The 144,179-nt window shown below is 43.5% G+C and overlaps 3 protein-coding genes across 5 annotated transcripts in view; all 3 read left to right on the top strand.

Annotated features, from left to right (window-relative positions):
* Nucleotides 1–39,921: 39,921 nt before the first annotated feature.
* On the top strand, nucleotides 39,922–104,333 carry dph6 (diphthamine biosynthesis 6). Its single transcript, XM_061082759.1, has 15 exons — nucleotides 39,922–40,015; nucleotides 40,268–40,359; nucleotides 41,450–41,634; nucleotides 56,443–56,516; nucleotides 57,677–57,795; nucleotides 65,046–65,107; nucleotides 65,825–65,919; nucleotides 66,050–66,143; nucleotides 68,453–68,603; nucleotides 69,363–69,488; nucleotides 72,126–72,255; nucleotides 72,392–72,566; nucleotides 89,965–90,213; nucleotides 96,549–96,933; nucleotides 102,894–104,333. Exons 1-15 carry the CDS (start codon nucleotides 39,993–39,995, stop codon nucleotides 103,010–103,012), a joined length of 2,079 nt encoding a protein of 692 aa, XP_060938742.1. The 5' UTR covers nucleotides 39,922–39,992; the 3' UTR covers nucleotides 103,013–104,333.
* Nucleotides 104,334–107,034: 2,701 nt separating this feature from the next.
* LOC133015487 (zinc finger protein 770-like) lies at nucleotides 107,035–111,004 on the top strand. The gene is made up of 2 exons (XM_061082704.1): nucleotides 107,035–107,129; nucleotides 107,445–111,004. The coding sequence occupies exon 2, from the start codon at nucleotides 107,481–107,483 to the stop codon at nucleotides 110,688–110,690; it is 3,210 nt and encodes a 1,069-aa protein (XP_060938687.1). The 5' UTR covers nucleotides 107,035–107,129; nucleotides 107,445–107,480; the 3' UTR covers nucleotides 110,691–111,004.
* Nucleotides 111,005–114,379: 3,375 nt separating this feature from the next.
* The window catches only part of aqr (aquarius intron-binding spliceosomal factor), a 45,491-nt gene continuing 15,691 nt past the window's right edge, over nucleotides 114,380–144,179 (top strand). For all 3 annotated transcript variants that reach the window (XM_061082703.1, XM_061082702.1, XM_061082701.1), the window contains exons 1-31: nucleotides 114,380–114,463; nucleotides 114,883–114,975; nucleotides 115,664–115,720; nucleotides 115,907–115,947; nucleotides 116,052–116,087; nucleotides 116,205–116,325; nucleotides 116,446–116,586; nucleotides 117,308–117,376; nucleotides 117,543–117,643; nucleotides 117,746–117,822; nucleotides 118,804–118,868; nucleotides 121,098–121,214; nucleotides 121,333–121,446; nucleotides 121,640–121,743; nucleotides 124,531–124,633; nucleotides 126,617–126,737; nucleotides 127,190–127,331; nucleotides 127,929–128,107; nucleotides 128,991–129,158; nucleotides 130,821–130,990; nucleotides 132,100–132,341; nucleotides 132,474–132,623; nucleotides 133,069–133,138; nucleotides 134,409–134,519; nucleotides 135,127–135,236; nucleotides 138,070–138,205; nucleotides 140,021–140,230; nucleotides 142,275–142,412; nucleotides 142,519–142,590; nucleotides 143,471–143,658; nucleotides 143,790–143,961. In XM_061082703.1, coding sequence (XP_060938686.1) covers nucleotides 114,901–114,975; nucleotides 115,664–115,720; nucleotides 115,907–115,947; nucleotides 116,052–116,087; nucleotides 116,205–116,325; nucleotides 116,446–116,586; nucleotides 117,308–117,376; nucleotides 117,543–117,643; nucleotides 117,746–117,822; nucleotides 118,804–118,868; nucleotides 121,098–121,214; nucleotides 121,333–121,446; nucleotides 121,640–121,743; nucleotides 124,531–124,633; nucleotides 126,617–126,737; nucleotides 127,190–127,331; nucleotides 127,929–128,107; nucleotides 128,991–129,158; nucleotides 130,821–130,990; nucleotides 132,100–132,341; nucleotides 132,474–132,623; nucleotides 133,069–133,138; nucleotides 134,409–134,519; nucleotides 135,127–135,236; nucleotides 138,070–138,205; nucleotides 140,021–140,230; nucleotides 142,275–142,412; nucleotides 142,519–142,590; nucleotides 143,471–143,658; nucleotides 143,790–143,961 — 3,600 coding nt within the window. In that variant the 5' untranslated portion in view covers nucleotides 114,380–114,463; nucleotides 114,883–114,900. The remainder of the gene's footprint in view (nucleotides 114,464–114,882; nucleotides 114,976–115,663; nucleotides 115,721–115,906; nucleotides 115,948–116,051; nucleotides 116,088–116,204; nucleotides 116,326–116,445; nucleotides 116,587–117,307; nucleotides 117,377–117,542; nucleotides 117,644–117,745; nucleotides 117,823–118,803; nucleotides 118,869–121,097; nucleotides 121,215–121,332; nucleotides 121,447–121,639; nucleotides 121,744–124,530; nucleotides 124,634–126,616; nucleotides 126,738–127,189; nucleotides 127,332–127,928; nucleotides 128,108–128,990; nucleotides 129,159–130,820; nucleotides 130,991–132,099; nucleotides 132,342–132,473; nucleotides 132,624–133,068; nucleotides 133,139–134,408; nucleotides 134,520–135,126; nucleotides 135,237–138,069; nucleotides 138,206–140,020; nucleotides 140,231–142,274; nucleotides 142,413–142,518; nucleotides 142,591–143,470; nucleotides 143,659–143,789; nucleotides 143,962–144,179) is intronic.

Genomic DNA, 144,179 nt, shown 5'->3' with positions numbered 1-144,179 from the left:
ACATATCTCACTTAGCGGAAATGGCTTTAATGCAGTCGGCCTGTATTACACTCCTGATCACTGAGACGCTGAGAGGCTGAATGGGCGGGGGGGCGGGAGGGGGGGAGATGTTCAAACAAAATTCAAAGAGGGTTGAAGTCAGGTGTATCTCAGATGTAAATGACCTAGTTTTAAATCCAAACTCCGGAGCCGACTCCTCGCCCACTGCAGCCGGCTCGAACCTGTGTAACACATCTGGAATCTGGAGTTGGAATTAAAGTTGGAAATCTGTGAACATTAATTTTGAGTGACTGGTGGAAGTCACGCAACAGAATCTCAGAAAAAAACAAGGAAATGCAAATGAAAGTCTGATTGAGAAATAGCATCTGGCAAATGACATAATATCGACTGCGTTGTTTAATTTATCTCCCGTGGAAATCACTTCCCACGCCGACAGAACTGCATCGCCTACACATTCCTGCAGCATATAAATGAAATGATTATTTTTACTTTTCGGGGTGGGACGGGATACCATGAATTTCCACTTTATGGACTTTGATTTCTGGTATGCAAAACATCTGCGACGTAACTGCACAATCTAAATCCAATTGGCTATTTATTTACATATTCCCAACAGAAGTATTCGCTTTGTGGTTCGGGGGAAATTCAGCGTGACTTTTCCTTTTTCCCAGGTCTCGACGGTTCAAAACTAAAGTTCGCCTGGAGTTTTTTTTTTCCTTTTTTTTCCCGCATGGCTTTTAGAGGGTTTGTCTAAACAAAGTTTGGGGTTTGTAAATAGCAAAGGTTATCTGGCCATCGAGGCCTCCAGATGGCGGCTGAGCCAGACCACCTGCTATGGAAATGCTTTTTGCTGGGAGGACTGGGTGGAAATATTCAGTCTCTGCGTTTCTCTCTCCCACACACACACACACACACACACACACACACACATCTTTCTGGTTAACACGGTCGGAGCGACGATGAGAAGAAGCCCCCTGCTCGTCAGCCTCCCGCCTTTTAAAAGTATTTTCCCCTCTGCCTCCTCCTCTCTTCCCCCCGTGTTGACCCCCCCATCACTCTCCCCAGACTTTGCCCTCGGAACAGAACAGCTGGACTGAGGCCGGCGCTCCTGCAGGTCCAGACCGATCATGTACGAGGATGACACGTCTTTTTGAAGCCGCCCGGGCTAAAGGGAGACAAGGCGGTTTCTGCAGAGAAAACATAAAGGTGTTTTAATATGATGGTCGCCGGTGGCACAAGTAGACAAGTGGAGGAGGGCAAGGGGGGGGGGGGAAATTGCTTACAATACAAAACCCTTTGAATGACAGCCTGGAGACGGAAAGCATGAAACACAAACCTTGCTTCGAGAGGGTGAACGCCGAGGAATGGATTTTTACACTTTCTCCGTTGGCTTCAAGGTCCAAGTGAATATATCTTTTCGGTTTAGTTCCTTTTATCTTGTGTTTTTAACACTTTGTAAACTTCTCCGTATGAACATCTTCTGCAATCAGGTAGAAGCTCATCTTTGTTTCTAATAACACGCTCCCACAGACGCCTCTTCCCTGTTGTTTTAGGGAGAAAACTCTGATACCATATCATCCAACTGTCTGTTTTGACACTTCTGACTTTGATCGATTGAGGTTCAGCGTAGTGGTTGAACACACGCCCCCTCCCCCCCCCCCCGCCCCACAGCCCATTGAGAAGTCATGAAAAAAGCACCACTGTACATCAAAACAACACCAACACGCTCCCCCCCGCCACATCATCCGACATGACACATGCCAGACAACGCTGACCACAACAATGGCTCCACGCCTTTGATGCTAAAATGCCGGAGTGTTTATTTACATCGGGCAACCTCCTCTCCCGTCCGTCACTTGGGCGATCGAGGGCTTTGAAGCCATCGGGGGAGCAGCCGTGATGCAGCATCCGGACCCCGGCCGCTCCCGCCAAGGAGGGCGGCCATATTGGCAGCACTTGTTGGAGACACATGGGGCGGAATCAGACCCAGACAGTGTTTGCGGAGGATGAGCACGCAGCTGCTCTGTGGTTGTTTTGTTGTGATTGGTCCGACGCTCGGTGTGGTGCCGGGATGTGTTTCGGATCAGAACCATGTATCAGCTGTCATAAAGATGGGAATTTCCTCACAAGCTTGTCAACTGTAATAATGATAATCGTCAGTGTCTCGAAAAACACGGGAAGTATGGAACAAGGAATGCTGCGTGCCGCCATTTTCTCATGATCAAAAGGGCACAAGAGAATCAGAATCAGAAAGGATTTATTGCCAAGTAGGTTTACACCTACCTGGAATTTTCTTTGGCAAAAAGGTGCATACATTTAACATAAAGCATAAAAACACAATAAGTACTTCACATAAGAAAGAAATAACTGTATATAAAACAAATATATTGACAAGACATAAAAAGTTAAATAAATGTAAAACAGATATATACAAGATATAAAAGTTAAAGAAAAAGTAAAATGCAAAGCAGGAGAGAAATGGGGATGTGCAATATGCAACATACTGTTATGTTATGTGTGTTAATGTAACACAGAATTGAGACGTGGGTGCGGGATAAGAGTCCAAGTCAGGTGGGGGTCACGGAGCACAATTACACTCACATCGACACACACACAGACTTTTTGCATCACACCAGCGCAAACCTACACCCTCCAACCCCCCGCTTTAAGCCACACTGTTAATTAAAGCTGAAAGGTTACAAAAGGTGGGAGCCAATAACAAGGCTCCGTATTACATTTAAGTTGCTTCTTCTCCTTACACCCTCTCAATAATTCAGACATGAGAGTGTCTACAAGGAAGCGCGGCTCCTCTTCCTCCCAGGAAGCATCAGACCAGGATCATCTGTCCGCCCGGACTCAGTGTAAGTAAGAAAGTGTGGGCAACAATACATACCAGGCCAACCCCAGCCTCATAAATAAATATGGTGATTGTTAATGGGGTTTAAAATTACTCCTCCTCTGCTCCCCAGTCGACTACTAGTGTGACCACCGTGGCATCCGAGCGCGTGGAGGCAACATGTCCCTCCAGATAGAATGTCTGGCACCATTGATACCGCAGAAGGGCCACAATGCCTCCACTTCCACTTTGTCCTTGCCGTCTTGTCTTATCTCGAGACACATCGTCTTCCTCACCCTGGGTGGATGTTTTCTTTTTTCCCCTCCTCCACGCCTTTTCTCTAGTTTCAAGGTGGCTGCGTAACACCAATGGAAATGCAAATAGAGGGTTTTTTATTTGTTTACTTCCAGTGTTTGCTTGAGTCCAGAGCTGCTTTTCATTCTTCTCTTCTCCTGAGAGTTTACTGATTCCTATCTGTGTTTGAGTGTCATTACACCTGCGGCCACCAAGGCTATCGTTCTTCAGGTGTATTTTGTTTATCTTCCTGCTGAATTGATTTCCCTCTGTTGAAGCTCATGCATTCAGCAGGACTGATATATCCCTACTTGACTCGTGTAAGGAAATACTGCTCAGGAATGTAAAGACACAGAATTATGCTGTATTGGTGACTCTGTGCTTTTAAAAAAAAAGATTTATATTCCACTTCTGTAAATGCTGTTAGGAATTTGCTAGGCATGTTTTTATAATTGAAATATAATACAAGAGCTGTCTTCCATTTCCACCCACTTGGGCTTGAAAATGTATTTTTCCCCTAATGCTGAGAGAGAGCGCAGAACATGCTCTGTAATAGAAATGTAAACTGTCTGTGGTCCGTGTTTATACTAGCGCTGATAAACATCATGAATCCAGGCAGCATCTGGTCTTAAGGACAGTGTTTATTTTTCTACTGTATGAGAGAGATGATATATTTCCTCCAGATTCTTTTGGTTCTGTTGCAATTTTTCTGCTTGTTCGTGTTCATTTCCGTTTCGAATGAAGAGGTTTGGAACATGCACGGCGGTATGAACCGACTGGACAGGGTTTCAGATTTGTTGCATTAAAGCTTTATTATTCGTATTATTACAACAATTACTGCTATTATTAGAAGTATCCCATATATAGTCTCAGTTTGACTGAGGTGGAGCAGAGATCTTGTCTCTGCTGTTTTCTCCAGCACAGTGTGGTGTTGTGTTTCTTGCTGCTCCGGCTCGATTGCATGCCTGTATCTCCCCCTCCAGGACAACTTGCATTATGGTCCCATTCTCCCTCAGCATTAAGGCTGGAGAAGGTAGCAGTTGTAGAGACATCTCCACAGCTCCATCCCCAGATTCTGAAATCTGTCATTCAAATCAACCGAGGAAAAAAATCTGAAATAGAAATATCCAACAGCAAAAGATGCTCTGTTCTGTGACAAAATCGTTCTAAGAGGAACTCGGGCAAATTGCCTGAATTCTGTTATTCCCATCCCTGTGCTCGTCTCCGTTCCCTACTCCCCAGCGCCAGCCTGAGCTGATAACAAGTGAGTGCACTCCCCGGAATGATGGATGGGCCTTAGCCATGGGCTTGTCAGGAGAGGGTGCAGGGCCATATGGAAGTGGCATATGGAAGCTCATAGTAGAAGATGGGGCAAAAGGAGGGGAGTGACAGAGATATACATTAAAGACGCTGCTTTGCTCTTAAAAATGCAAGGTTCATCAGTTTAGTGGGGAATATCAGTCAGGAGCACTTCCTTCCACGGGACTGGAGGCAGACAAACAGGCACGTGCAGGAGGGCGCTCGTTTGGGATCGCAGCAAATTTCTTTTTTGATTCCTTTTTAAGTGATGACGATAATAATTGAAAAGAAAAGTTATGTGGTAAAAAAAAATAATATTAAATCCAAGAACAAAAATGAAATGATCCCAGTGGGATTCAGCAGAAAATAACTAACGTAAGTCCTCTGTTTTATATTCCGAGCATTTTGGTATTGATTCCGTGTTGTGTTGTTGTCAGTCACTTTTAATTTCCACTTTAATTTGGAGGGGTGTCTGCGCCCAAGTTCACCCATGCAGTCCTGTGAACAAGCATTAATTATGTCTTCAGATCAAGCCGTGATCCATCTATTTTTTACCTTTCTAACTTTGTCTGTGTGCGTGTGTGTCAGGCGGAATGTGTTCCTGTGTGTGTGTGTGTGTCTGTCTGTCTGTCTCCCTCGGTGCCCTGTGGAGTGTCTGTGGGCCCTGAGGAACTCTGTTTGATTGTTTAAAGCCCCTCTTAATTGGCGCTTTGTCTGCGCGCTCCTAAATGAGGCGGGACACCCACGGTGGGGGTTCCCGTGGAGACCGTGGGCCGTTTGACAGCCCCCACGGTGGGGCCTGTCCCGCAACCCCTCAAACTGCCAGCCGCATGACAGCGGCCCATGCTGCACCACCCTGCCCAATTAAAACTCAGCTGTCAGGACCAGACACTATTCCAACACCGGGTGACTGAGTGTGACTGGGAGATAGCAGAAAGTGTGTGTACGTGTGTGTGTAGGTGTGTGTGTGTGTGTGTGCTGATGAATAGACCCCCTCTCTCCTTTGCCTCCTGTGCATTTGTTTGCGTGCACTATGTATTCATTCCAGTGTCATAAGGTGCATATATGGCACCCACTGGTTAGAATATTTGAATTGTGTGCGTTTATATGTGTGTGTGTGTGTGTGAGAGGTGTGTAGAACGTGCTCAGCAGAAAGGCTGCATTGGGTTACATGCAGACAGCTTTGTAATTCGGGAGCAATCACTTAGGACAAGCCCTTACACCAGTTTATCTGGTCATGACTCTAGGCCAAAGTCAATACTCATAGTGTAGTAATGAGTAGGGTATAACTGAGCACGTTTTATTAGAGCTCCGAGGAGCGAGTGGGATGCCAACCTGCTTCCCAGAGAAAGAAATCTCTCATTCTCTTTCTTTTCTAACGTTCCTCTGCTCCTCTGCTGCTCTCTCTCATCCTCTGCTCCACCTGCAGCAGCTCTCAGACCTCAGGCCTCCTGCTCAGAGGTGGTAACGGAGCCTCATCCCTCGCTTTTGTTGTCTCACAAACACAAACAAATCCCTTCCAAACAGGATAAGGGGAATTATTGGCACAGGCTAGGATTGTGCACAAACTGAGCATCCCCGCCCCCAAAAAAACATCAAGAAGGTGTTTTCGTATATTTATGTTTAAAACATGAAATCGCTGCAAAACATAATTTGAGGAGATTATTCTAGAATGACAAAGGTGGGTTAAACCCCCCCTTTGGCAGGATCCAGATTTGTAATCCGAGATTCCAGCGTTGGGCACAGATTCAGTTTAATCCCCGCCGGGGGGCAAAATACAGTTATTGGAAACTTCTCACCTCGTCTTAACCATGTTCGAGCATCACACAAAAAGCTCACCTTCGCAATATAAAATCCTCGGCTTTCTTTTCAACAAAGGGGATCTTCTTACCTCACGGTCTCCTTATTGAATCCTCTGCCTCGCCGTGGTAGATATGCTATATGTAGCGAACAATATAACATTGTTGAGGAGGTGCACCAGCACTCTACCCTTGGGCTAGTCTGTGAAGGCGCGTGAGTTGATTGACAGACAGTTTCTATGGGGCTAAGTAACAAAGTCAGTGTCAGAAACGGTGCAGCTGCAGATCCACCTTTCACCTGCTGTGTGGCTGAGTGAAAACTCCAGATCGTCTTTTTTTTCAGCTGCCTTCTTGATGGAAGAAGTCAAAAGTTAGGGATCGATCAACGAGCAGCGGCATAGCAGAGCAGAATTTAATTGGAAACTCGTCTTTGCACATTTTTATTTTGCATCCAAAAGAGAGAAAAAAGACACAACTCGACCCTTCATCATGTCTCCCCTGTGGAAAACCTCACCTCTTCACTCCCTTCATTAGAGATATCGACGCAGATTGCGCTCGACTACAAACACGGTCACGTAATGACACACACATGGAAAAAAATACACACCCGCTCCAACACACACACACACAGATGCACTCATCTCATCCTCTGTGTCCTGCTGCATCTGGAAGTTGCTCCATGAAAAGTGGCTTCTTCCTGCTCTCGCTGGAAACATTTTCCAACCAGTAAAGAAAGAAAAAAACAGGGCTTCTTCTGGGAGCTGGCCCACATCCAGGAACACTCAGGCTTCACAGCTGTCTCGCAGCGTTTAAATGCAGCATATGGTACACAAGTACCATTGTTTCACCACTAAACACCCTGTTTTTTTCATCAGGGAAGAAAGGCCATTTAATGTCAGCTTCACTTGGAGAGAAGAAAGAAGTTTGGAAAATGAAAACTAGGCTGTGAGAAAGAGTTTTTTTTTTTCTTTTTCCCCCTTTTGGGTTATTTTCTCAGACCATCACTAATTTTGGCAGTGATGACATTTTGATTCTCAGCCTGTGAGTTTGTGAAACAACACCATCTGTGTGCTTTCCTCTAATTAGGGTAATAGCCACAAATATTACGGCAACAGTTCCTCATGACAAGCTGTTACATGCCAACGTGCGGAGCCTTCTCCTGGTTTGATAGGCACAACTTAGCAATCGCACTGATGTAACCGAACGGCACTGCTGCATTTTAATAACAATCAGGAGACCTGGTATTTATCCCATTTGGCATTCCTCCCATGCATTAAATCACATCTGCGGCGTTGCATTGTGCATTTTTTTTAAACATCATCAGCGTATTTCTTGATTTTCTGAACATCCAGTCTGCACTCGGATATGATCCCATCTCATGAAATGAAAAAATAAAAAAGCAGTATTATCATGTTTTCCACAAACAATAAGACCTTTGTGCTGCGCGTGATGAGAGCACGACTGCAATTACCGAGCTTCACCTGCCACGGAGCACGCTTCACGTTACCTCAAAAACAATATCATATTCATCATCAAAACATTTCATTTCACGACACACAATACATCACATTATCCTCTCAATCTCCTTACTTCATTTTCTCTCCCCCGTACCATTTGAACCCCAAATCTGACATTAACAAATGGAAGTTAATTTGCCTCCCTCACAACACGTTATAATCAGTCTAAAGGTTAATGTTTCTGCTAATTTATAAATGCAGGATGGCTGTCAGCGTGAGGGGGAAATGGTTTTGAAAGGCCTGACATTGTAAATTAAGCCTGTCAGATCGTCTCTCTGTGCCGGCGGATCAGAAGATGCCGCGGTCTATGATGTCAGACAGGCAGGCAAACAGCCCTGGGGGACAGACCTCGCTCCCGCACTTCCAAACACCGGAACGCTGAGAACTGTGTGGCTTCGGAAAGGTAGCTTGTGGACGGGAAGGCAGTGGGGGGGGGGGGGGTCTCACCTTAAGGGGAGGGCTGCTCTCAGTGGTCGCGGCTCCCTGTGATGTTGATGGCTGATGAGATTTTAGCTAATTTAGGGAGACTTACAGAGGAGGATCATTGGAATGAAGATGTCATGCGTTGCCAATGCAGTGCATTGTGGGAGCATGGCAGCCAGACTCTCCGACCATGTGTCTGTGATAAATGTGCACTGTATCCCTTTGTCTTTTTTTTAAACCACTCCAAAGAGAGAAAGGAAAATAAGCTTCGTCTATTGGCATCCTTGCTCCCCAGATTAACTGGATAGTTAAAGTTAGTAATGAATGGCATGTGTGGAGGAGAAGCCTCTTTTTGTCTTGTCCCGAGGATGGTCAATGATTTAGGACTGGGTGGGACCAGCTATCACTAAATCCATTAGTAGATTTGTGAAGCGCTCTGTAACTAGATTCTAACTAGTGATTTACAAAAGTGTGCGACTCCAGTGCCGTTAGAAAATAGAGGCAGTTGTACAACGGCTGTGGTTGCACAAGTAAATTTCACATTTAATTTCTCCTTTGGCAATTCAGGAAATTATTATAAAGAGAGTTTTAAGCCCAGAACCAGGTCGACCAGCTACCTGATGAATCGTGACGATAAAATATTTTTTTTTCGGAGAGCAAAAAAAGTAATTGGAAAACAGAAAAAAAGAATAAAAAGGTACAAGATATAGTACATAATTATTTTAAGAGCGAAGAAACTACGTATCCCATAAATCATTGCAACTGATCCCTTTCCAACGACTTACAGCGTTTCTTCTTTAATTTACCAATGTTATTTTCACACCTTATTTATCATCTCTAATTTAATGCTGCACGTTAGAAAGGGAAATCATGGTCGCTCTGTGGTAAACGCAATGTAACGCCGAACCATCCAACCGTAGCCAACGTGTTTGCTGACCTTAGCATTTCCATGGTAACAGCAAGCTCCACCAATCAGCTTTTACACCTGAGGATTGTGGGTAGTCTTTTATTTCTCCTTGACACTGCTAATAAAACATGTTTCTCCTAGAGCACAGGTGATATCATTTAATTTGTGGATTCTATAGGAGCTTATAATGTTTCACAATCTACCTTGGATGGTTAAAATATTACGGGTAATTATCAAAGCCTCTGTTCAGAAAATGAATGGGAATTATTACGTCCTGAACCAGACTGTTGAGGTCTATAAAGACTTTAGACATGTGTATGTGGTTGCTGGGAAACGTTTCTAGCAGCAGCGCTAGAAAGTGGTCAAACCAAGATGAGTCTCTCCTCTTTCTTCTTCTTCTTCTTCTTCTTCTTCTTCTTCTTCTTCTTCTTCTTCTTCTTCTTCTTCTTCTTCTTCTTCTTCTTCTTCTTCTTCTTCTTCTTCTTCTTCTTCTTCTTCTTCTTCTTCTTCTTCTTCTTCTTCTTCTTCTTCTTCTTCTTGTCCTTCCTTTAATATTCACATCAATGTTACATTTCTAAATGTGCCTTGCGAGGAAAACAAAACGCCCCAAAGCCAAGTTCACATCAACTATCTTCCCTCTGGAATTGCTCCATTCATGCTAAGTGTTACGGACCCTTGCGGGATGGAAAGAATTACAGCCCTATAGCAGAGAGCCTATAAGCCAATCAACCATTGGTGGGGGAAGGGGGGGGGGGGGGTTGTTGCAAGGGTACGTGGGAACAGCCCAAGCTCTGACAAGCACCAATCTGGTCCCGCTGGTGAGATGATGAGGCCAAGAAGTAAGATACAGATTATGTCAAACCTGTGGTAGAATCTCCCCTCAATGAAAAAACGGGGAAAAAAATTGATCCAGGCAGATTTCTTCCGCAGAGGGAGGAAATGACAACCGACAGATTAGACATCTTCCGCTGTAATCTCTATAAAGCTTTGAAATATATGTCGGCTGCAGGCCAAAATAAATCTCTCCCTCTTTCTTTCTCTCTCTCTGTCATCCCATAACAACCACACACACACACACACACACACACACACACACACACACACAAGCCGAAATGACCAGAGGAGCTACCATTGCCACAGATAGAGAGTGGCCTTGACTAAGTGGACTCTTGTCCGTCAAGCATCCGTACAGCAGTTGCATGTGTGCATGTGTACGTGCACGTCTCCCGTGCAAAAGAGAGAATGCTGGCTCTCTCCTCGGCCGTCATTACAGCCGCCTGTCAGGACCCAGGTCTAATGGTGTCTCACCTGACAGCTTCACAAGTTTGCACCAAACAAGCGGGATATGGGATGGGGGGGTGGAAGGAGAAAAAGGAGGCATTGGGAATGTGGCAAATACGAACATACAGTTATTATATCCACACTGTTTTTCAATGTGATGAATTAATGCGATTTAAAGACAGAAATGTCCTTACTCGCTTGAATTCTGGCGCAAATTTGTTGTTATTAATAAATATGAATGTTGTCCTGTTGGTGCCGAGTCTGTTCAGTCTGTGCTTTCTCCATTTGTCCTTCTCCTGAGAAGAATGTGCAGGTGCAGGCTGGATTTTTTATTTATTTTTTGCCTCTTCATCCATTTCTTTTTCAGTGTAGAAGAAGAAAAAAGGAGTGAGGAATATAACATTTGTCTGGTTGGACAGAGCCATCCAACTTGTAGTCATATTCAGCACGTCATGACTTTTTATTTTAGCAAGTTTTGCTTTGTTTGTTAGCGCCAGAGATAGATCTCATTACGTCTTCCCATACGCCATCATTAGAGGACAGGAGGACAGAGTTGTTGTTTTTGTTCTTCTCCTGGAGTCTGTACATGTCTGGTTGTGTCTTTGAATTGACATTCCACACGGTCTGCATGTCCCTGGGCTCCGATGACCCCGGGTTGGGGCTCCAGGGCCCGGGCAGGAGGGCCCGAGGTGAGTCAACGCTGCTCCGATGAGAGACACATTCAGAAACACACACACAGAAACCCAGACTCACATCATGTGTAGTGTACACACACAAGCATGCTCTCAGTCAGGTGCTTGTTCCACAGATGATGATGCATTTTGTCAACCAGCTGGAAAGGTGTTATTTAATATCCTAAAAAAAATAAAATCTTCGTATTATGTTCCATGAACTATTTTGTTACAGTGGGTGAAAAAGACGAAAGGTTTCAAAATGTTATCATCACAACCTGAAACAACAGGAGGGACATAAAGTGGCGAGCTCCAGTACTAATGGCATACTCCCTTAATAAATCACTCTGCGCCCAACAGCATGCACACGCACACACGCTTACACACACACACACACACACACACACACACACACGCACACACACAGACCAACCTTTTACTCACTATATTCTTGCTGCTCCACAGCCCCACCCAGTGTAGAACAGGAAGTGCATGACAGTGCTCTCTTGGACATGAGGATTTAATAGGTGACCCTGGGCTGCGTGCTGGGTCCCCCCCCGCTGCCTGGGCTCATCCAGCCGTAAAACGAGGCGCAGGCAGGACCCGGCTGGTAATGAGAACTGGCATTTTGCTCAGGATAACCTCGGGAAAATCGCTTCTATAAATACCTTCTATAAATAAAAGTGTACCTTGGCCCAAGACTGTGTAAGGGGCTTTCTCTGAAAAGGTCATCTGTTGCCCCGACTCCGCCGCGACTCAGCGCTCTTGTTTTCCCTCCTCTCCCATACCTCTTCGTCTGCGGCCTGGTCCTCTGCCTCCGTTTTTTTTTTTTTTAAAGGTCTTTGTGTTTTTTAACTGCACAGAATATAGTGTGCAATCATTCATGTCACGTGACCCTTGAAAGGTTCCTTCATCCTTCTTGTGTGTGTCCTCTTTCCTCCTAATGTTCCCGTGTGTCCTTGACCTTGGTCGGGCCTGATCATACGTCCTGGAGTGAGAGGGAAGGTGAGAAACACACAGATTCAGCATTCATGTAAAAAAGTGAGGCAGAAAAGTACTCAGCAGATTTGCAAACGTGTGAGAGGAACAGGTTTTGGGGTGAGGTGCACCGGCCCTGCGTGTCAGCACCGTGGCCACGTCTCATTCATCAGTGCCTCATGTAATCTGTCAGATTGAGGTGGAGCCTCTGTGTTCTCCGTCTCCTTCTAACTCAGGAATCTGTGTCACATTCTTCCACATATTCAAAAGTGCTGACTTTAACACGGCACACCACTTCATTCTGCTCCATTTTCAGGATTCGAAATTACTGTTTTCTTTTCCCAGGACCAGGGTCTTTCTTTACCTTCCACCACATGATGATGATGATGATGATGATGAGGTTTCAGCAGCCCTGACAAAAGCTGCTTTCAGACAATCATTGAAGCTCAGACGTTCACCTGAAATGTTCCAAAGGGGCTTTACATGGGAACGCAAATGTCTGGGGCAGTTGCTACCGACATTTCCCGGAACTTTTTCTGGAAAAAGTAAAAATGCCTGAGTGAGCACATGTGAGAGTTCAGCAGGAAAACATATTTAGAGAGATATTTCTTACATGCAACAGATATCTCAGGAGGACCAACGTGCATGTAGAAAACACCAAAAAAGACCTTTTGAGAGTTGTTGGCAATGAGGGGCGGCACCAGTGTTGACGTGCACAAAAACACAGCAGAATAAATATGTCATGTCTGCCCAAAATAAATTTCTGTGCCTTAACTGTACCAAATCATAACTGTTTCATTGTAAAATCTTTTAAAAAAGCATACTATTTTCAGTATGACAATTCTCAAGGCACAGAAAAAGCTGACCGGGGCTGAGAAACGCTTCTGTCATTCTGAAGGACTGAATGAATATTTCCTAATTGAGGTTAAGTCCACATTGATTCCGTCCAGTGAATCGTTTGTCTCCACGTTTGTTGTTCTTGAGTTTTTCATCTAAAGTTAACAGATTAAGTCTTTTACAGGATGAGATACCTTGCAAAGCAGAAAGCAAGAGAACTGCTCCGTTCTCCTCAGATCATGAAAGGATTTTAGAGTTTGTGTTTTTCTTCAGACAGAGATGATATACAGTAATCTATTTTAGTGCAGGTGAGACTGAAAATGAAAGCGTGGCGTGACAGTCTCAGCGACTGTTGCATGAATCCATTAAATGCTCTGACAGGTTAAATAAAAGTCCTGATAATCATTCCTCGTCTCCTACCTCTTTCTTTTTGGGAGCCAAGGACTCTCTCTCTCTCTCTCTCTCTCTCTCTCTCTCTCTCTCTCTCTCTCTCTCTCTCTCTCTCTCTCTCTCTCTCTCTCTCTCTCTCTCTCTCTCTCTCTCTCTCTCCCGCAGGCCAGGTCACTACTTAAACTTCACTTAACCTCCATTTTCCTGCCTGTGGGCGACTTAAACTGATTAGCCTCGACCCTATGACGACTGACCGACCTCCCAACGCATCCAATACCACTTATTGATCAATATTCACATTGATCCAGGCCCCCCCGCCCCCCCTGTGGCCGGATCAAGGGCGAATGTTTCTATTGATTTGACCAGATTAGGAAAGACAAAAGGTTGCTAAATCAGTTTAGAGGCAGCCTGCCGACGGGATATGACAGCGAGCAGCATGGGGATTTGCAGCCAGGATTAGATTTGATGAGTGTTAACTGTGGAATTGATATAGCCGTAGCACTGTACCGATCGGTGGCTAATCAAGTAACATGGTATGTTAATGCAGTCGTGCTTGCCCTTTAAACGCACAAGACTAAACCAATCAATTTATCTGGCAAACCCAACCGCCGGCTTTAGATCGAATGCAGATAGAGGCATTTATAAGTTATAGCTCGTTGGGATGATGGTGAAACAGGAGGCAGCCAGTGCAGTGGAATATTTATTTCGGTTTCAGAAAAATAATCCTTAGAAAAAAAAGTTGTGAACAGCTGCAACTCATATTGTTCACTTATCTCTGGGTTGGCAGTTCTAGCCCCACATGTCAAAGTGTCCTTGAGCAAAATGCTAAAAGCCAAAAGATAGTTAGGCCCATTGGTTGCCATGGGGACAACAGTGTCTGTGTGCATGGGTAAATATAAGTGCTTTGGATAAAAGTGTGAAATAAATGCAGTCATTCTTTACACATAAACATGGGTTACTTTTCATAGATTGCATCTAAAGCTCTGTGATCCCCATTATAAATTAATAAAAAAACTAATTTGGTAGGGATATCAGAATCAGAATCAGAAAGGATTTATTGCCAAGTAGGTTTACATCTTCCTGGAATTGTCTTTGGTAAATAGGTGCATACATTTAACATAAAGCATAAAAACACAATAAATACTTTACATAAGAAAGAAATACCTGTATATAAAACAAAACAAAAATATATACAAGATAAAGAAAATAAAGAGTAAAATGCAAAACAGATACAAGATATAAAAAGTTAAATAAAAAGTCAAATGCAAAACAGGAGAGAAATGTGGATGTGCAATATGCAATGTGAAATATGCAATATGCTCCATTTGGTAGTATGGAGCATATCCCAGTTGACATTGGGGTGAGAGGTGTGGGACACTCAAGCCGTCAGCGTATCGTAGGGCTGACGATATTTTATCTCAACTCAAATTAATCTAAGCTTGGTGTCTTTGCACTGTGTGAGGAAGCCTTGTTATACCAGAGGAAACCGAGCCAAGGGGAGAACGTGCAAACGTTAAACGGAAAGACTCGCACTCATTTACAGTGCTAACCACTATGCCACCATGCTGCCCCCACAGTAGTATCACTTTCACGTATCACTTCTATGTTTTCCCTTGAAACAGAAAAACAAAACTCTTAAATTTCACTTTGTGACAGACGTAAACTGGGTTTATTGGGAAATGTGGCATCGTCAGCTAAGAAAAACTAAACCCGACCGTGATGTTATTTATTTCCAGAACTGCGATGACAACTAAAGGCAATTAAATTGACCAATTTGTATTAAATCATCGCCTGAGCTGCCCAGTTGCCTGACTGCAGGTCCGACTCTGAAGACCGACACTGACACTGTTTGTTCTCCACCGCAGGAAAAGACAGACAGTCAGAAAATACAAGCTGTTACACCGCCGCAGACAACACACTCACATATGCATTCACGTAGTCTGTCTGTGTGTGTGTGTGTGTGTGTGTCTGTGTGTGTGTGATGTGCATGCACACCATATCTTTTATTAAGCCATGGGAAAACATGCTTCCATCCCTATGAAATATTGATGTCGTGAGTGGGATAAGATGAGTGAATAAGTCATGAAACACTGACACACACAACACTCAAAGAAACAGAGAGCATGCGGACATTTGCAGTGTGTGATGTGTGAATGTTACCACAGAGAGTAAGAGTGCAGCGGAGAGAGAGAGAGAGGGAAACAATGAGCGAGAGGAGAGGAGTGTACGGTAACGTCAGTGGTGGTCTTTTTTCCAAAAATGAAAAACGTCTTTAGGAAGTGGGAAACCAGAAGTAGATGTGGCCGTTTCCATTTGGGTCTTTGAGGATCACTGACACTGAATAGACCCCATTTTGTTGCTTTAAAGTGGTTTGCGAGCACTATATGCTAATGAGAAGATATTTTGACTAGAATAAAGATGTTTTATCCATACCTCTGCCTTTGGCTGGATGTTTGTATGAACTGGCAGCGTCACGATGAACAAATCATCCCTGGTGGAGCTTCTCTCTTTGAAAGCTAAATGAAAGATCGGGGTTCACAGACTGACATTGGCTCTAAACGCTGAGGAAAACGGCTCCTTCCCTTCCGCTGTCCCTGGTGGTCTCATTTTGAAAGCATCACTTTTTTTTGGGTCAGCGAGTTAATCCCCAAAATATGTCCTGCCAGAACCTTGCCATTTATCTACGTGGGTATTCTGTGTCGAGCTCAGCATGGCTAATTCTCTCCGGGACTCCCCTCTGCCACTGAAGACAGACCTGACTGGCAAACTCGCACATTATCACCGCGGCCATCTGATCCGCCTCCTCTCATCTACTTCCCTCGTTCTTTTACAGGAGCAATCTCCTCGTTGCAAAGTGCCAAAAGAACAGTGGGTTCGGCATTAATTGCAATGGAGACGTCATGTGTCGCAGGACTGCAAATATAAGTTGAAATATAGCTTTGATTTAATTACGGGAAACCATTACACAAAACCGTATTGTCTCCTAGGTCCAGACATTTGATCACGACGGACCTTTATTGCCTTTAAGAACTCAGAATCAGCAGTATAACCTTTCAAGTCTTCAGGCTTGAATCGCACGGTGTGCCGTAATGTTTTGGCAACTTCTCACTCGCCCCCCCGACGGTTCCAATTTAACCTTTCCCTCTCAAGCGTCTGACGTTCAAAAGAGAACTCACCATCAAGCTGAGATCCATTTGTTGCTCGCACAAAATCTAAACCCACTTTCAATAAGTCCTCCTTAATGCAATGTGTATTTTTCTTTGTATCAGGCTTCGCAGGGAGAAAGAATTCATGGGCCTGTCAAGTGACACACAGGAGTTGAATGTGGTCATTTATAAAGGAGCCGACTGGAGCAGGGGGGGGAAAGAGAAAACGTGAGAAGCCATTTTGGTGCTGTCAGAGGGTTTTGTGGCTCTAAAAGGCTGCGGTGATGTGCGCTGACACTCGGGTCTTGTATGGGGCTTTTAAGAGCTCTGCGTGGGCACTCGCTGCATCACACACCGCCGAGCCAGACAAACACACACCTGTCACCAGCCAACACTGCTGCCGCGCCACTTAGAGAGGCTCCTGGCTGATTTCATGCCAGCAGAGGTCTGGAGGTGACTTTGTGACATATTTGTTGTACAGTAAAGATATTTTTTCGGCTGGACTTTGGGGCTGTAGTTCTGCCCGTGTGAAGACGTTGGATTTATTTTGTTTGAGTTGGACCTGTCCCTTTATGTTATTGTTTGTGCTGGTGGGAAAAGTTATCAGTCAAAACTACCAATCTTTTCTACCTTAGAGATGGAATATGTCACAATTTAAGAACAACCTTTAGAACTCAACTATTTTATTCAAGGGGATGAGACATGTCATTTTGGTCGCCTTTTAAATTGCGTCACATTCGCTTTAAATAATGATAATTTTTCCCGTCTCTGCTGTAACTTCCAAGACAAACGTTGTATGACAGAGGGAAAACACACCGCTAGCCAGTTAGCTTCTTACCCAGTCGCTCAATGGTATTGGCCACTCGAAATTGATCACTCGCTGTGTAACGTGAATAAAATTTTATTAGATTACAGAATTTGTGATCATATTTTGTGCCTTTTCATCACGAATGGTGGTGAAGACGACAACTCCCATGATCCCACGCTGCTTCACGACATCATCAGACAAGGTATTCGGTTGTCGTTTTGATTGAGGGACACCTAGTGGCCAAATGTACATATTTTATGTTTAATACATTATCGACCTTGAAAAATGTGCGTTACATTCTCTTTGGCACAATTTCCACCTTTATGTGAAGTTCACTTCTTGCCCAAATGAACTCTCCTTCATTTGTATCCATTGCCTTACAGGAAGGTCATCGTGAGCTAAACAAACAATGGAGAGGACAAAGGAGAGACAGTCCTCCATAATCCCCCCCCCTTACATCCTTCCCTCCCTTGCTTTCTCCATCCCTTCATCCCCTGCTACCTTTATTTGCTGCTCTATTAACAACTGTTACTGCAGCTTTAATCACGCCCCTGTGATCTCCAGGAGTGGCGGGCACGTGTCATCTCCCTCCCAAGGGAGCCTGGGTAATTACCAGCATCCATCCAAGGGCCATTGCTCCTGTTCCTCGGTCGCCGTGGCGATAATCACACTGCCGCCTATAACATCTGTTCCTTGGGCGAGGGGTCCAAGTGGCCTAAGCCTGTCACGCCATGCCTTCCTGTGTTAGGCTTGACCTCTGACCCCACCCATGGCTCCGCAGGGCTAATTTGTTTACTCTGAGAGACAAGAAGGGACAAAGCGAAATCCCACCAGAATGCAAAGGCTTCAAGGTTTGAACACGGATATTCTGCACATGTTAATAGAATTTACTGTGTCTGATCATTGCTCTCATTTCTTTGATTATTCCTGCTCACATACAGGAGGATTCTTATGAAACAGTTTTTGCCAACAACCAGAGCTTATTATTGAAGCCTTTAATTCTGACTTCACTTCAGATCTCTCTATTGTTTGGTTATTTTAGGTATAGGTACCATAGAATGTTTATAAAGACATGACAGATCCCCACATGAGAAGCTCCCTGGTGGCCTGCTGCAGTATAGGTCATAAACCCTGACTACTCCATGTTAGTGGAAGGGACAGACATGTGCCAAACTAAAAAGTAAAAGTACACCTTATAGGCATTTTTTCTCAAAGATGTTTTTTGTCATTCTTATCACAATGATGTGTGTTAGATTTTTCCAATACGTTGGAGACTGACTCGTGATTGGTCGAGCACGTGTATCGCTTGGACCTTTGGCGCCGCTCAGCACCACGATCATCAATGTTCAGACTTTGTCGCCAAATGACTCAAAAGTTTAAAATGACGATCTGGATAAAAGATTTTTTCATGAAATGGGAAGAAGTGGAGACCTATTGTCCATATTTACAGTCTATGTTCAGAATGTATCATTTTCCTCCTGTTTTAAAAAGTAGTTTTAACATACAGTTTACATTAATACAGTAAATAGCGACCATCCCCCATTCTCAGTCAGTAAAACACGACAGAATTATGGTAATTCTCAATATAAGTTCCTAAATTCAACATGAAATTGGACTTATACTCCATTGATTCCTTCGTCTGGGCCTTTGTCTCAGTGTTTCCTGTACAGGAGGTCAGATTTAGAGCGGGTCTGTCTGATGGGAATATTTGCCCAAACTGGACTGAGGTTTTGCAGCAGAGGAGGAACTTGTCCACTTCCATATTCCTCCTAAGAGCAGCCCTCTGCAATCCCCGGCCAAGTTTTCATGGGAATAGAAAGGCACAGTTATAGAGCGGGAGTCAGAATTAGGGAGCAATCAGCGAACAAATCCTCAGAGACTATAAAGCCATTTCCCTCTTTCTCGCTGATGAGACCCAGCAGCAAGTTTTGCAAACTTTTCCCATAATGAGTGCACTTGAATTTCTCGGACCACACTTACGAGAAAAAGAGGGAGGATTAAGCGTGGCCCCGGTAGATGAAGGGACGCGTAACGGCTAAATAAAGATATATTGCATATTTGCAGCGGATAAGGTGGCAGAATATAAAAAAGCATGCAAGGCTTAAATAATGAAAAGCTTTCTGATCAAAGGGACGGGAAGAGAGATGTATTTAAGCAGGTCAGAATCTTTAAAAGCTGTTTTATTTATGCATTTTTTAAAAGAAAGTCATAGTCAATATTTGGCAGCTGTGACATTAACGAGCATCGTATTATAAGGGAGGGGGATTCATAAATATGCATAAAGATATTAGTGGGGTGTTAACAGTAAGCACCTGTCTACTTAACCGTGACAGGAACTCTGTGAGTGACTTTACAGAGACGCAGCCCCCCCCCCAACCCCTCCTCACCGAGCCACATGTGTCCTTCTTTACTTAACGTCGCCTCTCCCTGCCTGTGACAGTACGGCTGACATCCACCGCTTGGAAAAAAAAATATAGACCGAACATGTTTTCAGAGATGTCAACCGGCGATGGTAAAAGCTCAAGGTTACAGTTGCTCTCTCATTCGTTGGCTGCCGCATCCGCCAGCCGGGGCCGCCTGCCTGTTCCTCCTCTCCGCTCCATGAATATTGGCTATCCACATTGTGAAATTAATAATGCATTTTCAGTCCCCCCCCCCCCTATCTCGGGATGCGTACAGTTGCTATCGCATCTGTCAAGGCGGCTTCCAAATCCGAGCTGCCGAGAAGTCAAAGGGGTTATGCATGTCTATTTTTTTTGTTTTGTTTTGTCAATGAGAGGTGAGGAGCAGTCAGGGGATTTTACTTTGTAAAGGGGGGGTTCTTCTTACACTTGGCATGTGCATAGTTATGTTAGAAGTTTTATTAGTGCAGGTTAATCATCAGTCTTTTTCCCCTCAGATATGAAATGTGCAGGTTTGCTGAATATTCTTCTTCAACAGTCACAGTACAGGAAAAAAAAGGGGTCGAATGCAGAATGTTAAGTTTCTGCAGCAACATAAATCATTTGTATTAACTGGGACCAAAATATAATAAAACTTGAATTAAAAATTGAAATTCTGCATTTCAATTCACAGAATACATCCAATAAAAAATATAGAGACAATTTACAGAATTCTTCATTAGGTATTTTGTTTACGCAGCTTCATAATGTCCCAGTAAAGTACCGTTTTTATTCTTATCCTGTCCAATTCTTGTAAAGTAAAATGTATAATATATGTATATTATTATTATATTAATAACATTTACACTGTACCAGACACTGTGAAGTCAACCCATAGACTATAACCAAGTGAAGACAGAAAGCGTGTTGATGGCTTGGTGTCTTGCTGCAGTAAAGGCCTTAAATCCCGCCTCCTCCATGTTAATCGATGGGACATGTAGCTTTTAACATACTAAAAATATTGTTTTTCCTCAAAGATGTTTAGTTCTTATCACACGGACGTTCATTCAAGTTAGTTTTTTGGTTAGTTTGGTTATTTGAAGTTAAAAACTCGTCACTGACACTTATCAATCTTTATATACAGACTATGAATCAACCCAACTGTTCATTCCCTTTCGTCAAAATCAGAAAAGCGTGGATTTGTTCTTTGTTGACGGAGGAGAGAGAGATAAAGTGATGAGAGAGTGAGAGGAGTATATTGAAACAGAGATGGACACAAGGGGATAGGAAGTGATCTGGTCAGTGTTGGGCACATCTCTTCCTGTCACATGCCGTAGGACGCCAGGTTCAGACAGACACAGGACAGAAAGGTGCTGCTGTTAACCGCTCCGTTCCCTCTCCCCTGCCCTCCCTTCGTCCTCCCACCCCCTGTTCCCCTCTACGGGAGACAGACCCCCTCCTGGCGCTGATGGTGGTTGATCGGAGCGTGATGGCAGAGAAAGGGGAAAAAAAGAGGGTGGGTTAGGTTTGTAGAGACTGAGGGCTGTGGTGGGTCAGAACCCAACAAGCTGTGCAGGGAGGCTGTGCTCTCTCTCTCTCTCTCCCTCCCTCTCTCCCTCTCTCCCTCCTCTCCCAGCACCAGGTGGTGGGTTGTGTCTCTCACCACCTGCTCGCCTGAACCTCCGCTCTGCCTCTGCTGCACCATTACCACGTGTCATTCACGATATAGTTTCCGACACACGGCCGAGAAGCCGACGTGTGGAGGACACCGAGGTTGGTAAACAGGCCACCTGACCTTGCAGGTGCACTTCTGCTCCCTGTGCCTTTCAATTATCTTTGGGGACTTAACATGCAGACACAGGCTCGGTACACAAGATCAAACTGTATAAAGTACCTTTAATCTGCAGCTTTCAATACTGTTTCAGTTTTTAAGTGGTTTTTTTCGAATGTTGCTTTTTTTTCTTCTTGCCCTTTTACCACACGGCCTCCTCACCTGGTTTATCAAGATAAACATCCTCAGCTTCACTGAGGCTATATTCTTGTTTCCCCCCCTTCCTCTCTCCCATCCACTGTGTTTGTTCTTTCCTGTGTTTTGTGCTCTTATGAAGCCGGAGCAGAGTCGGGGTCTCTCGGTGCCACTCGGGACCCCCGGGAGCCAACCTTCTCAGACTTCTGGCTAACCTTCATGTTGGATCAATAACCCTCTACAGAGGCTCCATCTTTGGAGTTTGTTTGTTTTTCCGTTCTCCTGCTTGCCGTACCACTTACATCACGGCTAAGATGATGAAATTGATGAAGCCGGATGCTTTTAACCCCTAAGTGAACTGGAGCCTTTCTAAAAGTAGGGGGGGTGGGGTGGAGGGCAGATGAGACTAAAAACAGCATAGAAAAGAATCTTATTGTTTTCCAGCTGAACTTGGCTGCTCACTGTGGCTCATGTGTTATTGTTGCAACAAGCTGCTCCCAATCCCAGGTCTTGCTGTGTTTTCCTTCTCGGGACTCCTCTTATCGCTCACATCTTATATTTCCTCTCGATATCTTAAATGATGTCTGCTCGGTTTTGTCGCCTGTGTTTCTAATGAACTGTTAAGTAGCAGGAAGGTTCCCCCCCCCCGCCCGCCCTCTCGCTGCGAGCTATTCGATACCCCAACGAAAAAAAAAAATACCTTGAGCCTGGAAGATGGATGGACCCTGCTGCACCGACAGAGGTCAACGATTTCCCTTCCCATGTCAGCCGAGAAGTAAACACCAGGACGCAGGCTACAACTACTTCGGCTCAGTGTCTGGACCCCGAGAGTTCTGCTGCAAAGCTCAAGATCCCTATCTCTGAGAAAAAGAAACGAGCGCCTGGCCTCCTCGGACCCCCCCCCCCCAACCCCCTCCCTCCCTCCTGTCCTCTCTGTCCTCATACCTTCATTACGCATTTTTTTGTTTATGCTTGGGCGCAACCGTGGCTGCTCCTGATGGTTTGAGGTCAGGCGTGACTGGCCACGGGTTACTCTAGATAAATACACACGGACTCGCCAGGAAAGAGCGGGTAGGCTGCTCTTGCCGCCAAATCACCCTTGATTAATCAGCCGACGGATTCAGGGTGACTTTTTGCGTCCACTCCCCCCCTCACCACCAACGCCACCACCAACAATCCTTCCCATTCCCTCCGTCGACCCCCCCGCTCCCGCCACTAACCCCCAAAACCCATGGAAGGTGATGGAATCAGAGCAGTCGAGGCAGCCGAGCAGATGGCGCTTCGCCACGCAGTCCTGCCCCGGCAACAAACATATCTAGCAAACACTTGCATGCACATACTTAAAGATATGCATAAGTGCACAAGTGTGATTGCACATGGCACCTTCCCACCGCTCCTCTGGACCAACAGCTTGTGCTCTGGTACTAAAGTGACAGTGAGATGGCAGTGGAGGAAGAGCACATGGCCTGTTGTCACACTGTGGAGCCAGTAGAGAGAAGAAAAACAGAATGTGTCCGAAATCACTCACTAATAGTCCTCTATTTTTTGAATGTGCCATTTTTTAGTGCTGTCCGAAAGTTATTGTGCATTGTTTAAAGTGGTGTACAACCAAGCAACATGTACCATCATGCATTACAGTTGCGGTCGGGGCGTTGACAGGAAGAAAGCAAAGGGCAACACGTCTCAGCCTTGGCTCTCTGGTGAGGATAAAGACAGACCGATTTTAAAACCGTCTGTTTTAGCATACCTCTCTAATGTCTAACATCATTGTTGTTGTTATTTGTCATAATCCTGAGACACAAGAGAATGTATAGTATTGTACGAAAGCATTTTATTTCTTCTTCTGTTGAACTAACTCTATAATCCTCTACAGAGAAGTCCCTTTACAGTGGGTAGGGGATAGTGAATGAGTTGGTGTTGTAGAGTACAGCCAGTATCATTACTGTATGAATGGTGAAAATAATAATAATACCAAAAATTGTAATTCGTGAAGCCCTTTTTAAGACTCAAGTTCGAAAGTGCTTATCACAGGGTAGTATTTTTTATAGTGGGATATCCCAAGGCAGCAAAATAAACCAGGATCATGAGATAAAAGATAAAAGTGACTGACACTGACTTGGCCGGTGTGATTCCCTCAGGCAGGTCAGACCAGAGCCTTGGGGCCTCGACGGCAAAACACTCTCTCCCGTTTGGTTTTCTCTCCACAGCAGATAAAAGACTTCCGTCTGAGCATGTCCAACTACAAACTGGCTCATGTGGTACTAAAAGGTCATTAAGGTAACTGGGAGTCAGGCAGAGAAGAGAATTCAAAGTAATCAATAAGATATTTAAATCTAAAGTGGCAGAATGTGAAGTACTATCCTTTGTAGCATTTGTTCTTCTAAGTGTTGGAGGTCATTTTACGGCGGTTCCACTGCAGTTGTGTATGTGCGCTACAGACACAGCATGGCCGAGGCCTCCAATTGATCTTTGATTCGAAACATCAGTACAAACAAATGCTTTAGACACAGCTTGCTGCAGCGGTTGATTCCATCACTCACCTCTCCTCTCGTTTCCTCTCCTCACGCCTCAACCACCCGTCCAACCCACAGTGCAGGAGCTAGCGCCAACCGGCACCAGCACCTCCCCTCCCCACCCCTGCCTTGGCTGCCATCATTAGGGGTGGTGCTGTTCTCTCACCTGTCAGCTCCACTCGACCATGGATCAGTAGAGCCTCAGCTGGACCATGCAGACCCCTGTCACTAGCCCTGACCCTGCTCTCTCTTCCTGGCTCCACATCCCTGCCCCTCACCCGTCTCTGCCTGGCCTGGCCTTGAGGCTCATGCGGCTCCCGACCCGCTGTCTAGCCGTTCCCACCCCCCCCAGCCTGCTCATGCTGCAGTTCACGCTCTCAGCCCCAACTCTGGACCTATAGCCCCCGGCCCCTGTGCCTACGTTGCCCCCGGCATGGATGGACCTATCCTAGGGCAAGGTGTGGCCCCGAGTGGCACGCCTGTCCAGAATACAGGTTATCAGCTCTGATCGCTGCAATGGACTTCTACCCAAACCTGCTGCCCTGAGGGGATGGAGAGATGGAGGAACAGAGAGACGAAGAGAGAGCGAGAGAGAGACAGAGAGACCGACAGTAGATTGCGCCAAAAGAGGAAGCTGATGAGTGAGGGGAGGAGGAGAGAAAAAGAAAGGAGGTATAGGGATGGAGTTTTGCCTGGAGGCAGGGATGAGGCAATGAGTAGCCCTCAAAAACAAGCAGGCAGTTGGAGACCACCACAGGCATTTCTACAGAGGGAGAACATGGGGCTTTCAGGTGTGTGTCAAACACTAACCAGCATGCTCTCTGTTCTCTGGTGCTGCTCCACAGCGACATGCTTTAGCCACCCCATGGATATCCTCTGGAAAACGCAACCCAGACAGCTGAATTGCTGTTTTGACGACTCTTTGACTCTTGTCGGCTTTTCTTTTCTTTTCTTTTTTCCGTTTCTCTCCTCATCTTTTAGATCCTGTTGTAGTGTTTTTCTCTCTTTTTTTCCCAGTTATTCTGAATTAGCTTGAGTGGTTCTGTTGACACGCTGCCATATCATTCCCCACTCCAACAGATTTCATATCTGTTGCTGGACACCGACTAAAACCAAACCATATGCCACCAATTGCTGCAAATTAGCCCGGATCCAGATTATCAGCACTAAAAAACCTGTCCGAGTTTGAAGCGTCATTAATTCTCCAGCCGTTTTGTTTTGCAACGAGATTGCCAAGCACTCAGCGAGGGTTGGTTTGTTATTGTGGTCACAGACATTGTAATCAGGCCTCAATAATCACACTTCCAGAAGCGGAATGCGCCTGGGGCCCGCGCCAACACGCTCTAATATGGGGCGCCGTGGGCCGCTAGCCTGCAGACACACAGAGCTGGCAGATGGAAGCTGCCATTAAACACGGACAATCAGAGAACACAATCACTGAGTAAGACGTTAGGCCCAGAGAGGAAGAGGGGAGAGGATGTACAGACTTACTGTAGATTTACTGTCATTAAATGATCTCTGCATTATCCTTCACTGTGATTCATGGCGTAGTATAAGTATATAAGACTGAACATATGCAGGTTGATAGAGAAAGGACTCAGTCAGACAAATGCGCTTTAATAGGTGATTTTAAAGTCGGATGGGGATCTAACCAGCCTGGACTTCTAATGCAAGAAATCATATTCAAATAACGGCAGTTTGGCAATAAATCCAATGTGTTCTGGCCCAAAAAGTCAAATCAAAGTCAACGTTATTGTAAATTCTGCCACATGTACAGGACGTAGACGGGATTGAAATGCCGTTTCTCTCTGATCCCTGGTGTAAACATGTAGGAGACAGAGAATATAAGTATGCAACATATATAACATAGCATGCAGTGGTGTCCTTATAAAACATGTACTAGTAGGATGTTGCAGGATATCATACTGGAAACCATGTCACCCCTTAGCACAATTGCATAGCTGTGCAGCATTTCTTTTAGCAAAAATAAATGAAAAAATCTGGGATTACTTCGTCATGGGATTTTCCAGAAAGCCATAGTGATTCATAGTTTAGTTGAAAACAAAATAAAACATAACTGGAGTTGTTCTTTGAACCGTTGACAGAGTCTGAACTGATATCGCAAAGGACAGCCAAGTTTTGAAACAGCCATGACGTTGTCTGTTAGAAGCAGAGCTCGCTGTGGGCTTTATCTTGAGGAATCAGTGAAATCTGGAGTCTAAATAACCCCCGGCCTGAACTTCCTTCCAATTTGACTGTAAAGCCAACTGTGTGTCGTACAAATACATCTGAGTTTCCCTGACAGATAGAACAAGGTGTCATCTGCATAGCGATAAAAGGCTACATTGTGTTCACAGATTAAGCAGCCGCTTGACAGGACCTGCTAGTGGACGACTTACCAGAAAGTTGGCCGCTCTATCCCAGTCTTCCCCGTTCTGTTTGCTGAAATGTAAATGGGCAGGATAGTGAAACCCAAACTGCCCCTAACGGTTGTGCAGGTAGTGTATGAGTGATTTGGGAAAGAGAGAGTGCAGCACATTGATGCACTGTATGAATGTGTGTGTATAGGAACAGAGTGGTTATCAAGGCTAGAAAAGCATCAAATAAATACACACCAATATACAGCATTTGTAGTGAAACTTTGAATACTGTATGCAATAACCTTAAGTGAACCTTACTCGTTTTCTTCGTTTCTCTTTCTTTGTCTCTCTGTGTTTCAATCTGTTTTTGTCTCTCACTCTTTCCTTTATCTCTCTCTCTCTTCCAGGCTTACATCCTTTCTCTGTGTTGCCGGAGTCCCTTTTCCTGGACTCTCGGAACGTGACTGCAAGTGCTTCCTGTTTCACTTCCTGACTGAAGAGGTGTTGGTGCAGTGGTACTATAATCTAAGACACTTCACTGGGCTCTGCCATCTTGTTATTCTTCTCACTGTAATTCATTTATAGCATCTACTTATGTTAATGGGGGACATAGAAGAGCGAGCAAACAAAGAGAGCATGTCAGTCACAGGACCACGGACCCAGAGAGAATGTAATGAAGCCACCGGTTAAGTGACACCGGAATGAACCTGACATTGTATGTACAACCTCCGCTGTATCAGACCATCAGCACTTTCTAATCAGACTTTCAATTTAAAAAAAAGCAACTCTGTAAACTGTAAATCTTTCTCTGGAGAGCTCCAGGCTTCTGTGTTTCCCTTTCTCTAATTGTCCTGTGTCTGTGGATCGTAAATCTCTCAGAGAAGAGCCATTAGCAAAAATGGCTGGCAGGGACTCAGGGACACTGCAGGCCCATTCACGCTGAGAGGATGTCCAGATACTGACTCAAAACACGAGTGTGTGCAGTTGCAGTCCGTTCTCCAGGGTCAGATGACAGCATGTCTGGCTTGGCAGCCCCACTTCTCATGTCAGCAACTGGTCGGGCCGTGTTTGGGATTACTGCGGTTAGAACGGCTTCCTTCCCGACTCTAAGAAGAACCAAATTTTCACATGATATGCTCCCTGAATGTCATCGTGTTCGGTGTAGCTGTTTTACAAAAAGTTTACAATAGAATATCCTGTTTTGAGTGTTTCAGTGCAGTTTGTGTAAATAGTATTTAGTTAGTACGACAGTAAAGTGATTTCCTGTTACAAGAGCAGCGGTTTGCTGACGACCATCGAGAGCGACGTGGCAGGAATTGGAATCACGCGACACAGACACTGGAAGCAACATGGGAGAAGTTTCAGGGGCATCTTTGCGCCACACCACATGTGACAAATTAGCTTTATTCCCATGTGGGGGGGATTATCTTCTCCGCAGTGCCTCTTCAGCACGTGTTCTTTTCTGAGGAGGAAAAGATCCTCTGTGTTGAAGAAGTGTCTTTCTCTCTCAAATGTCCCTGTGCCTTTAAATAGATATAAGTACTTCCCTTCCATCTGTGAAGTGGACAGTAACAATATCTTTTTATATCATCACTGCAGAGTAAAAACAGACTCGACTTTTAAGACGCAGAAGTGAGAATTCATTACTTACTATACAAGCATACATTAATATTATTATAAATCATCTACGAGCCAAGCAACAGAGGTGTAAATGACCTTAACCATTTCATTAAATGTAATTAAATTGAATTTACATTAAAAACTCATGATTTCTGGCTCCTTCTTCATTCCACAAGTACAGATTAGATATGAGCCACGCTGGATCTCCTCTGTGTTAAACACATACTGAGTACAGTATTACAGAGTTAATGGGACAGATAATTGACAGTGAACCATAGGAGGTTAATAATAGATGCTTAATTGACTCCTATCAATTTGTTACACCGAACATCACTGTCTAAGATCTCGTTTATCCAGGGAGTAGAAATATTCTCGGTGATGGCAATATTTCCTTTTTATGATCAGCACTTATGTGATACACAAAGACAATGAAGTGCTGTATGAGCGAGAGCAGTGCAAGACTGGGAAAGACAGAACAACTCAAAACAGATTAAAGAGACCAAGAAAATATATTTATATATATATATTTATATAAAAATACACATGCACCTAAAGGACAAATCCTATGTCTATGCATCAGAGTATGTGGTTTTATAATTAATCACATTATTGTAAACATATGTATCTAAATGAGACAAACCTATAGATTTAGACATTGACCTGTGTTTCACACTTGCTTCATTAAAATGTATCAGCAATTTAAAAATCTCTAAAGAATATACACACATATTGTGTAAATATAAATTATTCATGTTAGTGTGTTTTAATATTATAATATATTATTTATATCATTATTTATAACACACGTTGTCCAAAGCCTGTTTTATATTATTTATTTATATATAATTTATTGTAATAATTTATTTTTATATGTTTTCACCCTTGTCCATTTGTTAGATTTATAGCAAGTTTATGCAAAAACTACTGGATGGATTTTCACAAAACGGATGTGTTACAAGCCTTTTTTCAAATTTTCCTTGATTTTTCAGAGAATAAATATTGGAACTTGATGAAAAAAAACTGGCTTATTAAACGGGCTGATATTTTTTAGTCTGTGTAATTTAGGGGATATCCAAAGAAAAATCAGGGTCCAGGAAATTGAAATGCGGTTTTAAGCAGGGGACTGTTTAGCTTTGGTGGTAGTCTCTACTGAGTGCTATTACAGTTCGAAATATTTTCCATATACAGCTGCAAAGCCTTATTTACTGTATTTGACATACTTGAAGCATGTATATGTGGCTCCGGTTTATTTAAGAAAGCACAAAGCCCAATAATCGACTTTACACTCTGCTGTTTTATCTGTCCTGTTAGTGTATATGTTCTCTGGACAGTCAGACTGACACGTTCAAAGCGAATGTGTACGAGAAGTGTTTCCCACCGGAGCATGAACTTGTCCGTCAGCGCTGAGGAAGTGAGAGCTTATTTGTTTCTGACGCCACCAGGCAGAATATGGCGGAGCTGAGTCTTCAGCCTGAATGTGTCAGCTACTGTCCCAGGCCCTGCCAGTCTCTCCTGGCTCTCTGGAAACCCTCCGCTGTTTATACATATCTGTTTCACCTTTTTCCTCCTAAACAATTAGTGTGCGAGCCAAGAGGAAACCCGTCCTGTGAGAGATCCACATTCCAGCCTGCAGCTGTAGGACAGCGTGGACACAGTCAACACTTTTCTAGCAGTATAATTCACATGTGCTTTCCTTAAACTGAATAACAACCACGTCACAAACAATTTTGCTGTCACCTTTTCAACTGAAAAAAAAGGAAAGGAAATCGAAGTTGAAACAATTAAACAGTAAATACCTTTGTCTTCTCCCTGGTGCTATCACTTTAACTCATGGTAATTTTATGCACCGGAGACTCATCGACTCATAATTTAAATGAATGTAAATAGTGTGCATTGGAACACAGGGTTGGCCGTGCGCCATGCATCACTCAGAGGACTTAAACAGTTTGAGAGCAGACTGATAGATGAACCTTTCTGGAGATATGTGGCTGGATGGAGAAGGGAAGGTTGGGAATATTAATCATAGCAATTATTGAAAGTGTTTTTCGCTGACATCATCTTGCGGAGCCATATATCAGCCGACAGCAGCGTGCTTATGACTTAGTGATACAGGCTGAGTGGAGGACATTGAGCTGTAAAAATTAGCAAGTTACACCGAGTGAAAAATGAAGCCATCAGAGAGCTGTGAGCAGCCGGCGTTTGTTATTCCAAAGAATTTCTTTCAGGAAGTGGGCTCTGTGGATGTTATTGTTTGTGTCGTCGCCGTCTTCGCCACGAAAATGCGTTCCTCATCAGATTCACATCTATTGTGTCGGTCCACTTGGTCAGAGTTGCTTAGGAAATACGAGTCAGAACAACAGCTGAATAGCGTTTCATTTCCACAGGAAACGAAACAGACGTACAGACATAAATTGATACAGACGCAAGCAATCCAAAAATATTAGATAAGTGTCTGTGTGTGTGTGTGTGTGTGTGTGTGTGTGTGTGTGTGTGTGTGTGTGTGTGTGTGTGTGTGTGTGTGTGTTTAGACTTCGGTGTCCTCTTTGTTCTCCAGCAGGAAGAAGCAGATACCAGACTCTTGAATCTTTGCTCTCAGGGCCGGGAGAGACTTCCTTCTGTGGAAGTGAGTAGTTTTCAATAGAATTAGCTCACTCAATTCATACAAGGACACGTAGCCCACTTTAGATATTTTCTGTAAAACACCACATCATATAATATTTAACAGATTTTTACATATCAATATCAGGGGGTGGATCCAGGAATCTTTTCCCACTTTCTTTAACTTCCCAAGATAGGACGTTTTTCAAGGTTTTCACCATTTTTCCAGGGGAATAATTCACAGATCTCAATGGAAATAATTCAAACATATTTAGGGAGCTAATAAGAACAAGTTTGTGATGTCCGGGGCAGCTTGATTGAATCTAACGGGGACGTTGGGTCTCAGTGGAGGTATAGTCTGTGCCATTCTAGTTATGTGTCTTTCATGATATGTTCTTCTATAGGTGTTTGGATCTAAAGAAAGATCTGAAAAAGACAAACCTAACTTTGAAAAAAAAAAATGGCGGTTGACTTCTTGAACCGCACCAGAAAAGGCATTAATGCACATTTCTTCTGTGTCCACTCAGCTGTTAGACGGCAGTGAAAGAATCACACACTTCTTTTTATGTGACACTTATTTATACACTGCACCGCTCCTTCGTCATGCTCCGTGTAAGCCCGCGCTCCCTCCCGCCCTAAATTTAAGATGCTGTAAACACACTGCGGCCTCTCTCCTCTCTTTTGGGTTCCCCGGGTCTCTTGTGTCCCTCCCGCTGCTCACAGCTGCATCAGCTCCTCTGGGCAGCCGCCCAACAGGCTGAGAGTCTGCTGCCCTGACCCTGAACTCTGGATAGGAAGGGTTAGCCAAGGGCCAGTTCAGAGGCTGAGGGTGGGTGTGGTGGCGGAGGTCAGGATGGGGGGTGGGGGGTGTACAGACAGCTATTAAACACAACAGAGGAAGGCCCATCAGGATGTGTCTTTTATAGCTTGCTGGTACTTGAAGGCATCAAACCCCACTCCCACAGATGAGAGCCAGGCCAGCAGATGAATCCTGTAAGGCTGGAAATGATGGGGTCAGGGTTTTTTTTTTTTACAAGGTCAGGTCGAGGTTAGTGGAAGGTCAGGGACTCAGTAATCCCTCCTTTCGAGTCGAGAACACTGGAAGTGTGTTAACTCTGACACACCTCAACACAACGCAACACAGCTTAAGGCCTGGATGACAGAACAGTTAGACATTTTTACTTTATTACCTGAGTTCAAAGAAAGACACAACCAGATGCCGGTTAGCTTGGATTAGATTAGCTTTACTTATCATACAGTCTGGAAACAGTAACACCTCACCTAGGCTCTATCCAAATCCTCGACCGTGTAAAAACATGGACAACATGACTGCTCCCCAAAAGTGAAGCCAAAACACCTCGATGGCCACCTAGTGGCTGGCTGCAGTATAGGTCATAATTCCCATCTACTCCATGTTTGGGGATGGGACATGGACCAAGCTAAAATCTCAAAGTGAACCTCAAATTCATTTTTCTCAAATCAAAAAGATCAACGTAGATCTTGGTAAGTTGGTTTTAATCAATTATTTGATGCTATAAAAATAGGGCCAAACGTCATGATTGACAGCTGAGACTGACTCGTGATTGGTCGAGCGTTTGTATTGGTGGGAAATAGCCACACCATCCCCTCACATCCCCTGAGTGCTACTGCGCAACTCTGGCTCGAAATGTGCAAGATGAATGCATTGATATCCAGAATATTTTGGCTTCAATTCTGAATATGGGGAGGGGGTTTCTTTACATACAGTCTATGGGCCAAAGTTTAAAAAAATCCCCCTGCCTTTGTACAGATTAAACAAACAAGATGTAGCATCTTAGTTTATGAGCTTTAGGAAGGCTGATACAAGCCTGGAACTGCCAAAAAGCCCTGTTTTCATGAGCTTTATCATGAGAAAGTCACATCTAACAGACAAATCACATAAACAAATACGGAAGTTGTGAAAAGGAACATGTAGTTATGGTTGAAAATTTCCTTTTTGGCAGCTGAGGGTAAATGCTGCAGCTTTTAACACACCATCTGGGAAAGTCTTCAGTACAGTCTCACAGTTGCATTTAATGATGATATGTTGACTGAGATTGTTGATTTTCTAACCACAGGGAAATTGGAGCTCAATGCATCACCGCAGGAATGCGTTAAAACATGCGTGGTCCCAAAATAAGTTAGCGGACCTAAAGTTTTTTGAAGGTAACCTGCGTACACAAACAAAAAAATCTGAATCCATGCATCATCATCATCCTCATCACCCCCCAGGTGACCCTGTCCCACCGACATCTCCGACCCCCCGGCGACCCTTCAACCCTCCAGCCTAACGCCGTCTCGCTCCTCGTTTCATTTTCATTACGGCCCTCCTGCCGGGACTTGAACTTGTCGCCCCGCCTGAACTGGGGCGACAGCTCACTAAATCACTGCCTTTTAGTGGTGCTGCCCCCTTTTTTATACACTTTAATCACCCGACTCCAGTAACCAGGAATATTGGGCCCAGTGTGTGGACTTCTCCTCATAAAAGACAAGGCAGAGGCCACTGATGTGCTTCTCATGGCGGAATCGCTGCCAGAATTCATCTCGTTCTTGCTGAGACGGTGGTGGTGGTGGTGGGGGTGGTGGGGGTGTGGAGTGGGAGGGGGGGGGAGGGATTGATAGAGGCGGGCGCTCTCTCTTAGGGTGACAATCAATCGCTCAGGATCAACAGGTTTTAGGCCGTAAACCTGAGGTCATCTCCTATCTCGCCGACAGTTTCTCATCTGGCGAAGCCGGTGTTAATGCTGGTGGGAGGCCTTGGATTTTGTTTGTTATTTATGGTTAGTCACAGGTTTAGAAATGGTTCTGAATGATCGGAGGCCATCTTTCACCCCGGGCCTGTCAGCGCTTTAAAATGGTTAACCCCCTGTGTACACGCCGTGGCTGGGGAGAAACCCACAGGCTGGTAATGTGGGCAGAGGCAGGATTTATTTTGAGAACGATTTTTAATGTACAGATTGATTCGGTCTTTTAATGATTTTCTCCTTTTGTCGTCTACATATACGCAATATCCGCCTTGATCGATATCCTCTCTCCTCAGTGCTCATCCCTCCGCCGTCCTCCTTCTCCTCCTCTCCCTGCATTTCATCTGCAGCCCCTGAATCAATCCCCATCCTCCCAGAGGAAACCCACTTCGTGCAGCAGCAAGGGTATTTAGAGCCGGTGTTGACATTGGACAGCACGTTAGACAAATATCCCCAACTCAAAAACCACAAGACAAATGGCAGACCTGAGTTTTGCTGTGTTCTGGCACCGAGCTGGCTGGTCTGGCTTGAAAGCTGCGGCCGGCTATTCAGCCCAGCACAGGTGACGTCTTACTGCAAAGGGGGGGGGGGGGGGAGAGAACAAGTGACCACTAAGGAGGGTAAGTGGACGCATGAAAGAAGAATGTGGGGGCAGAGAAAGGAGGGGAAGATGGATCGAAAACTCGAGGAAAGAAGAAAGACGTGTGATTAATGTTGAAAATGAAGGAAGCACGAACCGCAGTCAAAGACCAGAAGCAGGATATGTTTGAGAATGGCATTTTCACATGGGTGAAAGAAAAAAAAATGGAAATGATTATATTTAATTTTCCGGTGTAAGGAAAAGAAAATCATTTGTCTCCGGAGACTTCATGTGAAAAACCAGTAACTCCTGCAGGTGGTGGCTTTGATTATGAATGGGCGTTACATTACTTTCAAGGTGGAAACAAACACACACACACACACAAACACACAAACTGCACATAACCCCACGCATGCACACCCGCCCAGACGGCACACACACGTACCCCACACGCACTCTTCGGGAGAGATATGGGGCCCGTTTTGACAACCGCCAAGTCGACTTGGCATCGGCCCGGACCGGAGCGATCCAAGAAAAGCAAAGGAGACCCACGAGAGAGCTGGGGCTTTTGTGTTTGCGGAGTGTCACACTTCATCACGGGGGAAACCCATAACAGGCCCAGGAAGACCTTTGAAGCTGTGGGAGGGGTGTGTGGGAATCGCCTCTGTGGCTACCTCTGATGTCAGGTCCAATATTCTGATTGCAGGCTATTTCCTGGATTAGGATCGTGTTTGTCAGATGAGAGGGAAACTGTCCGAGGATTGTATATCAGAGAGCAGATGAGCAACTTCCAGCATCCCATCGGACAATTAACAGATTACACACACTGGCTGTTGTGATACTCACTTACTATACTTATTTACCAGTACAATAAGCTGCAAACCCCAAAATATTATACTTGAAATATTGATGAATTAAATTTGATCTATATGAGAGCAAATGCTTTTGTAATGTGGGTTTGACCATAAAAAATACTATGGGTACTTTTCCTCTGTTCATAGTTTTCATCAGTGGATTTGTGTTTCTTAGCAGCTCGGGCCAAATGTCCAGTGGTTTGGCTTTACCAGGATCATCGTGTCTCTGAAAACCATTAGCCTAAAGATCTTGGATGGGGAGGAGAGTTTGGCGGCTGGGTCAGGTGATAGCAGTGCGTGCAAGTTTGCTTTGGCTGCTTCATAATTAGTGGAACGGTGGCGTACTGTAATGGACCACATCCTCTTGGCCTGGGCTTCACAAGACTCGACCACCGAAGCCATAATTCGATTCAACAATTTCAAATCAAGGAGAAATATTCAGGAAATGACATTTATACTTGGGGATGATAAGTTGGTTTGTACATTGGAAAGTTGGTTTTCCTGTAGCGCTGGAAAGGTCGGAGAGTTTTTTTATAAAAATTTTCTTCTGAAATCCTGAAATGTGGAGCTTTTTCAATCAGCTCATAGTTAAGTACATACATACCGTAAAGGATTCATGATAATATACACACACACACTTTATCACTCATGAGCCAAAAGCTATGTTTTCAAATTTTAGTCAATCTAGCAGCATGACTTTATGACAGCTTACTGTTTGTTGGTCGGTGGGTTGATGTACCACTTTGGTCCAGACTAAAATATTCCAACAACGGCTGGAGGCCATGAAATTTACTGCAGACATGCACAGCCTCCAGGGAATGAATCCTATTGAAATTGGCAAACCCAATATTTTTCCTCTGGAGCCACCAGTAGGACGGAATTTGGGGCTTTTAGTGAAGTGTGGTGGCATCTATTGGAAACATCGCCTCTCAGGATGAATTACTGGAACGTTGGTGATTCCTCTGACTTTTCCATCTAGCACCACCATGGGGCAAAAAGCTAATTTGTCCAATAATTTGGTTTATGTCCAATGTACTAAAATTAAAGGAATGCAGACTCTTCAGATGCAAAAAAGATCAGAATGCAAAATATAATTGATGTAACCTGTGACGACTGAGTCAAGGGGAAATTGAGTTACTCGTTACATTAGTTATAGTTTTGGATGAATCTTTGTTATAAACAAACAATAATAATGGACAGCTTGGAAACAAAACCTCTTTGGTAGAGGTAATAAATACAAGTAGCTCTGAATCATCATCAGCACTTTGAAATGAATTCTGAGGAGACATATGTATCATTTAATAAAAGGTATCAGCTAAATGATCTCAGAGCTTTCACAAAAGAGCAGCAGCCCATGAGGCACGATCTATTTCAATGCTTTATGCAGTCTCGTAGCCCAAAGGGACCCGGAGAGGGAGACAGCCAAATTTTCATGGGGGGGGGATTTGGAGAAAAAAAACCTAAATTACTGTTTGCAGACTGGGACTGTTGTTACGGACGGTGCCATGATCAAACACAATTTGGATCAAACCACGACTTTATTTCACATTCTCTCACATTTCCAATCAAGGACCGATTAGCCTCAGACATTAATGAGCCTACTAATCCATTTGGGCCCCTCGTGATAACAGTTAATTGTCTGTAAAAATGTGTACAGATCCCCGTTTGGGTTGTTTACTAACTGATTTGGATGTGGTTAGGCCCTAAAGAGGCATCATTACGTTGATAGTTCTTTGGAAAATGAGCCCCTGATGGAGGCAACACCAGAGGAGGAAAGTTAAGAATACGCAGGGCCGCTTGAAACCATTGCTCACTTGAGTGCAAATTTATCACTATCTTAAGATAACATTTGGCTGTCATCTGCCCTCATTACACTTCATCTGGAATTAGAGTTTTCTGTTTTTTGCTCACTGCGCCACAGTGAAGAATGTTTCTTTTACAGAAAACCTCAAAGATTTGAATTGACTCTGACTCTGACTGTAGAGTCCAGAGGGGGAAACGATGCATGGAAAGAGGACGACGGGATGTCGGAGGCAAAGAGCTTAATTTGGCTCCGCGTCCTCTGTGTCCTCTGCTCCATGTTTGTGGCTTCGTTCTGACCTAAATCCAAATTATAGTTATATTCAATTTCGATTTGTGGAGTCGGAAAAATAATTTAAGTTGGCCTGAGCTGTCTCAAAAAGTTATCCTTGACAGTAGTTATGAATGTTAAGTTAAATGAGAGGAATTCGAGGTTACTGCTGTGAAGTTCGCTGCCATCGTTCTTCTGATTTTCACGTCATTAAAGGTCTCTCACAGAATGAAGTCTTACGTATTAATATTTGAAGCTCAGCTGCACATTTATGCATAAATATTTAGCATCTCTTTATTGAGAATCATTCCAGAGTATATTCAAACAAAACTGTTGTAGTTTGAGTAAGTTTGTGTCAATTATTATAAAGTGGTGGGAGTACTATACCTAAGTAAATTCCTTGTGAATAAAATAAAGGTTTTTCGAGTAAAAAACAACAGAGTGCACTTGAATAACATAAAATACAGATGAGTATTGACTTAAAACACAGAATTATCAAACTGAGAATTAAAAATCCTGTTGACAAATTTGATTTCATCTGATCATCCTGGTGAAATTCTTCATCATACATACCATCGTACATTCAATCATAGCAATGCATGCTTTAAACTGAGCCTGCTTACTGTTGCATGTGGGACCAATAAAACGAATTAGAGATTTTATTGTTTTATTGGGTTTTATTCTGGACACATTGCTGACAAATGTTTTGCAAATAGCCCCAATCTGTTCAGAAAGATGTGTACACGATGCACTGTGCTGTGCAGCAAACGTATTTGCTTTGTCATGTTGTTGAAAGGAACAGGAGTTTATGTGTGTGCGTTTGTTGTGTGTGTGTGTGTGTGTGTGTGTTTGTAGTTTATTCTGGCCACTCAGCGTGCAACCTTGGCTGGCCTGTTCTGACACTCAATTTATCGTACTGTGATTTGAGGCCTTAGTTTCTCATTACGCCCCAAACTTTTTGTGTCCTTGTGCGGCAAAAATTAGTTTGTGTGTCTGTGTAAATCACCTGTCATATGCACATGCTCCTTTAAGAAAAGGCCAAGGGTGTCATTTGATTCCTGCTACCTCGCTTTCATATTTATGCGTCTCATATTCACGTCCATTGGCTGTGTCTCGGTTGGGTTATCCATCAACACTTTTTATTCCCGTCGCACCAACAATATGGACATAAAACGCTCTTTTACGTCAGCAAAAACGCTGCCACAAATAAAAACGGAACAACAGCACCTCTTTATTTGTCAGGGAAATAAACGACATGAATTAAAACTGATAAGTGACTAAAATTGGCATTAGTCATGTCCTATGGGCTGGGGTTTTTAATGGAAATTACCAGGGGCGGTGAAGCTGTTTCATAAAGTATAACCCGCAAAATTGGAAAACATAGGTGATATATTAATGAGTTTACAAGACTGAAGGACAACCAGACCCAGGGGGACGTGTCCTGCTCTCGCCAACGCAGCAGCACAAGGACATTTCTCAAACCAACATGGCTGAGAAACAGTTTGAAAAATCACTTGTCCTGTCGAATGAAATTTCCAACATGTTCTGAGATATTTATCGTACAAATTAATTTGTTTATTTATTGTATTTAGGGTTTGCCTGCCCAGTGACTGAGGGTGTATATTATTAATATCACTATAATACATTTAGTGTAGTCATTAAATTGGGATTTTTATTGTAGCCACATTGATGATGATGATAATATGATACATATCCAAGTTAAATAAAATAGAATAAATCAATATATTAAAAGAAGAAAGGTGGAGTTGATCAAACAACAGAACAAGGAAAGAAAATTGAACACATGACATTTTTTATTTCTTCTTCAGACATCATAATCACTCTTTAGAAAAGTAACCTCAGTCTGTAGTGCCTGTACAATAAGTGATGCTCATCTGCATCTTTAGATTTTGTCACACGTTCAGGGAGAATAAAACAAAAACAAAAAAGGCAACCCATTGAAAGCCAGGGGATGAAGAGACGTCTCTCTCAATTTTGTACACTCAAACAAAATCAGTTGCCTTTGGCCTGCTTAGGGGTAGAAGGTGAGGGAAGCACACGAAAGCAGTGCAATTATTCTGCTCTGGCACAACAACAGAGAGCAAAAAGAGCATCAAAGGCTTTTCCTCTGAGCGAAATAGGGCTCCCTCAGAGGAAAAGTGCAACCTGTGTGTGTGTGAATACCAGAGCGTGGACTTCTGGTCCTCTCTCCCGAGACACGAGATGGGAAGGATGCATGTCAGTGTCAGCATTACAATCACTGGGCAGAGCCACTTTGACTACGTTTCATTATAGTAAACAGAACTGTGAAAGTCATTTTTTCTAAATTTGTGCCTTGTGCCATTATGACAGTTGTAAAACATGTGTAAATCTTGCTTTCAAATGTGAAATAATACATTTTATATGAAACTCTTTAAATTTATCATGTGTAAAATGTTATTAAATATGAAATTGTGACTTTCACCTGCAAGACTTTATAGATAATTTAATCAACACAAAATAATCACCACATGTAATGAGCATGCAAAAGTGTTTCATATCATGTGTTAAATTTAAAAAATAAAAAATAAAATACACAAATGACCTCTGGGCCTGCAAAGTTGTTTTCATGTGTTGTTGAAATATAATTTTTTTATTTTCATTTTTCATTTTTTTTCTGCTTTCATTTCCCCTAATTTTTCTTGCGATTATTCATAATTATTTGGATTTTTTTATTTATTTAACTCAAGTATTTCAAGGATTTGTTTTGACCACTTTGTATTGGATACTTTTGATATTTTTTTTGTATGGATGTTTTCATTACATATTTTCATTACATTTTAACTTTTCACAACATGCTTCGTCAATATCTAATCTGGTTTTGCTTTTGATTATAATCAAAACCTGATATTAAGTTTGATAGAAAGAGAAACTCAGGGTTTGATTTTTCTCTCAGGCATCTTAGAGGACGTCTCTGTGGAGAGCAGGGGTCCTTCAGCAACCCGGAAGCGTTGCTCTCCCATGCCTCACATGTTGTTGTGGTGTTTTCTGCCTCCTTCTCCCTGCTGCTGAGCTCTGTCTCCATTAAACTGTCACTCGACTCTTAAGGGAAACGTAGGAAGATGAAAGTGGTCGCGTTGATAAGGTAGCCCCTCAGTATTTGCTCTAACTGTCTCAGAGATTTGGGAGTGATTTTAGTTTTGTTAGCATAGCAGTGATTCAATCTTAGTTATGGATATTCTTGTTCCTGGTTTACAGTAGAGCATCTTTATCTTTATCTTTGCATATTAATGCTGCTGCTTCATACAAACTGTCCCGCTGATAACTTACAGGTCTGCATGCTAATGATTCAAAGCCTTACCCTGTGTCTGAGGCTATTTCTCATCCTGTGTTCCAGTGGGGGCAAAGACAGCTGCTACAACATGATGCAGTGTGTCGCTGCCGGCCACCGTATCGCAGCTCTGGCCAACCTGCGTCCTGCCCACACAGGTGAGGAGGAAGAGGAGGAGGAGGAGGAAGAGCTGCTGGGGGGGGGTTCAATGTGGGCCAGCCAGCTGCAAGTCTGCACTCCAGGAAACTTAGAGCTGTGCAGACTTAAAGTACTGCACAAAGTTATGTACTAGATTTATGTATGTAGATGTGTATGCAAAACTAGATTGGGTGCATAACTCCATCAAGGTGCAACAGTCCCCTTCAATTCACTCAGGCTGCACCAAAACACACCCACTCACAGATATCACTCCCCTAGATATGTCTGTTTATTTCATTAAGACCCATGAACAATTTCCAAGGGAAAATGAATTCAACCCCTTTGTCCTGATTTGTGCCAACACTGTACGAGTTCTTTCTTGGCTCATGTCCCACTCCTTCACCAAGTTTTGTGGAAATCTGCTCAGTAGTTTTAGCGTAAGCTGCTCTTTACAACACCACCATCATCTGTAGGAGTCTCAGTGACTCCTCTGAAGCAATCACGATTTTAAAGGTCCTGCTCAAAGGCTTCATGGTGGTGGGAATAAGGAAGGGGCCAGTGATGCGGACTCATTTTACCCTCTCAGGTTTAGTCTCACCAAACTGATGACCTCAGAGTCACTAGACTCTTTGCTAAAATATCATGTAACTTTCCAATTAAAATTAATTTGAGTGTTTGATCACTGACATTTTCAGAATGACAGAGATACTTTGGAGTTGATATGTATTTTGATTTCAAAAGTATATACTGTATTTAATTTGTTCCCATATGGATCTTTACACAACCTATTCAGTAGCTTTGAAACACAGTTCCTTTTAAATCTTCTTCTTCAGTTCTTATATATTTAATAAATACAGTATGTTTGGGTTTTTGACTGTTGATCAAATGAAAACAAGACACAATGTCGCCCTCAGCTCAAAGAATCATTGTTTGGCATCTTTAGACAGAACAACTTCTCAATTTAATGAGAAAATAATCCTCAGATTAATCTAAGAGTTAACCTGGATTTGTATTCACCCTCAGCTTTCTCACATCCTTTGGACTTTATTAAACTCATGTGATGAATGGCTTGTCATCAGACACTCAAACCTCTTTTCGTCTCTGCTGCAGATGAGTTGGACAGTTACATGTACCAGACCGTGGGACACGAGGCCATAGACCTGTATGCTGAAGCCATGGATCTGCCTCTATACAGACGCACCATCCAGGGCTCCAGCCTGGACATCAGCAGAGACTACCGGGAGACGGAGGGGGACGAGGTGGAGGACCTGTATGAGCTGCTGCGCCTCGTCAAGGTACAGAGATACAGGGATGGGATGTTCACAACGCTACTCATTTAATTATTTGTATGTTACACACAGAAGCAACAAAGCAGCATGTGTCCCACTGGTTTCTCCATCGCTGCCACCTGTTCAGTTGAAGCTCAGGATCATTGGCCTTGGTTCACTTCTTTGCCTTTTTCGTAAATTATCCAAATCTCTCTCTGTCCATATATTAGATCTGTGTAAAAAATAGGCTTTTTAAAGTTTATCTCTAAGGATGTAATTTATCATTGACCATATCATTTATCATTTTACCTGGTTCTTTAGCGTTAGTAAAGAGACGGGTCGGGATCGCCAAGTTCAATGATGCATCTTTTAATTATGTATCACAACAAAAGTAAAAACCTAATACGCTCTTCAAGGTGCCATTTGGATAATTTGTAAGAACATCTTAGTCTCTTAGACTGCTTCTGTAATTTGAATTAAATGTTTTTACTAATATTTTTCTGGCATCTTTACTCCTTAGAGCAGCACAATACTTCATATATAACATCATAACAGATGGCATTTTTATACGCCTCTAAAATGTTTATACCTATTTTTTCCACAAATATGTACTTTTGTGAGTGTGCATATGGGAAATACTGCAATTTAAAATATATTCTATTAATATTCACACAGACATTAATTCTTCTATAACTAAACCTACATATGTACAGATATACATAAATCTGGGAAATACTGCAATTTAAAATATATTCTATTAATATTCACACAGACATTAATTCTTCTATAACTAAACCTACACATGTACAGATATACATAAATTTGACATAAAATAAAACTGCAAAGGGAAACAAAGCAAATTGAACAAATGACATTAATCAGTAAAAGCAGAAAACGTATGTATGTGATGATATACAAGGCTTTTAATCTGCTGTGATTTTTATTTGGAATAGTGTTTCCCACCATGTGATTATGTGAACTCACTATCGCGATGCTTTGTTTAATATACACGCGAGTCGTTTGATTGGCCACCGCTGACATTCGCTCCACTGCTGTTTTCAGCGAACGAGCTCTCCGAGCGCCACTAAACGTCCCATCTTGGCTAAGGTTCATGACATATGTCACACTGTTGAGATGTTTTACAAGTCACTCTCTGTGGATTCAGAGTCACTTAGTAGCCCATCAGCAGCGTCTGGAAGAGCCTCTGCTTGTCGGGCTTCATCTGGCCGGCTGTACACTAACAGTCCTTAGCACCGGCGTAAAGCTGCTCCGGAGATTAAAAAGCCATGTTGGTGCTTTTAGTCTGTCTTACTTAAGTACGTCCTGATTCCACTCTCAAAGTGGAGTAAGTTTTTTCTTTTTATGTTACTCCGGGAAAATGGCGTGTGCCAGTTGTATCGGGTTTATGAAAGTTTGATGTGTGGAGTTGGAACGAGTTGCCCTTCAACAACCGGCTTCACAGGAAAACTCCATTCTGTTTTTATCTCACTTGACAGAAGATCAGATGCAAAAAATAATCACCGGGTTAATAATTCATCAAATACCACTTTTTGCCAGGACACTGAAAAAAATATCTATTTGAAGCCAAATTATGGATGAGACCTCGGTGGTCCGGTGTGTGGCGCCGGGGGGGGGGGGGGGGGACTGACAGGTCGCAGACAACTGCATGTGTGTTTAACACACCGCTGGCACCGCCTGCCCACCTGACTGCCTGCAGCCACCTGGACACACACCTCAGCAGCAGCAGCAGCAGCAGCAGCTCTCCCTGCTGTCAGCACAAACCGGGTGTAACACTTCTTTCCCCCCCCACACACACGTTATAGCTCGGAGCGTCTATGGGATGGAGTTTGTTGTTGAGACGGGAGTTGGCTTCACGTTAGGGACGGGAATCGGCAGGGACCTCCCGATACGATACTATCACGATACTTAGGTGGCGATACGATATGTATTGCGATTCTGTAAGTATTGCGATTCGATATTACGATTTCCTGGGACTTTTTTTTTTAAATACTGGACCATGGAAAAATGTTGAATCATACCTTCAAATACAACACAGTCAAATTCACTTAACGCTTTACAAGTTTTATTTCAAATGATAACATTCACTTAATGACTGCCGGGCAGCCAATAGAGAAAATAAATAAAAATGTTCCCTATTATTGTATAGCCCCTGTCAACTGCACACAAACTGACAGATTAAGAAATGTAATCCACCTAGGCTGCTTTTAAACAATAAATAAAAGGTAAATTAAATATAATGAAATAAACAAAAAAGAAACAAAAAGTAGGCTATTGTTGTTTGCAAATAGGTGATACAAAGCTAGTGCTTGGGTATGTTTAGATTCTTGTGCAAAAACAAGAGCTGGTCAACATGCTCTGGGGTGATGTTGCTCCCCCCCATATACCCCCCCGCCATATAAACCAATAAATATGTTTAAAAAAAGATTTAAAATCGTCATTCACAAGAATCGCGATTTGTAACTGAATCGATTTTTCCCCCCATCCCTACTTGACGTGGTGTAAATGAGCGAGGTGTGTGGGGGGTGCGCGGGTTCTTCCTGTAGGTTCCGTGTGAATACGTGTTCCTCCGGAGCCGAGGGCTGCTCCAGGGTCCCTGCGTGTCCGCACCAGGCTTCTGTGGCCAGGGCCAGTCAGCCGCCTCGGGGGCACTTCCCGACCTCTGCCTGCCGATCTTTGTTGTCTTCTATATAAATAAATCGCCCAGTTTTACACGTGCGGCTCCGTGAGGCAAATCTCGCTTGTTTGTTTTTTCTTGTTAGTTTCAACGTTCACACGGTCAGATTTAATGGTATCGGGGGGCGTCTCATAAGTATTCACAGTCAAATAGCCGACGTGTCTCCGGTGCGTGATGCAATATGCCATTTCTGCCTGTGGTCAGGGCTCTAATTGCAAAAGGCTGCTAATTTCCCATTTCCAGGGCTTCTCTGGTCTGACCTCACCAGTCAGCCGGGCCATAGATCACGGCACTTGGACTCCCATGGGGGGGGGGTTCTCGTGGGCTGGCAGACCTCCAGTCATCTCTCCGTTTACCCCCCCCCCTCCCGCCGTCATCAACAGACCTGCACCGTAAACAACAGGCTTCCTCTCTCGCTCGCTGAGTGATGTCAACCATAAGAATGCAAACTCTCTTATCTCAAATTTCAGGTTACCGCTACAATTCTGACTCGCTGGTTAGCTTTGCAAACTTGTACCGCTTGCTCTGCGTTGTGAGGGATGAGAAACTCTGGGAGATCAATGAATTCCCAGTATTTAGAAAACTTACACAATTCTGTCACAGCGTCTTAAATCTGCTCTTAAAAAGTCACGGATTACCGTCAAGTTTCTCTTCGTCAGGTAGTCTCGGTTTACTGTTTCATATTCATACGGAATAATGTTTTTCTTCTCACCATAAAAGTTTTTGGTATTGTTGATTTGTGAAGGGAATAATAAAGGGGGGGGGGGGAAGAAGAGGAAAAAAAGGCACTTCTTTTGATAGTGAGCTGTTAAATCTGCCCCACTGAAAAAGAGCAGCTTTAGCAGGAAAGTATGTGTTCTGTTTGGAAAGTGTGATATTTTGAAAGATTCTTTTCTCGCAGTTTGAATTAATTAGAAGTTACAAGATTATATTTGGCAAATGACACTTGAGCATAGATGAAAGAATTTTTTCCCCCCTCCTCAGATCCGGAGTTGATGAGTTTTAAGTGGATATTCTTCCCCTTCTTCCTCCTCCTCCTCCTCCTCCTCCTCCTCCTCCTACTTTTCCTCCTACTCCTCCTTCGAAATGCAAGCAGCAGACCCGTAGCCTGAGCCAACAGTGCCATCTACAGACCGTTCCCAGAGCTGACGGACCGAGGCCACTCCACACTTTTGGCCTCTCGCAGAATGTTTGGAGCCTCTCAGAAGATTCAAAGGAAGAGATCATATTCTTCAGAACCATTGTTGATAGAGGAGGAAAAAAAAAACCTCAATTATAATAGGTGGGGTGGGGGGGGGGGTGAGCCGTCCATCCCCTGGTTAGTGGTGATAATGGCAGAATGACAATGTGGCCCTATCCTCGGCCCCTTTGCTCTCATCGCTGGCCGTGTCTTTTGAAGTGTGTAACCTGAGAGACATGCGAGCCGCGGCGTCCCATCCTGCACGGCGCTGATCTCTGAACCCGCTCTTTGAGGAGGAGAAATAACTGTTTAGTCGGCGGCAGTGGGAATCTTTCCATTTTTTCGGACATCTAAGAGAATATTTTCATTGAAATGACGATGTCCTTGTGTCCTATCAGACATTTTAAAGTCTGCGAGTTTATAGAATTTGTGTTTAGTGCGTCGCTGAGATAAATACGTTTTCCTTCCTGTTCCACACAAACACACACACTGGAGGTTCTGTGTCTGCACTTCATGTGTGTGGCTGGTCCGCTCCCCTCCGCTGTGATCTGCTGTGATGTGTGATACAGATCAGCAGTGTCAGTCACCGCCGGCTGTAACGCCAGTCCCCCCGAAGGCCCGCAAAACTCCTCATATTAGTCATATCACATCCCTCAAGTCCTTTATCCCCGTCTCCGTGCTCTGTGACCTGACACAGTGGCTCTTTATGCCCCGTGACCCTGCTCGTGTGTGTGCGGGCGAGCGCACGCCTGCGTTTTTTTCAAGGTCAGGTCAAACCGGGGCCTCTGTTACAGGATAACAGGGTTTTTATCTCTGCTCTCCTCACACACCTCTGCCTCCTCGCCTCGCCCCCGGTTTGCCTCCTTTCAGCACTCTGCAGCTCCCGTCCTCTTCTTCTCCCCGTCTGAGGAACCCAGTGTACGCCGCTACATTCAAGACGGGTCGAACGTTTTACAAAACACAAAGGCGTCGCACCTTGAAAGCAGCACGCCCCACACGGCTTGAATGCTAGTGAGTCTGCTTGAGATGCAACCGCAGCTTCAATCCCTCGATGAAGTGATAGATACTATTTTAAAAAGATAGTGACTCTATCGCGGCAACTCTGCAACCTTTGATCTGATGAATAAAGACAAAAGACATTTAAGCTCATTAGAGTGATGAGGAACAATAGACGATTTCCGTGCACGCGTTCCTTCCTGCCGGCTCTAATTAGCAGCGCCGTGACATCTCTGTCGTACTCAGACCCGGCTTTGAGAGCGATGGAAATGTTACTTTCAAATCAAATTTCCTATTCTGTAATACATTCGACTTTGTAGACAGAGTTTTTTTTTTTTTTTTTTCATGGGAGCTGATACTGTGGATCGGTTAACACCCAAATTCTATCCCTTCCTGTTTAATCAAGCCCGTTTTTTCTCCAGTAGCTGTATGGGAAAACTCTTTGGAGAAAGTGCACCGAGACCTCTGGCCTTTGTAGATGAAACATTCCCTTCTGTTGCTGTGTCTTTAAAACACCACGTTTAAAGTGAGATTACGCTCCTTGAACACACACACGCTTTCCCTGTTTCTCCTGATAAACACACACACACACACACACACACACACACACACACACACACACATCCTCAGCCACTCCATTATCGACATCAGCAGACAAGAGCGGTGCCCTGTGAGATCGCAGAGGCAGCCTGTCCACAAGTCCAAACATTCCTCTTTTCATTCTTTCCATCTCCCTCGCTCCTTCTATCTTTCGTCTGCTGGCATCTTTGTCTCCATTGTGTTGTCGTCGCACTTTCATCCGGACCCTTCAGAAGCCTGGCACGCCGTTGTTGCGAGAGCGCCCTGATGGAGGGGCGTCCCGCTGCGAGGAAGGGAGGGAGAAGAGAGAGAGGAGAAAGAAAGGAGAAGAGGAGGAGGAGGACGGCTGGTAGGCAGAGGAATCTCCAGTTGAACAAGGAGCTCTGCGGTATCGATTAGGGAGCTGAGGTGTTGTGAGACACGTCGTTGAGGAGGGGTCTGAACTATAAAAGGGAGGGTGGGGGGGGGGGGGGGTGTTACAAAATCAAACACACAGACCCTTCTCTGATTACCGGCATGGAGCTGCATTAGGCTTACATCGGGGGGGCTCAACAGGAAAATGGATTTCTTTAAAAACCTGCTTAATACATAAATCATGACCTCTGGGGTCACAGCGAGGGTTTAGGAGCCGGGATCAATAACCAAGCTAATGCCAGCGTGTTGCAGCTGCTTTGTGGTGCGGAGAGACCTCTAAATGTTGTTATTGGAAGTAGCTTACAAGCAGCCTAAGATCCGTGGATAATCACTTTGTAGAAAAGTTTGTTTTATTGCGTTTTTCCACTCAAGTTCAGGGGCCGTATTTAAATAAATAAGTATTTCAGCCCCGAGCTGCAGTAGAGATTCCTCGGAGCAGCTGACTTTGCTCCGAGTCGCCTCTACATGCGACCGCCATTGTTATATTTCCCCCTTTGGTCCGAGACGGCTTGTGTTTGTGCCGGTCGACACAGCGGCAGTGGGGCTGAGATTGCAGGCTTGTTTTGCACATGAGGAAGGATAGCATTAGCGCTGAGATAATGGCGCTGTGTATTGTTCGCCGGCCGTGTGGAAGTGGTGGGACAGGATCTATTAGACGCAGGCCCATTTCCCTCCAACTGACTCTAACGGTCCCCGGCAAACATTAGATAAAGAGCCTAGCCTCAAGCCTTTGTAATTTGTTTGTATTTTTCTGCTTAATGTACTTTGCTCAATCTTGTTTAGCGATGATGGAAGCTGATAGCCTTATCTCGCCTTGCCAAGGGCATGAGCCACTGCCACTGCTTGGTTGAACATTGTTCCAGTGAAGAACGTTTATGTGTTTATGGTTGTTTTTTTCTGATTTTTATTTTGGATGCCGGGTGGACTGAGGGTGTATCTAGAGGTTATTTGCATTTGATCTATTGGTTAATATGTTTTTTTATGGCTTGATGATGTAAATAAACTAACAGGGGAATTGTATCGTTGTCATTTCTTCCTTTTATTTGTGCTTTTTCATGTTAAAAATTGAGGGAAATTTGTGATCATCCTTTAGTACCGGCTCATCAAATTCACTAATTTTTATCATTTTGGGTTTCTGTTTCTAAACTGCGGGTATTTTAGATCATCAGAGATACATTTTTAAATCACTCTGTGTGAAATATATTTTTCAGTCTCCTTCCATCTGTCTTAAAAAAAAAAAGAAATCACAATTCAAGTTCATCTGAAAATACGAAGTCTCATTTATTAGCTGTACGGCGTGCATGTAAAAGGATGATCCAGTGACGTAAGAAGTCAACAAGGAGAGTCGACCTGAAATAAAAACCTTTTAGTATTTCACCAGTATCAACAGCTTAGTCAGACCCGACCCCGTCTGCGTCACAAACAGACAGCTGAGGAATAAGTGCCAAGTCTTTCAACTCCCTGCCATTCATCTCCTCCAAAATTAAGAGGGGGTTTTATGTTGTGTTTTGTGTTTTTTTAACCAGTCCTCACAAGAAATACAGTTTTCTGGGGGCAGGCCCCATCGCCTCCCGCAGCTAAAGTCATAACCAGCCGTAGAAAAAACACAGTCTGGAGTCTGGAGAGTGGGTTAAACCAGCATCGCTGCTATATTTTCTCTGAGTCTGTCTCGAAGGAGGGAAAAGTGGGGGAGGAGTTGTTGGGGGGGGGGGGTCTGTGATGTCTGCAGGAGCTATATGGAGGATAGAGGACAGCAGAGCCAAGAGCCTGGAACCTGACCTCACCAGAAAAACATTTACATTTTGTACTGTGTGTGTGTGTGTGTGCGTGTTTGTAAGTCACCGGCTGTGTGTGTATACATGGACATTAGTGCATGTCTGCGCATTCACCCTGTGGAATAGGTGGTTGTTATGGACCATGAAAAGCAACTGACATGGTTTACCTCTCTGTGGCTGGAGACTCCTCCTTTGATTCTGTCCTTTTTCACTTTCTTTGGAGGCAGCTTCCTGTCTGAGACGCTCAAACGCTCTTACCTCAGCCGAGTGGGGTTGTTGCCGGGACACAGCTGGGATTAGGACTTTTGTTTCATGCCCCACAGAGAACTGTTTATTGGAACACCTTATCCTTTTTAATGGTGAGAGGTGAGGCCCTTAACGTTTGCAGGAAGTTACATGACTTTCCTGTCATCCACAAAGAAAACAAATCCCAGAACAGTTAAGTGGAGGCGCAGACTGACAATTTACAATCCAGAAACAACCATTAATGTATCAAAGAGCCAGTCATAACTACACTTGAGCTTGAATCGCAGGTATTCATGGACATACAGTCCATCGATAAATGACCTTATGTCTCCCTGCTGCTTCCCAACATTTAGTTTTCCATTCCGTGCTGATATGGAAAGCCTCCTTGTCCTTGGACGGCTGAAACTAGGGCTTTGTGCTTGCTTTGGCCAAGGCCCGCTCCCTCCCAGCCTGTCGACTGGCTGGGTCTGTGTTTACGTAACCATATATATCTGAGAGGAAACTCGTGAAACGTTAATCTCTCTACTTTTTAACCCTGATGAATTTCTACATTTTCCAGCTGTGCGGCATGGCATATTTATGCTCAGGCTCTATCGCTGAAAACAGCTCTGTCATTGTAAATGAATCACTATCCAAGACTAAAGTGTGTGTGTGTGTGCGTGTGTGTGTGTGTGTGTGTGTGTGTGTGTGTGTGTGTGCGTGTGTGTGTGTGTGTGTGTGTAACTGTACAAATACAAGCTCAGCCATAAAGAGCTGCACCAGTTCCTTTCATGGACAAAATCCGCAGCTTCTTTTTCATTCTTCTCCAGACTTATTCAGAAATGTCACTATTCAATAAGTTAGCAATGGTGTCTAGTGACTGGTAGGTCACCAGTTTGGTCCCCCAGACTAAACCTGAGAGGGTAAAACGAGAGAGCATCACTGGCCCTCTCCTCAGTCCCACCACCATGAAGCCTCTGGGAAGGACCTTTAAAATCCTGATTGCGTCACAGGAGTCACTCAGTGGACTACAGATGATGGGGTTGTTGTAAAGAGCAGCTTACACTAAAACTATTGAGCCGATTTCCGCAAAACTTGGTGAAGGGGTGGGACATGAGCCAAGAAAGAACTCGTACAGTGTTGGCACAAATCAGGACAAAGGGGTTGGATTAATTTTCCCCAATTCCCCAGGAAATTGTTCATGGTACTTAATGAAATAAACAGACATATCTAGGGGAGTGATATCTGTGAGTGTGTGTTTGTGTTTGCGTGTGTGTGTGTGTGTGTGCGTGTCTGTGTGTGTGTATGTGTGTGTGTAACTGTACAAATACAAGCTCAGCCATAAAGAGCTGCACCAGTTCCTTTCATGGATAAAATCCGCAGTTCCTTTTTAGTTCTTCTCCAGACTGGAATCTGTGCACGTGAGCCTGTCAACCGACAACATTTCTGCGGGTTGATTGAGCGTCAGTCTCTCATCGCGTTGATGGGACAATGTCCGATGTCACATCCGCTGTTGACTGGTCACATCTGCGTGGTGGCCTCAGTGGAGGGACAATCCTTCCCCCCCCGTTCAGCTTCCTCTCTGCCCCTTGTCGTAACTCTGACCTGCATCATCTCTGGAAGCCGTCGGGGGCCTTTAGGTGTATGAGCAGCTGGCGTTGTGAGTAGTTTTGTGTTTTCCTTATTCCACCACTCTTGTACGGTCGAAGATTGACACGTGAGTGAGTCACCTCGCCTGCCCATCCACCAGCACAAAGGAAGAGCCCGTCTTTCAGCAGCTGCTTCAAACAGACAGGCCCCACCGATTTACAAAGGGGAATGTCTCTGAAAGCATTCTGGAACCAAAGTTTTGCCCGATGTTTGTTTTACAAAGACGTTCGCTAAGCCTGCGTGTCCATTTGTTGCTTTACACTGTGTCTTTGCCTCAGTTTGTATATATAAGCAGTATAAAATATATTTCAAGCATTGGGCGTCACCTATAACATTCTAATTGGCCTGCATCCTGTAGCTTGTGCACACCTCTTCCACAACCTATCACTCCTCCACCAACTCTGGGAGTCACCTTGGAGTGGAACTGTCTTGCACAGAATGATAATGAGAATGCTGATTTAATACAAATAAGCAGCGTCTCCTCCTGCTAAGCTCACGCTAAGCTTCCTGTCAGTTTGGCATGTCTGAGTTGTCGGGACAGCCCAACACGCCCCGGGACTATGTCCGCATTACATTAAACACAATCACTTGACCCTAGCTGGCCCTGTTCCCTGTATCACATCTACTCGAGCTGCTGCAACAACGAGGTACACCCCCCCTTTTCCGTGTTCCCACCATGTAGAGAAACAGGGGGGAGAACAATCCCATTACATTACAACGGGGACCGGGGCTGATCTAATGGAGAGAACATTAAAACCATGTCGCGTTCAGTCACTTACTTGATGGATCCTGGAAGAGAGCGGAGGACGAGGAGGAGAAGGAGGAAGGGATGGGACGCTCGGGGGTGAGAGGTGGCGTCGGAGTGACGCTGCGGATGTGGCGATGGAGAGAGAGTGCGACGGCAACACGACGCCCTTGAACAAACTGTCATTCAAACCACTTAAATTAATTTCCCTCCACCTTGTCTTCTTCCCCACCTCCATGCCATCAAACACGAGGTCCTGAACTAGCTACAGGAGAAAGAACACGTCAACAGCGTAGGAGCGGATCCATAGAGGACTTTCTGACGGGAATACGTGGCCTTTTGTCTGTAATAGTCGAGATCTGCCAGCTCCGGCTTCCCAGTTGACAGGAAAGGCTGGAGCAGGCATTTTGGAAACCCACCATTTTCTGCAGAATGGCTCTTTGTGTTGTTAGGGTGTATAATTAAGCTCTCATTGTGACAGCCATTGACAGAGAGCTAATGAGGGTTCTGATGTATTCCATACGAATATGAATATTGAATTTTTAATATTTTATGGCTTTCTAATTGCCGCGAATGCCGTTAATGGCCTTGACTGTTGAATATTACCCAGACTGAATGTTCGGCATCGCGTAAGTACCTTTTCAATCTGAGACTGACAGAAAGAGAAAGCTGCGTTCTCAAGTCAAACTCTTGGCTTAATGATTGTCGTGTATTCTGTGTATCTTTGGGGCAGATACATATCTTGAACGAGGGCATGTCTGTGACTGCGAATACATTTGAGCCACTCCTTTCACTCGCTTTACGAAGACGAATGTATATATAATTACAAAGTATATCACATACACTACCTTGATATAGAGTTTAATGGCCGTAGCGTTTCTTTGTAGAGCATGTCTGCTGGCCTTAATCTTCCCCGCAGCTGACATCTTAATAACTCAGCCCTCTCCATCCATTTCCACGGGAGACATCCGGATGTGGGGGAAGGATTAGTTTAATGAATTTGACAATTAGTAACAGAAGTTAATGACTGCATGGGGCTAAGTACCCTGATGGACATGGCTGGGGGGACTGAGGGCTTCCATTGCTCTGGGCCATAGATCCTCATTAATAGCTTTTCTGCCTGGAGGAGAGGACAGGGGAAGCCAGGCCCGGCCTTTGTTTAGTCTGCCTCCGATCGGGCTGAGAGGGAGTTGCGCTGTTGCTCGACGTCGTGCCAGAATTAGTCCTGCTCCGGGCATGAGTTAACACAGGGCCACGGGGGTCCTGGATCAGGTGAAGCTTCCTTTAATGAACCAGGGTCATTAAATGTTGCAAAAAAAAAGAAAAAGTGACACGGAGTCCAGGCAGCTCTGTCTTTCGAATCTCGTGCCAAGAGTCATGAAGAAAGAGAAGTGGTTTGTGGGTCACAGGAGTCCTGATGACCTCTGCCTTTGATTTATGGTTCTGTTAGCTTCTTACCCGGATCGCACCTCTAATGTAGTCAAAACATCGTTTAGCCAGATAGCGCTCATAAAGATTTTATTATTATTTATTATTACACTGAGCTTCATGAGCTACCTTGTCGCTTTGTCAAGTATTCCTTCTATAAACCATTTTGATAAATTTTTCAGCCACCATAAAATCAAAGTTTGTGTTTTTTTACGGCATCATGAATACACATGGAACAATTCCCATAATATCAGTCAATTCAGATTTATATGTATATATCTATGTACCTCTGCTTCACAATATTTTATCCTACCTATTCCACAGAGTATTAGAAAGTATACATATAATTTATAAAATCCCGTCTACAGCAGCATTAGTTGCCCTCTCATTCCTGCCTGTCTCCTGCTGAGAGCTATAATGGCGACAAAAACATAACCGCATCCAAAAATAATCATTTCCAAACTATTTGCCAAAAACATCTCATGGCAAGAGCCTACACTGAAAACAAGAGAATGTGTGAGAAATTTGTCTTGTGTTATCATTAGTGTGGGGAGCAGGCCTGGGTCTGACAAGGCTGCATGACGTCACGTAAATACTGAACTGAACCTCACCAGCTAGAGTGCAAGTCCAGAGAGGACGGACGCAGACGGAGACAGACGGAGACAGACGGAGACTGAGCGACTAACACACAAGAGGAGGGTGTCTTCCATTGTGCTGTTGCTCTGATTCTCTCCGGTCCTGTCAGGTTTAAAGCCAAGGGACCAAATTGGTGTTGATCTAGCGCACTTCTTCAACACTCTCCCTCCTATCTCTTTTCCTCTTTCTGTCTCCCCTTATTCCACTCTTTACCTCCTAATTTGCCTCTTTAGGAAGTGACAATTGCATTTAGGGAAAAGGTTATCATTGTATTAGAATAGAGTGCTGGCCCTGAGGCTTACCTAGAATTACATGACACCGCCTGCAGCCCCCTTGGGTCTGTGCTGGGCTGAAATGTTATCAGTCTGACTTAATTACTGTCACTGGGCGGAATTGACTATAATGTATATTCCAGTGTCGGACATATTGGAGAGATATTTAAACGCGAGCGCAGAATCCCACTTCTTAAGATCTCTTGCTGATTTAACTTTAGGGTCAAAGAGTTAAATTTGAGCTGTGTACTTGTCTCTTTGCTTTTAGCTTTCGCCTTTATACCTCACATCCTTTGCTGCGGCGTAAACACCACACACACATACACGTGTGCGGCCGCACTCACACAGAGCCCATCCTTTATCTGATTAGCTGGCACGCCTACATGGAGCTGTGTGTGTGTGTGTGTCTGTGTGTGTGCGTGCGGCACAGTGCGTCGCAGCTCAGCGTCGAGCCCCAGGCAGGGCATGGATTTCATTTAGGAAAGTATCAAAGGTTTACACGCTGTTCGCTTTAATCAGCATGTTTATCAGGCAGAGAAAAATTGCAGGAAGGGACCACAGGGAGGAGGAGGGGCGGGGGGGTTATCTTAAGGACCAGTAGCCAGGGAAATTGATAATGGCTACAAGGTAATTTACTGGAGACTTGTGCATCCCTCCACTGCTCCTACCCTTGCCTCTCATTCTAATTACAGCCCATGTAATGTTCTAATGAATCTGCAGGTGTGTGTCTGTAGGGGAGGGGTGTGTAGGTGAAGAAGGGGGTTGTGTGCGTGTGTGTATGTGTGTGGCTGAGCACGCAGCTCTCGTGTCGCGTGTGCACTGTGTTTGTTTGTGTGCGTCACTCTGCATCAGGCTTGTTTTTAGCAAGAGGAGATTGAACGCATTTCAAGGCTGTGTCAGTATCTCTCGAGTGCATAGTTGTCTCACTGTTTCTGGAAATATGAATACGATATGAAAAGCAATTAGATTAGCCCTCAGCAATATTAAAGATACATGCCACTCACAGGCCCGACGCTCCGCTGATACCTTGAGTTGTCACCACGGTTCTGTCGTCCTGTCGGAGTGCGGAGAGGATGGAAGCCACGGCCGAGACTAGGGATGGGGGGAAAAATCGATTCAGTTACAAATCGTGATTCTTGTTATTATTTATTTTTTTTAAACATATTTATTGGTTTATACGGGGGGGGGGGGGTATATGGGGGGAGCAACTTCACCCCAGAGCATGTTGACCAGCTCTTGTTTTTGCACAAGAATCTAAACATACCCAAGCACTAGCTTTGCATCGGCTACATGCAAACCACAATAGCCTACTTTTTGTTTATTTCAAAGTTTATATTTTAACTAAACTTTTATTCATTCTATTTAAATTACCTTTTATTTATTGTTTAAAAGTAGCCTAAGTGGCATACATTTCTTAATCTGTCAGTTTGTGTGCAGTTGACAGGGGCTATACAATAATAGGGCACATTTTTATTTATTTTCTCTATTGGCTGCCCGGCAGTCATTAAGTTAATGTTAATATTAGAAATAAAACTGGTAAAGCTCTGAGTGAATTTGACTGTGTTGTATTTGAAGGTATGATTCAACATTTTTCCATGGTCCAGAATTTAAAAAAAAAATAACCAAAAGAAATCCCAGGAAATCGTCATATCGAATCGCAATACTTACAGAATCGCAATACCCACAGAATCGCAATACATATCGTATCGCCACATATGTATCGTGATAGTATCGTATCGGGAGGTCCCTGCCGATTCCCGTCCCTAGCCGATGCCCATTCATCCCCCACACACACTACAAGGCAGATAAGGTCCAGGAACTGTTTTTAGTGGTTCTGGAGCCTCCAGTCACATACTTACACGCACACATAAACAGTCATAGAGTGTTCTTTCACACAGCCATGTACGCAACCCTCCAGGGGATATGGGCTGGGCCATAAAGGCCTTGATACGACCAGAGTGTAAACATCCCCACAGGCTGCGGTGCGGTGGAAGGAAGAGCCGGCAGGAATCTACCGTCGCTGCCTGCGTCAGTTTTTCGTGTGTATATGTTAACATGTGTTTGTGTGGTTTTGTTCAGATAACTCTTTGGGTTACCATTGTAGGTTGAGCAAAGAGTGTTTGGCCCCGTGGGACAGTGACATCATATCGCTGTAACAATGCAAGTTACACATACTGTATAATGGAAAAGGCCGAAAAAATGTTTGTGGTAAAGTCGACTCCATCTTTCTCTGCCCACAGGAAAAGGAGGCCGTGGAGGCGGTGTCAGTGGGGGCCATTCTCTCCGATTACCAGAGGGTCCGTGTGGAAAATGTGTAAGTCAAACATACATGCACATTCATGATTCCTTAAAGTGCACACACATCCACCCACTGCGTCTCAGCCCCTGAACTAACACACTGACGCACGCTGTGGTCCACTGGAGGAAAAGAGAACATCCTCTGTAGACTTTACCTCACTGTGTGTTCCAAACACACACACACACACACACACACACACACACACACACACACACACACACTGAGATTTGAGACTAGCCTTGATTTTATGGTGTTGCCCTGTTTTTATGGAGCAATGATTTGAAGAAAAGTAATGAAACTTGTATAATACTTATAATATCATTTAATTTTATTTTGTGATATAATTGGCATTATTTCATTAATATAGAATAATGCACTTTTTCATGGAAATATAGGATTTTCATCCTTGTGGTGCCGACACATATATTGCTCTTGCTCTTGATTTTGTTTTATTCATTGTTTTATTATATCTACCAAGAAGGTTATGTTTTCACCCCTGTTGGTTTGTTGGTTTGTTGGTTTTTAATCGAGATTACACAATAACAACTGGAGAAATTGCCATGAAACTCGTTGGAGGGATGTGGTTAGTTTCAGGGAAGAATCCATGAAATGTTGGTTTGGATCTGGATCAGGAAGTGGATCCAGGCAGATGTTATTTCACATTCTTTGACATTAGGAGAGTTTTTCAGTCATCAACACATTTTCACTGTTTTCCCAAGACGATAATTAATAGACCTTGATAAATCAGGCATAATGAGAGAACTTAGGGTTTTCTGTTCTCTTTTCTCTCCTAGTCGCACAAAAGCGTCTTTTAATATTAGCAAATATGTTTTCCCTTAAACATGCGAGATACCTATAAACATTTTTTTTCTTGAGTTGAGATCCATCTACCTACTGTGGACGTGTGTGTCGTGAGACAAACCACAGCTGGAGATCAAGTTTGTGTTTGTGTTTGTCTTCCTTAAACAACGCCCGTGGCACTGCTCTCAGGTGGGAACATGTGCTGTGGGTCTCTCAGGGTGGCAGCTTCCCTGAAAACGGAGAAGGTGCCCAGCCTCGTTGGCTTTGAAGTTCTTCTGGCGCTGGCCAATATTCGGTGTTAACCACTTTGCTTCCCCTTCTGTTTTTCCCGACCTTCCTCTCCCTCTTTTTTTCCCCTTTCACCTGCTCCCCAGATGTTTGCGGCTTGGTTTGCAGCCCCTGGCCTACCTGTGGCGCCGAGACCAAGAGTCCCTGCTCTCCGAGATGATATCATCTGACCTCCACGCTATCCTCATCAAAGTCGCCGCCTACGGTGAGTGTTTTTTTTTTGGTTTTTGTCTCACTCTTTTGTGTCTCGGACAGCTGGTGAGCAGCCCGGTGTCCCCTCCCTTATGGTCAGCCCCTTTACTTTCTCGGAAGGTGCCACGGTGGTTAAGTAGTGTTTGGCACCGGGATTGAAAAGACAGAATTTGGATAAGTGTGCGATAGGAAGAGGAGAGAGAGGAGGTGGCACCGGAGCAAAAAAAACGAGAGACAAGCGGAGTAAGGCCCTAATCATTAATCTGTGGCTTAGCAGCGGTGTTGAGACTTGTGCCAGCGGCAAAGGTATTGAAGCAGAGAACAATATGAGAAGATAAGAGGCACCGAGGGAGGAGGTGCGAGAGAAGTGCACAGCGGTTTTGGGTAGGAGAGGTGAGGGGGGGGCGGGGAGGAGGAGGGAGGGTTTGGCAGTTGAGAAATAATCACAGTTGATTAGCCTGGAACATTAATGCAACCTGTCAATAAGCGACACATGTCACCATTGTGTGTGCATAGTCCCGGCTACATGGTCCGTGAAGGGAAGATTCCAATCTGGTATATCTCTCATTTAGCTTTTTTTCAAACTGCTTCAGCATTGAGGGAAGAGGTTAATGTGGTGTCACCTGCTCTCTACCTGCCTGTTTTGGAGCCCGAGGAGAGGAAGATCGGATTATTGCATAACAGGAGAGAGTAAAAAAAAAATCCCTTTTCTCTTTCTTTTCCCTGGTACATGATGTTAGGATCCCTACCTGTATCTACTTGACAGTGCAGCTGGATCTCCTCTAGACGGTGCCAGTGAAAAATGATAATTACGGCCACAAATAGTTCTTTTTGCTCTCAAACTACTCGTGGCGATACATCATCATGCAGACGTTGTTTACGTGCCGTTAAGTGCTTGTTGTCACCTTTGGTAGCGATCAGCGGAGACGGGTCCTCGGCTGACGGATGACCCGCAGAGCCGAGCGCTGCGTCGGCAATATTCGGCGCATCTTTCAACACGGCTCAAATAACCTCTCATGAAATGCACGCGTCAAGCCATTTATCATTGGTTCTTTATCTGCTGCACCCATTTGTCATTAGTAACGGCTTCATGATTTAAAAAAAAAAACTTCTCTGTAATAAATAATAGTACTTGCCACATGCTCATCAGTGGAGAGATCATGTCAGAATCTGCGTTACATGTTTTTCCGTTTCCTTCCCGGCAATTATAATTATTGTTTACCAGACAGAATTAATTCCTATTTCCAGCTAGACGCAGATAAGATCACAGTTTGTAGTTATTAGTAATCAATCAATCATAATGCCAAATTACTCCTCTGGTATATAATGTGCGTGTGGAGAATGCTCACACTTAAAGACCTCCGTCACCCTGCACCTCCGCCAAGCCTTAAACACAACTATGTCTAAAAGCAAATTCTCTGCATTTTTTGGAAGATTATAATTAGAAAGGAAAATCACCTCGGGTGCCTTCGCATGTGTATCTTGGCCTCCCTTCTGAATGTGTTTGTGCAAGCGTGTGTGTGTGTGCGTGTGTGCGTGTGTGTTTTGGCTACAGGTAAAAAGAAAAGATCTTATCAGCCCTGACTCCTCACCTGTCCCCAGGCAGTGGTAATTAGAAAGGAGAGAATTGAATAGGGGTGCAAGGAGCGCCCGGGGCACTTTAGGCAGCACTCATATAATTGCAGCTTTGGTGGATGCAGTTCTGAGCGGTGAGGTGTGCTGTTTAGGGGGAGATTGGGTGACAGAAGGGCGTACCTGGTGGCCTTTGGTGTTTGTGTGTGTGAGAGAGTCAGAGGAAGATTTCAAGGGATTTACCGGTGCAGACCTCAGGAGGAGAGAGAAAAACATACGAGTTCTCACAGGGCAGAGGTTAAGTCCGCCTGTGAACCCACCGCCAAAACAGCTTATGATATTCTGCCGTGGCACGAAAATGGGTTTCGGTGGGCGGGTGAACAGAAGGAAGTCGTTCAAGATTAATATACCTTCATTAGGTACTCAAAAAAGACAGGTGGAAATTAGCGGTGGATGGATAAAGAGGAGAGAAAAAAAAAATACCGTCATTCTTTCTTACGGGAGGATATTTTTCCTTGATGACAAATCCCTGCGGTGAAAAGACAGCTGTCCAGATGCAGGATGATCCTCTAAGTGAATTCCACGCAAGTGTTCGTTTTGCGCGCTGATGGCGAGGGCTCACACTTCAAAAGAGAGAAAGGAGAACTGAGTTTCTGAAGATGCCAGATTGCACGTGTAGGGAAGTCAGTTCAAATCTCTGAGTCTAAGCCTGTGAATGTCATGAAAGTGCTTCTAATTAGCAACAAAAAAAAAAGAAAAAGAAAAGCATTCGGCTCACGAGGGAGATGTATATTTTTGTTAGGGAACTGTCTCCTTATAATGCAAAGTCCCTCACGCTAACCATGATAATTGGCAATTGCACGAGGCCCCCGATTAAATATTCATGTAATTAGTTAATTGATTGATTAGTGCAGGTGTATGTGAGGGCACAGGTTCCGCGGTTAATTGGTCCTCAGCTCCGGAGATAATTGGCATGTGTGAAATCAAGGTCCGTCCACCGGAAAACCTTTCATCGCCGCGTGATCTCTTACACTTCACACGAACGCAGCCTTTGTGCTGCGGGGGGGGGGGGGGGGGAGTCACGTCACACACATTCCCACCGATCACCTCATCCACTGGAGGGACACAGGATGTAATTTAATATTTACTTAAAGCACAATTAATGTTTTATACAGATTTGACTGATTATTGTGCCATTGTTGAAGGTAATGAATGGGCGTTTCCATTGATTTTTCATTATCCACTGTATATTAAAGAGTGTTGGAGTTGGTACAAACGATAGATAGAAGAAGACATGTTTTCAAGATTAGAGCACGATGATCAGGATTCAGACTCCTTATTAAGTGTCTCTGCTAAAAGACGAGATGCAATTTACTCCTGAAATGAAGTGCGCTGTCCTCGTACCCTGGCCAAATTGACTTTTCGTAATTTTCAGTGAATCATATTAACATATTATCTGTTGTTGTCAATTTTTGTACCTCAGTGAAGAACTGAGGCTATTCTTACAGAGTTAAAGAGTTAAAGGAGATGACTCATGTTGTTAGTTGAACTGGGGTCTGTATGTTAAGCCTCCTGCTATCATCGGGCTTAATTATTTTTGTTAAATTTAAAACAACCAAATCAGAATTTAATTCTAAAGTCAAGGGGATGTACTGAAAATAAAGAAAAATATTGGTTTACCAGCAGCTCTTATCCAAAACCTGAATATATTCAGTTTACGATCACCCGATTTAATGAAAAGCAGCAAGTTCTCACAATGGCAAAGCTGTGATATGAATTCTGACTGAGAAGATTAGTTAAATTAAATTAAACTAATTAATTTTCCTTCACTTGACTAATTGATTTATGGACTAATTGTTTCACATTTATTGTCACTGAATCTATTAATTGTTTCTTAAGACAGATTTAGCTTTTTTTTGCTTTTTCCCAGTTAATTTAATTATCTTTGTTTTCGTATGTGTGGTTTTTTAATACGACTTGAAATGAACAGACAGAGCTATGAACAGAACATAGCAAGAACATATACATATAACAGGATACTTAAGGAGATGAAAGAAAGTTCCTAGAAAACTATTTGAAGGCAACCGATTGAGTCTGGGCCTCCCACCTAAAAGTTGTTTGCCAGATGCCATAGAACAACTGAAGAAGAGGAAAATATCGCAGGTTTCAGTGAGATTTCAAATATCTGGAATCGCTGCTGCAAAATCCTTTCCTACAAACGGATGCGTTCTGATGATTATAAGATTAAAAATCGTTTAAATCTGTCATTATGTCTGTGGTGTACCACGTTTTTAACAACAGTCTTAACCTTAGTACAGGGGTCACAGTTGAGTATGATGTCTGGTAGTTGTAAAAATAAAGGTTAACATGTCCTGTTCAGTGTGTACATGTTAAGTTTCTCTCTTTTGATTTGTTGCACCGAAAATATTTCATCCTAAAGTGATCCCTACACATTTCGTGCCGCCTATTTCTTCTGTTCACAGACACTGAATTTCCGATAAGAGTCTGACAAATTTCACATATAACCTTAATCTTATCATCCTTTGTACGGCGCCGCCTCCTTCCCCCTCTTTCTTCCCTTCCGTTCTGCATTTCTCCATCTCTCTCTCTCTCTCCGCGAAGATTAGGTGATTGTGAACAGCCATTGTTTTGGCGCCGGGTCTTTGAGAGTTTCGTTTAAAGGCTGATGCAGCTCACCTACTGGGGAGGAGATGCTTATTTCATCCGTTTAAAGGCTAAAATGTTACACATCATGAATCCAATTTTCTCTGCCTTTTCTCTCTGAAGGCAGGGATTAGAGCCGAGCTGTCAGCCGGCACGCCAGATCTCCAGACAACCCGCGGATGTCTGCGATACCGCGCTCAGCTCCGTTCAGACACTATCTGCAATCTCCCGGCTTTTTAATTTAGCATTAGACCCAGTAAGCAAAAAAAAAACAACAAGCAGTTTCAATTAAATAGGAAACTGGCTGCTGTGGGTTTACATGAATCAACCTCTTCAAGGTGGGAAAAGGCCAATCATGAGCGTTAAAAAGACTCTGGAAATAATTGCCATTGGCTTCTTTACGGGGAAGAATAGAGTATCTCCTGTTCACACGTGGAAGATGTTTTCTTTCAGCGAAGAAATTCCCCTTTTGGTTCGAGAATTGCAAATTGAAAGTGAATTTTTAAGCACAATGAAAAGGGATTTCCCGATTCCACTTGTTATCGCAAACTTTCTGCGATATGGTTAACTCCTATTGTGTCTTTTCAAAGTTTGTACCCTAAGTTTCATCAGTGTAAAGACGAACCTGGTTGTCTGGTTTTTTCCCGGCGAACTTTTTTACTCCTCGCTAATTTCAACCCCTTTAAATGTCGACAAGGTTTTTTCTCCCTCATTACTGGCGTCCCCTGGTTTTAAAGTTCACTGAATTAGATTGGAGTTTTATAGGATAATACCAGGTAAAAAGCTCTTTTTAAAGGAGAGCCATTCCTCTCCGTCTCTCTCCGGGAAACTCCTCTCCCTCGGCGGAGCGGTCCTGCTGTCTCTGGCGGCGGACTAATGGCGGCTTCTAGTGGGCTTATTTGGGTTTAATGTGGCATAATGAGGTTAGGTAATTGGGTTTAGGTCAAGTTGTAAAACAGCTTCCGAGGAGACAGAGATGTGAAGATCATGTAAATGAGTGGTGTTAGATCGCTGAAGGCTCACACCAGTGGCCACTCAGAGGCTCCTGGAAGCAGGTAGTGAACACGCGCCCGCTCGTTTCTCCGCGGCTCCTCGTCTCCAAATTGCCGCGGTAACCTTAAGTTAGTCAGGAGCATCAATTAGGAAAACACTCGTACAAGTGCTAAGTGGTCTAGGGAGGAATGCCTCCACCACGGTAATGCCACCCTTGTATCATTTCATCACTCACTCCTGTCGTCCTCACTTTCCAATGTCCTCTCCTCCTTGTAAATATCAAATCATGTACCATATATTATTTAAGAGCAGGCGAGTTAATTAACATATTAAAAAATGTGGCATCCCCTCAGCAATTTGGAGCCAATTATTAAAATTTGTTAAAAGGCATGACTAATTAAAGAGGATATTTAAATGGGATTGAATTTTAATGCTTTTTTCTCTCCCCTCTCCTTCCTTATTACCTTTGTGGCAGGGTTAAGATGAGAGGATGTTGAGATTAGATATTCTCACACTAATTAAGACCACCCATCCCCTGGGAAGAGAATAAGGGCCTCGCTCATTCTATCCCCTCCACACTCTCCCTCCCTCCGCCGCGGCCCTCCCCCCCCCACAGCGCTGGACCGCCGGGGCCCCGGAGGAGACACACAGCCGGGATTAAGATGAACTGGGGATGGGATGCGACGTCCTTCCTTCACCTCTCCTCTCCCATCCCTCGCTCCCCATGGGGCCCCCCTTGCAGATGACACATTAACCTTTGAGGCTGTCAGGGCCATGAGAAGAGAGAGATTCTCACATTACAATTAACTTTGTTCCTTTAATTAAACACATGAGCGTGCCGACGACCAGGACCACGCGGCGACGCCTCCCAGTAGAGAAAGAAATTATTAGGGATGATCCTGCAATTTCTTGTCCAATCGCGATGGCAGTACTGTCACAACTGCACGTCACCCCGGATAGGTCATTACTATCTTGTTAATGATTATGTCAATCAATTACAAGGCAGCCAGAGAAAAGGAGAAAATGGAAAGAAATGTAGAATAAGGCTTTTCACCGTCATGATGTACTTTTTATTTTTAGAATAACGCACAGGCCTTTTACAATAAACACAGGGGCAGGAGCATGTTACTGCTCACTCTGGGATTTCCTCAGATTTAGCACTTTACGTTCACGTCCTGTTATTATTGTTCCATTCTCTGTAAGAAGCACCTGGTACTTGGGGCTTTTGTTTTTTTTCTGTTGTTGTTGGAACAGTGTCCACACTTAGTGAGGGAAGATGTTTACGGGGTGAGATGGAGTTCATGTCATGGTGCTGTGCCATCAGGAACAGGCGTCTGGATTTGGCTTCACAGGGGAGAAAAACCCTCCCATGCTCAACAAGCTGAGTGAAGTGGACATGGTTTAAACCATCAAGGCCTTTTTCTGCATTTGAATATTGTATTGTAAAAAACGGCTTTTACGTCTATTTCTTTAGCTGGTTATTCGTTTTTTTTTGCCGAGTGAGGGCCAGCGAGCTTGGACTTTCAGACTGTGCCTCCACCGGGTGTGCACACAAAGCTCGCCCTCCTTCCCTCCCTCCATTCTCTCCCGTGCCGGTGACTCACTTCCATGCACCATTTCAGGGGAAGGGGAGGGAAAAAGGCAAATAAACAAGATCTCTTTTCAGAGTTTATGTTCTCAAAGGGAACGAGATGTGGGGGAGCAGCAGGCATAGAGGAGAGGGGTGGGGAGGGTGGGGTCTGTGGCCAGCAATTTGAAAACTGTTGCCCTTACCCGGAGAGATCTGTGTACACTACTCGCAAAGTCAAACAAATAGATCCAGGGTGCAGGTTTACGTGTGTGTTTGTGCGACTGCCCGTAAACCTCCCTGCCTGTCATCTTCAATCACTGTTCTCTGTTCCTGATCAGACCTCTCTCTCTCTTCCTCTCTCGCTCTCTCTCTCTCCCCTTCTCTCTTTCCATACGTGTGTCTGTGTGGGACGGTGTTTGTGTGTCTTTCTGTCTTTCTGTGCCCATTTCCCACGCGGGTGCCAGGCCTGGATCCGGAGAAGCACTTGGGAAAACCTCTGACTGACATGGAGGCCTATCTGAAGCAGGTCACTGATACTTCCATGGGTTTCCATGTGTGCAACTCTTAACAACACTAAATATATATTTGTATTTATCTTAAAATTTCTGTTTCAGGATAATTTATTGTTAGAAAATTTGTCACACCAATTACATTATTGTACATTTACTGGATTTATCACAGTGTTGCAATTGCTTTTGGTATTTGACTGTTAAACTGGTCTCAAAAACATTTTTTCAAACTAAACGGCTGAAAGATTACCTATTATATATATTAGATATACTGTTAAAATTGTGATCTTGATTCTCACCTGTATTTTAATTTGGAAAATAAGCTGCATCCAAACACACTTTTACTTAAATAACCTAAAGCACCCCATAATGCCGCACTATCTTTGCTTTCTCCCTCAACCAATGACAACGCGGCATTAACCCACATAGATCGACAAACCTGCAGTGTAAAAGAGTAAATCAAAAGTGTAGAAAAGAGTTAGTAATTAAAAAAGCTAAAACAGAATGAATCCAGAAGAAAATCCTGGTGATTACAGGACAGAATCACAATCTCAATTCTAAGCAAGAAAACCCTGATGCTCATTTTTTCCAGACTCTTACAACCCAAATAAACCTGAGTTTGAACATGGAGACACTGTCGTCATGTAACAACTGTTTAAATAGCTTTTTCTTGTGTTTAAATGAAATGAAATGCAGGAATGTGTGCGAATCTGAATAAGATGTGTTGTTTTCAGCTCTCTCAGAAGTACGGAGTCCACATTTGTGGCGAAGGAGGAGAATACGAAACCTTCACCCTCGATTGTCCTCTCTTCAAAAAGAAAATTGTGATGTGAGTAAAGCACTGTAAACTCCAAACGCACGAGTGTTTGTCTTTTACGGCATGTGGCTGCGTCAACTTTGTAAAGTTTGTTTTTCGTTGCCGAACAACACCCAGAAGTTTTGTTTGTGCGTTGGTGCAGTGATGCAGCGGAGACGGTGATCCACTCGGCAGATGCCTTCGCTCCAGTCGGCTACTTGCGCTTCACCGAGATGCACACGGAGAACAAAGACAGCGTGAGTCGAGCTTCTGACGGAATCCACGAGTGTAACTTGTTTCGCAAATAAGATCAATGCCGCTCGATGCCGGATCAATAACTCAACAACAAAAGTTTGGAGTTTTGCTCTGGGGTTGATTACTTTAAAGCCACTCTGAGGGGCAAAAACAAACACAAGAACAAAACCCTTTGGTGTCTGATAACTTTGTTGAGGAGGAGAGATACACAGCACTGTAGGGCAGAGTTCAGATCCACCTCCAGGGGGCCAATCTCTCTCGCTCGCTCTCGGTCTCTCCCTCCATGCCTGGCTCTCTCTCCTCTAGCCCCACATGGCCTACTTTGACGTCTGCAATATTCACTGCAGCCCGAAACTAGGCCCAACGTAATAAACATGTCCGCTCGCATTAAGGCGCTTTGCATTCAGGTAGCTGGCTCGGCAGACACAAGCAGTGGGTTGCAGAGAGAGAGAGAGGCGGGAGGAAAAGGCTTTCGGTGAATGAAGGAGCTGGATGAGGGTTTGCTGACTGGAAGGGTGCCACTAGGAAACATGGGGCTTCACTATGCAAGAACAGAAAACTCCCAAATATCATCGCAGATTGGCATTGACCTGGTTTATGTGCACTTCCGATTCCAAATGATCGGCTCTAATGAGACACCAGCTGATGCTTGGAGTGTGTGTCGTTGTGTGTTTGCTGCAGCGAGTCGCGAGTGTTACACTAACGGACGACTCTCGCCTGTAGATCAACATGTCTCCAGGGTGAAGCTTGTGATTTGCACACATGTGTTTCCTCGCACATCACACAATAATACGTTCCGTGTTTGTATACGTGCAACATGAGAGTGTGCGTTTGCTGTTTGTAGCCCTGCGTGCGTTTGTGTTTAAGTGTGTGTCTGCATATTGGTCGGGGGGGGGGCTGGGGACTGTTATGGACAAAAAAAATAAAAAAAATACCCCCATCCCACAACCTCCGTGACCCTGCAGCCTCACTTCCCTACAGCTATATATTTTTTCACTCCCCCCTCGGTGTTGCTTCCACCCCCATCGCACAAACACGCACGCACACACAAACGCTGCCACAGCCCCCCCCTAGGTTTCTGTTGGAAGAGCAAGGGGAGATCCAGGGTCTGCGAGGGGTGGGGGGTGGTGCCGGGGCGGAGGGTGGGGGGGCAGGCAACCAGGGGAGAACCTGCCCGGCTTCGGCCTTCTGAAGCTCTTCTCGTCAGGGTGACAGATCGGCAGTGACATCAGCACTAGAGGAAACTACACCGGGCTCAGGGGGGGGGCGGGGGGGTGGTGGACCACCATCATTTGCCCTCCGTTAATGCTAGTCAAGCTATTTTTTTTATGCTGGCCAGGAGAGAGGGGCTGAAGTATAATTAATGTGATTATCATATGGCCTAATGCGGTTGACAGCAGACGAGGGGTGGGGGGGTGGGGGGGGGGGGGGTGAGTGAGTGTTGGGTGGGGTGAGGGGGGTGTTGGGGGGGAGAGATGGAATATGTATTCAAATGTGTGACGCCCGGCAGGATTTGGCAGGTAATATGTACGCCTCAGAGAATGGTAATGATTTGTTATTCAAAGAAGTAGCAGAGGGTAGTATACGTAAAAGAGAAGAAGAAGAAGAAGAAGAATCAGAATCAGAATCTGAATCTGAATCAGAATCAGAATCAGAAGGTATTTATTGCCAAGTAGGTTAACACCTACCTGGAATTTGCTCTGGTTATTGGTGCGTACAATGAACATAGAAACATAAAAACACAATAAATACACCACACATAAGAAAAACAATAATAATAATAAAAAATATATATATATTTACTCACTTTTTCTAATATTTATACAAGGTTAGCATTTATTTAGACACCAACATATCTATATAAAAATAGATAAAAGACAAAAGATATAAAAAGTGAAGTAAAAAGTGAAATTCAAAATGCAAAAAGCAAAACAGTGCTTTTGCAATATGCAATGTAATACAGTATAATATAATATAATACAAAAAAAAATAAACCCTGTTGAAATCCACAACATGTCTCAGGCACCCAGTCATGAGTGTTGACTGACAGGCAGCGTGATTGAATCTACGGTATCAGGAAGCACCGCTCCCCCGTTCGCCTAAACCGCGAATATGTTAGCGTGTTGTTTCATATTCATTCACCTTGAAGTTATACGTGCCGCGGCCCCTTGTCATGAGAGACTGACAAACACGGTCCGTATTGTGAAAAGGTTTGGCTAATTATACAGCATTTTGTCTGTCTCTGCAAAAGGGCTCGGCGCTCGTCGGTGGGCGTTTGGCCTGATGTGTTCCCTGTGGTGCTTTCTCGCAGGCCGCGGTGGCGAGCGCTCTGCCCCATGGTCGCTGTCCTTGCCAGAGCGCCATTGACAAGATGACGGAGGAGGTGGAATATGCTGATCAAGCCGAAGACAACCAACAAGAATTTACATCAAGCTGTGACCTTAGTTGTCAGCGGGGCCACGGTGAGATTCATTTACTGTGAGACATGCATGCGCGAGTGTGTGTTCTGTCCGTGTGTGTGTGTGTCTGCGTGCATGTGTGGGCGTGTCAGATGATATCTGTGTGTGGTGAGTGCTCCCTGAATCTGTGTCATGCAGCCGGGCATCATGATGCTGGTGTTCTTGAGTGATTGTTTGACAAGAGCTGTCATTTTCCCGAAGTGTATTTGTGACAGTCCCTGGATTTGTTGCTCCTTTGACACAAACCACCAATGCGTGAGTTCCCTCTCACACAGTCGTCTCATTGGCTATAAATAAAGACAAATACGACATGGTATACTTAATTTTGATGTCCTGAAAGTCTCCATCAAGCATTATAAGCACTAGAATAACCATTTACAGTGCTGTCTACACAAAGTACTCATCACAGAGGTGGTGGATTAGTGGCAGAAACTTGGACTATGGGCAGGAAAGGTCTCTGGTTCGTCTCTGGTTTGACTCCACGGAGAAACAACAAAAAGACGAACCTGGATTGATCTGTCCAAAAATCCAAGAGGATTCTCCCTACCCTGTCTAGTGCTCCTGAGCAAGGCACCTTACTCCCCTAACATCTGCTCCCCGGGCGCCGTACATGGCTGCTCAAGCTCTGTGTGTCCTGCACCAGATGGGTTAAAAGCAGAAGTCAAATTTCCCTCAATTGCATGAGTGTGCTTGTGCATGTCTGTGCGTGTGTTTGGGACAAATAAATGTATCTTAATCATTTTAGTGGATCTCTTCCTGCAGATCTGCCTCCATCCTGCTCACCTAGAAGCTCTGGAGGATATCAGTGGATCAGCGGCATCAACGGCCTTCAGAGCCGAGTCCCGGGGATCGAGGGCCAGACGGCCGCAGCTTTCACCCAGCTGCAGAGTAAGGGAACGTGGGAGAGAGAGAGAGAAATGTCTTTGTATTTATATAGCGCTTTTCTAGTCTTGATGACCACTCAAAGCGCTTTACAGTACACTTCTACATTCACACACACATTCATACAGTGCATCTATTCGCAGCACTTAGTTATCTTATGGGCGGCCATTCGGGGTTCAGCATCTGGGATCGACCTGCCGACCTTCAGGTTGGAGGACGACCGCTCAACCCCTCAGCCACAGCCGCCCACTAAAGAAGTCTGCTAGAAAAGTTTTTTAGCATCAGAACGACACACACACACAAGTAAACTAACCTTTAATATGTTTTCTTTGATAGCATAAAAAATTCATCTTAGATATGATCAATGGGAGATGATATAGAACTCCTTTGTCCAGGGAACAGACTCCACAGGACGAAATGTACTACAGTCCTCACTTTAAGCCCTAAAGAACCAATGGGGAGAATCTTATGGGGGAAGTCTTCTTGGTCCCTTGGGTGTCTCTCTCTCTCCTTGCTGTTTTAGCTAAACACATGAGGGGGGGCGGGGGGGGGCGTGTGACAGAGCTCGAAAAGTCGCTCCTCATTCAAAAGTGCTTGTCAAGCCGGCAGGCAAAAACCCTGCGTGTCAGAGGCTCCATCCGTCACCAGAGTGGCTCGGTGTGTTGGCCACCAATCAAGGACATGCATTTTAACCCAAACCAGGCCTCTTTCTAAACACACACACACAGACACACACACACACACACACACACACACACAGTGAAGTCATGTTGGGTGGGTTATCGTCTTTCTTTTTTTTTATCCCTGTGCCCTGCAGAAGTTTAAAAGTGCTTTTACAGAGCATCGCAGTCTTTCTTCTCTCTCCTCTTTCTCCTGTTTGATGGAGAAAGAGGAGCCAAAGATGAAAAGCATATTTAATGTTTATCGTGGTGCTCAGCTGAACAGCCTTCACAGTGCCGAGACAATATTAAACAAGTTAATATTTAATGAACAACCTCTTTGTATGAAGGCGAAGTAGTCTGAGACGCCGATGTTGGCAAAGGAAAAACAAACTTGAAGCTCCCTCAGATGATCGCAGGGAGAGCGGCGGCTGCTGCTGCTTGCGTCTGGACCCCGAGTTCTACCATGAGCACACACACTGGGTGAAGACTGTGCTTTAACAGAGGGGACACACACCATTAGCACTTTAAAGCAGCTTCAAAGGATTTCAGTGTCAGAAGAAATTTCCCTTTTTTACCTTAACTGCGATCGTGCTCGTGTACAAATTACTGTTTGAACTCGTATGCATTATTTGTAGATACGGACTCGCAGTTTAACATGGTCCCAAATTGCTATTGCATACAGCCCCCGAGCAAACGTCTCAAACTCCAGGAGTATTCATTCAACGGTAACCTTGTAAGCTGCAGTTTTTCCAATATAAGAAGTATAACAAATTAGAAATGGACAGGTTTCCGGAGGTAAACTAAAAAGATGTATCTTAAAGAACTAGTTGCACAAAATTGTGGACCAGTTATAACCTTAGATACACTTTTCTTTGGTCTGAATTGTTACATTCTTGCAAATTTGGATTGTTTTATAGAGTTTGCTGCTTGTTCTGCTTTTTTTAAACAAATTACAGATTGGGATATGACATATATATACTAGTGCTGTCAGTTAAATGCGTTATTAACGGCGTTAACGCAAACCCATTTTAACGCCGTCAATTTTTAACGGCATCAAAATGGGTCGCCTCCAGTCTGACCTGCACTCGCTTTTTGTTTTAATATTTCGCCAACTAAAATATTTATTTTTAAGCTATTGTAGCGTCCCCGCTTCCACAGGACACGGAACTTCTTCGTGGTTTGGTAACTTTTATTATCCTCTACACGTCCAAACAGTCACATGTCCCACCCCGACCCCTTCACTGACCCTCAGGATATCAGAACGCTCCTTTAAGACAGTGCTTTACTGAACATACGTCAAAACCAAACATAAACATAAACCCAGTCCGTTACACTATTAGGCTGCAGCTATATGTTTTTATTTATTTCAAAATAGGGTACTTCTTATTTCATACATTTTCCACAAATATGGGGAGGACTCAAATAGCCCTACAAAGTTCTGTGTTTAATTTATTTCAAAGTAGGCCGACACTTGCCTGTGTATTTTGTTTGTTTGTTATTTTGTTGCCTGTCTGTTTGAGTAGCTGGCTGAAAGCAAAGAAGTAGTAGGCTTACCTTTTATTGGTAACATATTTGTCACGGTTCATTGTTTCTGAAATAAGAGGCCTGACTGCTATGTTCACAGCAAACTTGAAAAAAATAAAATATTAAGCCATGGTTTAACTGTACTATAGGCTGAGTCCTTGTTTACCTGAAATCTGCACTTTATAATTTTATTTTTTACCGCCCTGTTTGGCAATGTTGTTTTTCAATAAAATATAACATTTGCATAAAGCAAGCCAATCCACTTTTCCATGTTAATAAGAGCATTAAAACGAAAGTAAAATTATGGAAAAAAAATAAATGAAGGGACATTTAGAATAGATACAAATTTGCGTTTAATTGCGATTAATCCCGAGTTAAATATTTTAATCATTTGAGAGCACTAATATATACTGTATATTGTAATATATATGTTTAACTCTGTTTTTCCTGTGTCCAGGTGAGTTGGACGACAGAGGTTGGAAGATTACGGACATTATCCTGCTTCACTTGTACGTGAGCAGCATGGAGGAATACGGACAACTCAACACAGTCTATAAGAAACACTTTGGCACAAACCCTCCAGCCAGGTACAGCAGCACTCAAACAAGACACACGTTTTCGTCTGTGTTTGTCGTATTAGTTACGGAAAAGCTCAAAAGGTATTTGATTCTTAATCTTTGTTTTCACTGCAGCGTTCATTCCATATTCACCTTCTTCTTGCAGAGTGTGCGTCCAGGCGCCGCTCCCTGCCGGTCAGCTGCTGCAGATCGACTGTCTGCTCCACGACTGGACGCAGCCGCCGGAGGAAGGCTGCTTTCACCAGAGAGAGGCCATGCATGTCCAGAGCCTGTCCCACTGGGCCCCAGCCAACATCGGGCCCTACAGCCAGTCTGTCAGGGTAAGGCTCTCAGGGAGGGGGGGGGGTGATGGGTACATTGCTGACAGGTTGAATCTGATGGCAGCCAGAAAGGAAATTTTATGTTTAAATCTGCCTAATTTTTCCTGTATAGCTGCAACAGATAATAATTGATATCATGAGTTAAACTATCTGTTAATTCATGGATCTTGACTTTTTTTAAAAGTGAAAAATTAGTCTCTGCAAAATTCAGATCTAGTGAATTTAAGTGTGGTTTCAGGTATGTGTCTAGTTGGTTTAGGTGTCAATATGTGTATTTCCAGCTGGTGTTATGCTCACTTTAATTTGTCTGAAAGCTATTTGGAGACTCATATTGGGAAGGTTAGTAATGGATTAATATGATGAAGCTCTGTAGATTCTTATGACACTTTGTTTTGTTTAACTCTCACAAAGCAACTGAACAGAACAACACTTAGTGCGTGTCTGTGTTTTCTCTGCTGTTGTGCAAATGGACGTGAGTGTTCCTCTGTGCGATAGTTTGTTCTCAGCACACGTAAATACGTCTCCACATTATTGCGCGCGGTACGTCTCCATGTTTGCGCTTGTTTGTAAAGCCACGAATCTGAACTTCTTTCATATTGTTTAAAGCCCCGAAAAAAATGTGGAATTCAAAGGCAGAGCAGAGGAAGTGTGGGCCGTGGTTGCACGGATGGCTTGGCGCTTTGTTTACCCAGTGTGTATTGTACGGGATTACGCTTGTCAAGGTACTGTCAACAAGGATAGTGTCCATCTCCTCCACACTGTCCTTGATCCTGCAGCCAAATCCGTCCATGAGTGAGAACATGTGTGGATTAGCCATTTGTCTCGAGCTTGACGGCATATCTCACCAGTGTGTCACCGAAGCTCAGAGGGCTCTGGTGCCGTTTTGGATTCCTGGGATGTAACCTACAGAGTCAGGTTTGCTTTCCACGTGCCAACGGGTGTTTGATTCCCTCAATAGAGTCTCATTGAGACATGAAATTGCAGTCAGCTGTGGGCATGTGCTGTTGCATCTGGAAAACAGTCTTAATCTCTCCGTGCCTCTAATGATCATTCATATCCAAAGTAGTTTGTGGGTGAAACAACGAGCGGAGTTTGCACGGCGGCCGCGTCATCTCTCCGAGTGTTTGCTTCTCCTTCACGCTGCAGTGACTCAATTTGATCAAAAGTGTATTAACAACTCTTCAGTACAGCAAGAGATTTTTACATATTGATACAATTACCCCCGTGCTGTGAGCAAGCACGCGGTGCCCCCCCCCCCTCCTCTCCGGCGGTACCACGCCGACTCCGTCTTAATGACAAATTCTCCTTGGTGACTGTTGCCATGTGACACCATGGCGACAGGGCTCTGGCAACAACAGAGGCTGAAAAACTGCTGTCTGAGACCAAATAACCTGGAGCCCACCACATCCACTCTCTGTGGAAAAGAATTGGTAATTAAAAGAGGGATCCGTGGGGGGGTTTGGAGGAAGGGCTGAACTGGAGATGATTAAAAGATGAATATGTGTTCTTAATTACTTCGAGATAATGTAGTCATCTTCGAGCGTCAGGCGAGTTTTTTGTGAGAAAATAAATAGCAAATGATAGTGAAGTCTTCATTTAGTTATTCTGGTTAATTGTTTCCTTTCTTGTTTGTTAATGAGACAAAATCTAATGTCTTGGCCATGGCTATAAACCAATCACTGTCCAGCTCTGTGCATTCAATTTGACAAGTGTCCAGTGGTCTGAGAGGGAGCACATGGCGACTGACAGAGCATGGTGACCACAGCGGGTCTCCACCATGAAGGTCGGTAGCGTTCGGAGGTAGAGGGGGAAACTGCATTGGAAATTGGCATATGATGGATGCTGGATCTTCACACTCCATCCATCCACTCATCCATCCGTCTCACTTGTCACGTCTCTCAGCGCCGGCTCTCGGTAATGGCAGGCTTGACTGAATGTCATCTCGGCCTGGCACACTGACAGATTCAGATCCGACTTGATTTAAAGAATTAGTTAACCTTTATCATGTCAAATCTGGGGATCGTCTCGGCGGATTTGATGTTAATGCGTAACAGCCAAGGTAAAAGCCACAAGCTATAAAGGCCAAAACAGTGGTTTAATTTATGCTTTGTTTTGACTTTGTGTCATGTTGTGGCGTGGCTGATTGACGTGTGTGTTTTGTATTATTGGCAACACGTTCGTTGAGTCTTGCAGAATCAAAGTTTTTTGCCGCCAGTCGTTTTGTTTTGCCGTCTTATCTCCGAGATCTAATGCATATTTTACTTTCATTTGTTTTGGACGCAGTTTGCATGATCGCATTAAGATATAACAAATGTCACTCTTTTATTACATCAGTCAATTCACTAAAAACAAAACATGCTCTCAGACACTCAGCTCTTCTTGCAAAACATCTAAACAAATCATCTCATTGCAACAAAAGTTGAGTAATGGCATCGTTTTAAAATAAATAAAAGTTATTACTGCATCTTCTGTCACTTGTTTCTTAGAAGGAGCTTTCAAACTATTCTGGTGCATTAGCATAATAGCAGCCAGCAGTCCCACTTTTTTACACACAAATCCATTTGTACCAATAAAAGACGATTACGCTCATGAGTTGCCAGATGGAAAACATTGACCCATCAATTACTAAAAGTTCAGAGTGAACAACTGGAGTTTCAAACTGCAGGCATTTTGTTTCCCCCCCACTCCTATTTTAAATGAATGGTTCCCGTCCCCTTCACGTTGGCTTCGGATTTTCATTTACAGACGCAAACACAATAGTCGACCCGGCTGTGAATGGAAAGACTATCGGTTGAACGGTTGTTAAACATCTCCTCTTTCTTGTTAAGGTAAGTGGCTCACCCCTGGGATGTTTGCCGGGAAATTATACTCACTGATCAGATTCTGCGGGCCGCGTTTGGGGAGCAGACAAGCGCTAGCCTCGGGTTGCTGGTGAACACCAAACCCCCCCCAGCCACCCACCCTTCCCTCATTCCCTTAATTGTGAGTGACAGTCAATATTGTGGAAGACCGTCGTGCACAAGCCCCGCGATAGGATTTGCATTGGATTTTGAAAATTGTCAGAGTGGACTGTGAGGTATCAGGGGGAAGTGAATCTGACGCTGCCAGTTAACATTAAAGGGGGGGGGGGGGTGTACTGAGGCGGGGTGCGGAAATTTGACTAATCTTCTTACATGAGTCAAAATGTCTAAAAAACAATGAGGCAAACTTTGTCGGATCTTTTTGATGAAGAATTCAGAGGTCAGGCCGGGACACGGTGAGGTTGAGACGCCCATGGAGCAAAAAGAGAGGGATTTCTGATTTGGTTTATTTTAGCCTTAGCTAAGAATACAAACAGTGATAACTTATAATGATAAAAAAATCCCCCAAAGTAATTTGAAACATAGAAGCTGTGGTGACACAAATGCACCCTAGACTTCCTTTCGGTAAGAACACCCCACAATATATCTTTTAAGGTATCATCTCTGATTTGTATTTATTCATTATGGTTTTTTGTTTTTTTTCCATCTGCCTGGTCAGCACTTTCTTGTGAACATGATATCTTAAGAATTTCCTTCAAGAATTTCTTCAAATTCACTAGAAACACTAAGTTGGACTCACGGATGACCTGATTCGATTTTGGAGATCAAAGGTCAAGGTCACTTTGACCTTACAAAAATGCATTGAGGGAATTTTGTCAAATTTTGACCAGTTGTCACTTGGACACAAAGATTAAGATTTTAGTGGTCAAAGGTAACTTGATGACCTCATATGAGTTTGGAATATGTTGACTGAAAACAAACTGGCTGGTGGAGGCATACAACAGCAGCACTGTATTTTTATAGTTTAAAAATGATATACAAATATATTTCAGTGTTTTCCATTAGACATTTTTTGAGAAAGCAACTAGTGTATGATGAGTTTGTGATGATATCCAGGCCCATCAGTACGACTCCCAATCGAGAATAATCAAAGGGGAGACAGCTAAATATAAACGAGTGTGGTGGATGAGAAAGCTAATTTTTTTTGTGATGAATGGCAGAAATTAAGCAAAGCGCTTTAGTTTTATGGTTTGTTGTTCTCACCCGGAATGCTTCACTATTGTAAAAGAGCCAACTTGCACAATTCAACAACCCCCCCCCCCCCCTCACCACCCCCACATCAAACACCCGCTTCACCTCCCCAAACTTCCTCAGTCTAGAGATTATATCTACCTCAATTACCACAGAGGAGTAATTAGCCCAAAAACAGTGTGTGTGCGTGTGTCTGCGCCCAGGGAAGTATTCATGCAGCACGAACAGATTAATTAGGACATTTAACTTCATTTCTAATACAACAAAATGAATCCCATAAAATATGAAGGATCTCGGAGGAGGTGCCTGTCAGCATCTGACGCCTCTCCCCTGTTTGCCATAATCTATTAAAACCTTGCTTTTATCTCACCTCTCCCTGTCATACTTTATGGATTTTTTCATAAACACGGCCCATACTTCATAAATGTCTCAATTTTCTAGTCTATTAACATTACTTTAAAAGCGCTTGATAAAAGAGGAGGGCATGCGTGAAATAATGCACCAATAATAGGAAACGCTGGAGGCAAGAACAGTAGGGGCGGCTCTCCGGTGTGCGCGCTCAGACAATGCGAGGGATGTTATCAACTTTAATAAAAGAACAAATGATCGCTTCCAAACGGAGGAGGAGGGGAGGCGAGGCACGGAGGAGGAAGGGGCGGGGCCAGGGCGAGAACAGTTGTCGAGTAATTGAGTCGATGAAAAATTAGGTCTTGAAGGCTCGGCGAGATTGAAGGAGTCTCAAAACGACGGCGCTCTTCGGCACGTGTAGCTACTCGCTCCGACTCGCAGCGCAGGATGTTAACACAGGTTTTTGTTTTTGTTTTCGTTTCACTGACGGGTCACGAGTAGAACAGGCAGGCGGCTTCCTCTCCTGGACGCCTGGATTCTGTGCAGTGAGTCGAACCCTTTGTCTGGAGAGAGTCAGACGAGGGTTTGACTGACAGTCGGGCTTCACCTCGGAGCTTTGATTCAGTTCCTGTCTCTGAAGATCACTGGGAGTCTGTCTCTGTAGGCTTTACTCATCCTACCCAAACACCGGGGTCAACTGTCTTCACTTGAACCGGACACACACGAAAACCTCACTGATCAAACCCGGGAAGCCCTCACCACAATGGGTTGCCGGCTGTACGCCCCGAGGCCAGGTCTTACCGAGACACGCAGACACGCACATACACCTCGTGCACCTGTGTGCTCTTTGTGATGGGCCCTGGCTGCATGACAAGGTAAACTGGTTGGGTCATTAAAATGAGTCACAGTTGACTCACTGTTACATGCTCATGACTGATAGAATGGGAGCACGGCAGTTAGAGGACGTTCAGCGACTGGATAAGGATGTTTGTAAGACAAACAAAATAGACAATTAAGTGCACTCAGTATCACACCATCGATAGATTCACACCTTTAACATTCATTGACAAATATTTGCTTGAGGGCAGGTTTGTAAACCCATGACACGCACGCATAATCTCAGTACGTATAATAGCCCTACGTAGTCTGCACACCACTGCCAAGGCCCAATAGTCCCTTTAAATGAAATTAAGCTACACCAGATTTCACACACTCATAGATATCAGTTAACTTATTATACATGCTTTTTTTCATCAAGGTCCATGAAATATTCAGAAATCTTTGAAAATGTCAAAAGAAAATTAATTCCTAGCTCTGCCCCAAAATGTCCTGAATTGTTCCAGTAGTTTCTGCGTAATCCTGCTAACTACCAAACAACCTCGGTGAAAAGTGACTTATAATACGTGATTTTTCTTCATCACGGTCCATGAATTATTCTATAAGAAATCTTTGAAAATGTCAAAAGAAAATGTATTCATAGATCTGCCCCAAAATGTCATGAACTGTTCCAGTAGTTTTTGTGTAATCCTGTTCATTTACAACCAAACACACGCAGATGACAACACAACCTCCTTGGTGAAAAGTAATTACGTGAACAGCACATCCTTCCCCTTCCTCTAATGCAGCTCCACATCCTAAGATGTATGTCCGTCCCAGCTCAGGGTCAGAGCTCTCCATCCTGGGACATGGTGGAGCCGATGAGAACTTTTGCCTCATATATGTGAGAGGTCAAAGCAGACCACCTTTTTAATCTGATTAGCGGGCAGTTTTATGGGAAGTGGTAGATAGCAGCCGAGGTAATTATGTTCCTTCCCGCACTATCCCACATGCCCCACTTCCCCCCTTCTCTCTCTCTCTCTCTCTCTCTCGCCGTGACCGCACAGAGGCTGACCTGCCGCGGCAGTAGTCATTTTCAGGAGTCAGTGCGTTTCTTTGTTACATTATCCTGCACCGCCACTTCCACTGCTGCGGCACCACGTGGGCACAGGCTGGTATCAGTTTGTACCAGGCGAGGACAGGGGAAGGACTGGATCTGTCAGAGTGCATCGGCTCTCAGGCGCTCGCCTACGCCGGTGCTGTGCCTCGGCCCTGGCCCCTGCCACACTCCCACTCATTAATGGGCCCGGCCCTGACAACTGATCCTAATTGCCTTTGAACAGCTCTTCATGTATTATTGGTGCCTGACTGCATTGGTTCATGTCAACAAGCCATAGGAAGCAGAGACAGGATAGTCACAGCCATCACCCACCTCCCCAGTCGCATACATGCACAAATCGTAGTTATGCATACTAAGTAATGTAGAAAGATCAAGGTAAAATAGATACAATATTTATTATATCATATAGAAATAATATAATGAGAAAAATATGCATGTGTTTGTGTATATATTTAAAAATGTGTTATTTGTGTCTTGTGTCATGCATGGACACACAGGTGGACATGTGCCATGAGATCATTCTCAAACAGGACGTCTCTGGTGTTAGTATTGAATAGGAAACATCTGGATTATATAAGAATCTCTCACCTCTGAATATTTATAAAAAAAACATGATTGTTATTTGATTGATCCATATAATTTTATGCAGTAGATGCTTTTTGAGAGATAAAGCATGTGTGTGTGTGTGTGTGTGTGTGTGTGTGTGTGCGTCTGTGTGTGCACATGTTTGTTTGCTTCTCACTTTGTCACTGCTGATGAGCAGTTCGAGGGGTGAATGGTTCAGAGACATCAGGAAGGCATCTGAAACGCGTCATGTAAAGATCCCACCGCGGCTGATATCTGCCAAGACACTCGCGCTATTACAATCGCAATCACAAACACTCAGTCAAAACACATCAATTATTTGTAGTCCCATGTGTGAATTATTACCCCGTATCCAACTATTTACTTCCCATTTCACCCCTCTGTTTGAATTGTGAAGGAGGAGAGGTGGCTCGCCCTGGCTTTTTATATGCAGAATGAAATAACTGAATACCAGATGCATAGATAAAAAGCATAGCGGCGTGTCCTGTCCACTCCCATCACTGTCGGAGAGAGGAGAGACGTATGACCATCCCATTACTATGGTAACTAGCCACTATATTCAGAGCTGCCCGGGTGTGTTTCTTCCCCCTGCAGTGACGAGAGGGCATAGCTGACAGGGCCTGCACACACGCACGCCTACACACACACACACACACACACATATGCACACACACACACACACGGGGAGGGCCTGGAAGATGCTTCTTGTGAAATATACACATGTGGCAAATCCAGACAAAACACAGGGACACAAACACAACAACACAAATACCCCGACCAATACAACATTTTACTCTTACCAAGAATCTTCTCATCCAAATCAGTAAACACACAAAAATCAGGGGAATGTAAATGTAAAATAATTTTGTTGAACTTAGGAAAATACGCTTAATTTATAAAAAAAATATTATTATAAGTTCATTTTGGTAGCATAAAAAAAAAAAGTAATGAAGGGGAGACATGAGTGATGTGTGACCAACAAGCATGTGCTTTGTAACAATAACTATCACCAGCCCAGACTGAGAGGTGGTTAGTAATGTCTTGTTACTGCAGCAGATTCACCTACTGACTGCTGCAGGTCTCGTATTTGAGGAAACAGCTATTAAAGTTAATTTATATAATTATGACGCTCTTTTATGTTTCCGTAGTTGCATTAGTTGCACACATTACAAGTGGGGAGAAACGAATATCACAACCACATGCAACAGTGTGTTGGGGCGAGCATGGCCACTCCATCCTAATTTATTTAAAGACCACAGGTTCAGGGAAGAGTTAGCGTTAAAATTCCATTTTACTTTTGGCCTCTCGCTTCATCATAAATTTCATGCGCAGCATTTCTTCTGAGCAGTAACTTTTAACCTGGGTCATTCATTTTTCAAATGCCATTGTCATCAAAGCATTCACTACTGAGGCAGAAAACTGCTACAGATGAATAATATACAGCCTCCTGTGTTTTTTTCTTTACTGCGGACATATCAGCATGTTCACTCTTGATATATATTTATTATTGATATTATAGATTTATTATGTGAGGGAATGTCATGCCCCGCGAGTGTAGAGGTAATGTAATGAAGATGAGACGTTTGTGTTAAGAGTTCATCCAGTGTAATATACAGTACACAATATTTTCCACATGTCAGAATTTATTGAGTTGAATTTGATGCACTTATAAAAAAAATGTTAATATTTTCTATATTTTTCTGCAGGGATTCAGTACATCTGCTGCATATTGTATTTTATCGTTTTTCTATAGTGAGAATATTATTACGTCTGGTACATATTTCCAATAAAGTAACAATTAATAATTCTAAAGTATTTCCTGTATGGATAATCTTCTGTTATTTCTGATATTTCATTTAACTTTTATTAATAGTTTTTTTGGTATTCGTTGATAAAAATAAATAGATGTTGCAAAGTAATCCCCAAACATTTTCACATATTATTTCTATAAATCATTTGTTCTTATTCCTCCATACATCTGGATCTCAGTGGTGCTATTTTTTGCAAGCATTTTGAAAAAAGAGAAGAAAAAGCGAAAATCCATGGAGACTTTGATGCTGTCTAGCCAGCCTGTCCGTGGACTGAAAGGACTTTGTGTGTATGTACAGGATTGCTGATAACCCAGCTTCCCTTTTAATGCAGCCATACTGCCATCTGTTGAGATGAGAGGGAACTACACCTCTTTTTTTTTTGCTCTTCTCTGCAATTTTCTGTGCTGTCTAGTTCATCTTTCAGTTTTAGTTTGTCTGTTTTTCATCTTTTATATGTGGACACTGAGCTACATGTTGCGTCTGTTACGGGCAAAGGGAGGAAGAATGTGTGTGTGAGTGTATATATGTTTGTGGTCCTCTTCCCTGGATCAGTAGTTTCATGTCGCTGGGTCACAGGCTGGTTTGTTTTAGTCATTCACACTGTCTTATCCAGAGTCGACTCTTTTTAACCGCGGTCCAATCATTCATATCACGAGCAGACTTGCTCCGCGTCAGCACAAGTGACAGTTCCACTGCAGCGGTGGTGCCGCGGCGGCGAGTGTTGACATCATTCTTTTGTGCCCAGGTTAAGTCAGTGCTTCTATCACCAGCCAGAGTGAGAGACGTAGCCTCACATAAAATATGAAAAATGTGAAAAGACAGAAGAGACGAGATGGTCACAGCTGGGAAGGGAGAAAGGAACGGGGGTTGAGTGTTGCAGTTTCAGCATCATTCAATCAGACAACATGCCCCTCAGCTGAAACAGCGAGACCCTCCCGATTCTCTCGAATTAGGGAGATTAGCGGGAAAGCGCATAATGCAGGATGATGGAATTTGTCATAATTTGCATTGTCCTGGAAAGATTCGGTTTGATAGAGCGATGCATGGAGGGGCTTGTCATGTCCCACGGGCAGGTCATAGAGGAAGCTTGGCAGAAATGATTTTTGCGATATGTGCATCAGTCGTAAAAGCCTCACAACCAATTTGTCAAAAGATGTGATGTCGGGACAGTTGAAGGCAGAAGGGGCATTTTGCCTAACGCAATGAAAAACCATGCCCCTCCGTCCCTCTCCACCCATAGCCCGGCTCTGGTTGGGCACGGTGCTACAGAGCGACAAACAATTTTATAAACAGCAGTTTTTTAGTATTTTTAAAAAATTTGATCTAATTTCCTCACTTAAACATCATAGGTTTACACAAGAACAACCGTACAACCCGGACAAAATTTATCAAAATGATATTTCTGATGTAAAAAAAATAGTTTTTCACTGAAGGCTTGAAGGATTTTTTATTTTTTTTTTCTGATTATTCACATGTGTCCCCGAGCGTCCAGTCAGTCTCCCCTGACCTTGGTCATTCTACTGAGCGGCAGCTCCTGACCAACACAAAGTTGACCAGAGCTGACATGACAGTGTTACTCCTCCACACGGTTCAGTGTCTATGCGATGGGCACGTCGAGGGCAGACATAACAGGCACAATAGAAAAATAGACGTAAGCATACAGAAGGTGGGGGGTGGGGGAAAAGGCCAGTGTCCCTGCCTCAGACTGACCACACGTTGCCTCAACAATGGCTCATTACAGTCGCGTATCCTAAGTGTTCTTTTTAAATTTGTCAACGTAACACCCATGTGTTTTGATCGAGTGCTTATGCTTCGTTTTGTGAGTGAATGTAGAGTTATGGACCCGAGAGAGTGCATTCAGGAATAACCTACACTTGTCTGTCTTTGTGCACTTCATACGGCTATTTATGTCGCCGTTTAAGTAACACTGATTTTCTGTGACAGTTGAGCATACAAGGGTTAGGCTCAAACTGGAGCACAAACAGGAGGAGGAAAAAAATAGAGATAGCAGAGGGAGAAAAAGGAGGAAATATAAAAAGGCAAATGTCTCCCTCCCCCCTTTCCGACGATGCCTTAAATGAGAAGCCGAACGCGGGGAGAGATTCTGCAGAGGGGAGAGAGGTTGTGGTTCTCCTGAAAGGTTTGTATTTGTAGAAATGAGGTGTCAGAAGAGGCAGGATTTCCTCAGGGCGCAGCACAACATGAGCCCATCTCTTATCATTTCCCACTCCCAGACGTGATCTGCTTTGAATGCGCTAATGCTGAAAGAGCCCCACAGACTTGAAGCCAGTTCGAGATGAAATCACAGCACACAGCCCTGACAAACTGCCATCCACCACACAAGGATTAAACAGCCGTTGCACATCAAATCCCCAACAAAACGCAGAAATAATATATGCACTTAAACACATTCTACAAAACTTCAACCTCAGTTTTTTTTGGCCTTTTTTTTTTTTGATCCCTACATTTTCCACCATCTTGAGCTGTTTGCCAACCCTAAAATATTCAAGAAAAGAAAAGGACCCAAGTTTGGAGATTTGTCACATATGTTAAGAATGTTCCTTAAGAGATTAAAAGTGGAAGAAGAGATGTCACACCATTTTAGAACAGTTTATATGACTAATTAAGATTTCAATCCTGAATCCACAGTAAAAGCAGACTTCCTGGGTGTGGATCTGGCCCAGTGCTGCACACACATCATTTCAACTTTCAAAAATAGCCTTAAAGTTTTAGCTGTGAGTTTTAAAGCACTCATTTACCCCTAAACTCCACAGTGAAAACAAGTCTCTAAAGATCTTAACTGTTAAATGTTTGACTCCTGGGGCACCAACATGGTTGTTGTAAAATTAATGGTGTTTTCCTGTTGCTGTAATTTACACTTGGCTACTTTTTTTAGATAGAGTTAGTAATACTAATAATAATACTGGGGAAAGATTAGTATCTTTTTCAATGGAGATATACTTGCAGGTTTAAACCCTACACATACTATGTGCTAAACTATTGAATCATCATCTAGAAAATATTTATTTCTAAATCTTGTGATTATAAATTATCTTTGGCAGTCCCTCTATAAAACACATTGTTTTATTGTAAACAAACAAGACTTTTAGAATATTTTAAAGAAAAATGATATACGTCTTTAAGCATCATTTGAATCCTCCCACATCAGCCTTTTGAAAAAGACACATTTAGCCCAAATACACGAAAGTATCCGCCACTTAAAATATACAGTAAATACTTAACCAACTCGTACAGTCTGTCTGAACAATAGTCAATGTACACAAACTTAAAATATCAAATTCATGCAGTTCTCCCCTCATGCATTTTTGAAGAGCGTATGAATGAGTGACTGCAGAAGTGGCTGAATAGATTAAGGACCATATAAATCATAAAGAGTCGGTGATTAACACTGACTGGGAAAGTGACACAAAGAGACTGTGTGAGTGAATGACGAGGAAGACTTAGTCAGTATCTGAAATGAATGTAGCCAAGGCTGCTGTCTGAACTCCAGAGAACTAACCAATAAGAATGCAGAAGGAAAAAATCTGTGTAAAACCGTCATCAAATGTTTTTACGTTCAGCAGATGTATGAAGTTCGCTGATGATCTTTACTCTCATATATTGACTTGTGATGCAGCCTGCGATTCAGTAGGGTCGTCTCATTGACCAGTTCCTTCGATCTGTGTTGCCCTGTGTGGCTTGTGACTTATAAGATCGCTGAAATCTCATAGTTTGTATGTAAGCACGATAAGTTCTTTAGAGAACTTTACACAGGTTTTGACTGATGATGTCTGTTACCAGCTAGCATTCCCCATCAGACTTGGTGTCTCTCTCAGGCGTCAACCCAGTGAACAGTGCAAATGTTTTTGTTCAATTTTATGTTCTTCCTTTAATATCCCTATCCTACTACATTGAGTGGAGTTGATGATAAATTGTAGTATCTTCTGATATTTTACACATTGTCACCTGTAAATTTACTAATGAATGGATGTTCCACTGTTATAAGTGTCAGAAGAGGTTTCTAAACAAGCTCCATCAATCAAATGTAATCAGCAGCAGGTATCTGAGCCCAAGTAACACAAAGTCCTCGAGCCTGCTGTGAGCACACAGCTCAGGGATGTGAGCATCTCACCTGGTGAATGGATTCCAGGCTGCTTACAGCATTGTCTTGGTTCTGAAGATTGAAGGAGAAGTAAGAAGAAAAGACGGCATCAAGCCTGGACTGAAGAACTGTCTGGACGCCCTCTCAAGTGACGAGCCCCTCAAGGCTGATCATGCAGCTGTGATTACAGCTTCCTGGTGATTCACCTGAAACATGACAAAGAAAATCCATCTCGGTGTTGACACTTGCCGTTGTAATGCAAGAGGACCCAGTCACAGAGGAGAGTTTTGCATCTTACCTTTGGCACCTCACGGCCTGTTTCAAATACTGTAAAGCCCGGACCACACTGCCTGAGAGACGGGTGGTGGGAGTGCCTCGGATCTGCTGCGTGTATTTTTTCAAATAAATGTCGGGCTGTGCACTCAACTTAATGCCAGCACAGTACGGGTTGAAGCCTAGCATCTTACAGTACTGCGATAACCATCAAAACCTTGTTAAAACAAATGAATGGATTAATTTAACAGAAAATGCTTTTACTTTGAAACAAGTACAGGAAGTGTTGCAAATATTTATGTGGTGACATATTCAACAGATCTCAAATCTCTAGTAGAGAAGCAAAGTAAAGATTTGTCACATAAGTCGACTTTTTTATGTAATTTAAGAGCAGTTAGAGACCATGTTGGAAGGACATATCACAAATACTAATTACATTTTGGATGGAATTACCCGCCCTGATACTGCACGGCCATTACCCCTTTAGCTTAGTTACATGTGTCCTTGCATGCAGGAAAAGTTACACCATATTAATCCAACCTTTTTAACAGGCTTTGTATTATCATTTTCCTGTTTAAATTATGCATGAGGTCTCAATGGGGAGAAATGTGACCATTAGCATATCTGATAGGACCGCTGGAGCAGTTTCCACCTCTCCCTGTCCTTGGAACCGGGCAGCAAAACCTGACTGTTCGTCAATACCAGGTCACTTTATCCCGGCTTCGCCCAGTTCATGTGTACCGGTGGAAAGCTCGGCTAATGACACTTGGAGACGTCCTCGACGCGATGGGGGCCCAGAGGGCTCCAACACCAATGTGAATATAGTCTAGCACTGTCTGGTCATCTCTGGGAGCTCTTTGACAAAAAAAAATGCAATTAGAAACACCTCAGACACACCAGCCTGAAATGAGACACCGTTAAGGGCTGGAAGCGGACACAGGCAGGCGCTTCCTGAGTACATTTACATATATGTTACTGTCTGCAGCTCGCGGAGATGGACAGAGGATGTCTTTGAGGTTGGTGACCTTTTGGTATGTCATTGGGTTTATTAGAGAAATGATGGTGTTTTAGCCATGAAATAAAGGTCGATAAAGCATAAAGGCGAGAACCAGCGTAGTTAATATAAAAATAGAACGGCTGATTGGAAGTGCGTTCGGCTGAGGGCCTGTTAAAAGATTATTTTGATGTTGCTGTCAAAGTCGATTTTTATTGTTAAGATTCACAATTATTGTTTATTGTGTCTCCATGGTGATGCCCATCTTGGATCTCGTAGAGCAAGAGATTGTTGTTCACCGTTTTCATGTTTGGAGTAATGATTTTATTTTGAAGGAAGAAAAATTAAATCTGACACGTGGAAAGAGAAGATGAAACACAAACAAACTTTGGAGCCACTGACTGTTCTGACATCATCTCGACAACATAACTCAAATATCAAATATTGATATTGAGGTATAGCTCCTATCATCATCATCCTCATCATCATCCTTGCACACCCACTGTGTTTCCTCTGATAAAAACTGATTGAGGATATAACAGTACATTTTTGCCTTAACAGTCTATTTATAAAAGATGAAATGTCTAAAAAAAAGCCTTTGAATTACACCAGCAAATATCAAATATTATTAAGAAACAGAAGCACAGTAATAAACCAACATGGACGTGCATTATTGATTCAATGTGAGCACTGTAAGACGCCGCTCCTTCCCTTCTCTCTGTGGGCCGTTTAGACCACTAAGGTTAGCATTTGAAAAATACTTACCTTGTTATAGAAAGTTTAATGTCATACGCAGTTGTTTGACCCTTATGAATATTAAAGGATCTCATCTCCCGCCTATTAAAAATGCATGTGGCATTGTGGTTGTTGATCACGTTTAGAACGCCCATGCAAATTGGACTGTCTTTCCTGTCAAAGCCAAAGATGAATAATGTAGTTGTGTTGTATATTCAGGGACACACCATTGACAGTCAATTAACAAGTTTGATTGGTGTGTGAACTCATTCTTTTGAACTGTTAATTTTATGTAAATAGTATTCGCTCTGCCTTCGCCACTGTCTCCCCCCCCACCCATCCAGGTTCACTACAGAAAGATGTGCCCCCACTGCCGCAAACCCCCAAATCCCCAATTCCACCTCCCACTAAGAGTAACCAGAGTGGGATCCTTAATAATTGATCATCACACACCTGCTTGGTGGAAGCTATGGGAGTCTGCCTTTAACAGTCGAGGGGCCCCACGCGAGCCCCTTTTGATATTCAAATCGACAAATGGTAGCCGACCTTTTATGAATTCAAAATGGAGCTTGGGCTTTTCATTGGGACCAGCTTGTTAAAGGATTAAGGCCCTGCGTCCAACCTGATGGAGCTCCTTCTTTGTTGGACTGGATATGATGGCATTTGATGGCTCGTAAATGAAATGCCAATGACAATTTGTTGTTGATGTGTGGGAATCTGGCTTTTATGGGAGTGACACAGGCTCTCGGGCAGATCCCGCTCGCAGGTAAATGATGCGGTGATTGATTCGTACTGGTTGGAAGCAGCGAGGGCCTTATCTCCTGCCTTTCGTCCCATTCTCTCACTCGTTCCTCTCTTGCTCGTCCTCACCTCGTCTCTCGTCTCCCGCGCTGTCCCGGCAAGTTTGGCGCAGCAGAGATGGAAGCTGACAATTGATCACAGTTGACAAGTGAACCCAGGAGCTGGGGGATCACTGCAAACCCATCTGATTAAACATCCATCTGAAATAACCACGTCCGTCATGTCCTCCCTCTGGCGCTGTGTAGCTAGCACCTTGTTCTTCTTTACTGTCCCATCAGAAAGAGATCTAACACACTTCAACTATCCTGTATACTATTCACTTCCTATTTGAAGAAGCTGGGTCATATCAGAGACTGTAAATAAAGATGGCTGATGTTACGGCTCCCCAAAAGCGAAGTGGTGGGTGGCCAGATGACATATGTCCAAGTTCTCACGGAGGGTATGTTTTCACCCCTGTCCATGTGTTTGTTTGTTTGTTTCTTTGAAAAATGTCAGTAAAACGAATGGACGAATTACCACAAAACTTGTAGGAAGGATACGTTGTGGCAGAAAAAAAACATTTTAGTTTGGTGCTGATCCAGGAACTTCTTTGTTGAGAGACTTTCCCAGGGTATAATTCATGAATCTTGATTAAATAAATTGAGATTGGCCGAGTTATGCACTCTAAGGAGTTCCATTAGTTATTTGATGCCATAAAAAACTGACTCTTGATTGGTTGAGCAAATGTATTGGTGGGTCCTTGCCACGATCTCCACGATCCCTACTGTGCAGGCTCCTGATGATGTCATCAGTGCAAGATGGCAGCTTTTGTAACCAGGATATTTTGGCTTCATTTCTGGACAGTGAGAGGAAATGGAAACGTGTCGTCTGTTTGTATATGCAGTCGATTCCTGCCACCATCTGTGTAGGTTTTGTTGAGAAACTTTGTTTGATATTAGTGTGCAAAGAGGTTTGGTTTAGAGCTTACTCTTTACTAATACCTGTTTTCTACTTTAACCCTGGTAACCTCAACGTGAAACATGATACCCTAAGCTGGGTCTTTGCTAATTAGCAAAGTATCATGTCTCAGGCCATGTATCAATTGATTGAGACCTCCTTGATCCTCCCTTGACATCTGCATGAGGGTCCCTGCCTTGGCCGGGGATTGTCAACATGTCACCAGCATCTGTTTGCATTGACCAGCAGCTAGTGTCCGGCGCTAGTACCCTCCAGCCTCCGAGGGTCTCTAAAGACCTGACCTCCTTAATGTCACACCTCATCCCAAGTCGCCTCTCTGCATTAAACAGATAGATTTTCTTTTTTCAAGACTCTCGAGGTATTAAGCAGAGAATTGAGCTTATTATCACATAGTTAATTATGCTCATAAATAACATTGGTGCCACGGAGAAGCATTGGCAGGCTTCTAGCAGGAATACCTGCTCGCTTTATAACTGTGAAATGAAAATTGTTGGTGATAAGATGCTGAAAAACAGGAGAGGTGGAACTTGTTAATTAATGCACTGCTAGTTAAACGTAAGATTTTAATTAATGTTAATTTGATTATAACACCTCGCTGATGAGTATTGTCCTTTATTTTATTAATTAAACAAAATAAGGATCTTGACAGCTAATTTTCTGATTGAATAGCAACTCAATGTTCAAGTTTATAATTGTCTACTTTACTTTATATAAGAGGGTAGTTCTAAAACTAATTTAATTAAAATTAAATAAAACTAAAGTCAGTCTCAACGCTGTGTTTTCCGTCTGTCTTCTTCTCTCCAGGTAGATGAGTCCGTTTTCTGCGCAGGCCAGATTGCCTTGGTGCCGTGTACCCTGCAGCTGATGAAGGCCGGCACCAGGGGGCAGGCCCACTTGTCCTTCAGCCATGTGAAGAAGGTTCTGGAGGCCGTGATCAGCAGCCTGACTCTGGCTCATGTCGTCCAGGCTCACTGCTACACCACCAGACGCCAAGACATCCCCGTGGTCCGAGCTGTTTGGGAGAGCATGCTGACGGCCGCAGAGGAAGAGCAGGTCAGCCCCAGTGCAGTGAGAGTTTTGTTGAATGAAAAATGTGCCAGTCGTGAAGGAGAAGAGCTATGTCTGGCTGATTTATTATAGATGCAGAAGAAATATTGATCATACTCATAATACGATATTACACCCACATAGGACGAACACATGTTTAATGGATTAAAAGACAGTGAGATCCTTGTTTCAATGAATAAGTAAAAGAGGAGGAACTCCAATGTATCTAAGTTTTTCAGAGAGGCCCTTTCAGATCCGTGTTGTTGTGAAATAAGCGAAAGTTCCTTGCCCCCTCTCTTCCCCTGGAGACCCGAGCCGCAGCGACTGATATTTACCAGCGAGTGCGCTCATGAAAAGTTGATGATGTGGGAAACGCTGGTGTCTTTGATAATGTGGAGCTCGGCACAGAAGCAGATGTCTTCCTCAGAGCCGCCCTAATCCTTTGCCCCCACACACCGTTTTGGAGCTCCGTTCAACTCTCCGAGCAGCTTATCCCCCTCTCCACCCCTCTCTCCTGCCACCGCCCTCCATCCGTCCCTCCACTCCGCCGCCCCAGCTTACAACCCCTGCCTCCACACGTCTAGCGGGGGGGCACCAGTCTCCCCTGGCAGCCCTTCTCCTCCCACAATAATCTGTCTCGCCACGGGAGCAGGGCCTCGGGGAGAAGCGTCGGGAGCCCACCTCCAACATGTGGCTCTGGTGTTAAAGACTGCAGAGTGGATGTCAACTTTGTGTCACTTCCTCAAAAGTAAAGCAGTGCATGAGAAATCTAAATGTATAATATTAATGCCAGAAGTCGTATTTTCTAAACCTTTTAAATGTTCATCCCAAAATTCCACTTTAAATACTTTCAGTGGGTTTCAGTCGGGAGCTGGTAACTATTTGTGAATTTATATGACACACTTTTTTTTTTACGTCTGCAATGGAGGGTATGTTCTCATTTGCTTATCTGTTTGTAAGTTAGCAGGATAAATCCAAAACACACTACACCGATTTCTACGTAATTTGGTGGAAGTGTGTGGTTACGGCAAAGGAATTTAAAATCTTGGAGCAGATGCGGATCAATGGGCGGCTCCAGAAACTTTTCTTCGATTTCTTAAACATGTCTAGATGAGGCGTTCTCCAAGTGCCCTTCTAGTTTTGAAGTGCTGAAAGCGTAGTATCAATTTAGCATGTAGATTGGGATGTTTGGATAACAGGCCTTACTAGAGGAAAAGCATAGGGTCAGAGGTCACTGGAGGTGGACAACATCGCCCATCTGCTGTGCGTCCACGTGGGGTTTAGGAAGAATCAACACTACTCATTTGCATAACCCGGGATTTCTATGGGGAGACCATGTCTAATTTCCGAAAGACTTCCAGATTGAGTTTCGGTGCTAGGTGACGAACCCAACCTCACTTTGACTTAATTAGATGAATTGTCTTGGTCGGCCTTCCTAGCTCAGCTGTTGAACATACACCGCTCTTTCCCTTCAGGTGCAGATGCACAGGTAAAGATAGGGAGAGAGAGAGAGCAGCTGTGGTTTTATCCTAAACATGGGGAGATGCTCTCAGCCTGGAGGGGGGGGGGGGATTATCCACAGCACCGGTGCTCATCTGAACTGACTGTAATTACGATGTTTAACTCGGGTCAAACACCGGTAACAAAACTCCCACAGAGAACAGTTCGAACATAGTTTCCACCTGTTGTTCCACCTTCATTCACAAGCAGCTTTATGTGGGGATCCATTTGAACAGACAGCAGACTCATATTTACTCTCCAAGTTAGTAACCTAATACTTCATATAGAAGTCTTTTTTAGAAATGTAGCTGCAGAGAAAAACAGGGCAGAGTTCACAAAATGCAAATACACTAGAAATTGAATTATTATAATAGCTACATAATTATCTGTTACGTTTTGTTTAATGTGCTCTTGTAGATTTAAATTAAAAATGCCAAATTGGATGTTCCTAAAAATTAGAAATAAACATTATACCATATAGTTGTTTTATTCAATCTTTAACTGTTCCAGTGGTAGTTTGAGGAAGTTAAACGGGTGAAGTGCATTATGACGGAAACGCCAGCGCCTCGCCCGTCTGTGAAGCCATGTTGTTGTTGTGCGTTGATAATTTATCTAATCAGGTGGATGAAGAAGCTCGCAGGGTTAATTGGGAGCAGACTGGAGTCTCCACAAGTGTGAAATTGCATTTACGGTGCATTAAACCACAAAGAGCCTGTTTGTCTTTGTGTGTGCGAGCGTGTGTGCGACGGGTTTGATGAACATGGAGATGCTGATGTGATAAGTCAATAAATGTTAAACAGACGTCCCTCTGTGTTGCAATAACAGGTTCTGAAAAGGTGTCACAGAGGAAAATTATTATTAAGCGTGCTATATTTATAGAATGTGGGAAATTATTTTTTTCAAGAAATGATTGGTGGTGTTGACAGGATTGTCAATTGAAATTATTAGTAAATAGAATTGTACTCAGTGGAGCGCACACCTGGAGGCCCAACAGTCCCATTATGAAACCACATCCGACTTCACTAGATCCTGGTTTTTATTTGGATCTGCACCAAATTTCACACACTCATAATTTTTAGTCCACTTAAGATGTCTGTATTTTCATCAATATCCATTAATTGTTTTGGGGAAATTAACAGAAATGTGGAAAAACGCCATTTTACAATGTTAAAGACAGTAAAAAAAAAAATCCTGGATCCGCCCTGGTTCAGATACACGCCAAATGTTGGATCAGAAAGTTATGTTTTTATTTTCATTATTGTTTTCAGTGAATCTTGTGGATCTTTGAGACTTGCCATGGAAAGACCATAGTAAGATCTCTGGAGTTCAGTGTGTGTTTCTGAAAGCAGCTAAAGTGATAAATAATTATTTAATCCGCACCAATATCTAATGGGGATCTTTATTGGAACATGTCCCGTCCTTCAACCAAGTTTCGTGGAAAGTCGTTCGGTAGTTTCAGCATAATCCTGCTGACAAACAAACAAATGGAGTAAAAATATCTTTGCAGAGCTAATGAAATTGCAGTGTGGAGAGTTTCTCCCCTGAACACCACAGTAAAACCGTCTCGTCATTATTTCCCTCCTGCTTACTTTGGACTTTTTGAAGCTATCTTGGCCTCTGCCATGTTTTTTTAATGGCCTCATTCTTAAACTTCTCCTCACCCCCACGGACTCGACCCTGTGCGATTCATTTACACAAACAATCGGATGAGCTTCAGAGTGGAATCTGGAGAAAGGAGAGTGAATGGGGAGGGAGGATATTACGGCAGGCTGACAGCACTACAGTAAGTGCTGAGACATAGAGCCACATGCTGGAGGAGTCCCGCTGGGCAGGAAATGTAGGGGAACTGGCTAAGCAGCGCAGGCCCATCAGCTCCCTGCTGCTCCTCGCCTTTACACCACTTCCTTATTACCGTGTTTACCGTTCGGCTTTTACGCCTCTCAGCCATCCTGCCCCCGCCGCACGCTCCGGGCGCATGGGCGCGAGTGAGAGGGAGGAAAGTGGGGAGAAAAGAAAACAAACATAAGAAGAGGCAGGTCACACCCCATCAGCGTGGAGAGCTGAGCCAAGCAGATTTAGACTTCATGCGTTTACCTGCTGCCTGCGGAGTGAGAAAGCACTGGGAGAACGGCTGCACGCCCGGCAACTGAGGGGAAATGGAGTAATGAGATGGATTGTGTTAAGTGGTTGCACACACACACACACACACACACACACACACACACACACACACACAAGCTCATACACTCCCATTGCCACCCTCCTGCCCTGTGAACTTGCCACTCCAGCACTAAGCTCCGCCATATATCAAAGTTTGTGTTTTATTGGCTTAATTTAACAAATGATTTCTGGTCAGGATATCACCCAGCGTTTCCCCCCCCACCTCTCTTTCTCCTGGCAGGGAAACACCGTGATGGAGCTCTGACCACAGTGTGAGAGCTTTCAGACATGCACTGAACTCCAGATAATCTCCTGAAATGATCTGGAGAGGCTGTATATGAGAACGCATATTCTGGAGTCGTTCCTGCCAGCTCGCCAGTAAAACAAATGTCCAGTGAGCTCATGTGAAAATACAGCAGGATCACGTCCAAATTAAATAACAAAACCATGTCAAGAATCAAGTGGGTGTATTGATGACGTTTCAATAAACCACAGAATCAAACAAAAAGAAAACCCAAATATCTGCTGATTAAAAAGGGGAAGCATAACTCTTGAAGGCATGTACACAAGAGGCCAAGAGCACTTGTTACATATACTCTTGATGACTGCTAGGAAAATGGTGACAATAAAATGGTTGAATCCACAGCCACCTACAGTGGCACAGTGGAAACAGAAGCTGAGGGAGGTGTATGGAATGGTGGCTTTAACTGCTCAATTACAATTAAGGTCTGATGTTTTTGTGAGGAGGTGGCTACCTATTGCAGGATACCTCTCTAACTGAGGGGAATCCTGTGGTACAATGGAATGTCTTAACTGTCCATTTATTTATTTATTTATTTATTTATTATTTTTCACTAATCAGTCTGTCATATATAATTTGTGATGTTGTCAAGGAATGTTTGTGTTTCTCTTCAATAAAGTTCTAAAAAAAACACGTAGAAGACAGAGATAAAGATGTCAATTTGGAAAGACAATGCGATTCGAGAACTTTTGTAGAGAAACACAGGCGCCACCCCTCCCCTGAATGCTCTGGATCCGATTTTCCCGAAATTTTCATGACATCATGTCTGAAAACAGTAGAAATACACACACACACACACACACACACAAAGACACGCAAGCACACACGCAATCATGCACCTTTGGCAGATTCAGCTACACAGAACTGCTGAACAAACTTCCCCACCTAATGCAACGTCTCGGTGCAGACGTTAATAAAGAAACAAACAGATCCTGATGTAACCTCGTCCGACAGCTCTGACAAAAAGCTCAGCAACTGTGCTGTGAGAAGAAAGTCCTGCCAGAGGCTGGAGCCGAGCGCCGAATCCCCTCATCTCCTCCCGGACACTCGCTCGGGTGCTGTACCTCGGCACCCAGGGCCTGCAGGGTGGCCTTTAAGCCTGGCTGAGCAAGGGCCCCCCCCCCACGTCCTGTCACTTCTCCCCCCCAGTTCCCGCTCTCTGCTCCATGTTCAATCACTATTGACAAGTGCACGAGCAGTTCCCTCCAGGAGAATTCCCCCAGCCCAGCGCCAGAAGTGCTAATATAACATTTATCAAAGCATCGGACACGTATGTGTGCTGTCACTTTGTCTGACACGCTAAGAGCTCGGCGGCCGACACGGCTATTGTTCTCCGCTCTGGTGATTGTTATTGTTGATCACCGCCAGCTCCTCGCTCTCCAGAATCGGCAGAGTAAAGAAATCTCAACCTTAAAGAACGGCACTCGTACACATTCAGGCCCACTCTCTTTCCACTCTCCAAGGCGAGAGGTTAGCTGCTGATACACAATTAAGCGTTTGCTCAAGTTTAATCTGATGGTAAGTGTTGCTCCGGCGAGTCTGGCCGACCGGGACGCGACGAGCCGTCAGCCGAAGGGACAAAGAGGCCGTCATCCGCTCTCGTCAACGATTTCTCTCTCTGTTTTGTGAGTGAATATCAAAATAAAATGCAAGTAACCTGTTATTATTCTGCACTTACGGAGTGGGGTGTAAGTGGATGAAAATTGATCCAGCCGACTGAAAAAGGGGGTTAAGTGTGTTTGCCCTATCGACTCCAACCGAAACGATGGTTATATAAAACACTCATTTCTCTCCCATTAGCAGATGAAGCCACAACCAAGTATTATTAGAGGGCCACGTTGTAGCACTGCTCCAAGACATTCTGCTGCTGCTAATGGCCCCTCGGTCCAGAGGAGGAGGAGGAGAAAAATAACGAGAATTTCTTGGCTCTGTTGATTCAAATCGAGACGGTTTTCTACTAAAGATGTTTGTGGCGAAGCTGCCGTGGCAGGTTGTGAATGATCTTCTCACAGAGGTGAGGAGTCATCTGAAATGGGACCTGTCATGTCAGCGAATGCAGCTCGGAGCCGACGAGCGGCCGTGAGCATTATGGATTCTCTCAGGATTGTTTGTACACTATCATTAGCAAGGGTCACCTCCCAATCTCCAGTTAATTGATAGCCTGTCAGTCTGCGGAGTGAAGAGTCCGTCTTAGTGCAGCGTGGTAGAATTTGTTTGACGTGTTTTGACGATAATGTTGATGGAGGAGTGTCTGTGGACGGAATGGATCTCAGCAGGAGGGCCACACGTTTGATTGTAGTGTGCGACTCGTGTGAGTGTGTGTGTGTGTGTATATAATTTACCAGCCTGTTCATTTGAATACCATCTGTGTGCATTGCAGGACTTGTTGTGGCAGCCTGACATCAAACCTGCTCTACTGGTCGCCGTGGTACCTGCCTTGCCCAAGGGCGCAGCCGTTGAGCTTCACGTAACCGCCGTCCAGGATGATTACACAAAGAGGACTTCCTGTCACGTGACGGCAAAGGTGGCGTGCGGGTCCATAGAGTGCTGCACCCTGATGTCCGCCGACAAGGGCAGCGCGTCACTCTCCCTCTCCCTGGCCTTGCCCGCTGGTGACCCGGAGGTCAAGGACGTGCAGGATGTAACGGAGGCAGTCGCTGCTACGTTCAAGAAAGCCATGAAGAAGATGGATGCTGAGCTGGTGCCACTGTGCGCCCGCGTGTTCTACAAGCACGGTCACTCGCTGGCACAGCAGATTATTAAAGGTACGTCAGCGTATCACTACACACAAGCCTTTTAAAAACCGGTCAAATATTTACACCCATTAAGAGGATTTATCCTAAATAAGCGGTTACACTTCTGAGGCGCACCGCTCTCCTGAAGTGAGGCCCCGGCGTCGCTGCATTAATGAAAACAAAGTGACAGCCCGTCTCTCTCTGCGCTCTCCTTTCAAAGAAAGTTTGAGCTGAGGCTGGTTAAGTAAACTCCATAAAGTATTCCAGAGAGCAGCCTCTCAAGAGGATATCCGCCGCTTCCTGTGTTTAATTATTGTAAGTCATTTTTTTGTTGTGTCTGCACTGTGTACAGTAACCCGAGCAGCTGGCAGTCTTTTGTCATCATTACACTTTTATACGCCACCATCTACTGCTCCCAGGATTCTAGGTTCTCACCGAGACACATGTGTGCGGCGGAATTTGTTTCATCCTGAGAGATGTTCCCTCCGAGGGAGAGCGGGGGGGCGACGAGCACATCGATCACACGAGCTCACTTGTCAAATCAACGCCGGAGCAGTCAATTAACATTTTTGAATCCGTGCCAAACTAGCCATCTTACTGTCATCTTTAGCTCCGACACAACTCATCTTATGGAGGATATGAAATCAGGGTTAACTGTGATGAATGTTAAGAATATGCGTTTGATGTGTGCGACAGAACAAAGGCAGTATTTGTTGTGTTGCCTGAATATATATAATTTTTATTGAGCATTGTTTCAGGATATATACGATGCTTGTCATTTATTTTGTCGGTCATTATCTAAAATGGAAGAGTTCATCGTGAGGGTAAACTATTATTAAAATATCTCAAATGTACATTTAACTTTTATTTTTTATAAATCTGTTTATTGAAACATATCATTTCATGTTACATGACCTTAACAAATAGATGCATGTTTTTTTTTTTACCAAATAAACAAAACATACAAACAAACAAACAAACCAACAAGTAGATAACATACAAAACATTATCCCTCCCCCCACCCCAGTTGGTCTTCCCTTTTCAAACAGAATATCTCATCAACCACCTTACATTTGTACAGTCACATTGATGTAAGAGCACAGCTGGACAAAAAAAAAAAAAGAACAAGAAATCAAAACAAAAAAAAACAAACAAAAAACACATAATATGTTGTTCACCATAGGAGTTGTAGCTACATTGTCGAAATATGAGACATAAAGTATAGAATTTCTCAGTTGACCCTCGGAGTGACAATTTGATTTTTTTCTAATTTAAGGAATGACATTAGGTCAGTTTGCCAGGATTGTTCATAATGTACATTTTAAACCAGAGATTCTCGTATTAATAATATAATGTTTTTTTAAATAGAAGCTTTTTACTCTCCCGATGGCTCATTGGTTTTCTGGAGCACAGTCAACCTAGATCTTTACCCTTGACATGTGTGTGTGTCGTTGATTATAGGCTGCACTGGCCACTTCCCTAAAACCATTTACTGACTCATCATGGAGCTGGAATCTGTTACCTTACTCTGCACGCACAGCCCGGCCCTGGGAGCCCCCCCCACGGGCGTCTTCATGGGTCACAGCCCCTGCTCATTGGGTGATGAATCCAAAAAGTCAAAGGGAAGAAAAGTAACACCTCTGGCGCTCAGCCTGGCAACTGCTGCTGTCAGCAGGGCAGACAGACAACAACCCCCCCCCCCTCCTCCGGTTACTTGCGTCAGGATTTACAGCTGAAAGACATGACATATGCTCCAAATGAAACCTTTAAACATCTTGTCTCAACCTGTTACTTACGATAGAAAGGTTTTCTGAGAGATAGGGCCCGGCGCAGCTCCACCAAAACCAGCAGAAACCAGCTGGTGTGAGCACGACAGTGTAGTGGTTTCACATGCGTGGCACCGTTACAATACAATAGTGTGATGGGAGTAATGGTTTCTACAAACTGAAACTTTCTGGTCGACAATCAGATGCACGAGGGTCGAGAAAATAAAAAAGTGATAGACAGATTCCACCGTTTATTAGTCGGATTAGTTTGGTTTACAAACAGTTGCCTATAAGTATGGAACAATATTTACATTAACACACATAACAAATAAAATATATGGTTACAACCCAATGCTCCATTGTGGTAATTTGACAGTTGCTGTTTGTTTTGACAGTTGCTGTTTGTTGCTTGGCAGGAAGTGAACCAGAACTGTAAACCAAATTAATAAGCTAAAAGACACTAAGCCTTAAAACACTAAAAGGGGAATTACAGAGTCATATAATAATTCTCTATGGGGTTGTCACTCTGAGGGACTACTTTCAGATCAGAAGTTATATATTATATTCTATATATATATATTCTATATTAATATCTACAATCAGATGCACAATGGTCGAGAAAATAAAAACGTGATAGACAGATTCCACCATTTATTAGTCGGATTAGTTCGGTTTGCAAATCATTCAGTAAGTATGGAACAATATTTACATTAACAAACATAACAAATAAAAGATATGGTTACAACCAAATGCTCAATTATGGTAATTTGACAGTTGCTGTTTGTTGCTGGGCAGGAAGTGAACCAGAACCGTAAAGTTATGTGCTGCAAAACCAAAATAATAAGCTTAAAGACACTAAACCTAAAAACACCAAAAGGGGAATTACAGAGTCATATAATAATTCTCTATGGGGTTATCACTATGAGGGACTACTTTCAGATCCGAACAGTTATATGACTTTGATAAAAGCTGCTTTGAGGAATCTCTCTGTGGCTCCTCCTCCACACACTCAGCCCCTCCACCTCTGGTTTCCTTCTCCTACGATCACATGAATGATCTTCATGAGCAGTTTCTAATTAAATCCCTGTTTACCGGTTAATTTGACCAGTTTGGAAGTCAGTGTAGCACGTATAAGAAGCACTGGCTCTGGGCCTCGGCCACTGCTTAAAAGCCCCATAAGCCCGGCAGGCATCGGCGGGGCCACTCCCCCTTTATACCACAGCCTTCACTGAGAGTGAAACCCCTTCTTCTATTCACTTAGGCTTATAATATATATATGTAATAATTCGTTTTTAAAAAGGCTGTTGGCGTTGCAGGGATTTGTATTGGTTTTAAAAACACCAAGATTTACCAGCAGCCCTTTCAGCTCCCTGTGTTTCCTCCGTGAAGCAGAATAATGGCCGGTCCTCTTGGGTAGATGGTTTAGTTCCATCCCATTGCTAATGTGATGGCTTTTGAATCTTCCTGCCCGGGCCTCTCAATGGGGCTCCCCGTGGGGGGGGCTGTGAGACCAGGGGACTGGGGTGAGTGATGGGAAGCGCTCAAACGATTTTTTTTTTGTGTGACTTTAAAGAAGAATTTCCAGGGATTGGGGCAAAGCGGTGTGTGTAATTACTCGCTTATAACTCAGAAATTTTTTTTAAGAATTGCCTGGTCGCTGGAGTCACCTTCACCCCCTCTCGTGTCTTTCACCCACGGTCGAACAGGCAGGTCTGTGTAGCCACACACCGACAGAGATCTCACATTGAGAACAGAGTTATTTCATATCTGTTCGTACAAAGATTAAAACGTCCCGACTTAAAACGAACTCGGTGCGATGAAGGGAGCGTTTCTTCTCCCAACACAACCACCCCTCTGGTCTGTGATATCTCCGACTCGTGTTGTCAGCGAGCCTTCTCCAGAGGATCCCTTCTCCCAGGGTGCATCACATGCTCTGATAACACATATTTAGGCTTTAATGCCCTCTAAAATCTCCCTGTGTTCAGTGGGAGCGTTTTAAGCTGTAGTGCATATTAGCTAATTAGGGTGTGTGGGCTCTTTGTGAGGATGGTTGTCATGCTGCGTGCGCTTCGAATGAAAGAGAGTGAGGCTTATTAAATAGTTCTGAATTGCTCGTGAAACCTCTGTCCTGGTTTTGCTTCTCTACAAGTTCACGCAGATGTCAGACAGCAGCAGTGCAGCACCAGTAGATGTTATTAAAAGACCTCTAGACTGCGTTTGACGTCTCAGACTCTAGACAACTGGTCCAGATTTTCATTTCTACACATAGAATATCAGACAGATGTCACTGTGAATGTCGAGAGATTGATGTTTCTGATAGTGTGAGCACAATATCCTGTGTAGACTACTGCCAAATACAGCAATATGTATTGTAACTAGGGTTGCAAAGGGGCGGTAAGTTTCCGGTAAATTTCCGGAAAGTCTCCGGAAACTTTCCATGGGAAGTTCAGCTCGGGGATTTGGGGAATTTTGAAAAAAAAAAAAAAAACAGGCAAATTAAACGCTGAGCAATAAAAACATCATTCAAAACTCCATTTTAAAGAGGGCAGGGCTATTGAAGCCTGCTGTAGTGTGCAGGACTTGTCAGGTAAGTTTCGATGATATAACTGCTGAAAATATTAAATTAACTATTTATATCTCTGGCATTGCATTAGCGTTTTTTTACAAACTTTTTTCTCATCTTATTCTACAAAACAATGCCACGTGCACTATCTCATGTGTGGAGACATTTCACCCCCATCCAATGTAGAAGGAAAGGCTGTGTACATTTGCAAATACTGTGCAAAGACCTATGTTAAGAATGACACAACGATGCAGAAGCGTATAGTCAAGTGCCCAAAGTTTCCTCAGGGCTCAAATCAGCCTATGACAAAACAGAATGTTTATATTTATGTCTGTATATGACAAGGTAAATACAGTTAGTATAAATCACCCACAACATTTCCAGTTTATTCCCGTTAATTCCCGTTAATTCCCGTATATTCCCGTTAATTCCCATGGAAAGTTTCAAACTTTGAATATTCCTGGAATTTTGCAACCCTAAACACAATACATAATGATATATCGTGTCGTTGCCCATGTATCGTGATGTATCATATGGCGTAACCACAAAACCCACAGCTGCAAAAACGACACAATGGAAACACAACCACAACGGAAGTGAGCAACAATTGATGTTGACAATGAAACGAGCAGAGTCAGTTACTGCGGTCAAGTGAGACGTCTTTTAGGAAATCCCGGTCCAGCCAGATGCCGTTTCAAAATGTGGTGCTCGTCTATTTGAGGAGTTACGGTACAGGTGCTTGGAGCAAACACCTTTTAACTTATGCATTTGCCGCCTTATTTCACCAACACACTACTGCTCTCCCAAATGTGTAACTCTGTTCCGGCCGTGTTGGATCACGTTGACCACGCCTGAGCCCCCCCCCCGTCCCAACATGCTGGTACACCAGAAGAAGAGAGAGAGAGGACAGTCGACCATGAGACAGGAACACTTGTGACCAATTAGCTGGCGGAGCAGGAGAGGGAAGAGGCAGAATCCCAGCGGGTCGCTGCTAAATAGACGGGCTGTCATCAGGACCGGGCTCTGAGACGCTCAATGAATTCTCACATGCCTGTCCACTGTCCATCTGTAGTCCGGCCACACACACACACACACACACACACACATACACACACACACACACACTCACACTTACTAACAACATCTCTCAGCTCCTGTACACCCGAGCAGAACTCCCAACACAGCTTCGTAACATCCCACCACAACAGGAGCAGGGGATCCATTCCACTAGACACCCCCCCCCCCCCCACTTCCCCAACAAGCTGCTGCTCAGTTGTCTAAAGGGCATGCCACGGTCCCACCCCCCACCCCTTCCCTTTGCGTTGGTGTGTTTGCTTGTATGTACGTTCAAGTTTGGGAGGGGTAGCTTAGAGTTCAGTCCTTGTTGACCATATGTCTGCGCTGCAGGAGGTTGAAATGGGAGGGCGGGGGGGAAGTGGGGGGGTTGCAATCTGCCATGGATGTAAGAATGCCAATCATTTGTAAACAGGCCCATGTTCACCGGTCGAAGGGTTAAGTGCAGCCTCTGTCCCGGGACTGCCCCGGTGGGACGGCTATTTGAGATCCTCCAGTTCAAATTCTCACGAAAACTAACGACTTGTTCTTCTTTTTCCCCCACCACCACACCCCCCACTTCCCTCTTGAACCCCTCCCCCTGCCAGGACTTGAAGAAAGTTTGAGACTCTCCCTGGAAGGGTCCAGTCCGTCAGTGGCCCTGGTTCCGGTCCTGGACTTGCCCGGCTCCCAGATCCTCCACCTGTCCTGCTGGCTCAGCTTGTAGAGACACAGCCAGCGTCAACAGCCGGACTCCGGTCGTCCACGGCAACTGGTATCCAGCCGGGTCGCTTGTGGAGGAGCCGCTCTGACAGCCCGACACCTCATGACTTACTGCCGCCGTTGCTCCCGTTGTAAGTCACTTCAAACCTGGAGCATCAGCGACTGTGGAAAAGAAAACAAACAACCTGCAGAGCTGCTCGTTAATATCGAATGCTCATCAGCGCCGGTCGTTGAAAATGCCAAAGCTCCGTCTCCAAGCGGGTTTTGTCGGTGTGCGGTTTCCGAGGAAGTGTTTATTCCACTTCACAGTCCAAGAACTTTGGCCGTTAATCCTCGGTGTCCTGGGCTGGAGCTGTGGCCGGCGAGCAGCTGTTGCTCTGCCAGCGGAGATGAGACTTGTGGAACTTCTAGCGAACCCGAGCCTGCATGCCAGCGGACAAGAGAGCCCAGTCTACACACAGAGAGACAGTAGCAGCGTCTCATTCCAACGAGGCGATAAACTCGATCCCCCCCGAATCCTACTGTTTCCAGTGGAATTTCTCTTAGCACGCTAACTAACACCCGTCATAAAGGCCCAGCGCCACCACTGACACCATCTGTTCAGCTGCAGACCTATAGATTTACTGTGTGTCTGGTGTGTAGCCGTGTGTAATGTGTGTGGATGAGTCGGGGGGGCTGTGTTTCTGTGCTCTCATGGTCCATGGGATTCAAGGTGTGTTATTATTGTGTAATGGGCAATCAGCACCAAGCACCTGAAAAGATTAAGCCTCTTTATGTTTTGTATTGATTCTAAGGCAGCCTGGTTAATAGGAGAGAGACGCTACCACACACAGCTGCAGGGCACGTGTGTGTGTCTGTGTGTGTGTGTGTGTGTGTGTCTGTGTGTGACGACCTGGGGAGAAAATAACACCATTAACCATTGCTCCTGGAACATTTCTTTTCTCAAAGATCATGAACCATATTGACGACCGGGTTGGAATGCATCTTCACTCCGGCTGTTCTCTTCCTCTCGCCCGTGATGGCGGGAGAGAGAGACGGAGGAGTGGAGCTATCGATCCTCACCCCTCCACGATATTGTTTTGATTGTTGTTATCAAAAATTGAACAATAGAGCCCGAAGATTTTTTATTGAGGCTTGAAAAAACACAAACAAGCAATTATTTATGAGGGCGAGCAAACCAATGCCCCATAAATATATACGGCGTGTTAATGTTCACGCACGTGGTTTTAAGAAGTCCCCACCAGGGGGAGATCTAGAATTTCTTTGAATGATGCAGCTGTCGGATCAGCCCTAAGATATGGGTGTTTTTTCAAACAAAGTACTTTTATTATGTATTTGTATACTTTAATCAAGTAAATAAAAAACATGTATTCCATTCACAACTCACATGACACTCAAGGCTCAACAGTCCCTTTAAATTCATTCAAACTGTACCCTCATAAATATCGGTTCCCTTAAGGTGCCTGATCGTTCATTCTCTGGGGAAATTAGTGAAACTGTCAAAATAGCAAAAACAAAAAAGTAACTGCAATCATAATATTAAAGGAAGTAGGGGAAAGATCTGCACCAGTATTTAATGATTCCAGGTTTTGTGTTATCTCAAAACAAAGATGGACGCGGGTGAAAACATAACCTCCTTGGTAGAGGTAAAGCAGTGAAACTCAACAAACAACATTCTTCATCCTATGGGAATTTGTTTCAATTATATGTTAGCTCTGCACTGGATTTGACTATTAAAATCCAAACTTGCGAGAGGATTCTTTGTTTGTCACTTGTGGAAATGGCTGAACTAAAACTCGATACTCGATGACCATGTGTCAATCACGCTGCCGACACGACACGCTGTCTCTCAGTGGCCATGTTTTCATACAACCGTGGTTAAAGCCACTAGTGTATCCTCACACCTTCACCCCAGCCGGTACGACGGCCCGTGGCAGACACATTTGTTTGTGTCCTCACCGCAGCGCCGTGTTTTCTTCACGAAATGAGAAAAGACAGGGTGACATTTGGTTTCCTCACGTGTTTTGTCAAATGTACAGTTTCGACCGAGCTGACCTGCAACCACGCGGCAAAACCAAACTAGCTGCTGTGGCTAACGCTGTCCTTTGTGTGCAGCGTACCAGCCCGCGGCCCTTGTCATTGTGGCCTTGTACATGGACTTTAAACTCTGCGTTTCCGCCTCCAGGCCAAACCAGGCTTGTGTTTGTGTGTGTGTGTGAGACTGTGTGTGACTCGCTCTCCCCACAGCACTGGGCTACAGTATAGGATTCCTGCTCAGGAGCGACCGAGCTGCACAAGACGCCCCCCCCACGCTGTCGTCTGTTTGCCTCCATGGCTGCGGTTTGTTTTGTTTTTATGTTTCTGTCATTTTTGTTTCATAATGCATTGATTTATTCTCCTGGCATTTTGTAAACGCATGATTATGCAGTCACCGCTCTGACTCAATTAAACTTGCTCTATCTGCTTGACTGGCAAGCCATCACATGCTATTGAGTGGTGTCTGCTGCCCTCTTGTGGTCGACATAAAGATTGCAACTTGAGACTATAGAGCATTTTTTTTTACTTATAGCCTGAGAGCCTCATTATCTTAAAGATCACTTTTAATAATGCCTCAGAATCAAAATCAATCCAATTCTAAACAGTTCTCAATATTTTCAACTGCTGTCACTTTTTTTTAAATCTCCACCCAGAAGGATATGTTTTCACCTTATTGTTGATTTATTTGTTCACAAGATTACACAAAAATAACTTCACTGATTTCCACCAAACTTAGCAGGGGGACGATGCCTGGGCCTGAAAAGAACACATCAAATGTTGCTGAGGAAACTGCTGGCGGAACCAAGAATTGCATAACAGAGCATTTCCTTCATCACTGTTAACTTTTCAGAGAATACGCCACAGATTTGATTTTCCATAGTTTGGGATGATGTCTTATTACAGATATATTGTTTAGGTCATCACACCACATCCTGTTTTTCCTGAGGACTCAGGACTGTCCGGCCGTGCGTGAGGTAGGTGCTCGAACTATCGTAGTTTGTCAGTATTTTGGTACAAAGCCCCAAACACAGATGTAGTTCATCACATATATACATTGGCAACGTCAAAAAACACAATCCTCTAACACAGCAAAGGAGAGCAACCGCACTGACTTCACACTCAGATGTGTTGTGTATCGATTATAAACAGGAACATATAGTTAATAACACAACTGGTGAAATATCTTCAATATGCCTCAGCCCTGTGGATATTACACTGATTACGATATGTACAGTTATTCAACCTCTAATATTATACCAGCCATTCTTTTATAGACTTCACAGGGATGTGATGATGTACAGTTTATATCTGGTGAAATAAAGTACTATACTCACAGTTTTTGTTGTCAATAAAAGGGTGTATATAATATAATCTGAGTCAATAAATTATTTTTTTGCGTAATGAATAACATTGTTTAATACATATGGTTAAATGGAAATGTAGTATTTGCTTGTAAGGTATTGGAATCAAGAATAACAGCAATTGGCAGTACAATAATTTCACTGGCTACAAATGTGTGGATGTGTGAAGACGTGAATGAAGTATGCATTCATTTTTATGTATTTCAAACATGCAAATTCAAAAAAAAAATTATACAAACGAGTGGAAAAAAGTATTATTTACAAATACTTGAATGATTCAACTTACAAAATCAAAAAGAAGCTTGAAGAAGTACAAAGTGTGATTAGTAGATTCTCACAATGTTTTTATTATATAGACTATATAAATAGACAATGCTCCTGTTGTGGTTGAAGATTCATATTTTATCTATTCATTATTATTTTTTCTGATAAAAGAAGGTGATTGATGGGATGTGTAGATTCACATCTGTATACTTTGATGTCAATCTAAAAGATGAAACCTCTAATATCCAGACCAAGATGTCTCCTCTCCTCTTCTGCACGTCTCCAGCGGGTAGGAACCAACGACCTCTGTTCCGGCGGAACATTTCCAGCAACGGACACGCTTGTGTCCGGAAAAGGCCTCCGAGGCAGCTGCTCTGTTAGCAGCGAAGCTAACACGGTTTCACAACCTGTCACCTAACGATGAATCCATGTGTTTTAATGGAACTTTAAACGTTCACAGTAAGTGTTTATGACGCGTAGATCAGTAATTGAAAGATTGTTGGTTAGTTTGGACGTTTGCTGCATGTTTTTGTTGTGTTGTTATTATCGCCATTGTCAAGCTGCTGTGTTGTTAGCGTGTGTTGTCGGTCACATGAGTGGGAAGTGCTGTACAATCACGTTACTGTAATGCATTGTTGACATTATAATTCATAGCTGCAGTTCTTTAAAGCTATTACAGGGGAGTTTGTTGTGTTGTTTCAGTTCTGTTCTCCATTCACTTCCCCTTTGTGTAGTTCCTTGTTCTCAATGTGTGTGTCCTCTGCTTTGCTCCAGGTTTAATAAGAACCATCGTCCATCGGTGACTTCAAAATGCATCGGTGTCCCGATTGTCCTAAAGCGTTCCCATCGCCGTCCAAACTGAAGAGACACCATCTGATCCACTCCGGCCAGAAGCCCTTCAGCTGTGGAGCCTGTGGGAAAGCCTTCATCCAGTCCCATCATTTAAAACTACATCTGCAGAATGTCCACCGCTCACGGCCGCCGGCGGGCACGCCACCGGAGGCTACCTCAACCAATCAGCAGCGACCAAGCTGTGACAAACCAGCGGCGGAGACGAGCACACGTAGCATCTGGGCTGAACTCCCATTGACTGTGACTTCCTCTGTGGCCTCCCAGCCCCAGTGGAGAAGCAAAACCGTTTGTCTCCCTGTGTCAGAGACTGGAAACCAGTTCAAACCCACGTCACATGTAACTGAAGTCACAGCGACCGTCTCACGTGATGTGGATCCGGTTCATCGGGATCCGGTTCATTCTGCCAACACATCCGAATGCGAAGGCAACAAAAGACACACCTGCAAAGTTTGCTTGAAGTCCTTTCATTCCTCTCTCCAGCTTCCAACTCACAACAAGTCCAAACCGCCCGGGAGGGCACAGAGAAGCGCCAGTAAAAGAAGAATGTCTCTGAGACACCAGTGTCCGAAATGTCTGAAAGGCTTTTGCTCCCCGTCCAAGTTAAAACGACATCTCCTTATCCACACCGATCAGAAACCTTACTCCTGTTCAGTTTGCTGGAAGAGCTACCGACAGAAGGGCCACCTGAAAACTCATTTAGGCACCGGAAATAAATGCCCACTTTCTGCTGCCGATGCCAGACTGAGACTTTCCAACGACAGTAGAACCTCACGTCTGCAGCCTGAGACGCAGCTTCAGCGTCCATCCGGTCATCAGGACTCGTCGGTGGAGCTCAAGCTACAATGTGAAATACGTGTAAATACTCTGCATGAACTGAACACGACTGAAATCAAGTTAAATTCATTTGTAAAACCCGAGCAGACGTTAAATCCGAGCTTTCAGTGTCACGAGTCAGGAGGACAAGGGTCGCAACACTTCACCCAAAAAGATGTGAAACGATTCCGCTGCTTGATCTGCAACCGATCGTTTCGTTTAGAGGTGAATTTAATACGTCATGGTCGAATTCACTGGAACCAAAGGGAATCGGGAAGTTCGACCTCTTTGCAAAACTGTAATAATGTAATCAAACATGAGCCTGAGCCCGAACCTGCCGACCTCACCGACTTCAACATCATTGTTAAACCAGAAATACACAGAGAGAATCTCCGGGACTCTTTTCCTCTGGAGGCTGCGTCCGTTCCACCAGCCGAACAGACGAGAGCAACTCTCCAGCAGCGGAGAATCAAACCTTCACATCAGTGCCGCTCGTGTTCCAAATGTTTTTCGTCCCCGTCGAAACTTAAGAGACACATGATGATTCACACGGGACAAAGGCCCTTCAGCTGTGAGATCTGCGGAAAGCGCTTCCGGCAGAAATCCCACCTGAGGGTCCACTGCCGCACGCACCTGTTGAGCAGATACCAGAAGCAGCGATCGCTCTACATCAACCGGCCGCCATCACGCACCGGAGGGTTCCACACGAGGACGGCAGCACACGTCCCGGTCCAGGAAGTGTTACGACATAAAAAGTGTAATGAGACACTTACTGGTTGTGATGTGATCTTTGCAAAACACCCGGTTCAGACGCCTTCTACAGCAACTGTTCAGAATAATTCAGAACCAGGGATCAAGTTGTTTCCACAAATCTCCAAGAAAAGAGAAGTTTTGCCCTTGATAACATCTCCTAGAGTGAATAAGACCCCGACGGATAAACCAGTGCAAATTCATGGCAACACGCGACACCAGTGCTCCCAGTGTCTGAAGAGTTTCCCGAGCACCTCTAAATTAAAAAGGCATGAGATGGTACACACGGGCCTGAAGCCATTCCGGTGTCCTACGTGTGGGAAAGCTTTTAGGCAAAGGACACATCTGAAAGCTCACGAAGGGGGACATTGTACGAGGAAACCGTCCCAACCCGTCAATCAACAGGCGAGCGTCAAAAAACTGAAAATGAATAATCAGCAGCCGCAGCAGCAGCTTTACCCGAGGATCACTGTTTGTGTCCCTTCTCTGCAACACTCTGTAAACACTGACTCACAATTACTTAGTCTTGGTGTGAAAAGTAGAGACAAACTTGTGCAGGATTGTAAAGGGCCAGAAATACCTAACGCAAAAGTGAACGGTCCCTTTAAGACAAACACCAAAAGCACTACTTGTAAAAAGAAGAAGCTTCACACGTGTCGAATATGCTGCAAGGACTTCTCCTCTCCCTACAAGCTCTCCAGGCACCTGCTCACTCACTCGGGCGTGAGGCCGTACAAATGCAGCTTCTGCAGCAAAACGCTGACACAGCACGGCCACCTGAAGTCACACGAGCGCAGCTGCAGACAGAGGAGCAGGATCTCCGATGGTTCTCACAGAGAAATGTTAAATACCAACCATCTCCAGGAAAAAGCTGTTGAAAACCTTATTTATTGTACAGATTTTAATTTGGATGCATTAACAGAGCAGAGAGAGTCCAGGTATAGTCCAACCAGCATTAGCTCGTTTACTGCTGGAGATTTAGCTTTTTGTCCGGAGGTGATAGACACCGACTGGCTGGCAGGACCGGAAACAGGCTCACAAGAGAATTATGAATCAGGAGAAAAAGTGGATCAAGCTACAGACAGTTCAAATCAGGCCTCAGATCAGTTCAGCTATTCGTTTCCCTCCGAGCTTGCCTTTGAAATAAGTAAGCTCATCCAAAATCAAAGCCCTGCAGCTCCACCTTTGTCCCAGCAGCACAATACGATTAACGTAGAAACACCTCGGCAGCGAGAAGGAGGGACGGCTGATTCCCTTAAAAACAAAAGGCTCGGCGATGTGAGTTCAGTGAATCTACTTCAGACAGATTCCCCACAAGGGGACTTGTGTGACCCGGTGATCGTGTTTGAATGTGGCGAGTGCACGACAAACTTCATGAGCGACCACTTCCTCAAGCAGCATCTCTGTCCTGCTCGGGTTCAGCCTGAAGGGACAAAGGCGACCGCGAGGAACCGCTGTGACATCTGCTTCAAACATTTCGCCTCCCCGTCCAAACTGGTGAGGCATTCTCTGGTCCACACGGGTCAGAGGCCGTTCACCTGCGACGTCTGTGGCAAAACCTTCACTCAGAGATCCCATGTCACAACTCACAGACAGACTCATTGATGGAGTGACACTGAGATGGTTCGGTTTTTGTGTGCAATCTTGTGTTCATGGTGATCATGATATGGGATAAATATCATGCCTGTATATATATTCATGAAGTGTAATGTATCATATTTTTCCCCTAAATAAAATAACATTTGTATTTTACAGTGAATCTTGTACAATTTACGACGAACAATTCTCAAAATATATTAAAATACAGGGTTCCTACGGTCATGAAAACCCTGGAAAAGTCATGGAATTGTAAAATGTGTATTTCCAGGTCTGGAAAAGTCATGGAAAAAAATAAAATCCCAAAAGTTTTGGAAAAGTCATGGAAATTTGTTATATTCATATTTTCATGTCCTTCATTTACGCTGAGTTTTAAATAATTCATATGCTTTTAAAGAAATACGCTCAAAATATAAGCAGGGCATAACTGAGTTAGTATGAGAGCGTATGCGTAAGGTCTACTGTATGCCTTAGAATTCTCATTGCTAGTTTAAATACTACATTTTGTCACGTTCTCATGTATACACCAAGATTTCACAAAATGTTTGGACATGGAAATTTGGTTTAAAGTTGTTGAAAAGTCATGGAAATCCATTGGTCAAAATGTGTATGAACCCTGAAAATAGTACAATGAATTTTAATAATTCAAATATTCATATGCGTATGTTCATTATAATTCTAAACAATACTTTCCAACATCAACAAACTGGACTGGACTAGTCCACCAGGAGTGTGCAGGACAGTATTTAGGATTTTCTTTGACATGTGTTCACTGAGGAATTGGGTGAAAGGAGGATGTTGAACTCCATCATGGATAACACCTCTCCCCCTCTACAGTTCACTGTGGAGACCCTGAGCAGCTCTTCACCAGCAGGTGGCAGCACCACAGCGTGAGAGGAAACGCTTCCAAATTGTGTCCTTCCATTCCCACTGATGTCAGACTCTACAGCAGCATAACATCAAATAATATATGATTAATATTAATATTCTTAACTATTTATACATTATTTTGCATATCAGTGTTCTCTGCATCCATACTGCATTATCATATCATATATTTATCATACAGAACACTTCTCAGTAAAACCTTATGCTCTTACCTTCTTGTGCAATCGTCCTCTACCACTACACTTTTCTGAAATACTTTTTTCTGTAGTAAAGAGTGTATATTATGTACCACCATTCGCCTTATGACTGCACACTATGTTATACTGTGACACAATGTTTTGAGTACTCATATGTTTCGTACTTATATTTTCTGTCTAAGTTTACACCATAGATAAATCCTGTACATATTGTAGAGTTGACAAAAAAGTTGACTCATGTACATATTCTCTATTTATTTTTATTTAAATTTTTTATTGTGGTTCCGTGGACTGCTTTTATTAGGGCCCAAGCACTGATCAAAGGTCAGGTGAGGCCCTATTGAAATTGTAAGGATTATTATTATTCAGGCAAATGAATTGGCTTTTTGAAGGCTTTACCATGCTCAAATTCTTACCAAAATTTGCAGAAAGTTACAAAGTGGTGAAAATGTACGTATTCTGAAGGAATTTTCAATGGGCGTCGCAAAATGGCTCAACGGTGCCCCCCGAGACCCCTGGAACGTGTTCACACAATCAGTTTGATTACACGCCATTAAAACACGATGTTCTGTAACGCGGCCATACATGGACCATGAATCCTTCGATGCTGAGCCGTAAACAAACAACTCCACTCCTGCAGTGTCAGTCTTCCTAGATCAAAGGAAACGTTATGTCTTGCAAAGGTCACGTCTCTTTCACACTCAGAATTGGGACATTTCCTCCAACCGTGTAAACATTGAGGTACGGCGCGCTAAAAGAGTCCACTGTGCATTTTCCTATCACCACCAAACTTCTGTCTCATGATCAGAGGCCAAGCCTGAACAGCTCTATGTTATTATTAGGGCCCTAGCACTGACATCAAAGGTCAGGTGAGGCCCTATTGAAATTGTAAGGATTATTATTATTCAGGCAAATGAATTGGCTTTTTGAGGGCTTTACCATGCTCAAATTCTTACCGAAATTTGCAGAAAGTTAGAAAGTGGTGAAAATGTACGCATTCTGGAGGAATTTATTTTATTTTGTGACTTTATTTTGGAAGGTTGATGTGTAGTTCCTATTATAAGCAGGTTGTTGGTTGGGACTCTTGTTTTGATAGGGGTTTTAACGGAAAGGGGTGCTGTGGAGAAGAAGTTCGGGAGTGTGGAAAACAAAAACGGACAGGTAAGAAGCGAATCAGCAATGTCTTTTGAAAGAGCTTTTTTTTTACTTTTTGCTATCACAGAAAACATTTAACAGCGTCCACTCAAATCGCCATTGGGTCATGGTGGAGGCCATTAGGTGATATACTGATGTTGTACATGGAAGCACTTCAAAAAGTAACGTCTAATAAATTGCTTCATCTAATAAAACGCTTCAACTAGATTCATACATAGCTTCTGGAGGATTCACCCTATTTCTTGTCTTGTGATTGTGATTGAAATAGTAGGTCTAGTGAAGAATATAACTGTAACTGTTTGGTTTTTCCAGAGTTTCAGTTCCACAGCTGTTTTTGAAGAAGTGTATTCTATTTATTAGTACATCCCTGTAGTATGTCGGTAGTTTTCATACTTTCATGATTTTGTTTCTTGGGCTTGTGCGTGTAATATATATCTTAGAATAATATAAAATTAAACATGAGCTACAGTCCTAAACATGCTCACTGTATAATGTATTTTTTCACCTGTTTTTTGAAATGTTTAATGTTTTCTTATTTATTTTGTTTTCAGATTCTGCACTTTTAAAACCTTTGGAAAGGCAAGTGTTAAAGCACAATACATTCACACAATATAAAAAGTATTTACTTTTGATCTTACTTTTATTAATACTATACCAGTCATTATGCTTGTAAATAGTTTCTATTTCACTGACACAACATCCTTTACTGCGTCAAAACCTTTTGTAATGCAAATGATTTATTGCCTTGTTTAATTTCAAAGGGAAGACACCTGAAAAGAAGCCTCCAAGAGATAGTATCAGCTAATGATTCATTTTCTGAACCCGGTGGAAATATAAAGGACCACAGTGTGAACAGTCCAGCTGGGTTTTGGAAAAATGTCTGCCATGTATTGGAGGTTTCTAACACACTGGTTAATCGTGTGAAGCTCCGTAAGGCAGTGCTTGATCACCAGAAGGTAAAACTTTTTTAATTTATTGATAGAAATTTTGATTAACACATTTTTGTAATGAAGTACCTAATACATGTTATTAACAATAACTGTAATGTCTAATATATGTAATTTGTCCCTACAATTATTATGTTTTACATTCTATAGCGCACTTCAGGCGATATCCAAGTGTCGAATGACAAGGTTGAGGAGAGACCCACTGCAGAGGAATCATCCTCTTTGGTACGTATTGTGTAATTTCATCGAAAGTTAAAAAAAGACAGCGGTTATTATGGTGGTGCTTTTTAAAAAATAGGTTTATCCAGTTTATATTTTTATTTGATTACATAATTTGTATTCTGCCTGTTGCTGTAACAAGGGGATTTCCCCGGCGTGGGATCAATAAAGTTTTATCTTATCTTAATTAAATGTTGTATTTTTGATAAGCGTAATATGCAGCGGGGGCGGAACTGTAGACATGCTGTTAGTTGTTGGGGACGCTTTTCCGGGACGTACCTATCGAGGAAGTTGGTCGCACACAGCGCGTTTTGCTTGTGTACGTGCGTAACGAAGCTTTGAGCGTCGCTCCACACATGTTGTAAAACACACAAAGGTTAGTTACACTCACTTTCTATTTACACACACATTGAGAGTGTTGATACCGATGTTATGATAAAAAAAACTATAGATGTAGTCACCTGTATCTTAGTAAAGCTAGCTAGTTAGCTTAGCTCGTTGTCTGATATTGTTAAACCGCTAACATCTATCTGTGTTATTGTACAATGTTGTTTTTAAAATTGCGTTTTACGAATAGAAAACTGCTATTAGCGACTGTCACAACATTTAAAACTGCGCATATTAAACAGTTCTTAACCTGCTAAACTTTTAAATCTAGCTAGCTAACTTCCTCAGCACCATACGTGACGTATAGCTCAGTTACCCCACGTTTTTTTTAACTTGGCCACTTTCCTAACTTGATCGTTTCCATCCTGAGCATCTTTCAAACTGTAGTTCTACTATTTTCGTTTGTAGCTGCTTGAGAAGACAACCATGCAGAAGGAAACCCCCGCGAAAAAGGCTGCAGCTCCTTCTGTGTCACAGATAAACGCAGAATATGTCACTCAGGTAATTTGAATGAAAGCTGTGGTCGATCCCTGTGTTGAAGTGAGTTTTAAGTGTTAATTTACGCAATGAGTTGAGCTATATCACCTGTGAATGATCCAATGGGCTTTTCAGTGACCCTGATCTGTACTTGTTTACCATACATGTTCTGTTATGATCAAAAGTGCTTTGTGCATGTGTGAGGTGCAAAGATGGGGACGACTGGGAGATGTTTACGTTTTGCAGAAGACTTGAGGAGTTGTTCTATGGATCAAATAATATCTGTGAAGGCTCTCGGTCATCCAGATATCTTCAGGAGTTGTAGCAAGTCCAGTTTTCTACTTACATAACTCCTGAAGGTGGATCAAATAAAGTCCAGTCTGGATCAGAATCTCATTATAGTCTGAGAAAGTTCCTTGCTCCATATTTTTCTGTATTTGTTAATCAACCAGAAAATGGACACATTCAAGCAAGAAAGCCTCGACTGCTCGTTTTTATTTCACATATACATGGCCACGTAATACACTGTCGGGTAATTTCATTGGTGGTTTGACCCCTGGCTCCTCCAGTCTGCTTGCTGAGATACAACATACTGAACCATCTGATAGAAGAATCCCAGCCTATAGTTGCTCTGTATGAACGTGTGTGTGTTAAATGGGGAGAATGAACCACTTGACTACTGGTGACATTTTTTTCTTATTTCTCGTTTCAGCTGGCTAATAAATATTGGGCTCCTCAGGCAAAGAATAAACTACCATTCGACCCTAAGGTGAGATATATCCATTGTTGTTTCTCGGAGGTATAAACAGGTGGAATGTTTGAAGTACGTGAAAATGATCTAGTATAGTTTTATATTATATGTTCGAGTAAATCCATACATTTTTTAGCATAAGGTGGGGATCCTCTGTGTTTGTCTGCACTCACAGAATTTTTACATCCTTTGCTGTTTGTTTAGGTGATGGAAGATGTGTATGAAAAAGAGATACTCAAGTCCAAGTAAGTAAAAATACCATCTTTTACTTGAACTGCATTTTAAAATTCAAAACACACATTGTTCCACTTATTCAATTCGGTTTTCGTGTATTCCTTTCTGTTTTTAGATTTGCCATCAGAAAAATTATGCTGCTTGAGTTTAGGTGAGATACTGCACTTCCTCTGATTGCCTTTATTTATTAAGAAACCATCAACATTTAAATAGATATAACAGCGACTGTTGGATGGATATTGGTTAATCATTTTCTTAAATTTTTCAGCCAGTACCTTGAGAACTACCTGTGGGTGAACTACACTCCTGAGGTTTCCAGTAACGCCTACCTCATGTCCATTTGTTGCATCGTCAACGAAAAGTTCAGAGAAAATGTCCCAGCTTGGGAGGTAAATATAAAATCCATTACTTATCTAAGTTTAATAATCATCAGATGGTAATCCCAAGTTTTGAGGAGACAATATTTATACTCACACTTCTCTCTTTTCTGTTGTATGGTGTATCATCAGGTGTTTAAGAAAGAGCCCAGCCACTTTCCTTTCTTATTCAAATGCATGATGAAAGCAGTGTTGGCGGGCGAGGAGACTGGCCTCACGCTCAAAGAACAAACCGTGCTGCTGGTCTTTCTGGACCACTGCTTCAACAGTCTGGTGAGGACCAGGACACTAACATCCAATGTCTGTACTCACAGGAGAAACGAGTCCCACTGGGAATTATTTCTGCAAAAAGGATAAATGAGCATGTTTTTGTTTAAAGCAGTACAGATTTTACTGAGTCTTTTCTTTATATTTTGATTACAGTGTTGAGTGGTTAAAGCCGAACGTTTTCTCTAATAAAACCTGGTCATGTAGATTTATTTAGAAAATTCTGTGTCGCCTACCACAGCACCTTAAAAGAATAGAATAACCACTGTAATATGAACAACTTAATTTGCCATTTTTTTGTATCATATACATCTTAACAATGTTATTAATTACTCTAACTTGTTGTGGAAGATGTGACTTGAAGGCTTTAGGATGAGTATTTAGCTAATCAGAGTTTTACCTATTAATGTTGGCAATGGCAAAATGCCTTGTTGTGGAAATGAAGACAGTGGTTCGTAATGTCCACTAGGTGGCAGTCCCACACCAGGCAGTCCTAGCTGGGTGAACTCCCATCTGTATCTTCTGCAGCCGCATTAAACCACTGGGAAGCACTGCAGATGTCTCACTTTAAAATCTGCTGTGATAGCCCGCTGCACTTTGATTGTATCATATAAAGCCCTCTAAATATTTTAGTTGCAGACTTTTATTATGAGAAGAAGTGTAATAAAAATCACATGCAGTATATTTTGATAACCCCCCTCTTTCTCTCCCTCTCTCTCTCTCCCAGGAGGTGGATTTGATCAGGGAACAGGTGCAGCAGCTCATCTCTCTGCCGATGTGGATGTGCCTTATACCAGTAAGATGTCAACCTATTACCCTAATTAAGTTCCCCTGGTGGTTATCGGCACACACAAAGTACTGACTTTGCTCGATAATGCCGTCGGAAAGAAGTGCGTCATCGCTATGACACCAGCACTTAAGATGTAATAGATTCTACTGATTTGTTTCTGTCATGTTTTCAGTCCCGACTCCAACACGAGCTGAAGAAAGTTCCAAAGCTGCAGAAGTTCTGGAATCTAATAAAGAAGAAATCCGATAAGATGGAGGCCGATGCAGCTGAGCAGTAATTTTATTTTCTTTGTTTGCTTGGTCAGATTTACCCAGACAAGGAAATCATATTGCAGAACTCTCCTCTGATTTCAGTTTTTCTGTGTGTCTCCCCCAGGGCGGAAAAGGAAAGGACCTTCCTCTCGGCTCTCATTAAGAAGTTTCTCGGCATTCTCATGTCAATACCGCCATCAGGTAAACAGAAGATATTACATTTATTTCCCTTGGGATCTCATTGTGTTATTGCATCCAATGACTTAACATGGAATTCCCTCAGCAACAGCAGGGGACATTAGATCTTGGCTGTATTTTCTGAAAATAATCTCATCCATGGTTTTGATTTCCGCCTCCAAATTCTTGTTAAAGTTAATGCTGGGGTTATTTTCCGGTGACTATGGTCTCCTGTTAGCTCTCTGTGCCTGATCAATATACTGAGGCTTTTCTCAAGCTTTCACAGGGTCAGAGACAATGTCATTCAAACCTTAGTGTCAGTCTGAAACACAATATTACCCCTTCATCACTATTCTAGTTCCACCACTGCCTCCTTTCTTTTCGAATCGTGTGAATGCAGATGGAGCATGTGGTCCAGCTGCCATTGAGCCACCAGCACTGACTACTGTTGTAATGCAGGCTGACACAGAGGCCCCCCCACCTGAATGCTAAAAACAGAATATGTGCATTTGTGTGTTTAGGTAGAATTCAAACCTGACACACTAGATTATAATCTAAAGGCCAGCAGGAGTCGCATCACTCTTATACTTGCTGCATGCCTCAACGTTAAGTGCATACACACTCTCACACACACACACGCACACGCACACGCACACGCACACGCACACGCACACGCACACACTCACACACACGCACACCAACATGCTTAATGAGGGCTGAGGTCCCAGCATGCTGCTGTGCTGGCAATGCAGTATCTCATAGTGCGGCTCACACACCCAGCATGGCACCTTGGTGTTGTCCACATGCATTTGTTGCTCTCATGTCCTTGGTGATAACCCCACAACCTCCTTTCCATTGCTCCATCAGATCTTTTTTTTTTTTGGTATTGCATGTGCATACCGTTGCGTCTGCTTCTCTTGTCAGGTTGCATTTGTCATTGACAACATGTATTCTCTGATCTAAAGTGAAGTGCTAACCTCCATGATCTTCCTCCCTTTTCCACAGAGGCCGTATGCATGGACAAAGTACATTATTGTGAGCGATTCATTGAGCTTATGATCGATCTGGAGGTAAGACACAGCCCTCATGCACCATAACCTTATTCAGCAAATATGACATTGTGCTATTTGAACTGTCTCATGCTCAAAATGATTACAGTACAATACGATACCCTCCCAAGCTAATTTTCACTCTGTATTGACACCAGAAGAGTGTAGGTCTGCAGTATATTTGCTTAATCGTGACATCCTGACGAATGGAAGTGGTGTAGACATCCGTTTCTGCAGAGCTCATTTGCCTTTTGTCCTTCATGGTTCTAGCTAAGTCAGGTCAACAGACAGTTGGTCAGTGTCCAGTCTCAGCTCCACCCAATGCGTCACTGTCACTGCTGTCTGTGAAACCATGCAGGATGTGAAACAGTATTCTTTGATCGGCGTGTGAGAGGTTTTTTTCAGCCTGACAGCAAAGCTCACATTCGGTTTTAAGGTTTAGAGTAATGAGCAGTGTCTGCTTGACGCAATAGTTAGAAAAGACATGAATCCCTGTGTTTAAAGGAACAATAGGTCATATCATTCCTTCATTGTATGGTGTTATCACCTTTTAAATTGACAACATGTCTTAACCTTGATTTCTCATCGACTGTTATTTGCTGGTGTGAAGTCAAAGAATGTTTGGCAGGTGAAATATATCACCAATTGTACTCAAGCTGCATCTATATAGCAATACCTGCAGGTACTTTTTGCTTTGCTCAGTATTTTTGTAGTTTTTGTATGTAAATGTGTCTATTCATTTAGTTAAAAAGATTTATGCAACAATCTTTTGGAGAATTCGGATTGTACCATTTTACAGTTATGCTGTATTTAGTTTTTCTGCCTTTTCTTATACTTGTGCTGGGGCTGTTCTGCATCATATTGAGGAGCTCTGCTCGAATGTGCATCGTTCTCTTGTCCATCCAGATCAGCTGATTTAGATTTAGGTAACAAGATAAATGCTTCTCATTCCACATTCAAGTGAACTGAAAACATACCAGTTCCTGTCAAGGGTTTTCACGTCCCTTACATGAGGTGCAATGTAAGCCCTGTGATTTTAAGGTTGATGGAATAGCCCACAGAGATTATTAATGTTAACATTAGTTCAAGAAATGATTTATCAAAACAACAGACTTTGAGTTTGTGTTTTAGGAAGGGTGGTTTGCTACATGATAGTTGCTCCTGCAGCCCTTTGCAGATCCGCTGTTTCAAACAAGCGAGCTCAACAGATCTGACCTGACTGCTGACAGGCCGGCCTTGCTGTTCCTGGCAGCGGCTAGTGGCCGGCGAGCTGACTGTCTCCAGAGACGGCTCCTGTCCCCCAGCACTATCCTTTTACAAAGCCTCAGATGCCTGAAATCCATACTTCCCCTCTCTGATGACGACCTGGAAATTAATGCAGGGAAAAAGACCCCCCCCCCCCGTTTTCATGGCTGCTTCATGCAGGCTGTCAGGACTGTGTTGAGATCAAAGATGGCTGCTGGATGTAACGGTATCTGTTCTCTCAGTCTTTAGGTATCACTTACTGCAGCTGGTTCCCGTTTGAAGAGATTTTTTTGAATGAATAGAATAATAGATCCTTCCTTTTGTTGGTGTTGTTCATTTTCTGTATTTTGTTTCATATTCCGTTTCACAATGCTGCGTCTGTTCTCTGGGCTGTTCTGCACGTTCAGCCTTCACAGTGTAATACATCTCACACATTCTCTGTTCTGTTTGCACCGGTCGTCCTCGCACTCAGTTCATTAAAATGCTCAGTGTTTCTTTGGTATATTCCGACCAAAGCGCCTCAGTTATCTCACTTTGACAGGTCTCCTCTTGTTTCTGCCTCCCTGTCATGTTCCTGCTCCACAACAAGCGAGCTGTAGTAGCTGAATCCGTTTCCCTACCCCCCCTCCTGTCAGCTTCGTAGCTCACTATGGGTTTGCCTTATCCTTTGTTTCTCGGTCATATGTTTCAAAAACAACCTCAAGACAAAAAAAGACCAAGGATCAATAAGATGAATGGATAACCGCGGTCCATATTCTGGGAACTGTGGTTGTTGTTAGATGAATTGATTCCTCTGACCCCCAGATAGAGGTGTCAGTTTATAATGATGCCACATTCCTTTTTGCTGTGGTGGACAGACATCAGATCTTCTTTATTTCAAATCATTTTTTTGTCTTCCTGAAGCTATTATTTACAAAAGCAGGGATTTTCCAGTTACATACGAACTTAAAGTCAGTTCTGTTGAGCCTGTGGTCCAATGCTTTAACATGTTTTCTGTGTGCTCAGGCCCTGCTGCCCACCAGGCGTTGGTTTAACACAGTGTTGGACGACTCCCACTTGGTGGTCAGCTGCCACCTGTCCAGCCTCACCAAGAGAGAGAAGGACGGACATCTCTTCTGCCAGGTGCAACACACACAGATGTATCCATGCATGTGTGAAAATGATTGTTCATGCTTATTGAGATAAAAATCACTTGTTTTCATTCGTAGAAGTAACTCATGCTAATGTTTGATCTTGGTAGTTGTTGGACATGCTGAAGTTCTACACAGGCTTCGAGATCAGTGACCAGACAGGAAACGCTCTGACTCAGAAAGAGATGACTACACTTCACTATGACAAAATCACCTCTCTACAGGTACAGATGTGTAAAAGGGCAAAGACAGACATGCAATTAGCCATAGTTTCAAAAATTTCCAGTTGTATATCATCATAGAAAGCACAATAATCTTTTCTTTTATAATTTTAAAGTTGCCTATCCTGGTCTTGAAGTGTTATGTATGTAATGTTTATATTTAATATATATTCGCTCTTTGTGTTCTGTCTTCCAGAGGGCAGCTTTTGCTCATTTCCCGGAGTTGCAGGACTTTGCTCTGTCGAATGTTGCAGCTGTGGACACTCGCGATTCCTTGACCAAACACTTTGGGCATCTCAGGTAAAGCAAAACTTCCAAAGTGAATTGTTAAATGAACTTGCAGTTTTGTCGGTGCACAGATGGAGGGAGGTGGTGGGAGGTTATGCATGATTGGACTGAGGAAGATTACAGTGAACTGTTACTAATATAACTGCTTTAGTGTTGTTTCAGTCGACAGAACATTTCCCTGATGTGCACATGTACTTAGAGGTGACTCATAGTTGTTTTGCTTTATATCTGCCTCTTGTACTTGTATGGTTTTTACAGAAAATACCATAATTTCATGTCCTTAGCTAAAAGAGTTTAATATAAACAAACCCTGCAGCAAACCAGTACAGAAAGAGATACCCCTTATCTGGTCCATGACTGGAACAGAACAGTTCTTTGGACCACTAATACTTGTAAGGCTTAGATATGCACACTTAAACCCATCTTGGTCCGATTTTGCATTACAGCATCAGCACCAGCGTTGCCGCCTGACTTCCCTGCTAAATGGCAGCTAGTGAGCCCTTGAACAGGCAGCTGGTACCAGCCAGAGAGAGAGGCACGCCTCATTAATTTAATCGATTTGCAGTGGCTTGAGAATAAACTCTTTGAACAGCTGTGTTTGTCAGATCATATTAGCTGGCCAAAGAGCCAAAAAGCACCCTCGCTTTAATGCACTAGCCCGTGTGTTTTTTCTAACTCCTACACGTGCGAGAAGGAAAAAAGACATTGATTTATTGGTAATTTGTAATTACGTGAGGGTTTCTAACCCTTCTTGGCATTTGATATCATAATAAATGTTTTTTATTACTGACACAAGCTGGTAAAAGGTCTATAAGCCTTCATGTATTGGCTCTAAAACAAACACTTTAATTTAGCTACTGATTAGTTGATTGTTTACACGGTAAGTGATGACTCTATTTGCTCTGAGGTGCAATGTTGGAACAACACAAATTTTCTCTTTGCAGTTGACGTTTCCATATCTCATATCGTCTCTATTTAACTTCTGCAATGGATTATAAATGTTTAAACCCTAAGTTTCTCTGCGTCAGGCAGGTGGTTATGAGCCGATCTGAGCTGAATCAGGGAAAGACTTAGCCGAACCATTTCATGCATTTCTGGAAGCGCCGCTCTTTTTCCCCAGAATTAGGGTTTTCAATGTAGCAGGAAGTGTATTGTTCCCTTCTCCACAACTGTCACCGAAGAAGCTCCTGGGTAACTCCAAATATGCCAATCAGATTTAACAAGGCACTTTTCATCCAAACAACTCATGCTAATGCCAGTTTATTCCAGATGCGCTACCCGTGGGCTTAGCTCGCAGTCACCCGCGCTCTGAATTTATCCGCTAAGTCCCACAAACACAAAAACGCAGCATTACTGCATAGCTTGCCCACGCATTTGCTAGCCCATTCTCCAACATATACACAGACACACACAAACATACACAGATGCTTCTTCTGGTTACATAAAACACGTCGAGTGTCATTTCAGGTCAAAGATGAATGAGCACCTGATTAAAGCATCGCTTTGTGAAATGCTAGAAATGGATAATGGAGTCATCCCTTCTGGAAATGTTGGAATAATTGGTGTAATTGTTCTGTGAATTGGTTGTTGAGCAGGGTCCTGTCACTGAAAAGGGTATTTTTAGTCCGTCACCTTCACTTTTCATTGAATCCTGTTGTCAGGGTTTCACCTGACAAAGGAAAGGAAACAGAATAAAGGTGGAAGCAGTTTAATTTTCAGCAGATTACTTTGCCAGAAAAGCCCTTTATCGTATTTTTCTGTTGAATGTAAAATGAGGCTTGTAGTTGACTTAAAAGCGCCCTTAACTTACCCGGTAATCTCAGTTGTGCAAAAAACACACCGGCACCTCGCCTAAAATGACATCTCAAAACTTAACAAGGGTCTAGACATCCCTCAGCATGTTGAGTGAACTTACTGTGGACCACTTACTGTTGTGTCCACATCCTTACCTTACCCTGCCCGTGGCTCAGCTGCCAGTCATGACCTGGTCCAGTCATCTCTATTACTCAGAGTGAGCTGTTGTGCTGCTGCTATTTTGTTGCTAAGGGAAGGAATGTCCACATGACCGATGCCAGGTCATCCACTGGGCCACCAAACTGCAACACTGGCAGAATTGCCAGCCCATTGGCCGAGCATGGCCTCGCAACTCGCAGAATGCATGCAGATCCACGGATATGGTCGGTCAGTGCCACGTGTGGCTGTCCGGGCCTGTCACAATGTGTCCAGGGCCTGTCCTTCGCTTGGTACCAGACCCTGCCTGTGTCACAGCGTGTCAGCCTGATTAACACAGGTCTGCATGCAGAGAGCCACGCCTCGGCCTTTCGAGACGGAGATGGGCTTTGATTTTCATAATCCTGTCGCATCAGTGCGGCTCTGCCCCTTAACACACACGCTGACAGGGCAGGAGTGCAGAGTCAGAGCAAACAGGAGGATTGCTTTGTGCCACACAGCTAACAAGCACAAAGAATTTGATAAGGCTGTGCATTTTCATTTATGTAGAGTTGTTGCTGTCATCACAGTTTAAATAAATCTCTCTCAGATGCCAAAGTGTCGCCCAAAGTATGTTAATATATTTATAACAATATTAGTGTTTTTATTATCATTGTTTAATGTTAGTAGACATCAGATTGTCACGTATCATGTTGTTATCTTGACCTTCACAATTTCAGTCATTACCAATTCATTCTCACTGGACACCCATTGCTTAATTTTCTTCCCTGAGAAGAGGGTGTTAGCTGAATTTTTAATATGCAAATGTTATTTACCGAGCCGACTTGTTTATCTCATCTTTCTCCGCAGCCCCAACACGCTCCACCAGGTGGCCTCGTACCTATGTCTGCTGCCAGAGCTGCCTGAAGGGCAAAGCACCACCTATGAGAAGGAGGTTCTTCTGGAGCTGCTGGTTAGTGGCCTTTATTATATTGTCTATGCATATTTGAGAACTCTCAAGAAAGATGTGACTTTTTGTGGTCTGTTGCACTTGGAACAGTAAAATCTATATCTTGGTATGTGTCTTTTAAACAAGGCCAATTATACGTGAGGCGTCACAGCAAAATATATTGTTGTATTCATACAGTTTATCTTGATGGGGGGGAAAATGGGGCATAAGTCACTGGTCTAGTCCCGGTCTTGTTGTTTTCGTGTAAATAAATATAATGTATAATAAAAGTAATATATGCATCCCAGGCAACCTTTAATGCCTCAGACCTTTTAAACTGCCCATACAGAGATTGTTTAGTTAAGCAAGGGAATGAAGCATGACCTCATTTACAGTGCTTGTCAACCAGCCATATAAAAGATGTAGCGTCGGTACTGGTGCACCCTTTCAAACACTGTGGGTGAACAGTTAATCTTCACAACAATAACTGGCCAGTCCAACGCTACAGCATAATAGCTTTTGTGTTTCTCGTTTTAAAGTCATTAATTAAAGTGTTGACCTTGGAATACATATGGTATCCCCCTTTTGGATGGCTGTCCCACTTGAATTTGCCTTCTAATCCAATTACTGCTTTATGTGGCTATTTGTGTGACGTAGGGTAAATTGAAGACAGTGCTGATGAGATAAAGAGCTTGTTTTTTTTAGTATGTTTTGCAAGGTGGTCTCTGGTTCCCCATCCCTTGCTCTTCCAATTTTTTTTTTTAAACCCCCCCTCCAGGAATCATCTGGATCCTTGTTCCATTTCTCTCCCCGTATACACACTTATACATGTGGTGTAGACCTCTTCATCAAAGTGGCTGTTTTTAAGGCCGCCCTGCAGTAATTCATAATTACCCACTCAGACCCTCCCCCACGTCCTCTCGGAGAACAGATGGAGAAGAGCAGTTTCTTAATCATCTGATTAGATTGTCGTTGAAGAAGATTTCAGGGGACACATATTTGTGTGCTTACGGTTGCCCCCAACAACCAACATCTCTGACCAGGTGGGGTTAAGGGAAAGGGGCCATTAGACCGGAACTGTGCCACACAAAAGCAAAACAATGATGCACACTGCAGAGAATGTGGTCATAAATATAATGAGGGAGGGATTAACAGTTCTCTCTCTCTCTCTCTGAGAAGTATACCTGCTTTTACACCATGGCCAGGGTTTGGCTCATTTCGGCTTTTTTTTAAATTTCCTCTGGTGTAACAGATGAGCTGGTTTGTATTCAGCAGCAGATTTCACCCCCTTGACGAAGTGAATAATTCATTTAATGTGTCTTTTTCCAGAAGAGTAAAGGCACAATGGAATATATAGTTGTGTGCACAACCACAAAATCTCAGAGGAGCTGAGGTCCAAGACTAATGTAATAAAATAGAAAGATACTTGCGCACCAGAGTAAAAGCTTTTCCTCTTATCAGCAATGTTCTACCAAACAATTTCAATTAGATGTCTATAAAAGAAAATACTAAAATAATGTGTATGGTAACAAAATTACCAGTGACTTCATTACTTTTATATAAATTGTTTATATAAATGTGAATCACAGATCTAATCACAACACCTGAAGAGATCCTGTTGCTTTTGACTTATTACTTGTTCATATCCCCTTACACAGCTGCCAGTTGTTCTAAATATAAACACACATAAACCTGATATGGAGGAATACACGTTAATATCTTGCCTTTAAAGGGGCAACATAGATCCACTGACGTTTAGCAGGGGAACTCCACTGAGGGGAATACAAGTGACAAAAGCTTCAGTTAAACCAGCGCAACATGTTGTGTGAGATTAATCTAATGTTTTGAGTGACCAGATTTAGTGAAAATGTTTTTTTTAATTCTAGTCAGGGATAAAAGACCTGAAACAGCGAGACAAATGAGGAACACGTGTTCATTAACCCAATTTCTTTGTCTGTGGCTTTGTCCCGTCTCTCTCTCTCTCTCTCTCTTGCCTTACACACACAGGTATCACGTCACGAGCGCAGAATCTCTCAAATTGAGCAACTCAACCAGATGCCCCTATATCCAACAGAGAAGATAATCTGGGATGAGAACATCGTCCCAACAGAGTACTACTCGGGCGAAGGTGGGAATTGTGACTGTGTTTGCACGTCTGTGTCTGTGAATGGCTAATATGCACTTACAATTATTTCAGTGTCTAGTCAGTCCCTTATTGTCACAAGCGCACACCCACACCTTGTTGTGTCTAATCCTTGGGGCACTCGACAGAGTGAAGTGGCAACCCTCTCTCAGGGAATCCTCTTTAGTTGGCAAGGACACCCTCAGAAACTCACACACTATTAGTGATTCAAGCTGCGTCCGTCATTTACTGCAATATGTAAATGTACCACTGTCTGCTAAAAAAAACATAGTTGTTATAACAAAGGTAGCTACATAAAACTGGACATTCAACCTCTTTGTAATTGATATAAAAAGACAGCTTTTGATTGACTAACTTGAAGTTTTTTGTTATTACTCATGCATGTTTTGTTTTTCTTATCTGTGTGTCTGTGCCTTTTTATCTGTCCTTCTTCTCAGGCTGCCTGGCACTGCCGAAACTGAATCTCCAGTTCCTGACGCTCCATGACTACTTGTTGAGGAACTTCAACCTCTTTCGTCTGGAGTCCACCTATGAGATCAGACAGGACATAGAGGATGTGGTGTGGCGCATGAAACCATGGTGAGATGTCCTCAATTCTCCAAAGCCACAGGAAACTTGTGGTTTTAAATGTTTTCATTTGTTGAAGTCACTAAACCGTACCGCTCTCAAAAACATCAAAGTTTTGAAGAAGACAGGGGCTAATAAGCTCTTCCTTAGCTCAGGCTTGAAGAATCTAGATTTGTTCAGTGAAATCCCTGGGTGACACACTCAAAGACTCTGTGATAAAAGGCTCATACAGGTTCTGAGTTTGAAATAATATTGTTGTACACCAACTAATAAGTATGACTTGTTTTTTCCCCCTAAGTAGAACACATTTCTACCATTAGCTCGGCTACAGCACACTTCTTATCCTCCGTCTTCTTCTCAAACTGTGGCATGATAATATTTTATTAAAAGACGGTGACATTTGGAGCGACACATTTGGAAACCCACTGCTTAACATAATAAGTGCTCCCATTATGTCAAGTGATGTGGCAACTTGCCTGTTTGTTGCTGCTGCAAAAAGTAAATAAATAAAGCAAGCAGTCTCGCTGTCCTGAATCCACCTTGTTTCCAGTCTCGACAGCAGCCCACAGTACTTGTCTGACTTCCTGTTGTGTCTGATCCCCTACACAGGCAATCAGAGTACGGTGGAGCGGTGTTCGGGGGCTGGGCCAGGATGGCTCAGACAATCACCGCGTTCTCCATAGTGGAGGTCGCCAAGCCCAACATCGGGGAGAGCTGGCCTGCTCGCGTTCGAGCCGATGTCACCGTTAACCTCAACGTGCAGGATCATATCAAGCATGAGTGGGAAGGTAATAAAATGCGTCTTTATCATGAGAAGAAACATTTTTCGTATTTATCCCTTTATATTAGCTTTGTCTGCTATGTTATTACACATATATACACACATACATTATTACCCGTTACTTATTGCACGGCCACACCTGTACTTTTCTTATTTCCTTCTAGAAAGTGGTTTATAACCTCTATATAGTTTCCCTTTACCCCTCTGTTCCATCGCACTGGACCTTGACCAATGACCCCTGCCTACCTGATGCTTCTGTGAAGACGTGCCATTTCTTAGTAGCCTCCGCCATTAAGCCTCTTTGTTTTATTCCCTGATCTTTCATCCGTGTGTGTTTGATAGGGGCGCTGTAGATAATGTTAACAGGCACACGTCAACAGTGAAAGAACATTGATTCACTGGGGACATAGAAGGCACAATGAAGCCTTCAGAGGGGCTGTCCACTATCGCTCTCCAGGGAAAGATAGAGGACTTGGTTCACATGCCAATTTTCTCAGGGGGGAAATGCTATAGTATTAAATTGGTGTAAAAATAGAAAGCTTAATGTATCCCAAATTGATATCTCCACTTTCTTTATACCCATTTTTATGGTTTGGCTTTCCTCTTTGTAATTCAGTGGATGTATAAGGTGGAACTTGCTTCTGTCCAGTAGCCCTCTCCCCATCGTATAATTAGAGCCTCATGTTTTAAAGATCAGGCGAATGCTGACGGAGCCGTTTCAAACTTCTCCACTCCACGACTCTTTTTTTCACCAACACTCCACTATCACCTCTTTCTGTTTCTGTGTCCTTTGTATTCTCCTTAAAAAATTTTCTCTGCCTCTAAATCCCTGTTCTTTCAGTCGTTCTCTCTATCTAAGCGCTCTCTTCCCCAACCCTCTCTCCCCGTAGGCCTTCGGAAGCACGACGTTTGCTTTCTGATCACGGTGCGGCCCAACCTGCCCTATGGCACACGCTTCGACCGGCGCCAGCCCTTTGTGGAGCAGACTGGCCTGGCGTATGTGAGAGGCTGCGAGGTGCAGGGCATGCTGGACGACAAGGGACGTGTCATTGAGGAAGGTATGCTCATATGGTGCCTCTTCCCAACACACACACACACACACAAGTGACACATGACATCCATCCTCCCGTCAGACCTCCTACACACAATCATGCGGCGACTTGTCCCCTCGACAGGTTCAGGCTACTGTTGTCATGGTAACGACCACAGTGAGACCTGACCTGGTCACATTAACATTCCATTAGCCCGAGGTCGACGACAACACCTGAGAGCTTTGGGCCTTGCCCCCTGCTTTATTTATTGGATTTAAGGAGAGATGTGCTTCTGTAAGACGACAATGAATTAATTAATTTGCTTGTCCTGCAGAATTCAGTAATGTGATATATAGCATATATTCACCTCTATCTCTGAGTTACTGCCAGCAACAATGCATTCCAACATTAGAAACCTGAGTGGTGCACAGCCTTATTTCCCCATAAGAAGCCTTAAAATCTGATGTAATCAAATATACTGTTTCTGTGTAGCCACACAGAAGGAATCCCCTCAGACCAAATCCGAAATATCTGGTTATTCTTAGAAAGTGGAATATATTCATATGGTAACATGATCTCAATTTGCCGTGTTGTGCTCTTCCCACAGCTCAAAGCTGCGCCTCTGAGTGGTTGGTTCTGAGTGGTTAGCCTGCAGCCGAGCTATTCTAAGTGTTTGCCTTTCCCCTGTCGTAACATGTGTCCATGCACTGAATCAGCCTTTCCCCCTATCCCCTCTCATCTGTTTGGATTAAATATGCAGAGGGCAGGGATTTCTAAAAAGACATCCTGCCAGCCGGTGTCGGCTTGGGTAAACTTTCAGATCCCCAGCAGGGATAAGTGGTACTCCAGCTGACTAGGTGGTGGGGGAGTAGGCACATAAATCACAGGGTGTTTTGTGAAGATGTGGGGGGGTGCCACCCCAAGAGGTGCATTTTGAGACACTTGTAATTGAGTTAAACCATTGTACCATTGTATATGTACTTGCTATACATTCACCTATTAATAACAGAGAGTTGGATACTATGGCACATAGTTGTTTTGATTGCTCACACGCAGACACATACACTGGCACAGACATCAGAGGCCAAAGGATTGAGTTTCACTCTCCAGCTCTGTGCCCTGCAGCACCATACAAGAATCTATTTAGACATCTATGAAAGCTACACATGCTGCACTGCACAGACTCCCGATGGGAGTGAGTCTTAAGCCTGTAGCCTGTCAGTCAAGCGCCGGCTCCTGTTCCTGAGGAGTCCCAGTTTTTATAGCATCAAATAACAAACCAAAACCAAACTTACAGGAAAAAATGAGCATTCTAACAAACATCAGTGTGATGAGAACTACTTAAAATTACAGAAACCATCTTTGAGAAAAATTTGTATAGTATTGTTTGACTTTTTAATTTGGTCCATGTCTTATCCACCAACATGGATGAGGTAGGATAAATTACCTATACTGCAGCGACCCACCAGGCAGGGATCAGAATGCTTTGGCCCAATTTTGGGGAGCTGTCATTTCAATCATCTTTATATATCTATGGTCTAAAGCCATTTCTTTTTTCAATCTAATTATCTGTATGAGTATTTATTTGGATAGGACACTTAGATTGTAAAAGGTGTTTTAAAAAATGTCCTACAAATTTCGACTTATTACTCCTATATGAATCACTTATCTTACCACTTATTGTTCCAGGACCTGAACCAAAGCCAAAGCTGCGAGGAGACGCCAGAACATTCCGTGTTTGGCTGGACGCCAACCAGTATCAACAGGACGTGACCAGCAGTATCCAGAGTGCCACCGAAGACCCGTACGAGACTTTCAACATCATCATGAGACGCAAACCCAAGGAGAATAATTTCAAGGTTTGAACCCCGTTCTAAAGCGCACATGTCACACACACCCCCCCCGCACCCCACAGTGTGTTTGAGTGCTTTATCTTCAGTCCTTGAGCTCTGGTCCCACCAACACCACCTCTTGAGTGATGTATGGCACATATTATACTCTCTCTGGAATTGTAGCTGTAAGGTTGGGGTCAGGGCAGCTCCGAGATTACCACCCACTCAAAGCCCCTCCCCTCTGCTGGTGATCCCAGTGGGAGAGACTTCTCACTGGATGGTCATACATACTAACCTCCATCCCACCCTTAAAGGTCTAGTGTGTATGGTTTAGGTGAAGGCAGAAATTGAATATAAATAAGTATTACTGTGCACTGCCCAATAGAGCCCTATTGTGGTAGCAAGGCAACATTGTATTTTGTACCAGTATATTGTTGTAATGCTTTGTGTATCTTATATTATCATTACGACATAGTGGAGTCTCAGCAGCGCCCTGCTTCTAAAGCTAGTTCATTTAAGGTAAATCTACATTGATATTTTCATCAAAGTTTTCAGCAGGTCATATCAGTGATAATGTGTGAAAGTTCTATTAACAATTACACCTCGTCTTGTGGTGTTTTTTGCTTTGTTTTGCTCCAGTTCCTTTAGAATGAACATGCACAACTGCGCAAAACTCTTTTCTTTTCTATCCTTGTATTATATGTATTATATGTATTATATAAAGAGCTTCTCATTACAGCTTTGTCAAATGAGCTTTGTCTTATTTCGTCAGAAGTTTTTGAAGCGCTCCTTTTTTTCCTTCTTCTTGAACTTGAAAAACACAGGAACTAATGGGTATTCAAGAAACATTCTTCTCCATCTTTGATGTGTGACACAGATAAAAGTAAACATGTTTCCTGACACTGTGTTTGATGCATACGGTATTAGACAGTTTGCGGCTCATTAAAATATAATTGACAGTCAGTCAAATTACCTGCTATCCCATCAGCCCACCACAAAGCTATTCTTATCCCACTAAACCTCCTCTTGTGGGATGGTTGTCTGGTGTCTGAGTGTCTGCCTCATTCAGTTTGATTTTTCTCCTTCAGCCTCTTGTTTTTATGGTTTTATATCTGACTCATCTCTTTCTGTTTCAGGCCGTGCTAGAGACCATCCGAAACCTGATGAACACAGAGTGCGTCGTCCCAGACTGGCTTCACGACATCATTCTCGGCTACGGGGACCAAGGCAGTGCCCACTATTCCAAAATGCCTAATCAGATCTCTGGGCTGGACTTCAATGACACGTTTCTGTCCTTGGACCATTTGCGTTTGTGTTTCCCCAGTAACACCATAAAGGTCACAGAAGAGAATACTGACCTGCAAGTCCCCCCTTTCAGGTGAAAGTCAAACATCCAATTATAAATACAGTGGACAAGTTACAATTGATGCCACAATAGTAGATACTGTATTGTGTGGTAATATGTTGCTTTATGGCCATGATCCTATTTTCCCTCCTTTTGCTTTTTCAGAATCAAGTTTCCCATCTCGAAGAATGCAGACAAAGGCAAGAAGAGAAAGGCAGATGAAGAAGTGGAAGACAAAGAGGAAGACATGACCTTGCTCGTTGAGCCCTATGTGCCGCCCAACCGGGGTCCATATCCCTACAACCAGCCCAAACGGTGAGAGGTCAAGGCAAAGTCACTGGTCCTCCCAATTAACAACTGGTCCTGACTGTATCGATTTTGCTTGTCCATGTTTCTCTCCATAGTTTTTCTTCCAGTGTTTAATGTATCAGTGCTTTTTTGGTTGTGGTTTTTGCCAACATTAGTTGTTGCTTTATTATTCCTGTACTCATTAGAGCACCACAACATAATTGCCCTTCTTTCAAATTTAACATTCATCTTCTGGTGTTTTAGGATTTCCGGCTTATGCTTTGATATTTAAATCTTGATGGCATCAGCATTTCCACAGGGACGCCCCGTCTAAATATACTTTCAAAAAAGTTTAGAACAAAACTTGCAGCATTAAGCGCCTATTAAAAATATTAAAACAGTTGAGCTAAAATGTGATTATGTTGTCAAGAGCAAAAACTTTCGCTCATTGATGTCATTTTTCTTTTTACAGGAATACAATTCAGTTCACTCCAACTCAGATCGAAGCCATTCGAGCTGGGATGCAGCCTGGACTCACCATGGTAAGGACGTGGTATTTGCTCACACAAGTTCTAACGTCGGATTGCAAATTTCCAAAGAAAACAACAACGACAAAGAGAGAAAAAAAGATGAACAGACTCAAAAAGTTATAATAATTTTGAATATTTGGCTTCAACAGAAAAAGTGAAGCCAAAAAAGACATAAGTCCGGTCGTATAAAGTCATCATATATAAACTTGAGTGCCAGTAGTGCAGGTTCCTACTGCTCCAGCGTGTCGAGGAAAGCTTTGCAGACATTAATCCTAGTGATGAATAGCAAGGGAATTCCCTCAGCAGTAAATTTGACGACTCAATCTCCATCATTCATGTAGAGTGTTGACACATCTCCATGAAATCCTCACGGTAATTTTCGCCTTTCCAGTGAAATGTTCCACCCTGACATAAAATGCTATAGAATCTCAGCTATGGATAAGTCCAGTTCATACACACATCCAGAGTAATGTCATTCCAGCCAGATATTGTATCTCCAGAGTTGTGTAGCCGATTTTTGACACAAGTGCTTCTCCACTGTGGTGACTAAAAGCTGGCACCGAGCTCTGAGTTATTTATTGTTGCAGCAATCTGAGGTAAATAATGCGACGAGGCTATCATCGAAGTCGTAAAACAACTCAACGTGCAAAGCCTCCTCTGCTGCTCTCCTCGCTCCCTCCAGCCTCCCCTCTTGGCATGTGTCACAGTCATTAGCCGCCATAACAAACACACACTACCTCCCAGTCTGCAGAGCTTGGCTTTCATGTTGGGAAAGCAAGGAGCTGATTATGTACTGATTTATGCAGGGGCATCTAATTGTACTTACTATTTTTAGCACATGTTACTCACCTGAGAGACCCACACTCAGACCAACCTGTTTCATGAATATTTATTCATTAAATTAGATGTGTTATTCCCCCAGTAAATACATACAAGGCTTATTATAATGGTAACAGTGATGAAGAAACTAGAAATTAGATCGTAAGATGTATTTTTTTTCTTCCTATGGCTTTTCTCCTTTTTTCTGGAGCTCACTTGTTTCTCCCCCATCTGTGCAGTCAACAGGACTGTCTTGTCATGCCAGGCAACACCACTCTGCACTGGGTTCGTCTGAGCGTGGCTAACGATGGGGCACTACCCTAGCCTGTTCTGACATGCCCATGGCCGAGCTGTCACAACCACTAGATTGTCTACAGGGGGGGAGCGCCTTTGCAGCGTAACCTAACTTCTGATTATGCTTCTCTTCTCCTCCTCTTGCTTTCCATCCACTCTGCTTCTCCAGGTTGTAGGACCGCCAGGTACCGGAAAGACGGATGTTGCCGTTCAGATCATCTCGAACCTCTACCACAACTTCCCTGAGCAGAGGACCCTCATAGTCACACATTCTAATCAGGTTAACCCAACACACACACACACACGCACACACACACACACACAAAGCGCACACACACACACACACACACACACTAAAACCAAGCTCTGATCTCTTGAAAGTTTCCCTAACACTTAGTGTGAAGCTGTCGAGGGAATTTACAGTTTGTGCTCAGAACTGCCCATCAATCAGGCCGTAGTAAGATTCAAACCTTGGGGGAAACATTTTTAATCTGAACTCCCTCCTGCCTTGGTCTTACCACCCCCCCCCCCCCTCGGTATTTAATCATAAAGTAATCTGCTATTGTTTGACTTCAGTGGAAACTTGTACACATGAAGTATAGCTGGAAATAACGATAAAGAAAACTTTATTCTCGGGCAATAGTTCTCAACATTTATAGTTCTTGTACTGAAATATACACATTTTTTGGTGGGAAGGAAATTAAATTTTGTTTATAAAGCAGGTTTCATACACAGAGGTAGATTCAAGGTGCTTGTAAACAACACTAGTAACAAGGGTTATGGTTGACAATTTGGCATTGTCGACAGATAATAATAAACACACATTGAAGAGAGGGTTTTCCTTGTTTGATCATGTTTACTTGTTTCCATGGTTCGCCCGACTCCAGGCTCTGAACCAGCTGTTTGAAAAGATCATGGCTCTAGACATCGATGAGCGTCACCTCCTGCGTCTGGGCCACGGAGAGGAGGAGCTGGAGACGGAGAAAGACTTCAGCAGGTGAGACCGCATGGGGCAGTTGGCGACAGTACACACACACACAAACACACACCCAGGCACATGCAGCCAAACAAGACAACCTGTATTATCACATGAACGTGTGAAAGTGCATTCAATAAATTGTTGTATGCACAATGCAAATCTCACAGTTGATCACAGCCGACAATATACATACACACACAAACACACCCACACACGTGTATTAACGCAGCCCAGCTGCCCACATACATAATTAGTGTGAGACAACACAGTGACAGGGCGACTCGATACTTCTATATGCCAGACCAGGAACCTGGTTTATCTTCATTAGGCATCATTGGCCTCTCAGGCCTTTCTACGAGTAAGGGATCTTTCCCCCCTGTCCTGCTCTCAAAACAAAATAGAGATGTAGATTTACCACAGGCATGTATAGGAAACCTGAAGAACCCAAGACTGTATCCAGATTACTACAAGTCACAGGTAGTGAGTCATTCTGAACATTTTGGAAACCTTTTCAGTAAACAGTCTACCCCAGTTCTGAAATATAAGTCTGGATCATTCAAAATCTGTATTTGTAGCTTTTGCTATCAACAAATTCTTGCAAGTTCTTATAATCCATAATATATATTGTAATTAACAAATCGTTTAAATGTTAAACAAAATGTTTAAGAAGAAGAGAAAGTAGAAAGTACTAATTTCCCAACCTCAGTGAAACATAGAACCTAAAGGTAATAATTACTTTACAAAATGGTCAAATAATAAAATGACTAAATACACAAATGAACAATTCCATAGAATATATTCCTTTCATTTCAGATTTTTAAGACTTTCAGTTGTTTATTTAATTCAGTTCTGGGAGGAACCTTAAATCTGCGATCAGAGACATTACCTGGCTGTAATTTAACTTAATCAACATGTGGATTTAATACCAGTTGTTTTAGGACATTCTTTGTCCGTAATGGGCACATGAAAAAGACAATTCTGCCATTTCTCATACTGCACTGGTGGCAGGGCCCAGAACAAATAGCCTCAGACAAGAACCACTAGAGTCCTGTTAAGGAAGCTCCACCAGCTCTCTCGCCCACGTCTTTTTGTGTCTGAGTGTGAGAGATGCCTTGAAGGATAGTGACTCAGTCCTCACTACTGCTACATAATGAGATTGGCAAAGAGAAGGTTAGGGACACTGCACTTTAAGCACGCATGACAGACTCGAGAAAAAGAGATTCTCTGACGATACCCCAAACATTTACAGTTTTACATGACTGCCATTGTATTTACCACCGATATTAGGTGAATCAGCCAGAGAGGTCTATTTTTTTAACAGCAATTTTTTAACCTTGGTTCAAATAAAGCTCATTGTTATTGAATATTATTCAGCTTTTACGCTGCGTCTATTTAAAGTTCCTGTATAGCAGACATTGTTAATTACCACCTCATCCATCTGTGGCTCTGCGCAAATTACACCCTATATCTCTTAGCAACACTTGCAGAGGAGGGAGGAAGGGAGGGTTTAAGTGCATGTCTCATCTGCTATATGCTGCTCAGTGCCAGTGTACAACTTCAAAATGAACAGTGCTGAATGTGAACTTGGGTCTGCGGATGGGGGGAAAGCAGTCTGTTGCATTCTTAAATTATGCAGCAACAGATATAAAAGAAAGAGCTTTGGCTAGCAACATTTAATATGATCCCCGCCTGCCTGGCTGTCTCACAACAACATGCAGACTCTACACTCCTTCCACCCCACTGACACCGAGGAGCCGGAGAGTTTTAATTAACACTGTATATGAAATGAAAAATGGAAGGCAGTGCTCCTCCGAATGCCGAACAAAAGGAAAAACTACGTTACTATCAATTAACAATGCCTCCCTGAATTACGTAATGAATTGTGTGCCTTTTTTTTAATGAGATTTTTTAGAGCGGAACATAGAGGAGATCACATTTAATATTAATTTGTTGACAGTCTCTATTTGTACCCTAGATTCATTAAAATCAGTAGTGCCGTCCAGGTTCCAGCATAGATGCCGAAATGGTGTGCGAGTTTAACATTATTGGATTAAAAAAAACTATGTCGATGAATTCAAATTGTCGTATCTATTTAGGGTCTCTGTCCGCCAGAGTAGCTGAATGCATTACAGGTCTTTCATCCTAAGAAGCAAGGTCACTCCCCCGTTTTCTTTTTTTCAGGCCAAACAGGCAGATCAGTGTGGTCGTCTTTGAGTGTTGACTGAGGATCTCTGCACCGGGTCTAAAAATAGAGCTCACCTCTAGTATTACCCTGCGACCCCTCCCACATCCTGTCTGTGTGCGCTGCTTGTTTCATTGCCACCTCCTAATTGCTCTCGATCATTAATGTTTAGCTGCACACAGACAGGGATGCATGATAGAACCTAGATAAACCTTTATGTAAGCATTTTCATCTCCAACCTGTAATCAAGGGCCATATTTACAATATATCTTACTCTGTGAAACCCTACATGTCCTCAGGTGACCAGGATGTGAGCACCCTCACGCTCTGATTCAAAGGGCAGACACACAGTACAGGCAACTACAACCAGATTTACTCAAAATCAAATCAACAATAACATGACAACCATCAGATTGATATCAACTCAGCTCTATTAATCAGTTCATGGACGATAAACAATATGACGCCATGGTGGGAGGAGATCCAGACCAGAGGTTGAATCCACATTTGGAGGATACGTTATATCAGTAGTTTGTCTGATTTGTAAACCAGCATGTAGGTCGCTCCTAAACACCAATCTCGTGCTGCTCCAGATGGTTGTGACTCTGTTTATACTCCTACAAAAGTGTTGAGAAAGTTGACTAACGATGCCGTGCTGTGCGTCTCCAGATATGGTCGTGTAAACTATGTCCTAGCCAGAAGGCTGGAGCTCCTCCGGGAGGTGGGGAGGTTGCAGGAGAGCCTGGACGTCCCGGGAGATGTTTCTTACACTTGTGAGACAGCTGGACACTTCTACCTCTACCAGGTAAGATTATAACAATGTGATTTTCTTTTTATGTGACTAGAATAAAAGATGCAAAATGTGACATAAAAATATTAACAAAACAAAGCTCTCATTGTTTTGTCAGCCTCATCTCTAAGTATTACTACTTAGCCATTAAACATCTTTGAAATTTGTTTACAGATATTAATATTGATTTATGAGTTACAGAGAAAAGTTAGGAGGATGCAGACGATATTTTGCCAAATGAATTAAAATGGATTTCTGCATTGTCTGTCCTGGTCCTCAGGCATATTCATGCCAATCATATCCAGAAGATATTAAAGTTTGCATTCCCCACACTCGCTGCTCTTGCTTGGATTGCTAATACCTCGAAAGTTTCAACCCCGACTGTTTATCCCTGTCACCTAATTATCGCTGTCCTCTCAGGCTGCTGGGGGGAAAAATCCTCTGCAGACACTCACTAACTTACATTCTCATGCTTCACTAGGAGGGTTTTAAAATAGACAAAATAGACGGTTGTAACATAAGGAAGTGCAGGGTGTATCTCCAAGCTTTTTTTTTCATTGTGATTGTTAAAGTTAGGGTAAGGAGAAAGGGAATGCATCATACATGTGTACTCATGCGTACTCACTAGTAGTACTGAGTAGAATTAGCTGTAAGAACTGCTAAGTACTCTTAATAATTTAGGTATGACTTCATTGTACTCATGGGTAAGAACGCATGTGTTGAAGAGCAGCTGGTGTGATCCTATCGCAAAATGGTCCTTAAGTCTTTAAGTGGTCTCTCTGTCTCTCGCACAAACCTCTGTGGTTCCCTATTAATTTGATGCTGTTTCCCAACCCACAGTTGATTGAAGCGGAGGTTTTGTATTTGTCCTACCTCTGAAATCTGTCCATCAGTGTAGAGACATTTAAAGATGTGAATGTCATGTGGTTGTTAGTGGAGTGAATCTGTGACCTTGAGGGAGACTTTTCTGTCATCAAGCGATGAGAGCAATGTAAATGTAATGAAACCTTGTATGTCAAGGTTTTGATGGGGTCTTAATAGTCCGTACAGACAGATACTTAACACACAATTAATCTGAGTCCTCCAGCAGACTCATTAATGTTATCCTTAAAGTATTTTTCTTTTCCACACGGGTATTTATAGAAGTAGGCTGCCCCGCTGTTTGGTTGAAGCTGGTTTATTAGGAGCTCAGCGGGGGCACCTCTGAACGAGTGAGGCAGTCGCTTCTCATTTGTTAAGTTTTGAGTAAAGTGCTTCTAGATAAGGTCACACAGGTTTAAGAAAATACAGCAAGCACCATTTAGGCAGGTCAGCGCCACGCGCAACCCCACATGTGCTCAAACAGCTTTTTGTTAAACATTAAATCTCCATCAATGAACTACTGCAGCTTTTTGGTGATTTTTCTAAATTTAAACCAAATTGGGGTACCACTGTTCACAATTGTTAATTTGCCAATAATGTAATTAGTCGTTATGAGCCTTACACAGGAGGTATCTGTGTTTATCTTAACTGATATGATGCTTTTATCTTACAAAATAAACAATGCAGAAAAGGTTCTCAAGGTTTTGTAGTGACATCTTGGGAATTAATGGGACTTTTCTTTTGGCCGCTATGTGGCTACGGCTAATATCTCATTCCTAATATCATTATTGACCTTGACCTTGTGGCGTTTAGAGAAATAAGTAAGTAATAGTACCAATCCCACAGACAATCTCTGCTTGTGTTCTGCATGGGGAAAAGGGGAAATTCCGGGGAACTAATTACAGGACACAGGAGTACAGGAGTTCATATGTGAATACACCTGACGTCTGCTCTCTCTTCCCACTACAGGTGATATCTCGCTGGGAACAGTACATGAGCAAAGTCAAACCCAAACAGGGCAAGACCGTGGAGGCGGAGGCTGTGGCTTCATTCTTTCCCTTCCACAAGTACTTCTCCAACGCCCCACAGCCCGTGTTCAAGGGTCGCTCGTATGAAGAGGACATGGACATTGCAGAGGGCTGCTACCGCCACGTCAAGAAAATATTTACCCAGCTGGAAGTAAGGACACACACATGCACGCCCCCACACACACACACACTCCCCCACTGAGCGTCAATCAGCGGGATGTAGAGACGTTACCTGACTGCAATAAGGCGAGGCAATTTTATTCATAGAGGATGTCAATACCGTTAAATTCAACCTGCTTTACGCTAAAATTCACAGCAGCACACGCCAACACACACTTTCAAATCTAATGTAAACATGTCCTTTCCTCTTTTTGACTTAAACACACACACACACACACACAGAATATGTCCGCTGTATTTGGACTGTTTCCCAGCAGGTTGTCCAGGTGTTGAACATTCCCTCTTGCACAAGTAACTCTGTCTCACTGGCCACAATAGTGACAGGCTGCTGTAGACTCCCAGTGACACTGACTGTCTCTCAGTGATGTGTCTGCTTATGAGTGGCTCTCCTGCCAAGTCATCACCTCTTCAGCACCGAACAGTGCTATATTATACATATATGTTTGGTGACCCTTTGGGAAAAAGGTAGGCAGCGCAAAAATGGCAGAGGATATGACTACTTATCTATTTTTAAAAACTTTTTTCACACTCTGGCACATTGTCATCATTTCTATATTTCTATAGGGATAACAATAACATTTCAGATTTATGGGTACACCAAGGAGGTTTCTGAAAAGCAATAAAGAAGTTATTGGCTTGGGGTAATATCCCAACACATGTGGTGACCTTGATTTATCTGGCTGGCCTCTGTATCACTGCATCACAGCACCTCTCCCTCCTCCCTGAGCCTCACCCATGCTGCAGTGAAATCTGTACACCCATTAAGAGGTATTGCTGTCAGTGGTGCAGGGCAGGGGAAGCAACATCCTGCTGAATTTGCTTATCTGTCTGCCTTTCAAAAAGTAAGAGCAGTCTCGAATAAGCTGTCATAGGAATATCCCAAGAATATATTGCTCGACAGACAGGGACACGGTGTGCCTCCTGAGATTCCTCTCTACAAACATCTCCTGTTTCCTCCTCCGCAGTCCCACCACACCTTTTTCTTACTTTTCCCCCCCTTCTCTCTCGTCTCTGTGTCCCTGAAAACCTACCATCTTGATTTCACCCTTCAACCGCTCTGGAGCCATGAGGGTTAAAAATAGACCCCATCAATATTTTATCTTTTGATAGGTTTTAATATAGTGCTAAAATAGTAACTCATCAAATATTTATGTCTCAGTGCTGTCCGAGTCTGTTCCTCCCATCCTCCCTCCCCGTCTCTCCCCTCGCTGCCCGTGTACAGCTGGTGTAGCAATGTGAAAATAGTATGACCTGTATACCCACATCCTCCCACACCGCCACGATGATCGACTTTCTGAAGTGAACTGATTGGTATTTTGGTATAAAAAAAACTGGCCTTTGATTTTCCATTCCGGTATAAGGCATGTAAGAAGATATGTGCCACACTTCTCCTCAAGGTGCAGTTATTGAACAGGAAACTACTCTAGTACACTCTCTGCACAGCAGCCCTGTGTGGTTGTCTCAGTATCTGCATCATAGGAAAGGAGGAGAATGTGGAAGTTAACATCCATCTCAGGTGATCCAATTACCAGTACACAGCTCTAAATACAGGAAGCATTGAGGACATTTGAGATCCGATCACATTCGGACGTGATCTGGGGGGCATGTAGACTTTTAGCTGTGTGAACATAAACCTGTCCTGGGCTACACGGATCACCATTGACTGCCACATATCATTTCTCTCTTTTTCTCTCCATCCTAAAAACATTTGGTCAATATGAACACAAATAATGAATGTTTTTAGTTTGCATTGGAGCAGGGAAGTGAGATCTGACCACAAGTGGAGACTCATTCTAATGACAGGTGTGAATTGATGTACTTTGAGCTGTACGCGTGTGATCGGATCTGAGATGTGCTGATACCAGGTCTGAACAGTTCTGAACAAAGAGGGATTATATTAATATGTTTTATTAAAAGGCAGGCTAGGTTACCAGGCACTTCTCTTCAGTCTCCTATGTTTTTCATTGCAGTGATTAACATCTTACCTTCTCTTTCACTCTTCTCTACCCTTGAAGGAGTTCAGGGCCTTTGAGCTGCTGAGAAGTGGCCTGGACCGTTCCAAGTACCTGCTAGTGAAGGAAGCCAAAATCATCGCTATGACCTGTACACATGCTGCACTCAAACGCAAAGACCTGGTGGAGCTGGGATTCAAGGTAGACTCCTCATTGACACAATCACTTGACGGCCTTTTTGAGCTTGTATTCACTGTCGTTACTTTCAGTATTTCTGTTAAGTTACATCTCGGTCTCTCTTCATTAGTATGACAACATCCTGATGGAAGAAGCTGCTCAGATTCTGGAGATCGAGACCTTCATCCCTCTATTGTTACAGGTAAGCCTCTCATGAATAAGTCATGAAACTTTAACTTAATATCTGCATGATTAACGGTTTAGACTGAGATCTACACCAATGCCCTGCTTGAAAATTCTCTCCCAAACCCGAGGTATTGTTGTAACTTTCCATATTAGGTGAAGTTTAATCGTTAACCAGTGACGTAGTGTCCTACTATCTGACTTGCACTGTTAAGATCTGACTGATGAGCTCCAAACACATTAATGGTGCTTGTCTTTGGTAGTTGTGCCTAATTGTCCGAGATAGTGCTGATGTCTGTTTACAGATGAGGTCGTTAAGCACATCGGCTCATCCAACAACCTCGCCAGAGCTCCTCTCTTTATCTCTCTTCTCTAGTGAGCCATAGCCGGAGCCTTCTGCCAGGTGCACGTCACAGCTAAACTATTTATTCCTCTTCCTCCACTTCCCTGTCGTCATTCAGTCAATCATCGCAAGTCTGTGATTTCAGTGATTCAATCAGCTCTTGACTTAAAAAGCTCAGTGTATCAGATTTCGCTGAAGTCCGGACCCAAACCACATCGGATTAGCTAAATTTGGCAGCATAATGTAGACATGAGTAAAATAGGCTATACTGTGGCTGTCAATGCATCACTGCCAGTGTCTAAGATTTGGTTGGTAGAAAAGGAATACAACAATCATGAATCTTGTTTTTGTTAGCTTTGAATTAGCACTTCATAGAACACAGAACCAGAAAAGCATCCTCAGAAAGTAGCCCAAGTCTATCAATAGTCTGTACATCCAACTATATTTTTGATCTTAGGGTTCCAATAACATGTTCTCACTCTGGAGAACGGCTGCAACCACCACCTATATTGTGCAAAATATCTAACGGGCTTTCTGGGGTTTTTTCTCTCTACAGAACCCAGCGGATGGCTTCAGCAGACTGAAACGTTGGATCATGATTGGAGACCACCACCAGTTGCCCCCTGTTATCAAGAACATGGCCTTCCAGAAGTACTCCAACATGGAGCAGTCTCTCTTCACCAGATTTGTGCGGCTGGGAGTTCCCACCATAGACCTGGATGCACAGGGCCGTGCACGAGCGAGGTGGGTCGCCCTGGCAGGGACACAATAATAGCTTTTACTCTACGTGTGGTGCAGTGTGTTAATGAACAGTGTTGTCCACTCAGTTAAAGAGCAACCAGTAACAGCAGTGTTTCTTCTCCCTGTTCCCACAGCCTGTGTAATCTGTACAACTGGCGCTACAAACACCTGGGGAACCTGCCTCATGTCCAGCAGCTGCCTGAGTTCCAGGTGCCCAACCCCGGCCTAACCTTTGACTTCCAGCTTATTAATGTAGAGGACTTCAATGGTGTGGGTGAATCCGAGCCCAACCCGTACTTCTACCAGGTTAGTAGTACACACTGCAGTACATAAATACACACAAAGCGGAATCTAGTGTATACTTCGAACCTTTCTACTTTTAAAATCCACAATCAAACTAAAAGGGTGCCCTTACACACAGGTGCATGCTCAGTGTTGAACCAGCAGAAATCATTCCTGTTACAGAATGTGTGGCAGTTTCCAAACACAGTTTATTCACTCCCTTACACAGATACACACTCTGC

This window comes from Limanda limanda, chromosome 12, assembly GCF_963576545.1.
Source record: "Limanda limanda chromosome 12, fLimLim1.1, whole genome shotgun sequence".
Classification (NCBI taxonomy): domain Eukaryota; kingdom Metazoa; phylum Chordata; class Actinopteri; order Pleuronectiformes; family Pleuronectidae; genus Limanda; species Limanda limanda.
Note: the sequence above shows the minus strand (reverse complement) of the source record. Positions and strands in the feature narration are given on the sequence as shown.

Coding starts and splice junctions, on each gene's coding strand:
- dph6 (XM_061082759.1), top strand. CDS start 39,993: ATGAAAGTGGTCGCGTTGATAAG. Junction 40,360..41,449: donor CCTGCGTCCTGCCCACACAG/GTGAGGAGGAAG, acceptor TCTCTGCTGCAG/ATGAGTTGGACAGTTACATG. Junction 69,489..72,125: donor AGCTTTCACCCAGCTGCAGA/GTAAGGGAACGT, acceptor TCCTGTGTCCAG/GTGAGTTGGACGACAGAGGT.
- LOC133015487 (XM_061082704.1), top strand. CDS start 107,481: ATGCATCGGTGTCCCGATTGTCCTAAAGCGTTCCCATCGCCGTCCAAA.